The following is a 144,179-nucleotide window of genomic DNA, read 5'->3' on the forward strand; positions in this document are numbered from 1 at the left end:
TCTTTCAGGGTGCTGTCAACTCGTTTGTCGTTGTGTGCAGCCACAGTTCAGCCTCAGCTGTCCCCCTTCGTCCACCTTCGTCACGATACAGGATGCGAGGCAAGGCACTGCACTTGAGTGATCCTTGAAGTGGACCTCAAGGAGAGCATGTCCTATTGCATGCGGGTTTGATGTCCACGCCCCGCCCCACGAAAAAAGGCGTCGGCTGATATGGCTTCAGATCTGGGGAAGGGCCCTCCTTAGGACTGAGCCATACTATGCAGCCACTTCTGCACAGTGGGATAGGACCTCTACTCTCGCCTGTATTGTTTTCAGAAAACAGAAGGGGGGAACTGTGGTGAGCCGCTTCTGCAGATTATGGTCGCCATTGCAGGATGGCGCTGGCTCCACTGTGGTCTGTAACAAACAACTCCTTGTTTGGGAGAGTTGGTGCATGGTTTTTCAGCACCCTGTGAGAAAGTTCCACGTGGCAGCTTCGCATTGGGGCTTGGGATGCTTTATTAAGGCTGGGAGGGGCATTCAACAAGGAATTAGAAGAAATATCAAGGGCCTGAATAAACTGCTGAAAGAAGATTCCTGAGTTGTGTCTTCCTTGCGGGCAAGGGGTCGCGACACAAAGGCAGTCTTTTCCTGGGGTGGAGCTCATGGCCGGCTGAGGAGAGGGTCAGAGGGAGAAGTTGCGGCTTCCTACAGGGTTAAGATGCAGCTGTAGAATTTGAGATTCATGAGGATAATCCAGAGGATCAGTCAAAGGATGACCTGTGATGGGATGTCAGTCCAAGTCCTCATGAGGCTCTCCACCTTGAGTGCATCATTGTTTCAGCTGGCTGAATGTCTGTTTATTAGCTCTTTTATTTATACTAAATTTGGGGGCTTTTTGACCCCCTTTTAATCCTTATTAGTTACCACCATATTTTTCAGTGACATCATTTACTCTGGGGTTAAAACTTCTGGTCTGGTGGTTCCCACCCTGATCTTTTTGCCTTCCCTCTTAACATTCAAGGACATGCTGCCAGAGGCTTCACTCTGTTTAACAGGGTGAGGGAAAGTGACTTGTTCATGTCTGAAGGCCAAACTGGCCATACTCCATTAGCAATGCCTGGTGAGACTGCAGGTTTCAAACTGAAATTTTTAAAATGGAGTTGCTTAGGCTCAGGCCTAAGGCCATCCTCATAGGAGGGCACATGTAACTCAGACTTTACTGATTGGAAATACTTCTGGTTTTTCAATTCAGAAATAAAACATGAGGACATTGTTGGATGAACTTGGATGAACAATTTCTTCCTTATTAGAAACATTTTATTTTTAAAAAAGTAATATTAAAGACTAGCTGGGGACAGTGGTGCACTCCTGTAATCCCAGTGGCTCAGAGGAGGCTGAGGCAGGAATATCAAGAGTTTAAAGTTATCCTCAACAACTTAGCAAGGCACTAAGAAACTTAATGAGGTTCTGTCTTTCAATAAAATATAAAGGGTTGGGCATGTGACTCAGTGGTTAAGCACCCCTGGATTCAATCCAGGGATCTAAACAAAACAAAATAAACAAGTAAGAAACAGACAAACTATTTTCTCCATAAAATAACTGTATGGGGGGGATGCTGGGGTTGTGGCTCAGTGGTAGAGTGCTCCTCTAGCACATGCGTGGTACTGGGTTTGATCCTTAGCACCACATAAAAATAAATAAATAAAAATAAAGGTATTGTGTCCAACTACAACTAAAAAGTATTAAAAAAAATAACTGGGGCTGGGGATGTGGCTCAAGTGGCAGCTCGCTTGCCTGGCATGCGTGCGGCCCGGGTTCGATCCTCAGTACCACATACAAACAAAGATGTTGTGTCTGCCAAAAACTAAAAAATAAATATTAAAATTCTCTTTCTCCCTCTCTCTCACTCTCTCTTAAAAAAATAACTGTATGGGTTTCCTATAATATATTATTCATTTTATATCATGTTTTTAATCAGCCTTTTCAACTACTATGACTAAAAGAACTTACAAGAACCACTGTAGAGGAGGAAAAAATATTTGGGGGCTTATGGTTTCAAAGGTGGCAATCCATAAACAGGTACCTGGCTTCATTCCTCAGGGCTCAAGGTGAGGCAGGACATCATGGAGGAAGAGTGTAGTGGAGGGAAGTAGCTCACATGGTGATCAGATATCAAAGACTAAACTCAGCTCACCAAATATATACCCAAACATCATGCCCTCAAATATACACCTCTTCCCAGCCACACACCCTTCGAACCTTCAGTTACCACCCAGTTAATTCCACCAGGGATTAACTCACTGATTGGTTAAAGCTCTCAAAACCCAATCATTTATCTATTTACCTAAATATAGGAAGTCAGATATATTTGTAGTGGATTATATATAGTTTAATTATATGTTCCAACAAAACTTTAATAGAATATGATATAGAAATTTCATATATGTATAATTTAAATAAACTACCCATGATTTATGAATATAGTATATTCTTTTTTTAATACAGTATATTCTTTAAGTTGTATGTTTGAATAACCTTTTGCTTATAGATGTTGAATAATAAGAATCATAATGCTGAGATACAGTTAAGTTGTAGAGCCCTTGCTTGTTCTATGAAAAGCCCTGTGTTTGATCTTCAGCACTAAAAATAATAATGATAACAATAATAATAAAAATGTTAGGAAATAAAGTGGATTATCTATTACTATTTAGTGATATAGCATAGTAAAATATATGTAATTAATATACAGTATCTTTTAGTAAGGCCATGATGACGATTCTGATATGCAAACACATACATATTTAATTAATTTACTCAGAGCCATCTTTTGGAAAAATGACAGAATTGAGTGGCTTTTTATTTTTACCATATGCAATAAAACATTCTTTTTAAAAATGCTTAAAATTGCTGGACACAGTGCCATATGTGTGTAATCCCATACTTGCCAAGCAAAGGAAGGAGGATTCCAACTTCAAAACCAGCCTCAGCAACTTAGATAGACCCTATCTCAAAATAAAAAAAAATAAAATAAAAGGGTGTGACTCAGTGATTAACTGCCCCTGGGTTCAATTCCCAGTACAAAAAAAAATTGCCTAAAAATTGTGTCATTGAATTATTCTTACTGGTCGTTCATATTTATGTCTTATAAAATTAAACAAAAAATTTCTATTATGACAGAGTGTATCTTAGTGACATTAGCATATCTTACCACTTAAGCATGAGAGCCATTTGAATGCTCACTTAACATTCATAATAATAAGATATAGAGGGTGGGGATGTGGCTCAGTGGTAGAGCACTTGCCTAGCATGTGTGAGGACCTGGGTTCGATCTTTAGCACCACATATAAATAAAATAAAGGTTAAAAAAATAATTAAGATCTAATAGATCAATAGAAGGCAACTGAAATTCTAGAAATTAAAATTCCACACCCCTGGCCAATTTAATTTTAATAAGTGTGTCAGAGTAGTTCAATGGAGAGTAGTCTCTTCCAAAATAAGTTTGAGATAATTGCATATTTATGTTTAAAAAGTTTGACATTCAATTTTACATGAAATCATATATAATAGTAAACATAAAATGAATCTTAGACCTGAAGAGCTGAAACTGTAAAAACTGAAAAGTAAACAATTACACATTCATAATTTTACCTTTAACAGTGGAATCTCAGCTATGCTTCAAAAGTATTGTGAAAAATAATAAATTGGGCTTTAAAAACTTCTGTACAGTGTGGCTGGGGTTGTGGATCAGTGGTAGAGCAGTTGCCTAGCGTGTGCAAGACCCTAGGTTTGATCTTCAGCAACACATAAAAATAAATAAATAAAACAAAGTAGTGTGTCCAACTACAACTAAAAAATAAATATTAAAAACAAAAACCCTTATGTACAAAAAATAACCTTACCATCAAAATGAATACACAATTATGAGGTTTTCTTATTATTTTAAAATAGTTTTCTTGGCCCAAATTTAAACTTAGCTAGAGGCCTGTCGATTCTACTTTTTGAGAAGCCAATTGAGCACAGAGCCCAAGCAATTCTCTTTTCAAGCTCTCTCACTATTACCCGTCCATCATCACCCTAATATAAGGAACCAAACCACATGAAAATCCTATATATCCTAGAGACCCCAAAATTATTCAATCTGTTACATCAATGATAAGCCCTAAAGTCTAGATGACTTCATCCTACTTGACAGGTATAAATTGCCCTCTACAGTTCTAATTTGGTTTTGCCCTCCTGTTGAATAAACCACGGTGTGTGTCTTTTGGGCAGTCAAAACTTACAAATAGTATGGCCTTTTGTCTATCCAAATACAAATGTTTTATATTACATGAACAAAAATTATTAATATTTTTAAAAAGATCCTGAAATTGATGAAAAAGGAAAAATGTCAAGTATGCATATAATTAAAACTTTTACACCTCCTTCATAAAAAAGTAAAATTATCTCATCACTGTGCAAAGCACTTGGTGGTTTCTCAATAAAATAAACAAAGAATTACTAAATTAACTAGCATTCACCTCTACAGATATACCAAAAATAACTGAAAATGTGTTCAGATTATGATTTGCACATGAATAATTATAGCTGAACGATTCCTAAGACCAAAAATGTAAAATTGGCCCAAGATAAATGGATAAATACAACGTGTTCATGCAGTAGAATATTATCATGCATTATTATGCAGTATTAACTTTGCATTATTGGGAATTGAACCCCAGGCTTCACACATGGTAGGCAGGCCCTCCACCTCTGAGGTATAAACCCAGCAATGTTCAGAAATAATGTTTCATGAAAGTACTAGAATTGTACAATGGAGATGTACTTGGAAACATTAAGATAAAGGAAAGAAGTCAGAGAAAACAAATCATATATTTTATCATTCAAATTATATGTAATTTCCTGTATACACAAATTCATGAATTCTTCCTCCTTCTTATTCCTCTTCCTTCTTCCTTCTTCTTCTTTCTTCTTTCTTCTTTCTTCTTCTTCGTGCTAGGGATTAAACTCAGGGCCTTATGCATGTGAGACAAGCACTCTAACCACTGAGGCATATCATCATCCTCCTTCCTCATGTACATGACAATTTAGAGGGTCTCAAAGACCTAGGGTGGAGGTGCAGACACCACCTTACCCCTAAAGCATTTGGATCAGATTCCATGTTGGACACTGGTACTGTGCTTCCTCTGGTTATCACTATTGTCTTGTCCCTGCTGCCAATGGGCTTGGAAATGTGGGAACTGGATGGAATATTTAGAATCATCATTTTCAACATACTTACCATAGACTGATCCCATAACAGTACATATCCACATTCTGAAAGCAAGGAAGAAGGCTGTTCACCAGGCCCTAAACAGGTTATGAATTAATCCCCTCTGAGAGAGAAGAGCAACTATTCATTAAATTGGTTTAAAAAAGATTTTAGTTACTATACATTACTGCACTAGAAAAATCTGTGATAAACTCAACTTAAATTTCTCCAGTCATGACTGAATATTTTAAAGAGAGTATAAAGCAGAATGGAAAGAGAACAGGAGCTCAATAGTGTCAAGAAAGTAAAAAGCAATATGTAAACCAGGTACTGTGGTTCTCACCTGTAATCCCAGTGACTCAGGAGAAGAAGGAGATTCCCAATTTCAAAGTCAGCCTCAGCAACTTAGCAAGACCCTAAAAAAACTTAGCAAGATCCTGATTCAAAATAAAAAATTTTATTTTATTTATTATATCATATATTATTATTTTATTTATTAAAGGGCTGGAAATGTGTCTCTATGATAAAGCACCCCTGGGTTCAATCCCTGGAACCAAATAAATACATAAGGCAGTATATGGGTTAGCCCACATAAAACTCATTTGAATTAATTAACTGCTGCTTTGAAATTTAGGCTCCTGCTCTCTGATAAATGGAAGGGAGACAGCCCTCTATTAAGGTGTGCATGGGAACAAAAGTACATGTCTTAAATATATGCAGGTTATACTAACTCAGTTTTATGATAATAAATCTACAAAAAGTGGTATGCATCTAGAACAGGTTAAAAAGGGAAACAGAGATTACAATGGATAAACTAAAAACAGAATCTAAAGTTCATTAATTAATTATCAATCTTAATAGTTTGGAAAAGTCAAATTTTATAAAAAGGAAAGTAGAGAAATAAAAATCCTAAGTTAAATTCAAAAATTTAAAGATATTCAAAACATGCATATCCACAGAGTGTCAACTCTTACTGCTTTCCAAAGACAAATTGAAACAGCTCTGGTCAACTTGACAGCTATTAATAATATATAATCATAACACTTATGTGTATGTACAAAGGTGACGCATGTGGTGCTGGGTATACTTTCTAAGAAATTCACTCTAGCCAGGCCTGGTGACACAAGCTTGTCATCCCAGTGGCTCAGGAGCCTGAGGCAGAAGGATTGTGAGTTCAAAGCCAGCCTCAGAAAAAGTGAGGTGCTAAAGTAACTCAGTGAAACCCTCTCTCTAAATAAAATACAAAATAGGGATGAGGAGGTGGCTCAGTGGTCAAGTGCCCCTGTGCTCAATGCCCAGTATGAAAAAAAAAAAGAAAGAAAGCAAAGAAAAGAGTGTTTTTTAAAAATTTGACAAACATCAGAATATGTACTTATACCTAGATTGCTTATTACTACTTGCTTTTGCTATGTTATACCTATCATGAAGTTCATCACTATCCAAAAGGTCATTTTTCCACACATTGCTCTAAGCTATGAAATTATTGCAGTCAGTATATGCCTCATAATAATATGAATAAATAGACCTGTGTAACCAACCCAGACTTATATAAAAACACTTGCTCTTTAGACATTGATGAATGAGAGTTTCCACTACTGTGAAGTAGAAAAGTTACAACCTTTTCAAAGGGACTTACAGTATGAATGTCACAGTGCATGCCTGTAATACCATCTACTTGGGAGGTTAAGGCAGGAGGATTGAAATTTCAAGGTCACCCAGACAATTTAGTGACACCTTGTCTCAAAATAAAATTTAAGAAACGACTGGGATGTAGCTCAGTGAAAGGGCACTCTTGGTTTCAGTCTCAAGAACCACAAATTATGGAGACTATTTCAAAGTTACACAAAATATACTTAAAAATTCATAAATTGTGCAACATTAAAAAATTTCATTCATTAAATGGTACCATTAAATGGTACAAAGAGAAGTGATACAGTAAGAAAATTAATGGCCTCAATTTTAATAAAAAATTTAATAAAAAGGAAAAGAGGGGCATAGAGGTAGGGAAGATGGTGATATGAGATGGCAGGCCATCACTATACTAGGTATATGTATGACTTCACACGTGGTGTGACTCTACATCCGGTACAATCAGAGAAATTAAAACTTGTGCTCCTTTGTGGACAATTAATCAAAATGCATTCTGCTATCATATATAACTAATTTAGAACAAATAAATTTAAAAAAGGAAAAGAGACACTGAGAGAAAAACAGGCAAGAGACTTGAATAGCCATTTTATATAGGGGATAGCTGAATGTTCAAATAATAAATAAATAAGCCTAGAATCTTAGCAAATTAGACAAACAAGAAATAAAATAACATCAGATATATAAATTCACACAGTAATTATTATTATTATTATTATTATTATTATTATTATTATTATTATTATACCACGGATTGAACTCAGGGGCACTCAACAACCAAGCCACATCGCCAGAACTTTTCATATTTTATTTAGAGATAGGTCTTGGTAAGTTGCTTAGGACCTCCCTAAGTTGATGAAGCTGGATTTGAAGTTGTGATCCTCCTGCCTCATCCTCTGGAGCTGCTGGGATGACAGGGGTGCACCACTATACCCAGCCTAGCATGGCTATTATAAAAATCTGAATGATATCAGATACTCCAGAGTACATGAGTTTATATAAATGTTAGTGAGAATATGAGTTTAGTAAAGATGTTTTTGAAAAAAATACTAAGGTTATTCAAAAATTCAAAAAATGCAATATAATCACTAATAATAGTTCTGTCTGGGCATGTGTGAGACAGGAGGACTGCAAGTTAAAGACAAGCCTTAGAAACTTAAGCACCTGTTTCAAAAACAGGTGCTAGGGATGTAGCACAGTGGTAAAGTGCCCCTGTGCTAAATCTCCAGTACCTAAATAAATGAATAAAGAAATAATTCTGAGTAAAAGATGCCACATGATTCAGTAATAATAATTCCAGGCATATTTCTAAAGAAATTGAAATCATGTTTTCAATGAAGTGACTGTATTCCCATTTTTGTTTCTCTGTTTTTTTTTTTTTAATCAGGGATTGACCTCAGGAACACTCGACCATGCAGCCACATCCCCAGCCCTATTTTGTATTTTGTTTAGAGACAGGGTCTCACTGAGTTGCTTAGGGCCTCACTGAATTGCTTAGGGCATCACCATGTTGCTGAGGCTGGTTTTGAACTCTGGATCCTCCTGCCTCAGCCTCCTGAGCCACTGGGATTATGTATGTGTGCCATCATGCCTGGTGGTTCTTGATTTATTCAATTCAGTTTTCAGCCATTTCCCAAGTTTATTCCAAGCCCTTCGTAGAAGCATTTGTTCAAATATATTATTCCCATTGAAGTAGAGCACCAGATGAACACAAATTCTGCTATTTTTTTGGGGGGGGAGAGGGTACTAGTTATTCAGTCTAGAGGTGCTTAAAAACTGAGTTACTTTCACAGCACGTTTAACTTTTTTTAATTTTGAAAAAGGACCTTGGTAAATTGCTTAAGACTTACCAAAGATACTGAGATTGATTTTTGTTGTTGTTATTGTTGTTGTTGGTACCAGGGTTTGAACTCAGGGGCAATGAACCACTGAGCCATATCCCCAGCCCTGTTTTGTATATTAGAGACAGGGTTTCACTAAGTTGCTTAGAGCCTAGCTAAGTGGCTGAAGCTGTCTTTGACCTCGAGATCCTCCTGCCTTATCTTCCAGAGCCACTGGGATTACAGGTGTGTACCACCAAGCTACTCTGAGCCTGACTTTGAAATTTTGATCCTTCTGCTTTAGTCTCCCATATTGCTGAGGTTACAGGCATGAGTCACAATGTGTGGCTAATTCTCCCTTTTTTAAAAAAATATATGTCATTATTAATTCCCAGGAGAATAAGAAAAAAAAATGATGAGTCATTTTTTTAGAGGAGGTAGGTTTTGGCTTTGGGGTCAAGATATAGTCAATCCTCAATCTAGTTCTAGTTCCTTAATAGTTGTGGAGCTGTCATTGTGCGGTGGCATACACCTGTAATCACAGGTCCTTGTGAGATTGAGGTGGGAACATTGCAATTCTGAAGTATGCCTCAGCACTTAGTAAGACCCTGTCTCAAAATGAAAAGAAAAAAAAAGAACAGAAAGGACAGAGTATGTGGAACAGGTGTAATAATCCCCTGGGTTAAATTACCAGTACCACACAAGTGCATGTGTGCACACACACACACACACACCAACACACAAAATAGTTGTGGGGCTTTGAAAATGTTCTTTTACACTGAACAGCCGTATCAACCTCATCTACTAGAAAAGGCAGACTGATGGTGAGTGCCAAAATGACAGCAATTCTTGAGCCTTATCTGTATACAGAAAGTTGACAATGTGCTTTCTCTCCTGCTCTGGTCAAAATGCAGAATGTGTTCCCCAGACTTTGCTTCTGGGTTCTCCTTATTTTGTATAACTCATGTAAAGCTGTGACCCTGAGAGAGTATTAGTCCAGTACCTAGTCTGAAAAGGGGTTTGAAGGCTTTTTCTTTTAAAACACTGCCACTTCTATGACAGCAAGCCCACATTAAGTGATTGAATAATGGGGATGATCCTGGGTCATTTTTTGATAGCCAGATCACCCTCTCAAGTTCGTACACTTATCATCCATCAGCATCACAAACAGCAGAGATCCCAGTGGAATCCAGCCTAAATTGATGAACAATTCAAATGAAAGCAAGTTAATTTTGAAGTGACTTGTTACTAGTGATAGACAACAATACACTCACCGTGAGCAAGGTCCCAAGATTCCACTGTATGTGACACAGAATTTATCTGGGAAAACTGCAGATATTTTATAGGTAGTGTTTTAAATTCTCTAGTTTATTTTTAAGGTTGGGTCTCTTAATAGGTGGCATTGAAATATACAGGACTATGTGTATTGGGGCTGAGGTGTAGCCCAGTAGCAAAGTATTTGCTTTGCATTCACAAAGCCCTAGTTTTCTCCCCCAGATCAAAAAAAAAAATCCCAGATATAAGTACACATATATTCATTTGATTTGTGTTGATGTTCTTACAGTACTCCACACCAAAGAAGGAAAGAGATATCACCACCCTGCCATTAGGCTTTAGGCCAAATTGCAAATTCAGTTTTCCCTTAATGGGTTTGAATGCTGCAGTCTTGACTGCAGACAGATCTGAGATCCCCCAATTCCTGGGACACCCATATTTTTTGTTCACAGTGTGATATCTGAATTGGAAATGGATCTGTGCCCAGTGTCTTGTGGGAAACAATGTCCACATTTGCACTCTTCTAGGTTGGAGATGCCAGCTCTCTCAAAGTGCACTGTCTCTCCTGTTCTTTGGCCCTGAGGAGAATACTGTTCAGGAAGTGTATCTCATCACCTCTAGCAGGAAAATGAGTGGTGCAGGCCTTTCTCAGGGAGGTCATAGCTCTCAAACCTAGAATATAAGTCCTGTTAACTCAGATGTGCATGAGGCTTCAAACAGTTTTTTGCAGCTATAGATCCAAAGAAACATATGTAATTTTCTTAAAAATATATTTTCAAGTTGTAGAGGGACACAATACCTTTATTTATTTTATTTTTATTTTTATATGGTGCTGAAGATCTAGTGCTTTCAATGTGCTAGGCGAGCGCTTTACCACTGAGCCACAACCACAGCCCAAATTCAGATGTCTGGATACATTCTGGATATTTTGGTTCAAGTTATTACAGTTGATTTTACATGTTTTTTTTTCTTTTTATTTTTTAATGTGAATACATTGGTACCTCAGGGGATGGCTCACAAATCGAAGCTCAATCAGCTTTCCAATAAGATCAGAGAGTAGAATATTTAAATAAAAATTCAAAGTAATTGTCATTGTATCATCCCCATTGATGAATAACATGTACAAATGCATAACTCATAAGTTGAGTTGACTTTATATACAGTGGGGTATGCAAAGGTTCCCAGGTCTGGGCTGGATCCTAGTACTACATTTAATGACCAGAAGCGGAGGCTCTGGATTCTGTTCATAGTCACTGCACAGATGGGGTGGTGCATTCCAGGCACACCAGCTATCTGGGAGGCCATGGCAGGAGGATTCAAGGCCAGGGTGGGCGCATTACTAGACCCTTATTCAAAACCCACAGTAGGAATTGTGATGAGACGGAGGGTCAGAGCATCTCATGGATTCAGCACCCAGTTTGCGGAAATGGGGAAAACCCAGCCGCCACAAATCTCTCACTCTGACCTGTTTCCTTCATTGATTGGATGCCATGAACAGGCTCTCTGGGCTCAGCCTGGGTGTGGGCCGAAGACCTGTCCAATCCCCACGGAATCCGTGAGGAGAGGCGGGGCTCCCACATCCTCAGCGGTCTTTGTCCGATAGCCCGCCATTCTCGGGGTGCACTGGTGGCTCTCTCTCTTGTGCCAGAAGCTCCAGGTTCCCTGCTGCACAGGGGCTGGAAGAGCCGTGCGGAGGATGCCGGACTCCCTGAGAGCTGGGACATGGTGAGTGTGGCTGGCACTGCGAGACTGGGCGGGTAGGCCGAGGCCGCAGGACTGGTGGTGGCTGGACCCAGAAGGTTAGATTGCAACTCCTTGGGGCGCTCTCCAGCTCTGCCAGCCGCAGGGCCTCTCCAGGACGTCCAGGGGAGCTGAGGTCAGCAACTAAGATCCTGGGCATCCTGTTCCATTACTGCATGGTGTTTTCAGCCCCTTCCTGCAGCCCTCTGTGGGCATCCGTGTGCCACTAGCCCATTATGTCCCCAGAGTGTGTGGTGACGACGGGACACATCATCAGGAGGGAACCTCATCTCCATATGTAGTGTTCCAGCATGAGAGAAGCTATGGTGTGTAGGGTCCCTAGGTCCTCATTCCTCCTGAGCTTTATAAATGTAATGGAAGCAGTGTCTTCAGTCCAGAACCCAAATCTCAAATCCAGAATCCAAATCAGAAACCCAGGGCTCCAGCCTAGCTCTTCATTAAATTTCTAGCTTCCCATTCACAATGCCAGGGTTTCTGTTTAACCTTATCAGTTATTTTTCCCCCATGCTTCATTTCAAATTGGTGCGGTTTGTAATTTTTTTTTCTCCAAGAACCAGATGGCACTTTGTAGAAAAAGAAAAAAAATACTTCTAATTTATGAGCATTTCACAAGAGGAAAGCAGACAAGTATGACTTTACAATTTGAAAAAAGAAAAAAAAAAATGTCTCTCCTCCCTTTGTCTTCCCAGGCACAAACACCAAATCACAATGTCTGAGTTGAGATTCCCCCTTGAAGATGTTATTGTGATGTGTCCTCATCCATCCTCCCATATTTGCCTAGTCCTAGGCTTAAGAATTGCCTGATACCACTTTTCCCACATATGCCATGTCTGAAGTCTTTTGGAGTGTTCAGCATACCGTGCCTGTGTTCTCTTCCTTCTACAAAGCAGTTTGAAGTATGAGGTGGGGGCTTCCAGGGAGGAACTGGATGCCCTTCAGCTGGCAGGGGTCTTTAGTGACACAGAGCTGGGACTTTCTGGGAAACTGAGGTGGTGTGAAGACCCCGCCCAACCCAGTTTCTTGCAGTCAAGTCAGAAGATTTCACACACATTGCTCAGAGTAGCAGACCGTGAGTTTATTAGAAGTGACATGAAATGGGGAAAAGGTGACAGTGGGTTCTATTAGAGAGGAGAGGAATAGAGTGCCCCTCCTGCAGTCTAGTTATTGTGGATCCCAGAAACGTTTTTAGAAAGTCCCACCCAGATCCATTTTTTGATTTTGGACGGACAGCAGGATAACATTAGATTTTCAACTCTAGGATTGAACTTCAGAGGCATTCAACCACTGAGCCACATCTGCAGCTGTATTTTGTATTTTATTTAGAGGCAAGGTCTCACTGAGTTGCTTAGGGCTTTGTTTTTGCTGGTTTTGAACTTGTGTTCCTCCTGCCTCAGCCTCCCAAGCTGCTGGGATTACAGGTGTGCACTACCACGCCAACAATAGCCTCAGTTTTCACAAATAGATAACAATAACTTGTATTCCGTTTGTAGTTCATTTTAATTTTTTATTCCATACCTTCAGTAACTATTTTATTTTATGAATCTAATGTCATTTTATTTTCTATTTCTCTAATTTCTTAAAGATGTTGACCTTTTTAATTTATGAGTACTTAGATATCACCTATCTAAAGAGGCTATTCAAGGGGATGGCGTTGTCCCAAGGTGGTAGAGCACTCGCCTAGCACATGTGCGGCACTGAGTTTGATCCTCACTACCACATAAAAATAAATAAAGATATTCTGTACATCTACAACTAAAAAATATTTTAAAAAGAGAGGCTATGGGCTGTGGATATAGCTCAGTTGGTAGAGTGCTTTCCTTGCATGCCTAAGGCACTGGGTTCAATCCCCAGGACCACACACACACAAAAGAGAGGCTGTTCAAGTCTCTTGTCTGTTCTTTTGATGCCTTTATCTTTTCTTATTAAAAGTATTTTCTTGGGCTGGGATTGTGGCTCAGCAGTAGAGTGCTCACTTAGCACAGCTGGGACCCAGGCTCAATCCTCAGCACCACATAAAAATAAAGGCATTGTGTTATGTCAATCTACACCTAAAAAATAAATTTAAAAAAGTTTTAAAAAAGGTTTTGCTGCATTAAATTCTAATGTGTATAAATTCCACATTTTTTATCCATTCATCTATTGAAGGGCATCTAGGTTGGTTTCACAGTCTAGCTATTGTGAACTGTGCTTCTATAAACATTGATGTTGCTGTGTCCCGGTAGTATGCTCTTTTTAGGTCCTTTGGGTATAGTCTGAGAAGAGGAATAGCTGGGTCACATAGTGGTTCCATTCCCAGTTTTCCAAGGAATCTCCATACTGCTTTCCAAGTTGGCTGCACCAATTTGCAGTCCCACCAGCAGTGTATGAGTGTACCTTTTCCCCGCATCCTCGCCAGCACTTGTTGTTGTTTGACTTCATCATGGCTGCCATTCTTACTGGAGTGAGATGGTATCTTTGAGTAGTTTTAATTTGCATTTCTCTGATTGCTAGAGATGATGAGCATTTTTTGTATATTTATTGAATGATTGTATATCCTCTTCTAAGAAGTGTCTGTTCAGGTCCTTGGCCCATTTGTTGATTGGGTTATTTGGGTTTTTTTTTTTTTGGTGATTAGCTTTTTGAGATCTTTGTATACCCTGGAGATTAGAGCTCTATCTGAAGTGTGAGGGGTAAAAATTTGTTCCCAGGATGTAGGCTCCCTATTCACCTCACATATTATTTCTCTTGCTGAGAAAAAAGTTTTTAGTTTGAATTCATCCCATTTGTTAATTCTTGGTTTTAATTCTTGTGCTATAGGCATCTTATTAAGGAAATTGGGGCCTAGCCCCACATGATGGAGATTAGGACCTACTTTTTCTTCTACTAGACACAGAGTCTCTGGTTTACTTCCTGGATCCTTGATCCTTTTTGAGTTAACTTTTGTGCATGGTGAGAGATAGGCATTCAATTTCATTTTGTTGCATAAGTATTTCCAGTTTTCTCAGCATGATTTTAGCACCTTTGTCTAATATAAGATAGTTGTAGTTTTGTGGGTTAGTCTCTGTGCCCACTATCCAGTACCATTGGTCCATCAGCCTCTTTTGGTGCCAGTAGCATGCTGTTTTGTTACTATTGCTCTGTAGTATAGTTTAAGAGCTGTTATCAAGATACCACCCATTTCAATCTTCCTGCTTAGAATTGCTTTAGCTATTCTGGGTCTCTTATTTATCATGAAATTTATAATTGCTTTTTCTATTTCTGTGAAGAATGCCATTGGGATTTTGATTGGAATTGCATTGAATCTGTATAGTGCTTTTTGGTAATATGGTCATTTTAATAATATTAATTCTGCCTATCCATTAGCAAGATAGATCTTCCCATCTTCTAAGGTCTTCTTCTATTTCTGTCTTTAGGGTTCTATACTTTTCATCATATGGATCTTTCACCACTTTTTTTTATTCCCAAGTATTTTATTTCATTTTGTTTTTTGAGGATATTATGAATGGGGTAGTTTTCCCCATTTCATTTTTATAGTATTTGTCATTGATATACAGGAATGCCTTTGATTTATGGGTGTTGATTTTATATCCTGCCATTTGCTGAATTCATTTACTAGTTGCAGAATTTCTTGCTAGAGTTTTTTGGGTCTTCTAGGTATAGAATCATAACATCAGCAAATAGTGCTAGTTTAAGTTCTTATTTTCCTAGAGTTATTCCTTTTATTTCTTTCATCTGTCTAATTGATCTGACCAGTGCTTCAAAAACTATGTTGAATAGAAGTGGAGAGAGAGGGCATCCCTGACTTGTTCCAGATTTTAGAGGGAATTCCTTCAGTTTTTCTCCATTTAGAATGATGCTGGCCTGAGGCTTAGCATAGATAGCTTTTACAATGTTGAGGTAAGTTCCTGTTATCCCTAGTTTTTCTAATGTTTTGAACATAAAGGGGTGCTATATTTTGTCAAATGCTTTTTCTGCATCTATCAAGATTATCATATAGTTCTTATCTTTAAGCCTATTGATGTGATGAATTACATTTATTGATTTCCATATGTTGAACCAACCTTGCATCCCAGGGATGAATCCCACTTGATTATGGTGCTTGATCATTTTGATATGTATTTTGTCTCCAATTTGCCAGAATTTTATTGAGGATTTTTGCATCTATATTCATTAGAGATATTGATCTGAAGTTTTCTTTCTTTGAAGTGTCTTTGTCTGGTTTTGGAATCAGGGTGATATTTGCCTCATAGAGTAAATTTGGAAATACTCCTTCTTTTTCTTTTTCCTGAAATAGATTGAAGAGGATTGGTATTAGTCCTTCTTTAAAAGTCTTATAATACTCGGCTGTATATCCATCTGGTCCTGGGCTTTTCTTGGTTGGTAATCTGCTGATAGCTTCTTCTATTTCCTCAGTTGATATTGGTCTGTTTAAGTTGTGTGCATCTTCCTGATTCAATATGGGCAAATCATATGACTTAAGGAATTTATCGATGCATTCACTATCTTCTATTTTATTTCAGTGATAAGGTTTCAAAATAATTTCTAATTATCTTCTGTATTTCTGTAGTGTCTGTTGTGATATTGCCTTTTTCATCCTGTATGCCTGTAATTTGAGTTCTCTCTCTTCATCTCTTCATTAGCATGGCTAAGGGTCTGTCAATCTTATTTATTTTTTCAAAGAACCAACCTTTAGTTTTGTCAATTTTTTCAATTGTTTCTTTTGTTTCAATTTTATTGATTTCAGCTCTGATTTTAATTATTTCTTGCCTTCTACTGCATTTCCTGTTGATTTGTTCTTCTTTTTCTAGGGCTTTGAGATGTAGTGTGAGGTCATTTATTTGTTGGCTTTTTCCTCTTTTAGGGAATGAACTCCAGGCAATGAATTTTCCTCTTAGTACTGCTTTCATAGTGTCCCAGAGATTTTGATATATTGTGCCTTTGTTTTCATTTACCTCTAAGAATTTTTTAATTTTCTCCTTGATGTCTTCTGTAACCCTTCTTTCATTCAGTAGCATATTGTTCATTCTCCATGTGATGTAGGAATTTTTTTTCCTTATTTTATTGTTGATTTCCAATTTCATTACATTATGATCGGATAAAATGCATGGTATATCTCTACTTATTTGTATTTGCTAAGAGTTGCCCTATGGCATAATATATGGTCTATTTTTGAGGAGGATCCATGTGCTGCATGGAAAAAAAGTATATCCACTTTATGTTGGTTGATATATTCTATATATGACAATTAAGTATAAGTTATTAGTTGTGTGATTGAGTTCTATAGGTTCTTTATTTAACTTTTGTTTGAAAGATCTGTCCAGTGATGAGAGAGGTGTGTTAAAATCACCCATGATTGTGTTGTGGTCTATTTGTCTCTTGAACTTGAGAAGAGTTTGACTGATGAACATAGCTGCACCATTGTTGGGGGCATATATATTAATGACTGTTATGTCTTGTTGGTGAATGGTTCCCTTTAGCAGTATGTAGTATCCTTCTTTATCCCTTTTGATTAACTTTGGATTGAAGTCTATTTTGTTTGATATGAGTATGGACATCCCTGCTTGTTTCTGAGGTCCATGTGAGTGGTATTATTTTTCCCAACCTTTCACCTCCAGTCTGTGTATGTCTTTTCTTATCAGATGGGTCTCTTGTAAGCAGCATATTGTTGGATCTTTTTTTATAAATCTAGTCTGCTAGCTTATGTCTTTTGATTGGTGAGTTTAGGCCATTAACATTTAGGGTTACTATTGAGATATGCTTTGTACTTCCAGCCATGTTTGTTTATTTTTGTTATTTAACTTAATTTGTTTTTCCCCTTTGGTTAGTTTTTTTTCTTTGTTGTACTACTTACCACTGTTGATTTTCATTGTTATTTTTTATTTTCTCTTCATGTAATGTTTTGCCAAAGATGTTTTGAAGCACCAGTTTTCTAGGTGCAGATTCTTTTAACTTTTGTTTATCATTGAAGATTTTTATTTTATCTTCAAATTTGAAGCTTAATTTTGCTGAACACAAGATTCTTGGTTGGAACCCATTATCTTTCAGCATTTGCAATGCATTGTTCCAGGATCTTCTAGCTTTCAGAGTCTGTGTTGAAAAATCAGCCATTAACCTAATTGGTTTACCCCTAAATGTAATCTGCTTCCTTTCTCCTATGGCTTTTAAAATTCTCTCCTTGTTCTGTATATTGGGCACTTTTATTATAAGGTGTCTTGGTATGGATCTCTTGTGGTTTTGTACATTTGGCGTCCTGTAGGCTTCTAGGATTTGGATTTCTGTTTCGTTCTTCGTGTCTGGAAATTTTTCTAAAATTATTTCATTGAAAAGGTTGCTAATTCCTTTGGTTTGGACCTCTATACCTTCCTCTATCCCAATAACTCTTAAATTTTGGTCTCTTTATGTTATCCCAATTTCTTGGATGTTCTGCTCATGGTTTCTTATCAGCCTTTCTGAGCTGTCTACACTCTTTTCGAGATGATATACTTTGTCTTCGTTGTCTGATGTTTTGACTTCTAAGTGTTCCACTGTGCTGGTGATACTCTCATTTTAGTTTTTAATTTGGTTTATCACTTCCTTCATTTCTAGGATTTCTTTCTTTTTCTTCTTCTTCTTTTTTTTTTTTTTGTATAATCTCTATCTCCCTGTAGAGTTTATCTTTTGCTTCTTGGGTTTGTTTATGTAATTCACTGTGAAAGAGATCATTCATTGTCTGCATTTGCTACGTAAAGTCCTCCTTAAGACTCCAGATCATCTGAGCCCTGTATATCTTGAAATTTTTATCTGACATTTTTTCTGCTGTATTTATTATCTCCTCTATTGTTGAGTTGTTCTGCATTGTTTGTGGCTTTTTCTTTCCTTGTTTTTTCATGTTGCTCATGTTTCTTTCCAGCTCCTAATGACTGTTGGGTCATTATTTTTCTCCTATAAATATGTATTGCTCTTGTATAGTTCCAAGATCTCTCCTTGGTGATGGGAGACAATGTCATGTTCTGATGCAGTTTGAGGCCCTCATCAGATGCAGCCAATTGATCTTGGACTTCCAGGCTTCAGGCCTGGAAGTTTACCATCAGCTGAGTAAAATTCTTTCTGGATCGCTCTCAGTGTGTGTCTAGTTGCTTGATTCCACATGTCAGATGGATGGGCTGACAGTACACACAGTACCCACAGCTAATAGACTGCTCATGAATACTTTAAGGCTGACATCCCATCACTTGTCTTCATTTCCTGAGCCTCTGCATGATCCTCACCATTCTCAAACTCTACCACCTCGTCTGGACCTTGATTAGAGCTGCAACTCAGGTATTGGTTTTTAATCCATTCTGCTTGGCTATATCTTTGATAGATTCATTGGACAGAAAAAGGATTTTTATTCTTTGTCATTTTGGTTTATATCAGGTTTTTAATTTTAATTAGATTCTCCTTTGATTGATAATTTTTCTTCTGTAGTTCTTCCCTTTACTGGTTTTCAATTTTATTTTTCATTTCCTCATGAAATACTGAATATTATTTTGTTGTTATTTGTTGATTTTAGACAATAGGGTGTATTTTGACATATTATACACACATGAGGTGCAACCCATTGCAATTTTGATCCCATTCTTGTGATTGAATATGTTGTGGAGTTGCACTGGTTATGTATTCATACATGAGTGTAGGAAAGTTATGTTCAATTCATTCTGCTGTCTCTCCCATTCCCATCCTCCCTCCCTTCCTTTCTTTCCCCTTTCTTAACCAATGAACTTGTGTACATCCCTCCATCCTTACTTGTTAGGGGTTAGTATTTGCATATCAGACTGAACATTTGACACTTGGTATTTTGGTACTGGCTTATTTCACTTACTGTGGTAGTTCCATCTCCAGTTCTATCCATTTACCAACAAATGCTGGGTGCTGGCTTTCTAATTGTGAGTTATTTTAACTTTTGTTTATTATTGAAAGTTTTTTTCTAATCATCAATTTTAACCTGAATTTTACTGGATATAGTATTTTTGTTAGGGATTTATTTTCTTTAAGAGCTTGGTAGATATTATTCCAGGACCTCCTAATTTGGTGGTCTGGGTTGAAAAATTAGCTGGCATTCATGCTGATATGAAATGTTTCCCTCTAAATGTGACCAGCTGTTTTTAAAAAAATTTATTCATAATCTGTATGTTAGGCATATTCATTATAATGTGCCTTGATGAGGGTCTATTGTAATTTTGTATATTTGGGATCCTCTTAGCCTTCTGTATTTGATTTACTATTTCATTCCTTATGCTTGGAGAATTTTCTTGTACTATTTCATTGAGAAGATTGTGCATTCTTTTGGTTTGAACCTCCAAGCCTTCATATATTCAAAGTGGTCTTGTCTGCTGGCAATGCTTTCCATTAAATTTATAATTTAATTTATTGATTCCTTCATTTTTAGAATTTCTTCTTGATTTTTTTCCAGAATATATATATATTGAAGTGATCTTTCATTTTCTCTTTGATTTCACTTCTTACATTGCCCTTTACTCACAGGTCAGTTGAACTCTGAAGTTTCTAAACATCTTCTTTGACATTTTCCCACTGTGGTGTTGATTATTTCTGTATTTTTTATTTGTTTGGGGTAATTTTTTCCTTGCTTTATTATTTTGTTTATGTGTCCACAGTCTAAAAGTATGGCTCTGAGGCAGGAGAGTTTGTACCTGTGTGAAATTATATTTTCCCTGATGCTTTGCAGTACTTCATCATTTAGGGGGAGACAACCAATGCAAACAAATATACAGCATGAAACCAAACAGTTTCTGCTATTACATCTATAATGTTAATTGAGACAGTAAACAGAAATGATGTGGTCAGTTATCACCCACAATAAAAATAGTAAATTTGCAAAAGGATTTATAATTTTAAATGAATAAGGAGAGAAAAGAAGAGATGTAGGGTGTGATGATTGTGAGGAATGAGAGAAAATAAAAGTAAAAAATTAAAGGAAAAGTGAATAGTAGAAAAAAAGTTTATGGCTACTAACAGAAGAAAAGAGAGAAACAATCAAGAGAAATATATAATAACTAAGTAAATATATATAATATATATTTTTAAAACAAGGAATACAAACCAAACTGATATATTCTAATCAAACATCCTAGCCCTCAGAAGACTGAGCCATTGGGCTGGGGTTATCTCTCAGTGGTGAAGCATTTACCTAACATGAGTATGGCACTGGTTTCAATTCCCAGCACCACATATAAATAAAAAATTAAAGTCCATTGACAATTAAAAAAAAAACAAGACTGAGCCATGAAAATAACCTCTTTCAAAAAATGCTAGAAAAGAGACAAGTATGTGTATGTATACTTGTTCATGAACAACTCAGCTTACAATTAAATAGGAAAAGAAAAAAAATGTGAACTAAGAGTTAAAGATTTGTTTGCATTGGAGTTCAATAAATTTTCAGCTTCCTTTCTCAAAAGTGTTAGATGGGGTGGGCAGGAATGTGAAGTCTGCTCCACTTTCCGTGTGGAGTCACTGGAAGTTTTATGTGAGAGGAGATCACATAGATGGAACTCCTGGAGGTAGGTTTAGGACTAAGTAGGCTCTAGATTCTTTGTTGATTTGTGATTGGTTTGAAGATTTTGAATTGGTGCACCTCTACAGCCTGGCATTCTGTGGTCTTTGCCAGGACACTCTGCCCTAATTATGTGGCAAAGGAGCTGATCCTTTGAACCCTCTATCAACAGTGGATCCCATGTTTCCTGGTTTCTTGGTTTAGTCTCTAATCTCAGCCACTCCTACTCCTACCCTTTCAAGTTCTTGGCTAGGCACATATCTCCCACCCTATCCTGAAGGCCACCAATGCAAAGTGGAAGGAGTAGAGCCTAGTGGGTTTCCACAGCCTGTAATCTGTATGCTCCTTTCTGAGTCTGATTTTCTCCTGGTAACTTAGGCATATTATCTGCAATGCAGTGAGGTTTTGTCAGCCCTGTATTTATGGCCCAGCTCAGGTTTGCCAGGAGTCAAGTCAGCTTCTATAGCTTCCAGCCCCTGTAGCATGGCTAGAAAATGTCTCCTTCCTCTTTCCTGTGAGGGCAGCTAGGCAACATGTGTCTTCTTTTGTGTATGGTTATATTGTACAGCATATATTTCAAGTTAGTCCTGAGGTGTCTTTCATCTCTGCTCTCTTCATCCGCAGACATGCCTCAGACATGCTACATGTGTAGGTTCCTATAATTTCCTTATCCCTCCACTTTGCTTATAGGGGGACTTTTATGGCTGATACTAGTGGCAGCAGCAGTAGCATAGGAGATTTCTTACCTATTTTATTATCACCAATTTCCTGAGTCCTCTATCTGCTTTGAGTATCTAGTATTAATTTCCAGTAAATCGCCACCCTCCTGTTTATATCTATCTTACTGAGAAATCAGTCTATCTGCATTCTTGGTTTCAAGCTACAGATTACTTAGAAGAGATATCCTCTATTCCACCATCTTGACTCCTTCTCCTATTATTTTAATTTTTTTTTCAGATATGTCTTCTCATCCAGCTAAAGAATTTTCACCAGTGCAGGGAATACATTATTTATTTCAAAAGATGGTAAGGGAAGGGTATGGAAACTATGAAATTCAAAATTTAAGGAGAAAATGAAAAATTGTGAGACAATTAAGGTCAGAAAATTTGTCATAATAAATATTGCAAATGTGTGATTATCATCCATAATGAAAAATTAATGTCATCAAGTATCAATATCATATGGCATCTCAGAGAACAGCTCAAATTTTCCAGTCACTTTTGTAGACCTATGTGTGTCTTTAAATATATATACATAACATTTTCAATATCATACTTCTCCTCTAAAATTTTTTTGAAAATCTGTATTATATACTACTCAGTGCTTCAGTTAGTAATTTAAATATTTTGAAATGTAGCTTTGGGTTAAACATTCACTGAAATTTTTCTACAGACAAGAATTTAGAAAGTAAAAGAAAAAATATTCTGTGACAAATGTGATTGTTACTTTATAAAAAGTCTATAATGGACAAAAAATTCCTTCTTGTACCAAAACAGAATTTTAATGAATATGAGAATATTTGTTCTTATCCACTGTGTCTTATTTAAAATTTAGATACAGATATTTTTAGAGATCTCAACATTTATATTTTATGATACATAAATCATTTATCATTTATGATAATTTTTAAAGACTATATAGACCTTAGGTCTCTATCCTAAGAAATTACCAGTATATTTATATTGGTGAAGAACATGAATACTGTGAAACTCATAAAAATTTATTTATTTTTTAATATTGTAGAAAACATCACTGTGACCATTTTACAAAGAAGCTTTACATACATAATCAATATGAGAAAGTTTCCCATCAGTGTTCACAATTGAGCCATCCAAGCATAGATATTCAAGAAAAGAATTACAGTTGTAAGGAATGTGAAATAACTTTAAATAAAATTACAAGCATTACTGAACTGGAGAGAATCCTTACTGGAGGGAAGCCATACAATTTTAAAGAATGTGTCAAAACATTTAAAGATTCTTCAATTCTTTATCATAGCAGTGATAAGCCCTACATATATAAACAATGTGGCAAAGCTTATATGCAAACTTCAACCCTTACTAAACACAAGAAGATTCACAGTGGAGAAAGACCATACCAATTTAAGAAGTGTGTCAAAGACTTTAACAATTATTCAACTCTTATTAAATACTACAATATTCACACTAGAGAGAAGACTTGCAAATGTAATGAATGTGGCAAAGATTTTAGTCGAAGGTCAAGCCTTACTGTTCACCAGAGAATTCATACTGGGGAGAAGCCATACTAATGTGAAGCATGTGGGAAAGCTTTCAATCAAAGTTTAAGACTTATTGTTCACCATAGAATTCATTCTGGAGTGAAGCCATACAATTGTAAAGAATGTAGCAAAGCTCTTAGTAGTAGATCAAGCCTTAGTGTTTACCAGAGGCTGCATTCTGGCAAAAAGCCTTACAAATGTGAAGAGTGTGGCAAAGCTTTTAGTGTTATGTCAGGCCTTACTGTTAACCACAGAATCCATACTATAGAGAAGCCATACAAATGTAAAAAATGTTGCAAAGCGTATAGTGTTAGGTCAAGCCTTGTTCACCAGAGAATTCATCCTGGAGAGAAGCCATACAAATGTGAAGAATGTGGCAAAGCTTTTAGTAAAAAATCAAACCTTATTATTCACTAGAAAGCTCACACCAGAGAGAAGTTGTATAAATGTAACAGATGTGGCAAAACTTTTAGTCAAAACTTAACCCATATTGTTCACCAATAACTTAATACTGGAGAGAAGCCCTACAAATGCGGATAATGTGGCATGAGTTTTAATCAAAGAACAAACCTTACTGACCAGCAGATAATTCATACTGGAGAGAAGCCATACAAATGTAAAGAATGTGGCAAAGATTTTATTTGAAGTTCAAGACTTATTGTTCACCAGATGATTCATTCTGGAGAGAGGCCATACAAATGTAAAGAATGTGGTAAAGCTTTTACTGTTAGGTCAAACCTTATTGCTCACCAGAGTATGCATACTGGAGAGAAGCCTTACAAATGTGAAGAGTGTGGCAAAGCTTTTAATCGAAGTTCAGGTCTTATTGTTTACCAAAAAATGCATACAGGAGAGAAGCCACTCAAATGTAAAGAATGTGGCAGAGCTCTTAGTGTTAAATCAGACCTTACTTTTCACCAGAGATTTCAAACTGAATAAAAGCCATACAAATATAAAGAATGTGGCAAAGCATTTAGTGTTAAATCAGACCTTACTGTTCACCAGAGAATTTACACTGGAGAAAAGCCATACAAATGTAAAAAATGTGACAAAGTTTTTAAGTATTCTTTAAGGTTTACCAAGCACCAGAGAATTCATACTTGAAAGAAGCCTTACAAATGTAAAGAATGTAAAAAACAAACAAACAACAACAACAAAAAAAGGCGCTGCCATTAGATCACAGCTTATTGATCACCAAAAAATTCATACCATTAAAAAAATGGTAAATCTTTTACACAAAGCTCAACATTTTATGAACTGCAGAGATGTCATAGCAATGAAAAAACCTACAAATATACAGAGTGTGGCAAAGCTTTTAAAGGGAACTCACATCTTATAAATCACCATAGATTTCAAATTCAAGAAAAGCTCTATAAATATAAGGAATGTGTCACAGTTTTATTTAAGTCTGTTATTCAACATGAAAATATTCATACTGTGTCAAAATCTCATGCATGTCATGTCTGCAGAAAAACCTCTGTTCAACATGCATTCCTTACAAAACAACAAAATATATATTATTGAGGAAAAACGTTAATAAGAAAATTATAGCAAGGTCTTTATGCCCCATATATTTCTTAATGTGGGAGTTATTAGAATTTCTATAAATATAGAAAATGTGGCATTACTTTTAACTATCTTAAAATTAACTGAGAGTCATTAGTTGATTTGATAGAAATAGAGTAAGCCTCAGATATCAATATAGTACCGATAGCTCATCCCTGAGAAGATATTTTATTTATTATAATTCAAAGATTAACACACTCAGTCGTGAAAACTGGAGAAAACATTATTTTCACCTAGGTAATTATTTCAAAGGAAAATGACTCATTAATGAGAATTTTTATTTGGTGTGTATGTGTGTGTGTGTGTGTGTGTGTGTGTGTCTGTCTGTCTGTCTTTTGTGTGGTGCTGGGGATTGAACCCAGGGCTCATTCATGCCAGACAAGTGTTCTACCACTGAGTCATATCTCTAACCCTTTTAATCTGTTTTTCTGAAGACTTAACAATTAAGTCTATGTGTATTGTGCAAGAATTTTGTTCCAAAAACAAAAAAAGTGAACATTTCTGTGTATATTCTGAGACTATACATGTCATATATTGAATCACATTGAATTAAAACTTATAGGTAACAGATCATAAAAAGATACTATCTTTTTAATTAAATATTATAATGACATTTCTCTTGATCCTTATAGGCATGTAATTAAACCTCAAATTACTTGGGGAATATTATCAGCTTTTAAATATTTATTTTTTTTTACTTACTGGGAAACTAAGCTATAGTAAATATATAGAAATATGATAATAAAAGATTTCTAAATCTTCAATTACTACTTCAAAATTCTATAATTAATGTTTTTTTTTACACCCGTTCATGTCAAAAACATTTTTGATTGAAATGATTTGAATATACAAAGTTGCAATCTAATGGCAAATTTTAGGAGTAAGAGAGTTCATAGAAGGTACTGTGATCATTTTGATTGGTCAGGCCATCAAGGTTGTGCAACTCATAATGCATTCACAAGCCTTAGAATCTACTTATACTGTAGATGTTACGCAAGTTGTAGAGAGTCTACAGGACATAGAGACTACACATTTCATCAAGGCTACTCAGGTCATAAAGGGTATGCTGGCAAGAGAGGCTTCAAGAGGCTCCTCAGGTCATAGAGGCCACTGAGGTCAAAGAGACTATACAAGAAGTGAATTCTCAGGACAAAATGATTGCTCAGACCATAGAGGCTATGAAGGTCACAGGGGCTCCTAATAACATTCATGCTACTAAGACAATAATAATATGCAGGTCACATAGTCTATATTAGTCATTGGCTTACACAGGCCATAAAGTATATTCAGTCATTAAAGACTATATACAAGGTATAGAGGATATTCAGGCTTTTTAGACTAAGCAAGTCATAGAGGTCAAGCTAGTTATAAGGGCTACTAAGGTCATTTAAGCTACTTGGGCCATAAAGAATATGCAGTTCATAGAGGATATACAGGACATAAAAGCTACACATACAGGCTGCACCAATTATAGAACCTATGCTGATCATAGAGCCTATTGAATTTATAGAGGCTATTTATGCCATACAGGTTCTGAAAGTTTGGTCATTTCCTGAGGTCATATAGGCTACTGAGGCCATTTATAATATTGAGAACATAAAGTCTACTCAGGTCATAGGATTGTGAGTTCACAGAGTCTACTCAGACCATAGAGGCTCAGTAAATCTTAGGGTATATGCAAGTCATAAAGGTTACACAGGTTGTAAGCTTCTGAGAACATAGAGTCTACACAGAACATAGAGCCTTTGCTGGTCATAGGGGCTAGTATGGACATTCAGAATACTGAGGCCAAGTATGTTAGGCAGGTAATACTCAGGTTATAAAACCTTCATGGATTATATAGTTTAGGCAGGTCGTATAGGTCATACCAAGATGACAAAGCCTGCTTGAGTCATTTAGGCTTCCCAGGCCATAGGGGCCATGCAAGTCATAGAAATTTTGATGGTCCTAGAGGGTACTAAAGTACATAGAGGATGCTCAAGTAATAGAGGGTATGCTGGCAATTGAGGCTTCAGGACATACAAGTTGCTCAGATCATAAGGACAACAAGGTCATAAAGGTTATGCAGATCATGGAAAGTTTGGTCATGGAAACTTTGGTTATGACTCATGTCATAACAATTGTGCAGGTTAGAGAGGCTACCCATGCCATAAGGTCTACTAATGCAATTTATGCCACTCAAGCCATAAGACTACACAGAGACCACAAAAGTCACGAGGACTATTTAATTAGTGGTGGCTTATGCTGAACATAGTGTATACTCAGACCATAGAGACTAAGACTTTCATAGAGGCTACACAGGTCATAGGGGGATACTAAAAATTTTAGGCTACTCAGGTCATAGAGGTGACTCAGGACATAGAGGCTGCTTAAGTCATTTAGAATACTTGGGCTATAGATGCTACACAGGTCATAAGGGTTATGAAGTTATAAATGTTAAGCAGATCATGGAGGGTACTCAAGTCATAATTGTTGCTCAAGATTGACATGTCATGAGTGTCGCGACCCCTTGCCCGCAAGGAAGACGCAACTCAGGAATCTTCTTTCAGCAGTTTATTCAGGCCCTTGATATTTCTTCTCATCCCTTCGGATGCCCCTCCCAGCCTTAATAAAGCATCTCAAGCCCCAATGCGAAGCTGCCACGTGGAACTTTCTCATAGGGTGTTGAAAAACCATGCGCCAACTCTCCCAAATAAGGAGTTGTTTGTCACAGACCACAGCGGAGCCAGCGCCATCTTGTAATGGCGACCATAATCTGCAGAAGCGGCTCACCACAGTTCCCCCTTTCTATTTTCTGAAAACAATACAGGTGAGAGTAGAGGTCCTATCCCACTGTGCAGAAGTGGCTGCATAGTATGGCTCAGTCCTAAGGAGGGCCCTTCCCCAGATCTGAGGCCATATCAGCAGACGCCTTTTTCGTGGGGCGGGGCTGGACATCAAACCCACATGCAATAGGACATGCTCTCCTTGAGGTCCACTTCAAGGATCACTCAAGTGCAGTGCCTTGCCTCGCATCTGTATTGTGACGATGGTGGACGAAGGGGGATAGCTGAGGCTGAACTGTGGCTGTTTACAACGACAAACAAGTTGACAACACCCTGAAAAAAAGGCACGGACTTTAAGGCGATAGAGAAGCACTAGTGTGGAAACCCATCTGCGTGCAATGGCAGCAAGACCGGCAGAGTGCAAGGGCTTTCCAACACTAAGAGAATAACGAGGAAAGACATGCCGATCCCAGTGCAATGTTATAATAACTTGGGGTGCAACGACCATGTCAAAGATTTACTGTTTAAGATGCGCAAGCCAGACTTGAGGTGAATTGCCATTTTCTAAAGCTGCAAGAGCTTGGATGATCATAGCCTTATCGTGAGCACTGCGGGCCTTGAGGTGACAGAGAAACCACAAACAGAGAAACATACCGAAGCAACACATTGCACCAAAAATGCCTACCCCCACCCACTCTTTAAAAAAGGAAAAGGCAGAAGATATCCAATCGGCGAATTGACCCAAAGTCATGGGATCAACACGGGTACTATTCAAGACAGCTATCTGGGTTAGTTGAGACTGGATCATGTCTTCCGCTTCCATGGACCAATTTCTGGCCAAATATTCGCCAATGATGCGGGAAGCATTCCTGGAATCATTAAATCTGACAGAGGTTATACATAAATGTGCACGTTGGTCAACACAACCCAAAAGCACTAAGTCAGCCAATTCTTCTACCTGAGCTTGTAGTAAATCTATTCTTTGGTTGGCAGCTAAAATCCCTGACAAAATATGTTGATTAATTGTATTTTGGGATTCAAGTATAGTGGAAATTTGTTGGACAACTTGATTAATGGTGGCAGCAGTTTGTACTTGATTGGCCATAGCCATTCCGGCCGTAACCGCTGCAGCAGCAGATACCGCCACGGCTGTCACTATAGCCGCTGTGATTCCAAAATCTCTGTGGACTCTAAGTAGCTCAACAATAGGGAATTTATCAGGATCTGCAGTGACCGGGATTGGGACAAAAGTTGGAATTTTCATAACCACTGCTACAGTCCAGGAACCATTCCAACACTCAGATAAGAGACAGGTAGTATGAGAATAATCCAGCATCCCCAATGAGATGGCATTAGCCAAAAGGAATAAGAACGGGGATTGGACACAGACCATTGCAGGGGGCAATGTGGCATTATACAACAGAGAGTTGAATGAAACAGATGTAAGTCTATTACCTCGTTCACTTTCCCTAACAGTACCAGAAACATTAGCCAGCCAACTTTTGGCTCCTAGCAACTGAGCCAGTGCAGAAATATCGGCTGAAGCCCCCTTTTCATTGGAAATCAGCCATTGAAACCAGGACCAACCTACTCCTGTAGAGGAGTTGGCACTGTTGTTAAAGTTATAAACATACCTCTTAAGAGAGGGGGAAAGGGAGAAACCTTTAGCAACTTGATGTTTCTCCCAAGAATGATCTTGACAAGGCGTAAATGTTGGGGGGAAACCAAGATTAGGGGAACAGTAAGGAGAGGCCTTGAAATGAGTGGCATTATAAATACTACTAGAAGAAGGAGGCATTGGGATTAGTACCTCGGAGATAATAGCCAAGGTAGTTATGTTAAGAGCAGAGCTACTGTTTGCGGGGGTCCCTGAGCCTGATTGCTTCCCCGAAACTACCTTGCTCAATACAGCACTGATAATGCTCCCTGAGACCTGACTGGACCGCAATGGGTCCTCCCAGTTAGTCAAATTTTTGGTCTTAAGGCTAATGCAATTAGCGTTTCTAAGGCTGAAACAAAAAACTCCTGTGAGATTAACTTGAGATTGATTAAAAATTCTCTCCATGTCCCCTCTAGGAGAGGCACAGGGAGCAGACATCTCACATGAGGTAGAAAAAAGAGTGGGGAGGACACTAGAATTACCATGAACCGGCATCGGCATTGGCCATGCCCGTGCCACTGCCTACCACCGCATTGGTGTCGCCTGTGCCATCGGCACCAGCACCAGAGCCAGAGCACTTAGCAGAATGAAGATCCTCATCACGGGATTGCTGTGGTATCTCTTGTTGCTGGTCAGTTGATGTCAAGACTCTTCTTGTCAGGCGTTCAGGGACCCACAACGGTTCTGTGCCATCCTGGGGAAAAACACATACAGATCCTCGCGCCCATATCAGCACGGGGTCGGGGCCATTCCATTGGCCTGTAAGAACATCCTTCCACTTAACATAGCCAATCACAGAGGGCTGAGGGAACACATGTCTATCGGCTGCAGAGCGACCATGAATATCCAAATTAAAAAATTAATGGTAAAGAGAGCTAAGGACAGGCGTTCTTTAGGAGTGTGTTCAGCTCCTATTCCCCCTTTTTGTTTTTGTAAAGTTTCCTTTAAGGTGCGATGAGCACGCTCAACAATGCCTTGTCCTTGAGGATTGTAAGGCAGACCATGAGTAAGTTGCATTCCCATAGTAGAACAAAAAGATGTAAATTGTCTGCCAGTATAAGCAGGTCCATTATCAGTCTTAAGGGATGCAGGTGCACCCCATGCTGCCCATGCCTCTAAACAGTGAGTAATGACATTACATGCCTTTTTTCCCAATAAAGCAGAAGCATGGATAACTTCAGAGCACGTATCAATGGAAACATGCACATACTTGAGGTTACCAAAGTCAGGTATGTGTGTCACATCCATTTGCCAGACAACCAATGGCTTCAACCCCCGTGGGTTTACTCCATAATTAGGGGGATGAAGAAATGTGACACAATGGGGACATTGCAATACTATCTGCAGAGCATCCGCTCTTGAAATGGAAAAACGCCTGCGCAGCGTTAATGCATTAACATGGAAGTTTTGGTGAAACAATTTAGCCCCCTCTAAAGAGGAAGCCAAGCATATCAACTGACCTCTAGTGGCTGAGTCCGCACAGGCATTACCCTGGGATAATGGACCAGGAAGAGAGGTGTGAGCCCAGATGTGCATTGGATAAAAAGAAGCAGTGCGGCTACAGATAAGCTGTTCAAGCTGATTAAAGTAAGCAGATACATTATGGGCATCACTAATAGCTCCCACGGCCTCCAGGACTTTTAGTGCTTGTACCACATAGATGGAGTCCGAAATGAGATTAAAAGGAAAAGAACACTGTTTAAAGACTTCAATAACAATTTGTAGTTCTACCCATTGTGGATTTCCAGGAGCAAATTGATGCTGGATAGGGGGAGAGTCATTAATTACATAGGCTCCCATTCCAGACTTGGAACCATCAGTAAAAATGTTAACAGCCCCTGGAATTGGACTGGATGAAGTTACCTTAGGGAAAATGATGGGATTTTCTTTAACAAAATGGAGTAATGGATGAGAAGGGTAGTGATTATCAATACCTCCTTGAAACGAGCAACACAGAATAGCCCAGTTGTCTAGAGTAGCACATAAAACATTAAGTTGAGCTTTAGTGTAGGGTATGATAAGAGAAGAAGGTGATTGTCCGAAAAATTGAATGCTTTGTTGAATCCCTTTAAGTGCCAACGCTGCAACAGCATCAGGATAATATTCTAAGGATTTTCCTGGGGATACATGTGGGTGGATCCATAGTAAAGGCCCATCTTGCCACAGTACTCCAGTAGGCTGCCGCATAGTGGCAAGCACACATAACTGGAAAGGTTTATCACTCTGGAGCCTGCATAGAGTAGCATGCTGTATAGCTTCTTCTACTTTTATAAGGGCCGCTCTAGCCTCTTTGGTGAGGCTACGAGGGGAAACAAGAGCTGGATCACCCTTAAGAGTAGCATACAAAGGCTAGAGCACAATATGAGGAATATGTAAATATCCTCTTATCCAATTAATATCTCCCAGCAGTTTCTGAAAATCATTTAGAGTTTGGAGATCTTGAGTCCTGATGGTGATTTTTTGTGGTTTTAGTTTGTCATACCCAATTGTCGCTCCCAAATACTTAATAGAATCCCCCGTTTGAACCTTTTCAGGTGTGATGTGCAGTCCATATTGAGCTAACAGCATCACTAGTTCTTTATAAGCCTCATTAACTGTCTGTTCTAATTTTGCGGCCAATAACACATCATCCATATAATGAATGATCTTGGTGGAGGAATACTTATGTCTGAGAGGTGCGAGTGCCTTCCCCACATACATCTGGCACATCGTGTGACTATTAGCCATTCCCTGTGGCAACACTACCCACTCAAACCTTTGATCTGGTTCCTCGTGGTTACACGAGGGAAGGGTAAAGGCAAAACATTGTGAATCTTTAGGATGCAAAGGAATAGAAAAGAAACAGTCTTTAATGTCAATAACAATAATATGCCAGCCTTGAGGAACAGAGGAGAGCAGAGGCAGCCCTCTTTGAATGGGCCCCATAAGTTGCATTTGAGCATTAACTGCTCGTAGATCATGCAGTAGGCGCCATTTCCCTGATTTTTTCTTAATGACAAATATGGGAGTATTCCATGGAGAAGTAGAAGGTTGGATGTGACCCAAGTCAAGTTGTTCTTTGACTAGATCATGGGCTGCTGCCAATTTAGCCGAGGGAAGAGGCCACTGAGGCACCCAAACAGGCTCCTTGGTGAGCCATGTTATGGGTATTTGAGCCCCAGTGGCCCCTAGGAAAAACCCAGACCAAACCTGTCAAGCTTTTGATGACCTTGCACAGGATGCCTACGCCCCTGTAGGTGTTTTCCTAGTCCTAGACCTGGCCTATACCCCATATTTTGCATGATTTGTTGAGACACTGGGAAATAGTCATTACTAAGAGTGAACCCCATGTCTTTCATCAGATCACGGCCCCATAAAGAAATAGGTAAATCAAGTACATAAGGCTGAAAGGTACCTTTGTGTCCTTCCGGGTCCTTCCAAGATAGATGTCTACAGCTGATTTGAGGGGCTTGGGCATATCCAAGTCCTCTTAGGGATTGATCAGAAGTCTGCACTGGCCATCCCTTAGACCAGTCCTTAAGGGTTATGATACTACGATCTGCTCCTGTATCCAACAATCCCACAATAGATTTACCTTCTATGCTTAATTCCAAAGTGGGGTAATTGCTCATATCCAGTGACAAATAGGCATAATTCCCTCCGGTGGTACCAATCTCATTTCCCGTCCGTGACCTTGAGTCAGCAGGGAAGTAGTTATGCAAGCTAGGTAAAATTAACAATTGAGCAATCCGATCCCCTGGGGAGATAGGCACAATGCCCCTTGGAGCTTCCACCATAACCTTTACTGCCCCTACAGTATCAGGGATTATGACTCCGGGGAAAACATGAAGACCTTGTAGGATAGAGGATGCACGTCCAATTAGCAAACCTACAGTGCCAGGTGGTAAAGGCCCTTTGAACTCAGTTTCCACCAATTGGACTCCCATCTTAGGTGTTAATACGAGTCTGGAGGTGGAACAGAGGTTCAATCCTGCGGCACCTGTAGTGACTCTCCGCGTCGCGTGGGATGGCGCAGAGAAGGCCATGTCTCGGGTTCAGGTGTGACAGTCTCCACTGCCCCATATATTTGTGGGCCCTGGGGTCGGGGGCCCCTTCGGCCATTTTTTGGCCCAGCTGAAATAGGCTGTCCATGGATGTCCCTCACTGATCTACACTCTTTTGCCCAATGCTTCCCCTTTTTGCATTTTGGACACAGCCCCGGTTGACGAGGGCCATTGGAAGGGCCACCATGAGGAGGTCCAGTAAAATTGTCTTTTTTGGGACAGTCATGCTTGAAATGGCCGGATTGACCACAATGGAAGCATGTTCCGGCACCAGGACCGCCCCCTTTTGCAATCCGAAGGACAGCAGCTGCAAGACCTGCATTAGTTAAAGGTCCTCCAATCTCTCTTCACACTTTCATCCATGCTTCTATGCCCTTGTTTTTATAAGAAGTGATTGCTGCTTTACATTCCTTGGTGCATTGCTCAAAGACCAATTGCTTGATAAGGGGCATGGCTCTATCAGGATCCCCAAAAATCTTTCCAGCGGCATCCACCATCCTTGCTACAAAATCTGAAAAGGGTTCTGTAGGGCCTTGTAGAATCTTGGTCAAATTACCAGACACCTCTCCTCTATTTGGAAGTGATTTCCATGCCCGAATGCAAATGTTGTTAATTTGATCATATGCCTCAAGAGGGAATCCTGTCTGTTGATTAGCAAATCTACCTTGTCCCAAAAGCATATCCTTGTCCCAATGAGGGTGTCCCGCCGCATGGTTTTGGGCGGCCTGCTCTACCGCGCCCTCTAGCACAAAGGCTCTCCAGTCCAAATATTTACCTGGAGAAACACAAGCCCGAACAAGGCTAGCCCAATCAGAGGGAGTCATACAGTATCTAGACAGACTCTCCACCTGAGTTAGTGTGAAGGCAGCATCCACCCCATAAGTGCGCACAGACTCCACCAGGGTCTTCACAATTTTGAAATCTAAGGGTTCATGGAATCTTCCCCTATTGTCATCCTGGAAAACTGGATAAGCAAGACCCATCTCAGCATTAACAGCCCTCCATGTTTGGGCATGGAAAGCTCTCCCCGAAACACCCCCACCGTACGGCGGTGGATCCGGAGGATCATTTTTCTTGAGCCCCTGTTTATTTTTGTTCCCTTCTCCTATAGCTAAACTCCCTAGCTGACGAGACAGCCTCCCGAGCTTTTCCTCCTCATCGTCCTCTTCCTCTGACCCACTTTCGTATGGGGGTGTGCGCAGCGTACTGAGATCTGGATACAATCGTCTCCTCCCCTGTTTCACGCTCCGCACACTCCCATCCTCCTGAAATACCTCACTTCCTGCCGTCTCCGATTTTTTCTCATGTAATTGCTCTAGAACTTCCTGTCCTTTAGTAAGTGCTTCCTGACATCTGCCATCTTGAGGCAACTACGGACCATCTTCCAAAGGGGTATCACCCCACCCTCTAATATGCCCTGATCAGAAGCAAAGTCAAGATCTTTGCCTAACTTATCCCAGCTAGGTATAGTAAGGCTGCCCGAAAACGCAAACCACGGTGCAGCAATATCTGTCTTCTGTAAAAATCTCTGTAAAGTACTACATTTCACTTCTAGGCCCTTGGAACATAACAGGCCATCTAGGGCCAGGAGAAGCAGACTTGAAGATGCGGCACCCATGACACAACAAAAGACGCACAAAAAACAAAAGTGAAAGTACACAGTGCAGCTGCAATAAAATGTAACGCTCTCTCTTGCTTTACAGAGGAGCTGCCCCGCTTTGATCGCGGATCCCACTTACCTGGGACTAATCCCAGCTTTGATCGCGGATCCCACTTACCTGGGACTAACCGGTGCACCACCCCTGACTACTGAAAGTTCTGGTTCCTGGGTTTCGGCACCACTTGTCGCGACCCCTTGCCCGCAAGGAAGACGCAACTCAGGAATCTTCTTTCAGCAGTTTATTCAGGCCCTTGATATTTCTTCTCATCCCTTCGGATGCCCCTCCGAGCCTTAATAAAGCATCTCAAGCCCCAATGCGAAGCTGCCACGTGGAACTTTCTCATAGGGTGTTGAAAAACCATGCGCCAACTCTCCCAAATAAGGAGTTGTTTGTCACAGACCACAGCGGAGCCAGCACCATCTTGTAATGGCGACCATAATCTGCAGAAGCTGCTCACCACACATGAGGGCTACTAAAGTCATGCTATTCAAATCATAAGACTACAAGTTAATAGAGGCTACACAGATCATTTAGACTACTCAGATCATAGTGGTTATGCCAAATATAGAATATACTCAGATCATAGAGACTAATCTAGTCATAGAGACAACTAAGGTCATACAAGCTACTTAAGTCATTTAGGCTGTTTAAGTCATACTGCTATGCAGGCTACACAGAGGCTAGCCAGGTCATAATAGCACCTGTTCTCATGGTGACTACTCAGGTCCTTTTGGTTACTGAGGCCATAAAGGCTATGGTGTTCATAGAGGTTTTGCAGGCCTGGTCATATAAACAATGGAGGTCAAGGGTGCTATTTATTTTAGAGGCCATTCAGGTCATAGGGACTGGTGCAGTCATACAAACACTTGTCAAAGAGGCTATGCATATCACGGAATTTACATTGGATATAAGTCTACTCAATTTATATAGCCTCTTTGGATCATAGAGGGTATGCAGTCAATACAGGCTACTCAAAAAGTAGATGTCATACAGTCATAGGGGCTACCCAACTGATAGATGTTATGCAGATCATACAGGATATCAGGTCATAGTGGTCATTATCTTCACATATTCATAATATTTTTCTTTATTATTATGATAAGGTAATAATATTTAATATTAAATAATAAATTTAATTTATTTCTTTATACATTATAATAAGGTAACTTAGATTACAGAGGTCAGAAATGATCTCCAAACACTGAAGCAATATAGAATAAGTCTATTAAGACCATAGAAGGTGCTCAGATCATTTATATATTCATGCTATAAAGGCTTTCACAAGTCTTAGAAACTAGGCTATAAAGGCAGTTCAGATTACTAAGGTCATTTAGGTAACAAGACCAGAGAGTTTTATAAAGTCACAGAGTTACTCAGGTCCTAGAGGCAATCATATACATAGAGGCCACACAAACCATACAGGATACTCAATCCCTAGAGGTTATGCTTCCCGAGGAAACTCAGACCAGAAATTCTATGCAGGTTATACATACTTCACATGTCATAAAACAATTTTTTTTTGATATACATGACAGTAGAATGTATTGTACATTATACATACATAGAGTATAACTTCCCATTCTTGTGGTTGTACATAATGTGGAGTTACACTGTTCATGTATTCATATATGAATATAGGAAAGTTATGTCCAACTCATTCTGTTTTTGTTCTTCCCATTCTTGCCACAGTCTGGCTGGGCACAATTCAGGAGCCACTTGTCAAAATAAATAAACTTTATTTTTAGAACACACATGCCAAACCACACAGCTCTTCAGGAAAACCTTCAGAGAACAACTGCCACCACCGGCTTCCCACAAGCATCTCAACCTCCCCCACTCGTCCTGCTCTTGAGGCTGATTGGCTGGGTCGTGTGGGCAGAGCCAAAAAAAGTCCCCCAATGACCAGCCCCATGGTCTGAAAGTGCGGGGAAACAACCCAATGAGCATCATCGCAGTGGAGCCAATCAATTGGCAGCTAGAAGTTTGCTGGGGCCTCTGTGAGCCAATAATCAGCTGGCAGCTTGAAGTTTGCTGGGGCTCCTTTGGCTGTGGCTCTCAACATCCCCCCCTCTCTGTTTAAACAACAAGCATGTGGCTTAGGGACTGTGCCTGCCTTAGTTTGTCCAATACTACATATGGTCCTTATTCATCATTGGATGAGCTGACCTCAAGGCATCAGCCTCCTGTCTTAGGTTGGTACCATTGCAATTGGATCTTACCCGTCATTGACTACTGGTCCAGCATACAGCCACACCTGTCGATAGGTCTTTGTACCAGTGGGGGGATGAGGTTCTTTGCCTCATCTCTGTTGGCCCAAAAATTTTAGCTGAACGACCATCACAAGCAGAAGGAAGAAGGATACCCCAAGCCAATTGACAGCTCCTTTTGGAAAAATTGTACCACTGATGATACCATCAGCAAAAATACCCCAACATTACTTCATGATGTGGGAAAGGGTAATAATAAAATAGATATTGAAAAAAGCATCCTGGTTTTTTTGCAGATGTAAGGGTAGCCAAACTGGAGTTCTGGATATCAGTTGTTATGAATTTGAGCCAAATTATCTTCTTTTTGGTCTGTAGAAATCGCTTTAGTTAATCTTTCTGGAATCAAAATTGGCTGCTGTTCTCTCTGTGGAAACAAAAAAACAGACCCCCGACTCCAGACAATTACTGGGTCAGGATCTTTCCATTGTCCTGTTACAATATCCTTCCAAAGAACCATGGGCTTATGTACATTTTTGGACACATAGGCCTTTCTGAAGCCATAAGCCCAGATGAATCCAAATTTAAAATTTTAGAGTAAAAAGTGTTATTTTAAGTTTACCTTTGGGAAATATATACCCCTTCCCAATTCCCTCTTTTTCCTTTAATAAGTACATTTTAATAGTTTGATGAGCTCTTTCAACTATACCTTGTCCCTGTGGATTGTATGGGATTACTGGTATATGAGTAATGCCAAATGATGAGCAAAATTGTTTAAAAGAGGTAGAAGTATAACCAGGGCCATTATCTGATTTTAACTGTTTTGGAACACCCACAGTGGCAAAATTTTATAAGCAAAGAGCTATAATATCTTTAGTTTTTTCTCCTGCATGAAGGGAGCCAATCAAAAAGCCGGAAGAAGTATCAACTGTAACATTTTAATTTTCCAAATTCTGGAAAGTGTGTCACGTCCATCTGCCAAATATGGTTAGGTATCAGTCCTGTAGGATTTACTCCAAGATTAACTTGTGGTAAAAAGGTCATACAATTTTGACATTGTTTTATTATTTTTCTAGCTTGTTCCTTAGTTATTTTACAACGCTTTTGTAAAGTATTATCATTGACATGGAACTTTTTATGAAAGTTTGTAGCTTCTTCTAGTGTAGAGAAAAATATGTATGTCATGTGTAGTTTTATCTGCTAAATCATTGCCCAAACTAAGGGCTCCAGGCAATCCTGTATGTGCCCTGATATGTCCTATAAAGAATGGATCTTTTCTGTCCCAGATTACACTTTGTATACTGGAAAGCAAAGAGAAAACAGTAGATGAAGGGAAAATCCTACCAGCATCTTCAAGGGATACTATAGCATTAACTATATACTGACTATGGGAAAATAAATTAAATACAGAATGTTTAAATATCACAAAAGCTTGTAATACTGCATGAAGCTCTACCTTTTGAACTGATTGTTTGGGTACTAAAACTGTAAAAGTTTGATCAGGTGTAACTATTGCTGCTGTACCATTATTTGACCCATCAGTGAATATATTTGAAGCATTCGTTTTTCTTGTAATTTTTGGAAAAATTACAGGATGCAATGACCAAAAAGTCAATAAAGGATTAGATGGTAAGTGGTTATTAAATGAAACATTAGATTTGCACATGATTATCACGCAAATACTTAACTCATTAGCTAACCCAACAATTTGATTCATAGTATATGGAGTAATAATTTAATTGGGAGAAATTCCAAACACTCCATTGCTGCTTTTATTCCTTTGAGTATTAATTGTCCTACATCCTCAGGATACCTAGTAAGAATAGTATTAGGATAATAAGATAAATGTATCCATAATAATGGACCTTCTTGCCAAAATACTCCTGTAGGAATATTTTTTGTTGGTAGTACAATAAATAATAAAGGCAAACTTATATCAATTCTATCCAAATGCATATTTTCCATATATGTTTCAATGATTATTAATGCCTTTCTTGCTTCAGGTGTTAACATGCAGGGTGAATTTGGATCTGATAGACCTTTTAGGATATCAAATAAAGGTCCCAACTGTTCTCTTGGTATACCTAGATAAGGTCTTATCCAATTTATGTCTCCTAATAACTTTTGAAAGTCATTAAGTGATTTAAGTTGATCTACTCATATTTGAATTTTTGGTGGACGGATCATGGTTGAGGATAATAGAACTCCTAAATAATTAATTGGATAATTTAATTGTACTTTATCTATTGCTATCTCTAGATTATAACTTTTTAATAAGTTTGTAAGTGTGGCATAACATTCTAGCAATGTGTTTTTATCTTTGTGTGCTAATAATACATCATCCATATAGTGAAATATTTGTACTTCAGGATTTTGATTTCTAAGTGGCTGGATTACTTTGTTAACATAAATTTGACACATAATTGGGCTGTTCGCCATCCCTTGAGGGAGTACTTTTTATTTGTATCTCTGATTGGGACCTTCATGATTCAGTGCAGGGATAGTAAATGCAAAACGTGGACTATCCTTAGGATGAATTGGAATTGAAAAAAAAATCCTTAATATCTATAACTAAAACATACCAAGTTTTTGGCAAAGCAGACAATTGAGGAATCCCCGATTGAGCAAGTCCCATAATAACCATCTCATTATTAATGGCTCTTAAATCTTGCAATAATCTCCATTTACCAGATTTCTTTTTGATGACAAAAATGGGCGTATTATGGGGAGATACAGAAGGTTGTATATGTCCTTCTGCTAATTGTTGTTTGACCAGTTGTTGGGCTGCTTGTATCTTCTCTTTAGTCAGGGGCCACTGAGGAACCCATACTGGTCTTTATGATTTCCAAGTAATTTTTATTGTCTCAGTTGCCCCTTCTGAAAATCCCACCCATGTCTGTCTGTTCCTTGATCTATTTGTATTGGTGCTTCTATACCTTGTTCTTGTTTTTCTAATCTTTTTCCTTTCCTAAAACCTTGTCTAGCCATAATAATGGGTGCATTTTGATTGATGTCATTTGTTAATGTCAAACCTAATTGATCTAGGACATCTCGTCCCCATAAATTTACGGGAAGATGATCCAATACATATGATTGTACAGTTCCTTCACATCCTTCAGGATCCTTCCAGTCTAATGCCATTGCACTTCTATGGGGATTAGTCACCACTCCTAGGCCTTGAAGCATTTGAGTGGCTTGTTGTAATGGCCAATGTTTTGGCCATTCTTGAAGAGAGATGATGCTAAGGTCTGCATCTGTATCCAGTAACCCATTAAATTCATGTCCTTGAATATTTAGTTTTAGCATGTGGTGAGAATCTAAATTTAAATACAGCATAGCCCAATCTACACCTGTGGAGCCTAATCCCTTGAAACCTCTTTCTACAGTGTGACTGAAAAATTTATCATGTAGGCTAGTTATTATTAGTAACTGTGCTATTCTATCTCCTGGTGAAATTACTGATATACCCTTTGGAGAACAGGCTATAATTTTTATTTCACCTTCATAATTGGGATCAATTACCCCAGGACTTATCATAAATCCTTTTAGAGTAGAAGAACTGCATCCCAATAATAAGCCTACTGTTCCTTTGGGAAGAGGTCCTTTTACCCACGTGGGAATGATTTGAACTCCCATCTCTGGAGTTAGTACTGTTCTGGCAGAGGCACAGATGTCCAGTCCTGTGCTTCCTCTGGTTTGTCTAGTGAGGGAATTGGACAATGTGTTCTGGGAACTACCCTGATGGTGTTGCTGGGTTCCTCCAGTGCTCCGTATATTTGTGGTCTTGGGCCCCGGAGCATTGGGCCCCATTGTCCATTTTTTCGCAATGGAGCCCAATGCCTTTCTCCATGATATTTTGGATAGACACCTGGTTGTTGTTCATTTTTTTGATAACGGAGTACACACTATGGTGGTTTGAAAATGGCATTCATTAGACCAATGTCTCCCTCTATGGCATCGTGGGCAAATACCCGGTATTCTACTCCTTTGATACCTAGTTTTGTTAAACCCTCCTCTTATGGAGCAATTCCTTTTAAAGTGTCCTGTTGAAGCCAGATTTAAAGTTAGGTAGTCAGTGTAGTTAGGTAAATTGGGTCTAATACCGAGTGAAATCTAAAATGGAGGCCATGCCGGGAATGACTCAGGGAAAATGCAGGACAACTCATGGAATGTTAATGAAGTCCCGAAAAGGCTCTAGGCCAAAGTCCACCTCAAAGAAATGTTAATGGAGCTCAGGAAACAGCCCCCAACAGATTTGGAGATAGCCCATCCTAGAGAAATGATAAGCCCATCCCAAAAGATAATAATTGGGTCCACCTGTGTCCTAACCCCTCCAACCTACATTCCATCACCAAACCTATAAAAAGGGAAATACATTTGCCCGCTAACTGGATTCCACCTCTTGGGTCCCCTTCTTCCTCCAGGAGAAGTCTTTTCTGCTGTCCTTTAATAAACTTCTAATCTCTACTCTGACCTTGCCTCGGCGTGTGCTTTCTGGTGTTATTCTTCAACATCGGGGAAGCAAGAACTTGTCACCGGCCAACAGCGGTAACATATTGGAGGCCCCAGCGAGATTTTTCTACACCGAGGTAAGCGCCTCTCTACGCACCCCATGTCTGTTTGAGGTGCATCTTTCTCTCTTTCTTTCTGGAGGGTAAAGTGGGCACCCGACGGCTACTTAAACGCAAATAGTGCAGCCGCCACTCTTCAAGACTCGGGTGAGAGGTTTCTCGGCCTAGGCAGCTCTCAATCACCTGTTCAATACAGAGCAGGCATGTTGGGTTCTGCCAAAGCCACTTCCAACTTTTCTGTCTGGGCCCAGAGAGCAATTGGCGTGAGTACACAGTGTCCCGAATCCCGACCTGCCTTGGATGCGTGGAGGTGGAGGAAGGAGTTTGGAACAACTGCGGAATCCTGGTCTGGGCTACTCTCAGATGATTCTTAAAGTTCCTTTCTTTTGAGCCCCCTCCCAACAGCCTTAAGGGGTATCTAGGGTGATCGGTAGATGAATGGCACTGAGGGAAAGCCCCAATCACATTTGCCTCCGTATGGGCTACGCAACACTCCCAAACCCCGCATCCAATCCCTCCTGGATGCTCCCCTTCCTTCGTGGGTCAGAAACGTTAGCAGTTCAGGTTGTAGGACTGAGAGAAAGGCATGGGATAATTAGTAAGACCTTCCCAGGTTCCCTAAGGTGCATAGGTAACTTTCACTAGTCTGTTTTACTGCCCCAATGTTTAAAATGTGCTGCGTTCCTTAAGCTGCTAAGAGAGAATCATTTTTAGAATCAACTCCTCCGGTAATCTGCTAGTCTACAGAGCAAAGGCGACAAAAAGTGCAAGATTTTCTTTTTCTGTGGGTTTTAGTGGCTGGGAGGATCCAGTAAGGCCCTTAAGTCTGAATCTTCCCAGGGTCTCTGGCACAGGGCAAACTGAGACCCTAGCAGTTTGCTAAAGGGGACCAGAAACCCCTTGGCAAAGCAAGGTGAGAGACGGGTTTTCTGGACCGTTTAGGAGGCTCTAGCTTAGGGAGATCAACAGTTTTCTCTGGTGTGGGCGCCTGAGTTCTGTTTTTTTTTCTCTCCTCACTCAGATGGGAGCCTCACTCTCTAATACGTCAGGTACGCCACTTACCTGCGTATTGAAAAATTGGGATAAATTTGACCCTCAAACGCTCAAGAAAAAGTGCCTCATATTCTTCTGCCGCCAGGCCTAGCCTCAATACAAACTCCCTGACAGAGAAACCTGGCCACCAGAGGGAAGTATCAATTTTAATACTATTTTACAACTTGATAAATTTTGCAAAAAGGAAGGGAAATGGTGTGAGGTGCCATACGTTCAGGTTTTCTTTGCTCTAAGAGAAAATCCTAAATTATGCAAATTATGCCAACAGTGTAAAGTAGACTTAGCCATGATATCTGCTATGGAGAGAGAAAGTCTTGGGGACTCACCTACTGAGGAAAAAGAATCAGGAGAACCCACAAAATCCCCATTGGCTGTTGGTGCGCAACAACAGCCTTCCTGTCCTCCATATCCTGGCCCCCCTGCATCTGCCCCAATAGGCAAACCAAATGTATTGCCTCTTCAGGAGATGCCAGGAGGAGAATTTGGGCCAATCAAAGTGCATACCCCCTTCTCCCTTCAAGACTTAAGGCAGATAAAAACTGAATTGGGGAGATTTTCAGAGGACCCAGATAGATATATTGGTGTATTTCGAAACTTATGCCAGGTATTTGACCTCGCCTGGAAAGATATTATGCTATTACTCAACCAGACCTTGACTTTAAATGAGAAAGAAGCAACTCTGAGAGCAGCTGAGGAATTTGTGGATGAACTACACCTTGCTCCTTCCCCAGCAGAACAGACTAGGAGCAAACCTAATTACCCATCTGGAGCACAGGCAGTTCCCAGAAATGATCCTGAGTGGGACCCAAATGATGAGCAAGACGCTTGGAAAATTAGCCATTTTCAAGTGTTGATCCTTGAGGCCCTTAGGAGAATCAAGCAAAAGCCCATTAACTACTCTAAGATTTCAGAAATTATTCAGGGCCCCCAGGAAAGCCCTGCTGTTTTCATGGAGAAACTCAGAGAGGCAATGAGAAAACACACCACCGTGGATCCTGAATCCACAGAGGGCCAACTACTTTTAAAGGACAAATTTATCACTCAGTCAGCCCCAGACATCCAGAGGAAGTTACAAAAATTGGCATATGGCCCTGATCAATCTTTAGATAACATCCTCCGAATTGCTACTTTGGTTTTCTATAATAGAGATATAGAGGAAAAAAAGGAGAAAGAGCTTAGAGACAGAAAAAGAACTGAAACGCTGGTATTTGCTCTCAGAGGAGTAAGCTCCCAGGGTGCAGGAGGAAGACGAGATGCTCCTCAATCCACAAAAGGGACTTGTTTCCAATGTGGAGAGGAAGGACATTTCAAATGGGATTGCCCAAAAGCCAAGCGACCACCTCCACGGCCCTGCCCTAAATGTCAAGGCAATCACTGGAAGAGCGACTGTCCTCAGGGGCATAAGTCCTTGAAGTCAGACCTCTCCACACAGGCCTGACGGGGCCCGGGCTCAACCTTGGCTCCCGTGACTCCGATCACCGCATGTGAGCCCCGGGTATGCTTCTTCGTAGGGAGCCAAAAGGTCAACTTCCTTTTAGATACTGGCGCCAGTTATTCTGTGCTCACCTCTTATCCTGGACCTCTTTCCTCTAACACTGTAACCATACAAGGGGTGTCTGGACGGCCTATTACCAGAAGGCTTACTCCCCCACTGAGTTGTGAGTGGGACGGGGTGATGTTTTCTCATGCATTTCTGATAGTCCCAGAATGTCCTACCCCTTTATTGGGAAGAGACATACTTTCAAAACTTCAAGCATCAGTTACAATGAATTTAAGACCAAGAGGACCATTATGTCTGCCTTTATTAGAATGTGATATAAACCCTGAAGTGTGGGCTACTGAAGGCAAAATTGGAAGGGCGAAAAGTGCAGTTCCAATCAAGATAGTCTTAAAGGACCCCTCTGTCTTTCCACATCAGAGACAATATCCCCTACACCCAGAGGCAAAAAAGGGCTTATTGAAGATCATTCAGAACCTCAAAAGACAGGAACTTTTAGTGCCCTGCAATAGCCCATGTAACACACCCATTTTAGGAATTCAGAAACCCAATGGGGAATGGAGATTAGTTCAGGACCTGAGGATAATTAATGAAGCAGTTGTTCCTCTCCACCCTATGGTTCCTAATCCATACACTCTGTTATCTGAGATTCCAGCAGCTGCTGCCTGGTTCACGGTGTTGGATTTAAAAGATGCCTTTTTTTGTATACCCTTAGACTCCCAATCACAATATCTGTTTTCCTTTGAAGAGCCAGATAGTGGATCTCAACTAACTTGGACTGTATTACCCCAAGGGTTTAGAGACAGTCCCCATCTGTTTGGCCAAACCCTAGCTAAGGATTTAACAGAGTTCAGAGATAAGACATCTCTGACCGTCCTGCAATATGTAGATGATATACTTTTGTGTGCCTCCACTAAAAGGGAATGTCAAGAGGTTACTAAAGAGCTTTTAAACTTCTTAGCTGATAAAGGTTATAAAGTCTCAAAGAAAAAAGCCCAATTGTGCCAAAAACAAGTTCAGTATTTAGGATTACAGCTGTCTCAAGGAACTCGCAAGCTAGGACCAGAAAGAATAACCCCCATAGGACAATATCCTCTACCTCAAACCATAAGACAACTTAGAGGCTTTCTAGGAATAACTGGGTACTGTAGGCTCTGGATCCCTGGATATGGGGAAATAGCTAAACCTCTCTATAGCCTCCTCAAAGAAACACTACGCCAAGGAACGACTTCCCTCATATGGGAACCAGAACAGATTAAAGCCTTCAAGGCATTAAAAGGGGCCTTACTCCAAGCCCCTGCCCTCAGCTTGCCCACTGAACAAAAATTCAACCTATTTGTTACTGAGAGAGGAGGAATAGCCCTAGGAGTGGTCACACAAAAGAAGGGACCAGCTCAACAGCCAGTAGCTTATCTCAGTAAGGAGCTTGATCTTGTGTCTCGAGGATGGCCTCATTGTTTGAGGGTAGTAGCAGCTGTGGCCTTGCTAGTTCCTGAGGCAATTAAAATCACCCTGGGAAGAGACCTTATTGTCTACACCTCCCATGATCTCTCAGGAATTTTAAATACAAAAGGTGAATTATGGCTCTCAGACAATCGCCTTCTAAAATATCAAACCCTACTTTTAGAAGGACCTGTAACTCAAATAAGGACTTGTTCTAATTTAAACCCAGCTACCTTCCTCGCAGAGAAATTAGAGGGAAATCCTGAACATGACTGCCAACAAGTCCTGTCTATAAATTACTCAGCTAGAAAGGACCTTCAAAACTTTCCCCTATCCAATCCTGACCTCACCATGTTCACAGATGGGAGTTCCTTTATGGAACAAGGAGAACGCAAAGCTGGATATGCTGTGGTGACTTTACATGACACCATAGAGGCACAATCTTTGCCCCCGGGCACAAGCTCTCAACTAGCTGAATTGATAGCCCTAACAAGAGCATTAGAAATAGGGAAACAACAGAGAATTAATATTTATACTGACTCCAAATATGCCTACCTAATCCTGCATGCACATGCAGCAATTTGGAAGGAAAGAGGATTTCAAACTACTGGGGGAACGTCTATAAAGAACTATGAGCAAATCTTAAGACTCCTAGAGGCTGTCCATTTACCCAAAGAGGTAGCAGTAACTCATTGCCAAGGGCATCAAAAAGGAATAGATGAGATAGCAGAAGGGAACAGACTAGCAGACCAACAAGCCAAAGAGGCTGCTAAGGGTAATTCACAGATAACTACCTTAGCCCCTTTGATATGGACAGGCCCTCCCCCAGAGATAAGACCTCAATACACCCAGGAGGAAACTAACAAGGCACTATCTAAGGGAGGTATTCTTTTACCCTCTGGGTGGATTCAAATGGAAGATGACAAACTTTATTTACCTGCTAATTCCCAGTGGAAGATTTTACATACCTTACATCAATCTTTCCACTTAGGAGAAGAAAATACTCTCAAATTAACCCGAGAGATATTTGAAGGAAAGGATCTTTCAAAGACTATTCACCAAATAGTCAAAGCCTGTGGCACATGCCAAAGAAATAATCCACATAATTCTACTCAAAAGCCCCCAGGATTACAAAGAATGGGACAATTCCCTGGGGAAGACTGGCAACTTGATTTTACCCATATGCCTAAGAGTAATGGATTTCAATATTTATTAGTTATGATAGATACTTTTACTGGATGGACTGAAGCCTATCCCTCCTGAACTGAACAAGCAGGAGAGGTAGTCAAGGCATTATTACAGGAAATAATCCCACGATTTGGGTTGCCTCGAAGTCTACAGAGTGACAATGGAGCAGCCTTTAAGGAAGCTATCACTCAGGGGATATCAAAAGCTTTAGGCATTAAATATCATCTCCATTGTGCTTGGAGACCTCAATCCTCAGGAAAGGTAGAAAAAACTAATGATATGCTAAAAAGACATCTAAGAAAACTCACTCAAGAAACCCACTACCCATGGCCTAAGGTGCTTCCTTTAGCACTGCTCAGAATCAGGAACACCCCAAAGACATTAGGGCTCAGCCCATTTGAGCTCCTATACGGGAGACCATTCCTAAGAAATGATATTCTTAAAGACCAAGAAACTGCAGATCTAGTAACCCATATCACAAAGTTGGCCAAATTTCAAGCTGAAATTCGCAAGTATCCTATATCTGAGCCAGTTACTTCTCCACCTCTATATGAGCCTGGAGATCTAGTTATGATTAAGACCATTCCTTCAAACTCTCCAAACTTAGACCCTATTTGGAAAGGACCTTTTTCTGTAATCTTATCCACCCCTTCTGCAGTAAAGGTGCTGGGACAGGAGAACTGGATCCACCACTCTCGGATTAAGGCCTGCCATCCTGAGCCGATACCCAAAGAGACTTCTTCTTCCCAAGAAACTGAGGAACGATATTCCTGCACTCCAGTAGAGGACCTAAAATATCTCTTCCGCAGAGAAAATGGTGATATGTAAACTTTTCCTTCTCTTTCTCTTTGTTACCATAAACAGACCAACTGAGGCTAACTCTTTTCTAATGTGGGCTCAACAGTATGCCATTAGGTTACAGAATGATAATTGCTGGATATGTGGACTATTACCCCTTTCCAGCACTTCTGGACTACCTTGGTGGGTATCTCCATTACAAGGAAAGGACTGGATAAATTTACAATACTTAATGTTAGAACAAAAGAAAGAAAGACCCTATTTACAAAATGCCTCTCATGCAGATGTTAATTTATGGCCTATAAATGAAACTTTATCACAACCTGGTCATGGAAAGATTTTCACTTTAAACCAGACCAACCTTCAGACGTCCACTACTGTTAAATCCCATACAGGCCCATCTAATTCTCTCCTTCCACTACCTGCACCATCAATATGTCACAGGTATAAGGATGGTTATTATCAGATTTGGGACGGAGATTTATGGCTCACTCCCACTATTGGGCATTTAAACCAAAAGGCCCCACTCTGTTGGGAACAGCGAAACCACACCTTTGACACGTGGCCTAATGCTACTCGAGAATTAGGATGGACCCCAGAATCACAATGTCAAAAAATTATAGTTTTACAAGCCAATGATTGGTTTGGAACAAATTGGCTTTCTAGACCTAAAACTATTTGGCCAGCACCCAATGGGACTCAATGGATATGTGGAACTAACCTATGGCCCTGGCTTCCCCCAGGCTGGATAGGAAGATGTACTATTGGGTACCCCTGGATGCAGGGGAGATGGACCCCAAATATAACACAGCCAGCAAACCTCCCCAATCTCAAACACAGATGAGGACGATCTGTGTTCCGTTGGTATGATCATCTAGCTTCTTTGTTTATCCCACAAATTGGTTTAGAAGATGTAATGTGGCATGTGGAGACTTTAAAAACAATTATACTCAAACTGCCCTCCATGATGTTGAGGAAAGTATCTCTCTCCTTAATATGGAAATAACACTTATGAGGAAGGCCATCTTAAAAAATCGAATGGCTTTAGATGTCCTCACTGCAGCCCAAGGTGGTACTTGTGCTGTTATTAAAACTGAATGTTGTGTTTACAATGTGACAAATATCCTTAAAGATTTACATACTCAGATAGAAGCCATGTCCTCACCAACTTTGTCATGGGAACAATATCTTAGCTCCTGGTTCTCTGGTACTTCCTGGTGGAAAACATTGTTAGTCTCTGTCTTTGGTATCATACTTATTGGCATATTCCTGTGCTGTGGTATTTATTGCTGCATCAATATGGTTCCAATATTAATGAATTCTTGTTTCTCTTATAGACCGCCCATCGCTCAAATGGCCCTCCAGCCTATTACTTCTCAATCGGACTTCTATCATGGACCACTCGATAGACCCGATTTTAAAGGGGGACTCCAAACTGCTTGCCCAACATCGCCCCTTTTGTCAGCCTGAAGAAGCCAGAACGGTCTTCGCCCCCATTCCTTACAGCAGTAAGGAGTTCCCCAAGTTAGAGGGGGGAATGAAGCCAGATTTAAAGTTAAGTAGTCAGTGTAGTTAGGTAAATCGGGTCTAATACCGAGTGAAATCTAAAATGGAGGCCATGCCGGGAATGACTCAGGGAAAATGCAGGACAACTCATGGAATGTTAATGAAGTCCCGAAAAGGCTCTAGGCCAAAGTCCACCTCAAAGAAATGTTAATGGAGCTCAGGAAACAGCCCCCAACAGATTTGGAGATAGCCCATCCTAGAGAAATGATAAGCCCATCCCAAAAGATAATAATTGGGTCCACCTGTGTCCTAACCCCTCCAACCTACATTCCATCACCAAACCTATAAAAAGGGAAATACATTTGCCCGCTAACTGGATTCCACCTCTTGGGTCCCCTTCTTCCTCCAGGAGAAGTCTTTTCTGCTGTCCTTTAATAAACTTCTAATCTCTACTCTGACCTTGCCTCGCCGTGTGCTTTCTGGTGTTATTCTTCAACATCGGGGAAGCAAGGACTCGTCACCGGCCAACAGCAGTAACACTGTTTGTTCACAATTGTAACATGTTTTTGGCCTGGCATCTAAAACCTGTTGTACTGTAGCTGCCATGACTTGCCCTTGTTCATTAATGTCTCTACATAATTTAATATATGTGTTTAAATCTTCATGTTTCCATGGTCTAATGACTTCTCTGCACCAACGATTCGCTTGCTCATAAGCCAGTTGTTTTATTAATGGCATTGCTTGTTCTGTAGTCCCAAAAACTCTGGTAGCTGTTTGAATAAGCCTATCTACAAATTTAGCGTAAGTTTCATTAGCTCCTCTTATTACCTTAGATAATTGACCTTGTAAACCTTCATGTCCTTGTAAAGTCTTCCATGCCCTAACTACATCTACAGCAATTTGTAAGTATACGCCAGGATCATATGCAATTTGTTGCTGCTGATCCTCATAAGGTCCCTTTTCTAACAACATATCTAGATTTCTCTGAGGATAACCACCTGCTGCATTTTGCCTAGCCAACTCTTTGCAAAATTCCTCATTGGCAACCTTCCATAACAGATATTGTCCTCCATTTAGCACAGCTTTACACATATTAGCCCAATCTGCTGGCGTCATGTTCAAGTTGGTAATGGTTTTGACCATGCTTACAGTGAAGGGTGCTTGAGGTCCATAGGTTGTTACAGCCTCTTTTAGCTGCTTCACTTTTTTGAAATTTAAAGCATGGTGAATTTGCTGCCCTCCTGCCTGCTCAAATACAGGGCATGTTAATATTTGAGATCCTGTCTCAGGATCCCAACTATCAACTGCGGGGGTTGGGGGCCTCCCAGCATATGAAGGTGGCACTGTTTGTTGGACACTTACGCCCTCTGGTGATAGAAAGGTGTTAGTTGCAGTCTCCTGTAGAAGTGGTGCTGTTGGTTGGACACTTATGCCCTCTGGTGATAGGTGTTAGTAGCAGTCTCCTGTTGTAACTTTTCCCTGATGGCTTTTTCTGCTCTAAACTTTCTTCCTCTGTCTGACTAGCTTGAGAGACCTTCTCTTTTACTTGAATCTTTTCCTCTGTCTGACTAACTTGATAGACCTTCTCTTTTACCTGAATCAACATGTCTTCTCCTTTCTCTACCATTGTCTGAACTGAAGGCTTTGGACTAAGCAAACAAGATACAAACGTCCAAAATGGCAATGTGCCAACTGGCAGAGTCCCCAGGCTTTTCTTTTCTATTCTTTTTAAATCTTCATCATGATGGTTCCATTGTGATATATTTAACAACTCCTCCTTAATAAGCCATGGGCTACATTTTTGTATTGTATCAACGTATGCCTTGACTGCTCTTGATTTTACTGGGATGCCTCCTTCCTCTAACAATTTATGTAACACTCTTTTGGTTTGTTTTTTACTAATTTCTGATCCCATATTTCTACTATAATTCAACCCAACAAGATAACACCAAACAAAACCGAGACAGAATGAAACAAAAATGGAACAACACAAAATCATTATATCAGCCTTTCTATCCTCCTGAAATGTCCATCCATCCTTTCTCCCTATCTGTTCCTCAGACCCAAATAGTTTTTCCTCAGCTGTGAGCGGTTTTTCTTCCGTCTCACTCATCTCCAGGGATAGGCAACTTAAAACAAAAGCGAAACAAAACAAAAAAAAGAATTTTAAAATGGCTACCCATCCTCTCACCCTGCCCTCAGGGTCGAGCAGTTTACCTTATCACTTACCCTCAGTTGTTCCCTTTGTGGCCCACCAAATACTACAGCCTGGCTGGGCAAAATTCAGGAGCCACTTGTCAAAAGAAATGAACTTTATTTTTAGAACACACACACCAAAACACACAGCTCTTCAGGAAAACCTTCAGAGCCCAACTGCCACCACTGGCTTCCCACAAGCCTCTCCACCTCCCCCACTCCTCCTGCTCTTGAGGCTGATTGGCTGGGTCGTATGGGTGGAGCCAAAAACATCCCCCAATGAGCAGCTCCGAGGTCTGAAAGTTCAGGAAACAACCCAATGAGCATTACCGCAGAGGAGCCAATCAGTTGGCAGCTAGAAGTTTGCTGGGGCCACTGTGAGCCAATCATCAGCTGGCAGATGGAAGTTTGCTGGGGCCCCTTCAGCTGTGACTCTCAACACATTCTCCTTTTTTTTTTTTCTTTTCCTTTGTCTAATCCAATGGATTTCTATTCTTCCCTTCCTCCACCCTTATTATGTGTTAGCATACACCTATCAGAGAGAGCACTCAGCCTTTGTTTTGTGGGATTGGCTTATTTCACTTAGCATGAGAATTCCTAGTTCCCTCCATTTACCAGCAAATGCCATCATTTCATTCTTTTTATGGCTGAATAATATTCCACTGTGTATATATACCATATTTTCTTTATATATTATCTGTTTAAGGGCAACTATGTTAGTCCATAGCTTAGCTATTGTGAGTTGAGCTGCTATAAACACTGATGTGACTGTGTCACTGTAGTATGCTGATTTTAAGTCCTTTGATATAAACCAAGGAGTGGGATAGCTGAGTCAAATGGTGGTCCATTTTACATTTTCTGAGGAATCTCCCTACTGTTTTCCAGAAGGGTCCCACCAACTTTCAGTCCTCCAGCCTTCTATAAGTGAATCTTTCCCCCCACATTCTTTACAACATTTGTTGTTACTTGTATTCCTGATAATTGCCATTTTGACTGGAGTGAGAAGAAATCTCAGTGTAGTCTTAATTTGCTTTTCTCTGATTGCTATAGAGATGTTGAACATTTTTTCCATGAATTTGTTTACTAATCATATGTCTTCTTCTGTGAAGTGTCTCTTCTGTTTCTTTGCCCATTTATTGATTGGGTTGTGTGTGTGTGTGTGTGTGTGTGTGTGTGTGTGTGTTTTAAATTTTTTGAGTTCTTTATATATTTCTGGAGATTATTGCCGTATCTGAGGTGCAGTTGGAAAAGATTTTCTGTCATTCTGGAGGCTCTGTCTTTACATTCTTGATTGTTTTTTGCTGTGAAGATGGTTTTTTTTTTTTTTTAAGTTTTATCCCTTACCATTTATTGATTCTTGATTTTATTGCTTGTGCTTTAGGAGTCTATTGGGAATTTAGTTCCTAAAAAAGCTAACATGATGAAGATTTTGGCCTGCTTTTTCTTCTAGTGGTTACAGAGTGATGTATGGGTCTTGAAGGTTCCTTGGATGATACAGGCTATGCAGGTCACAGAGGAGCTGGATATAATATAGGTTACTGAGGTCACAGAGGCTATCCCAGAATTAGAAGGTACTGAGAAAACAGTGGCTACTCAGGTCATAGATGTTTTATAGATGCTTGAAGCTACTTATTTCATACAGCTTACACAGATCTGGAGGACAAAGGGTCTATTGAAGTAATAGAATATACTGTGATCACTGAGGTAATGCTGGTCATAGAGGCTACCTCAGATCATAGGCCACAGAATTTGTATAAATCATAGAGTAAATGATGGTTATAGAATCTATGCAGATCAAAGAGGCTATGCATTTTATAGATGCTACTTAGGTCATAGAGGCTACTTAGGTCATCTAGGTAACTCAGGACATACAAATTATGCAGGTCAAGGGACTATGCAGATATAGAAGTTAAAGTGGTCACTTAGGCATCTCAGGCCATAAAGGCTTTGGAACTCATAAAAGCTGTGCTGGTCATAGAGTTTATTTCATAAAGGGTACAGTTCATAGACAGTTATTGGAGGCTATGCTATTTGTAGAGGCTATACAATTTATACAGGCAAGCTAGGACATAGAGTCTACATGGACCATAAAGATGCCAGAGATCACAGAGGCTATTCAAGTAATAGAGACTACTAAGGTCATAGAGGGTGCACAGGACAGAAGCTACTCAAGACAGAAGTTGTGTAGGACTTAGAGACAACTCAGGCCAAAAATAATATGAAGGTCATAGAAATTACTCAAGCCTTATAGTAATACACAGGAGAAAGGGACTACTAAGTTTCTTTAGGCTACACAGATCATAAAGGTTATGCAAGTTATAGAGACTGCACAGGACATACAGGCTACTCAGCCCATAGATGCTTCCTAGGTCATAATACCTGCTGAGGTCACATATGCTCCTTTATGATACTCAGGGCAAAAACCTGATGCTGTGCAAGTCATAGAAGTTTCTTCAGACCACAGAAGCTATGCAAAGCCACAGAAGCTGCACTGGCCATTCAGTCTACAAAGGCCCTAGGGGCTACCAAGGCAATAGAGGATATACACAGAATACACAAATCCCTCAGGCTCTCATGTCATAGAGACTAATCAGGGCATTGAGAGTACTCTAGACATAGAGGCTATTCCGGCCACAGATCATTTCGACAACTCAAGATTTGAAGACTGGGCTGGGGTTGAAGCTCAGTTGGTACAGTGCATGCCTAGCATGTGTGAGGCACTGGATTCAATTCTCAATACCACAAATAGTCAATAAATAAAGGTCAATCAACAACTAAAAAAAATATTTAAAAAATATTTGAAAATTATGCTAGTCATGGAGGCTTCACAGGTCGTAAAGGATACTTGGGTAATAGTGACCCAGCAGGTCATAGAAGAGACTCAGGTTATTTAGGCTACTATGTCCTTTATGACTATACAGCTCTTATTGGCTACACAAGCCATAGTGGATACTAAGTCATAAAGACCAAGCCATAGTGACTGTTGAGGTCATAGAGGCTATGTAGGTCACTTAGGCTACTGAAGCCATAAACACTACATAGTTAATAGAGGCTACATGGGGCATAAAAATACTCATGACAGGGGTATTACATAGGTAATACCCCTCTCACAGAGGCTACACAGGTCACAGAGTCTAAATAGGTCACAGAGGCTAAGCAGATCACAAAGGCTACATTTGAAGTGGATTCTTGGGACATAGAGGCTAGTCAGGTCATAGAGGGTAAAGTAGTTCATAGAACTATTCAGGACCTTTAGGCTATTCAGGCCATAAAGGCAATGTAGGTTGCTATCAGGTTAAAGAGGGTTTCCAGGTCATAGAGGTTACTCTACTCATAGAGACTTCTTAAGCATCTATGGTCATGGAGGGCACTTATTTTAGGGAACACAGACAGTAGTGGATACTCAAGCAAAAGGTGCTAGAAAGGTCATAGGTGGCTTTTCAGTTCATCAAAGCCACAGAGGTCAAATAGGCTACTCACGTCATAGAGGTATCTCAGGCCAAATGGTCTCTGCAGCCCATAAGGGACTACGCACATAGTTACTATGCAAGTCATAGTAACTACATATGACATAGAATATACTCAGGCCATAGAGTCAATGCAGGTTATAGAGACTTCAAAATTTGTAGTGGTTATTCAGGTTATTGAGGCAACAGAGCCTATGCAAAATTTAGTAACTACCAGGTCTCTTAAGCTACTCAGGCCATAAAAGATTAAGCAGGTCTTAGAGGCTATATATGTAATAGAGGCTACAAATATCCTTAGGACTACTAAGAGTGTTTAGACTATTCAGGCCTTATAGTCTTCAAAGACAAAAGAGCATAAACAGGTCATAGATGCTGCACATTTCATATGGTTTTTCTAAAGTCATACAAGTCTACACAGGTCATAAAGGCAACTCGGGTCATAGAGGCTACTCAGGTAATATAAGCTATAAGGTCATAGTGGATAGTATAATACTTTTGGCTACTCAGGCTTTACAAGTACACAGGTTATAGAGGCTATGTAGATTACATACTATATGCAGGCAATAGAGGATACTCAGGACATGGAGCTCTTTAGATCATAGAGGATATTGAGGCATAGATTTTGCAAGCCCTGGATGTACTTGAGTAATAGAGGCTATGTAGATCATAGAACATGTGGAGGACATAGAGGCAACTCAGATCATTTAGGCTACTCAGACCATAAATACTCAGGAGATTATAGAGACTGCACATGTCATAAAGGCTATGATGATCATAGAGAATTTGCAGAATATAGATGCTTCCCAACTCAGATATTATGCTGGTTGAAGAGGCTACTCAGAAATGTAGATGTCTATGACCGCAGCCAATGTGTAAGTATTTACAAATGTGATATTGAAATCCTGAAACTTATCAATGTACAGAACAAACCCACTGACTGCCTGGCATATAGAATTCATGTACTTCCAGGAATTTCTCCTTCTCTGTTCCTATCAGGAATGATATAAGTCTGCCTACAATAGGACAGGAAAATTCCATCCTGGTTGTTCACACCTTCTGTGCTGAAAAATGTAACTTACCTGAGCATCTCACTCTCCCAGAGATTCCAGAAGGGGCAGGCTCTCAATGGGACCTTGGCTCCTCGGCCATGACCAATCATCTAGTTTTTAGTCTATCCTGGGGTGGGTATCTTCAATGCCCCACGTGTGGGCCAGATACATCCTCAGGAATGTGTGCTTCTTGGGGACAAGGCTAGGATTGGAAATGTTCAAAGTGCCAGTGGTAGGTATCACTTCACACCCCAGATTCACCCTGAAGCCATATCACACCCACCCCCTAGGAAAAGTAGTTCTTCAGGGAATTATTTCCTCCACGTTCCTTCCTTAAATTTTTTAGGGAGCTTATATGTAGTTACTTTTAAACCTGGTGGTCTCCTACTGCATTATTGATATATTTTCAGAATATATTTGCTGTGGTTCCTCTAGGGTTACTCCAGGTTAATGCCCTCAATGTTACCCCTGGCTGCTCAGATGTAAACAATTCATGCTCCTCTTTGTAATGATTCAAATACCATAAGGATGGGCTAGAGAAACCTTAAAAAACATGGAGGCACAAGACCCTAGGCTGGGTAAAGGGCTCCTCTGAGCATGTACAATAACATCCAGCTCCATCTTGGGCCAAGCCTGCCTAACACCAAAGAGAAAATTGTTTTCCTGCTTCCTTAAATATCTTCCTTATTGTCACATTAAGAACATACTCAGAGTGAATAAACTCCCATGTTTGCATTCACAGTTTCCTATACGTCACTGTAGAGACTTTTAATTCAGTTTTACCACAGTTGTCCTTGCATTCAGGCCAGGGTAAGGCATTTCCTGTGGCCCCTGCCTTCCTGTGGTGGATTCATCTTATCCATCCAGCAAGAAGGGAATGACTTCTGGGGTGCAAGAAGATGTCCTAGATGTATCAGTGTGTGTTCCTAGCCCCAGGTAGGCATCCACCCTTGCAAAATTTTCTTCCCAGGTCAAAACTGGGGCAAGGAATTCCTTGTTCTTTCCCTGAAGGTTTACTCCCTGAGTCTGCCTGAAATAGCCTCAGGCTGTTTACAACTAGCATCTTTTCATCTGGGTCTCCTACTCATGGAGTAAGTAAATTAACCCCACTTCTCGCATGTATTTTGAGTGGCCAAGTACTTTTTTTTGACCCCTGGATCCTCAGGGGTGATCAACTGTTCTTGTAATTTTCCTAAATGTAAACAAGGGAAGTTAATGACAATAACCCAAATTTGGCTCACAAGTACCCACAGGAATGTGTTGGTTTGGGACAGATTTTGGGTGCAGGGTTCAGTGCATGTGCACTGGATATCCTGTCCCCATCTGGGACCCAGCCTTACCCACCTCATGGGAAAATCAGTTATATCAGCAATTTACATCTCCCTCTTCCTGACAGGAATGGCCTCAAGGTGACTACAGCTGCATGCCAAGTGTCAACTGAATTTGTGGTCAAACCTTGGCTTCAGTTTTATGTCAGTGCAGTGCCTGTCTCTCCAGATAGGACCAATGTTTCTCCATTTATATCTGACCAAAGGAGTCTTATTCTAATGCTGCAATGTTGGGTTGGAAGAAACCTCCAACTTCATGACCCAACACTAGGTGTAGCATTCCATGCATGTGAACCTAACCTAGGCCAACCAATTTGTACCATGTAATAAAGAGTTAATATAACAAATAGTTTCACTTCTGGTATTTTTGTGCTCCCTTGTTTGGACAAAAATTGCCTGAGGATACCTACCACTGGCACTTTGATTACATAAGTCTCCTCTATTATGTGTTAAATCTTTTACTTTAGTCTACCCCATGTATCCTAGCAGTTCCTTCTGGACAATTTTCTTCATTCAGTACTTGACATCCCAGCTGTAACCAATCCATCTCCTTGTAAGCCTAGCCATCGAAGAGTAAACCCTATGTCCTAAAATTGTACCTGGAATCTATACATGTGCACTTGAAATCCCACCAAAACCAGTGTAGACATGGCAAATCCTCTAACTTGAATAAACAATTTTGGTCTTTCAAGGAATTTCTTCCTCCCTTTTCCTCTCACAATGGTCTTTGTGAGATTATATTTTAATTTGTTGATTATATTTTGCAGTTTTGCATCCTGGTTGTCCCCTAACTCTCTGTTGAACCTTCAGTTTTCCTTATTTTACTGGGGCTCCATAGGGGAAATCTCTTAGTATAGTCATTGGCTCCCCAACTTTGACCCATCCATCCAGTTATTAGTCTGGCCTTGGGAACTTCCAATGTCCCAAATGTGGGAGAGAAGAGCCCTTAGGAATGTGGGACTCTGGGATAAAAGTCTGGGTACTTAATGTCCTAGAGTCTTCCTAGAACCAGATTAAGCCAGTTACATAAGAAAAGCAGTTCTACTCCATCTAAAAAAACGTTCCTCCTTCTTTCTTCCTGGAATTACATCTGCAGCCTCTGACAACTTTAATCCTTGTGGTCTCCTTTGTCTTGAGTGATAATTTTACCTTGGTTTTATCCAGTTTCCTCTAATGTTATTGCAGATCAACATGCATCGTGTGTAGACATGAAAAATCCTCTAACTCTTTTGCCCAACTGCCCAGATTTGACTAGTTCATCCAGAAAAGGGTAATTTCAATGCCATTTTATTTTAATAATTTTATATATTGAGAGAAGTTGTTATTATGAAATCATGAAATACTCAGAAAAAGATAATTTCAATGCCTGTCTGCCCAGATGTAACCAATTCATATATGCTTTTTTAAAATATCTATGTTTTTTAGAAGTAGTTGGACACAATACCTTTATTTTGTTTATTTATTTTTACGTGATGCTGAGGAGGCTGTGCAGTTCATAGAGGATACCATTATTGCAGAAGTTACATAAGCCTTAGAGGTACTTCAAGCCATAGAAATTGTGATGCAAGTCATAGGGACTATTAAGGTAATTTAGGCTACTTTGACCACAAAGGTTATAATCATAGTAGAGGCTACACTGATCATAGTGGGAAACTCAGACCATAGAAATTATACCATTCATAGGGGCAACTGAGGTTGCAGAGGCTACTGAATTCATTCAGATTACTCAGACTATAAAAGCTATGTATACCTTCATGGTTCTGCAGGAAACAGAGGCTAATCAAGCTGTACAGGATACACAGGCCATAGAAACTAAGCCGATCATAGAAGCAATAGACCTATGCAGGTCATAGAATATAGGCAGGTCATATGGGATACTGTCATTTAGATTACTCATGTAATAGAGGCTATGTGGTTCCTAGAGGCTACTCTGGCTATAAATCTATGCAGGCTATTGAAGATACACAGAATATGTAGGAGATATATGGCATAGAGGCTATGGTGGTCCTAGAGGCTACACAGGTCATAGGAGAAACTAAGGTTATTAAGGCAACTTAAACAATAGATGTTACTCGAGCCAGAGAGACTTTGCAGGCCATAGAGCCTCCTCAGTTTATTTATGCTACTCAAGGCATAAAACTTACACAGATCATAGAGGTAAAGATTGTCAAAGTGGCAAAAGAATCCATGGTATGTACAATGTTATACAGGTTACTAAGGATATAGTAGCTATGTAGGTCACAGGGACTACTTCTGACTTCTAGGCTACTCAGGCTAAAGCTCTTATGTAGGTATGTAGGTCATAGAGGCTGTTTAGGCCACAGGCAATAGTTAGGTCATAGGAATTATTTAGGTCATACAGACTATACAGAATATAAAGGCTATTGAACTCAAAGAGGTCACTCAGGACATGGAGGCTACATAGGTCATAAGGGTTTGAAAAAATCAGTTAGGCTACTCATACTCAAGAGGCTACACAAGTCATAGAGGCTACAGGGGATGCAGACACCACATAGAAAATGTAAGATATACAGAACCTTCCAACTATGCAGGTCATAGGGAATACTAATATCATTTATGCTACTCACATCATAAGGGGATGCAGGTCATAGATTCTACACAGGTTGCATAGGCTACATAAGTCACTTAGGCTACTCAGGACACAAAGCCAACACAGATCACAGTGGCTGAACAGGCCAAAGGGTTACACAGGTCATGTCAGACATGCAAGTTATAAGTGTTATGCAAGTCATTGAAGCCACACACAGATCATAGAGGCTACACAGGTCATAGAGACTTTTCAGGCAATAGACTCTATGCAAGACATAGAGTCTATTAGGTAACAGAGGTTATGCTGTTATAGAGGCTAGCCGTTTTACACAGACTACTTAGGGCACAGAGGGTATGCAGGCAGACAAGACAGATAAGATTATAGATGCTATGCTATGAATGCTGTATGGGGCTAGTCAGGCCATGGAATATATGCAGGCCACAGAGTCTTTTCATGCCATGCAGGCTACAACAGTATTAGAAGCTATGAAAGTGTTAGATGCTACACAGATCATAGAAGTTATGCTGGTCACAGAGGCTACTAAATTCCAAGAAGTGTCTCAGAACATAGAGGATACACAGTCAATAGAGGCTACTTGGGTCATAAAATCTACAAAAATCATAGGGGCTACTCACTAAATGAGGATTCATAGGTTACCATGGTTATGCAGGTTATAGAGTTTGCACAGGTAATAGAGGCTATTCAAGCCATAAAGATTATTCAGGCCATGGATACTACTCAGAACATTGAGGGTATGCAGGCTGTAGAAGCTATACACGTCCTTGGTCTTATTATTAGGCTAATAAGACCAAGAGTCTACACAGGTCATTAAGACAAATCATAAAGTCTATGAAGGTCATAGAGGCTACACTGGTCATATAAGTTGATCAAGTGATAAAGGCTACACAGATCATAGAAGCAACTTAGGTCGTAGAGGCTATACAAGCCAAAAAGGGTCTTTAGACCATAAAAGCTACTGAGGCCATAAATCCTATATAGGACACGGAGAAGCCAGAGGTTATAAAGTCTACTAAGTTCACTGAGGTGTGTAGTGCATAAAGGCTACTCATATCTTAGATGCTATGAAGGCCACAGAGAGCATTCAGGTCATAGAAAAACTACTAAGCCCCTAGAGGCTAGTCAAGCCATAAAGGCTATTACCTTATAAGGGCTATACCAGTCATAGAGGATGTGCAGCCATAGAGGATACACAGGTCATAGAGGCTATAGTGTACATAGATGCTACTGAGTTCATACTCATGAGGAAGAAGGAGCAAAATCAAAGAAGGCTATTTAGACTATACATGCTACACATACTAAGGGAGTAAGGCCCTAGAGTCTTAGGTCATAAAGGCTCTGTAGGTCATAAAGTCTCTGCAGGTCATAAAGGCTCTGAAGGTTGCATAGTTCAGAGGGGCTACTAATGTCATTTATGCTACTCAGACCATTAAGTCTACAAAGGTCATAGGGAGCATGCTGATCATAGTGAATATTAGAGCATAGAGAGTACACACATGAGGTGTACTCAGACAATAAAGGTGATACAGGTTATGGTGATTTGGCAGTTCATGGAGTCTATTTGGGCCAGAAGGTCTGTGCAGTTCATAGGAGCTTGAGAAACAATAGAAACTGGTCAAGTCATAGAGCCCCTGTCAGCCATAAAAGCTATACAGGTTTAGATGCTTTGAAGTCATACAGGTTTTGCTTGTCATAGAAGCTACTCATTCCACAAATTCTACTCTGATCATGGAGAATACAAAGGCAAAAGGCTATTGTTGCTGGAACTACTCATGTCCTAGAGTCTATTCATGTTATAGAGGATACTCAGATCATAACAGCTACTGAGACAATAGAGACAGAGCAGGTCATAAAGGTTACATGGGCCACAGAAACTATGCAAGTTAAAAAGGTTACACAGGTCATAGAGGCTTCACAAGTCATAGAGGATACTCAGATCATAGAGGTCACTCATGCTGTAGAGCCTACATAGGCAATACAAGATTACTCAATTATTTGTAGATGCTAGATCATAGAGTTTACACAAGTTACAAGCGCTACTCAAGTCATAGAGGCTATTCAGGCTATTTAGACAAGACAGGTCATATGGGTTACTCATTTCCTTTAGGCTACTCAGACCATAGATGACAGGCAGATCATTAGGCTTACATAGGTCATGAAAAATATACAATCATAGATGTTATACAGTTATAGAAATTTAAAAGATCATAGAGTTTACTGAGGTTATAGTGACTATATATTGTTTTAAAGGCAATGCAGGTGATAGAGGGCTTCACAGATTACATGTTATTGAGGTTACTTTAGTGACAGAGGCTACTCAGACCACAGGCTATGTAGACAATAGAAGCTTCATCAATCAATGAAGCTATGAAGGTTGTAGAAGCTACTCAGAATCATAGGGCAAGCTACACATGGCATAAAGTCTAAAAGATATAAATCCAGTGTCCATATGTGTCCAATGGGTCACATTGATCACGAGGACTCAGTTCTATTATTTTTTGACATCTATGTACATATAAATGATATATGCCCATTCTTATAAATTTATTTTAAATAAGTTAATATCAGATGAATATTTTTACAGTGTGTTTAAATGTATACATAATAATATGTAACAAATAACTTTAAAAGATGTTTTATGCCAGGCTCAGTGGCACATGCCTGTAATCCCACTGGTTCAGGAGTCTGAGACAGGAGGATTGCAAATTCAAAGCCAGCCTAAGTAACATAGCAAGGCCCTAAGCAACTTAGTGAGACTTCACTTCAATATAAAAAAAAATAAGAAGGGCTGGTATGTTGCTTAGTGTTTAAGCACCCTGGGTTTAATGCCTGGTAAGAAAACAAACAAACAAAAAAAAAAAAACAATAAAATTAAAAAATAACAAGGAAAGAAGAAAATTTAAATTTTCCCTCTTTCAACACTAACAATAAAATTGTATTATGAAACAAAATTTGAATTTTTATCACATCATTTCTCTGACATACAGATTTTTGCTTTAATTCATTTTGAACATTTGAGCCTTACAAAACGCAAGCATGATGATACCCATTGAATGACACATTTTACTACCTATGTCTCAAGGTCATTGGATGAAGATACATACACTATGATCGAGGAATCTGCAGTCCTACAAATAGAAATAATGAAAAGCAGGGGTGTACAAGTTCCATGAATTTGCAATAATATTCAAAAACTCACAGATTTATTTGTTTACTAGTTTGAAGCCATTGAAAAATTGTTTCATGAAAGTGAATTTCTATAAAAGTAACAGGAAAAAATTAGACCTTTTCCTTACTGTATGCTTCAAAGAAAGGGACACAATTTGATGTCATCCTAACCACAACTAATATTTCCCTGTGTAGTGTCCAGAAAAAAAACACAGAAATATATGCGAGTCATCCTTATATCTCCAGTTTTGAACCACAACCAATCCTACCACTAAATGATAAACATTTTGGAACAAAACAAAAAAGTTTGCATCACATAATTTCTCTGACATACAGGATTTGCTTTTATGTAATTATATATAAGATTAAAATTATGTAAATAAACAGAGTAATATTGTAAAGAAAACTCCATGGTGATGTCCATGCTGATGTTCCATTGTTGTTAGCATCTTGGAGGAATGGGAAGTGTTGAAAGCCACAGCTGAAGCGGCATCAGCAAACTTACAGCTGATTGGCTCACAGCGGTCCCAGCAAACTTCCAGCTGATTGGCTCCTCTGCGATGATGCTCATTGGGATGCTTCCCCACCCTTTCAGACCACGGAGTTGTTCATTGGGAGACTCTTTTGGCTCCACCCACAAGACCCAGCCAATCAGCCAAAAGAGCCATTGAGGTGCTGGCCTGAAGAGCCAGTGGTGGCAGTTGGGCTCTGAGGGAATTTCTAAAGAGCTCACATGGTGCTGCTTGTGCGTTCTAAAAATAAAGTCTGTTCCTGCTCGATAAGTGGTTCATGAATTGTGCCCAACCAGACTGCGGCATTTGGTGGCCTGCATGGGGAACGACTGAGGGTAAGTGATAAGGTAAACTGCTTGCCTCTGAGGGCAGGGCGAGAGGATGGGTAGACATTTTAAGATTCTTCTTTCATTTTGTTTAGCTTTTGTTTTATTTTGCCTGTCCCTGGAGATGGGTGAGATGGAAGAAAAACAGCTCACATCTGAGGAAAAACTATTTGCGTCTGAGGAACAGATAGGGAGAAAGAAAGTATGGACATTTCAGGAGGATAGAAAGGCTGTCATAATGAACTTTTGTTCCATTTTTGTTTCATTTTGTATTGGTTTTGTTTTGCATTATCTCAGTGAGGGGCATCTTTGTCACAGAAATGTGGAAATAAAAATTAGTAAAAAACAAACCAAAAAAAGTTAAGTAAATTGTTAGAGGAAGAAGGCACCCCAGTAATATAAAGAAAAATTAGGGTATACATTGAAGATTTAAAAAGGATAGAAAAGGAAAGCCCAGGAACTCTGCCAGTTGACACATTACTGTTATGGAAGTTAGTACAATCTTGTTTACTTAGTCAAGGAGAATACATTTTAGATCAAGTACAAGAGGAGGCCTCTCAAGATAGTTAGAAAGGGGAAGAAAGTTTAGAGCAGAAAAGGCCATCAGGGGAAAAGTTACAACAGGAGACTGCTACTAAAACCTTTCTATCACCAGAGGGCGTAAGTGTCCAACCAACAGCTCCACCTCCATAGGCTGGGAGGCCCCCAACCCCCGTAGTTGATAGATGGAATCCTGAGACGGGACCTCAAATATTAGCATGCCCTGTATTTGAGTAGACAGGAGGGCAGCGAATTCACCATGCTTTAGATTTCAAAACAGTGAAGCAGCTAAAAGAGGCTGTAACAACCTATGGTCCTCAAGCACCCTTCACTGTAAGCATGGTTGAATTCATTACCAATTTGAACATGACACCAGCAGATTGGACTAGTATGGGTAAAGCTGTGCTAAATGGAGGACAATACCTGTTATCAAAGGTTGCCAATGAGGAATTTTGCAAGGAGATGGCTAGGCAAAATGCAGCTTCTGGTTATCCTCAGAGAAATCTAGATATGTTGTTAGGAAAGGGACCTTATTAGGGTCAGCAGCAACAAATTGGATATAATCCTGCCATATACTTACAAATTGCTGTAGATGTGGTTAGGGCAAGGATGTGGAGGTTTACAAGGTCAATTATCTAAGGTAATACAAGGAGCTAATGAACCTTACGCTGAATTTGTAGATAGGCTTATTCAAACAGCTACCAGAGTTTTTGGGAATACAGAACAAGCAATGCCATTGATAAAACAACTGGCTTATGAGCAAGCAAATTGTTGGTGCAGAGAGGTCATTAGACCATGGAAACATAAAGATTTAAACACATATATTAAATTATGTAGAGACATTAATGAACAGGGGCAAGTCTTGGAAGCTGGAGTACAACAGGTTTTAGATGCCAGGCCAAAAATATGCTACAATTGTGAACAAACAGAACATTTTAAAAGGAATTTCCCAATAGGAGGAGGGTTTAACAAAACTAGGAAACACAGGAGTAGAATACCGAGTATTTGCCCATGATGCCATAGAGGGAGACATTGGGCTAATGAATGCCATTCTCAAACCACCATAGAGGATACTCCATTATCAAAAAAAGAACAAGAGCCACGTGTATATCCACAATATCATGGAGAAAGGCATCGGGCTCCATTGCCAAAAAATGGACAGGGGGGCCAATGCTCTGGGCCCACGACCACAAATATATGGGGCACTGGAGGAACCCAGCAACACCATCAGTGTAGTGCCAAGGACACATTATCCATTAGATCCCTCACTATTCAAACCAGAAGGAGCGCAGGATTGGACATCTGCACCTCCGACAGAGCAGTATTAACTCCAGAAACGGGAGTTCAAATCATTCCCACAGGGGTAAAAAGGCCTCTTCCCCAAAGAACAGTAGACTTATTGGGACACAGTTCTTCTACTCTAAAAGGTCTTATGATAAGTCCTGGGGTAATTGATCCCGATTATGAAGGTGAAATAAAAATTATAGCCAGTTCTCCAAGGGGTATATCTTTAATTTCACCAGGAGATAGAATAGAACAGTTATTAATAATACCCAGCCTACATGATAAATTTTCCAGTCGTATTGTAGAAAGAGGTTACAGGGGATTAGGCTCCACAGGTGCACACTGGGCGATGCTTTCTTTAAAATTAGATTCTCACCCCATACTAAAACTAAATATTCAAGATATGAATTTAATGGGCTACTGGATAGAGGTGCAGACCTTAGCATCATCTCTCGTCAAGAATGGCAAAAACAATGGCCATTACAACAAACCACTCAAATGCTTTGAGGCCTAGGAGTGGCAACTAAACCCCATAGAAGTGCAATGGAATTAGATTGGAAGGATCCTGAAGGATGTAAGGGAACTATACAGCCTTATGTATTGGATCATCTTCCTATAAATTTATGGGGACAAGATGTCCTAGATCAATTAGGACTAACATTAACAAATAACATCAATTCAAATGTGTTCACTATTATGGCTAGACAAGGTTTTAGAAAAGGAAAAGGATTGGAAGAAAAAGGAAAGAGTATAGTGGCACCAATACAAATATATCAAGAAATAGATAGACATGGATTGGGTATTCAAGAGGGGTCACTGAGACAATAAAAATTACTTGGAAATTAGAAAGACCAGTATGGGTTCCTCAGTGGCCCCTGACTAAAGAAAAGATACAAGCAGCCCATGACCTGGTCAAACAACAATTAGCGGAGGGACATATACAAACTTCTGTATCTCCCCATAATACTCCCATTTTGTCATTAAAAAAAATCTGGTAAATGGAGATTATTGCAATATTTAAGAGCCATTAATAATTAGATGGTTATTATGGGACCTTCTCAATCGGGGATTCCCCAACTGTCTGCTTTGCCAAAAAACTGGTATGTTTTAGTTTTAGATATTAAAGATTGTTTTTTTTTTTCAATTCCAATTCATCCTGAGGATAGTCCACGTTTTGCATTTACTATCCCTGCACTGAATCATGAAGGTCCTGATCAGAGATATGAATGGAAAGTACTAACACAAGGAATGGCTAACAGCCCAACTATGTGTCAAATTTAGGTTAACAAAGTAATCCAGCCACTTTTAAATCAAAATCCTGAACTACAAATATTTCACTATATGGATGATGTATTATTGGCACACAAAGATAAAAACACATTGCTATAATGTTATGCAAAATTTACAAACTTATTAAAAAATTATAATCTAGAGATAGAAATAGATAAAGTACAATTAAATTTTCCAATTAACTATTTAGGAGTTCTATTATCCTCAACCATAATCCGTCCACCAAAAATTCAAATACGAGTAGATCAACTCAAATCACTTAACGACTTTCAAAAGTTATTAGGAGACATAAATTGGATAAGGGCTTATCTAGGCATACCAACAGGAGAGTTGGGACCTTTATTTGATATCCTAAAAGGTCTATCAGATCCAAATTCACTTCGAATGTTAACGCCTGAAGCAAGAAAGGCATTAAAAATCAAAAAAACATATATGGAAAATATGCATTTGGATAGAATTGATATAAGTTTGCCTTTATTATTTATTGTACTACCAACAAAAAATATTCCTACAGGAGTATTTTGGCAAGAAGGTCCATTATTATGGATACGTTTATCTTATTCTCCTAACACTATTCTTACTATGTATCCTGAAGCTGTAGGACAATTAATAGTCAAAGGAGTAAAAGCAGCAAAGGGAGTGTTTGGAATTTCTCCCAATTAAATTATTACTCAATATACTATGAATCAAATAGTTGAGTTAGCTAATGAGTTAAATACTTGGGCAATAATCATGTGCAAATCTAATGTTTCATTTGATAACCACTTACCATCTAATCCTTTATTGTCTTTTTTGGTCATTGCATCCTGTAATTTGTCCAAAAATGACAAGAAAAACACGTATCATGAATGCTTCAAATATATTCACTGATGGGTCAAATAATGGTACAGCAGCAATAGTTACACCTGATCAAACTTTTACATTTTTAGTACCCAAAAAATCATATCAAAAGGTAGAGCTTCATGCAGTATTACAAGCTTTTGTGATGTTTAAAGATTCTGTATTTAATTTATTTTCCCATAGTCAGTATATAGTTAATGCTATAGTATCCCTTGAAGATGCTGGTAGGATTTCTTCTTCATCTACTGTTTTCTCTTTGTTTTCCACTATACAAAGTCTAATCTGGGACAGAAAAGATCCATTCTTTATAGGACATATCAGGGCACATACAGGATTGCCTGGAGCCCTTAGTTTGGGCAATGATTTAGCAGATAAAACTACACATGACATACATATTTTATCTACACTAGAAGAAGCTACAAATTCTCATAAAGGGTTCCATGTCAATATAATGCTTTACAAAAGTGTTTTAGAATAACTAAGGAACAAACTAGACAAATAATAAAACAATGTCAAAATTGTGTGACATTTTTACCACAAGTTAATCTTGGAGTAAATTCTAGAGGACTGATACCTAACCATATTTGGCAGATGGACGTCACACACTTGCCAGAATTTGGAAAATTAAAATATTTGCCTGTTACAGTTGATACTTCTTCTGGATTTTTGATGGGCTCCTTTCATGCAGGAGAAAAAACTAAAGATATTATAGCTCATTGCTTACAAAATTTTGCCACTGTGGGCGTTCCAAAACAGTTAAAAACAGAAAATGCTCCTGGTTATACTTCTACCTCTTTTAAACAATTTTGCTCATCATTTGGCACTACTCATATAACAGGAATCCCATACAATCCACAGGGACAAGGCATAGTTGAAAGAGCTCATCAAACTATTAAAATGTACTTATTAAAGCAAAAAGAGGGAATTGGGAAGGGGTATATATCCCCCAAAGATAAACTGAAAATAACCCTTTTTACTCTAAACTTTTTAAATTTGGATTCATCAGGGCTTAGTGCTGCGGAAAGGCATATGTGTCCAAAAAATGTACATAATCCCAAGGTACTTTGGAAGGATATTCTAACAGGACAAGGAAAGGTCCTGACCCAGTGATTGTCTGGAGTTAGGGGTCCGTTTGTGTGTTTCCACAGGGAGAACAGCAGCTGATTTGGATTCCAGAGAGACTAACTAAAGTGATTTCTACAAACCAAAAAGAAGATGATTTGGCTCAAATCCATAACAGATGATATCCAGAACTCCAGTTTGGCTATCCTTACATCTTTGAGGCTAATGAAACCAGGATGGTTCTCCCACACCTGGAGACTAATGAAACCAGGATGCTTTTTTCAATATCTATTTTATTATTACCCTTTCCCACATCATGAATTTCTATTTTGTTTTTTAAGCTTATACAGACCTAGGTTAATGTTTTGCTGATCATTTATTTTTGACTATGGAGTTTTTAAACATTGCAATGGAGATTTCACCTGTAAAAAGTTACAAGGCCTCTACTATTAGGTTATGTGTTGTATGTATTATATTATATGTGTACACTTGTGTTTTGTGTTGTATGTTTGTATGTGCATATGTCCATATATCATATATGATGAGCTCTCATGAAACAATGATCCAAATATATTTTTTTATTATTATTCAAGTGATTTAAATGGTTTAATTTAAATTGGGTAGGCAGGTGTTGAAGATTGTTTTAATATGTGAACAAAAAAGGAGGTTAACAAATCTGTTTACTTTCACCTTTTCTTTTCATTATATTTAATAATTCTGTTCAGGATAATGTAAATTGTTCAGAAAATTGTTTTCTTTTAGTGCCTGCTGGAATGTTATATAATTTTTTCTTTAGACATTATTGCCAGAATTCCTATCTTCATCCCAGTGCCAGTGAAGACAAAGATAAAACCAAACTACAGCTTCTGCAATAGCTATCACTGAACTGCTTGCAGAACTTGCCTCAACTATGGATCACTTGTATGCATTGTGAACTATCTGTTGGTGCAGCAACTTGTGGTCTTGCTGAGGTATTTTTGCTAATGGTGTCATCGGTGGAACAATTTTTCCAAAAGGAGCCATCAATTGGCTTGGTGTATCTTCCTCCCTTCTGCTTTTGATGGTCGTTCAGCTAAAATTTTGGGACCAATAGAGGTGAGGCAAAGAACCTCATCCCCCCACTGGTAGAAAGGCCTATGTACAGGTGTGACTGTATGCTGGACTGGTAGTTAATGACGGGTAAGATCCAATTGCAATGGTACCAACCTAAGACAGGAGGCTGATGCCTTGATTTCAGCTTATCCAATGACGGGTAAGGACCATATGTAGTATTGGACAACCTAAGTCAGGCATGGTCCCTAAGCCACATGCTTGTTGTTTAATTAAATAGAGAGGGGGAGATGTTGAGAGCCACAGCCAAAGTGGCCCCAGAACACTTCCAGATGATTGGCTCACCGCGGCCCCAGCGAACTTCCAGCTTATTGGCTCCTCTGTGGTGATGCTCATTGGGCTATTTCCCCGCCCTTTCAGACCAAGGAGCTGCTCATTGGGGGACTCTTTTGGCTCTGCCCATGAGACCCAGCCAATCGGCCCAAAGAGCGGTTGAGGTGCTGACCTGAAGAGCCGGTGGTGGCAGTTGGGCTCTGAGGGAATTCCTGAAGAGCTCGTGTGGTGTGGCATATGCATTCTAAAAATAAAGTTCCTTCCTGCTTGATAAGTGGCTCGTGAATTGTGCCCAGCCAGACTGCAACAAGGAAGAATTCATAAACAGAAGCTATGAGAAATACTGTGACACATCCTTTCCTAGATGTGCCCCATCAACCTCACTCCTAACACTGCACAGTCCAGAAGATCAGGGGATTGACACACTATCTTCTATCAGTGGGGTAATTTGAGAAAATCTCACAAATAAGGGCCCTAGTAGTAAGGCTGCCAGCTTCACACTTGGATGCCCTCTTGTACTGGGTGCTAATATTGTACTTTTCTCTTCACCAGACTGGAATTTCTGTGTGTAAGAACATGTAAATTACAGGAAATTTAACATGAATTTCTAAAATAGGTCACATTTGAAGAGTCCACTTCTGGTAAGAGGAAGAAAAGGCTAAGTGAGCAGATGATAAAAACAGATCACTCATGAAAAAAAAGAAATGTCCCCTCAAATAAGAACATTCTCTTATTAGAGCTGATAGTGAAAACTGGAAGGCCCTCATGGTTAAGGCTCCCCTCATTATCTGGATCAAGGAAGCAGTCGTGTTAGACAATGTGCCATCCTGCAATTACTAAAATAATGTGTGCTCTATGATGCATACATCATCATCCATGTTCACCCAAACTTGTGAGACCTACTCTGGCAGTGGACATGAGCTGAGGACAGGACAGAAGTAGAGAGAATTGCAGGAGGAGGACACCCCTCTGCAGACCCCACTGCAAGTTTGGGTACTTAGGATCTTCTAGGTAGGCAGTTCCAGGGTGAAGGAGTGAAGGGAGCACACATCTGTTCTCTAATCTGCAGTGTGAGCAGCATCCTCCTTCTCGCAAGGATGAGATGACAGATAAATCCTGTTTTTACTCATCACTTAGATATGCATGTGCAGAGTCACATAGTTAAGAGTTGTCATCATCACACAGCTCAGCTTCACCACTGCTGCCAACCCTCCCCTTCTATGAATAGAAGTAAAGTAAGGTAAAAGTGGACCTTTTAGATCTGAGAGTTAATATTGGTTCTGCTTCAAGAAAGTGGGTTTGGGACTGAGGTTTCTGTAAGGCAGCACCCTGTACCTTGTAGCACTATTTTTATGGAAATCTATAATGAGTACTAAGGAGAAATGGCTGGCACCCCCGGAAAGGCAAAACCACCACCCAGTAGATGTCAATCCTGTGAGCAACTCTACTGTGAAATACAGGAACTCCAGCAATAGCAGCAATGGACTGGGCGGGGCTAGCAGAGTCATGTGGCAGGTACACCCTGCGCTGGACTCCCAGGCACACCCAGTGTGGGAATGAAGAGCCTGTAGGTAAGCTTAGGGGACGCAGGTGCATGCTCAGGAGGTGAAGGAGCCCAGAGAGGAGCGTGTATCTGGAAATCCTGTCAGAAGTTGCTGTGGACCCAAAGGGGAGCGGGGACCTTGGGCTCCCGCTGCCAAAGATATGACCCCAGAGTCTGCTCTGCTGGGACTCAGGTTCCCATTCACACACGGGGCTGTGGAGGGAGTCTGAGGACCTGCTGCACAGCCTCCTTAGTTCTTCCTCACGGCATGCGGTGGACTCTGCTCAGGTGAGCTAGGGTTCTGAGGTTTCTGGGAGGGCCCTGGGAATGTCACCTGGAGACTTGATTTTCTGGGAGTGACCATCGTCCTGGCATGTAACAGAGACTCCTCCTGGTACCTGCATTGTAGGTGGTGTGACCTGACTGCCCAGAGAGGGTGGGCGTGTGACTTGGTGTCACATGCTGGTCCTGGTTTGGCCCCCATAATCCCCCTCATTGATCCCGGGCAGGGCTTCCTGGCCCTGGGGAGAGAGAGAAGTGCTGATGGGAAGCGGCCTTAACCCTGCCAGGGGTGACTTTGGGGACTAAATGCAGCTGTGAATCAGGACACAGAGAGATGCCACCTTTCAGTCTGGTGTAAAGCCAGCTCAGCTTCATTGTCTCTAAAGGACAATTTAGCAGTGCTTGGGGCAGGAACAGAGATGACAGCACTGTCATGAAGATTGACAGGTGGAAAGTAATCTCCTATTTATTTAAGCCAAAACTACCGTGAAACAGGCTCTGCTCTAGACAGTGGGGACATAGGTAAGAACACATCAGTCAGGAATACCTGATTCTCTGGGAGAGGGCTGCTGTTCCTTTGTCTGGCCCATGAATTCAGACACTGACCCCCTTAAGCATGTGATCCAATGTTGCCACCCATGGTGATGTTTCACATGTTCGATTCTAAAACACACTCCTCATCATGTCACTCAGCTGCCCTCCATCCTTTGCTAGTTGAGAGATAATGGTTTCCTTCAGGAGCAGTCTCTCGCCTGCTTCTCTAGTTGCTTCTCTAGTTGCTTCTCCCAACACTCCTCCCTGAGGTTTCAAGAACATTTGTCTCACCTCTATCTGTCCATACCTCTGCTTGATGCATTTACCTACCCCTTTGTTAGAAGTGCTGAATTCCTCATTAGACACTAGATCATGCCAGAATTGTACTTAAGACTTTATTTCTAGAGTCCACCAGATATCTGCCTACCAATTGGCTGGCTTGGTTATTGGAAAATTAAAAAAAAAACTTGCAGTACTTGTTTTACAAGAAGCCTGTGTCTTTTTCTCAGTACAACTCTTTTTTTTTCCTTTTTTATTAGTTGTTCAAAACGTTACAAAGCTCTTGACATATCATATTTCATACATTAGATTCAAGTGGGTTATGAACTCCCATTTTTATCCCAAATACAGATTGCAGAATCACATAGGTTACACATCCACATTTTTACATAATGCCATATTAGTAACTGTTGTATTCTGCTACCTTTCCTATCCTCTACTATCACCCCTTCCCTCCCCTCCCATCTTCTCTCTCTACACCATCTACTGTAATTCATTTCTCTCCTTGTTTTTTTTTTCCATTACCCTCACAACCTCTTGTATGTAATTTTGTATAACAATAAGGGTCTCCTTCTATTACCATGCAATTTCCCTTTTCTCTCCCTTTCCCTCCCACCTCATGTCTCTGTTTAATGTTAATCTTTTCCTCCTGCTCTTCCTCCCTGCTCTGTTCTTAGTTGCTCTCATTATATCAAAGAAGACATTTGGCATTTGTTTTTTAGGGATTGGCTAGCTTCACTTAGCATAATCTGCTCTAATGCCATCTATTTCCCTGCAAATTCCATGATTTTTTCATTTTATAGTGCAGAGTAATACTCCATTGTATATCAATGCCACATTTTTTTATCCATTCATCTATTGAAGGGCATCTAGGTTGGTTCCACAGTCTAGCTATTGTGAATTGTGCTGCTATGAACATCAATGTAGCAGTATCCCTGTAGTACGCTCTTTTAAGGTCTTCAGAGAATAGTCTGAGAAGGGCAATAGCTGGGTCAAATGGTGGTTCCATTCCCAGCTTTCCAAGGAATCTCCATACTGCTTTCCAAATTGGCCGCACCAATTTGCAGTCCCGCCAGCAATGTACAAGAGTACCCTTTTCCCCATATCCTCGCCAGCACTTGTTGTTTGACTTCCTAATGGCTGCCAATCTTACTGGAGTGAGATGGTATCTTAGGGTGGTTTTGATTTGCATTTCTCTGACTGCTAGAGATGGTGAGCATTTTTTCATGTAATCGTTGATTGATTGTATGTCCTCCTCTGAGAAGTTTCTGTTCAGGTCAGTGGCCCATTTGTTGATTGGGTTATTTTTTATCTTATTGTTTATTTTTTTGAGTTCTTTGTATACTCTGGATATTAGGGCTCTATCTGAAGTGTGAGGAATAAAAATTTGTTCCCATGATTTAGGCTCCCTATTTACCTCTCTTATTGTTTCTTTTGCTGAGAAAAAACATTTTAGTTTAAATAAGTCCCATTTGTTGATCCTTGTTATTAACTCTTGTGTTATGGGTGTCCTATTAAGGAATTTGGAGCCCAACCCCACAATATGTAGATCGGAGCCAACTTTTTCTTCTATCAGATGCAGAGTTTCTTATTTGATATCAAGCTCCTTGATCCATTTTGAGTTAACTTTTGTGCATGGCGAGAGAAGGGGATTCAGTTTCATTTTGTTGCATATGAATTTCCAGTTTGCCCAACACCATTTGTTGAAGATGCTATCCTTCCTCCATTGCATGCTTTTAGCCCCTTTATCAAATATAAGATAGTTGTAACTTTGTGGATTAGACTCTGTGTCCTCTATTCTGTACCATTGGTCCACCTGCCTGTTTTGGTACAAGTACCATGCTGTTTTTGTTACTATTGCTCTGTAGTATATTTTGAAATCTGGTATCACTATGCCGCCTGATTCACAATTCCTGCTTAGAGTTGCTTTTGCTATTCTGGGTCTTTTATTTTTCCATATGAATTTCATGATTGCTTTATCTATTTCTACAAGAAATGCCATTGGGATTTTGATTGGCATTTCATTAAACCTATAGAGAAGTTTTGGTAATATCACCATTTTGATGATGTTAGTTCTGTCTGTCCATGAACAGGGTATATTTTTCCATCTTCTAAGATCTTCTTCTATTTCTCTCTTTAGGGTTCTGAAGTTTTCATTGTATAAGTCTTTCACCACTTTTATTTGGTTGATTCCCAAGTATTTTATTTTTTTTTTTTTGAGGATATTGTGAATGGGGTGTTTTTTCTCATTTCTGTTTCAGAAGTTTTGTCACTGATATACAGAAATGCCTTTGATTTATGCTTGTTGATTTTATATCCTGCTACTTTGCTGAATTCATTTATTAGTTCTAGTAGTTTCTTTGTAGACCCTTTTGGGTCTTCTAGGTATAGAATCATGTCCTGTATAAATAGTGATAATTTAAGTTCTTTTCCTATTTTTATGCCTTTAATTTCTTTCGTCTGTCCAATTGCTCTGGCCAGGGTTTCGAGGACTATATTGAATAGAAGTGGTGATAGAGGGCATCCCTGTCTTGTTCCAGATTTTAGAGGAAATGCCTTCAATTTTTCTCCATTTAGAATGATGCTAGCCTGAGGCTTAGCATAGATAGCTTTTACAATGTTGAGGTAAGTTCCTCTTATCCCTAGTTTTTCTAATGTTTTGAACATAAAGGGATGCTGTTCTTTGTCGAATGCTTTTTCTGCGTCTATCGAGATGATCATATGGTTCTTATCTTTGAGTCTATTGATGTGCTGAATAACATTTATTGATTTCTGTATATTGAACCATCCTTGCATCCCAGGGATGAATCCTACTTGATCATGGTGCACAATTTTTTTGATGTGTTTTTGTATCCGATTTGCCAGAATTTTATTGAGGATTTTTGCATCTAGGTTCATTAGAGATATTGGTCTATAGTTTTCTTTCTTTGAGGTGTCTTTGTCTGGTTTTGGAATCAGGGTGATATTGGCCTCATAGAATGAATTTGGCAGAGCTCCCTCTTTTTCTATTTCCTGAAATAATGTGAAAAGTATTGGTATTAATTCTTCTTTAAAGGTTTTGTAAAACTCTGCTGTATACCCATCCGGTCCTGGGCTTTTCTTGGTTGGTAGTCTTTTGATTGCTTCTTCTATTTCATCCATTGATATTGATCTGTTCAAATTGTGTGTATCCTCCTGACTCAATCTGGGCAAATCATATGACTTAAGAAATTTATAGATGTCTTCACTATCTTCTATTTTATTGGAATATAGGTTGTCAAAATAATTTCTAATTGTCTTCTGTATTTCTGGAGCATCTCGAATGTTAGTAATTTGAGTTCTCTCTCTTCTTCTCTTCGTTAGCATGGCTAAGAGTCTGTCGATCTTATTTATTTTTTCAAAGTACCAACTTTTAGTTTTGTCAACTTTTTCAATAGTTTCTTTTGTTTCAATTTCTTTGATTTCCGCTCTGATTTTAATTATTTCTTGCCTTCTGCAAGAAGTGAATGGTTCCTTTTAACAGTATATAATGTCCTTCCTTATCTCTTTTGATTAACTTAGTCTTGAAGTCGATTTTATTCAATATGAGGATGGCCACCCCTGCTTGCTTATGAGGACCGTGTGCATGGTATATTTTTTCCCAACCTTTCACCTTCAGCCTGTGTATGTCTTTTCCAATCAGATGTGTCTCCTGGAGGCAGCATATTGTTGGATTTGTTTTTTTAATCCATGTTACCAGCCTATGTCGCTTTATTGGAGAGTTTAAGACATTAACGTTTAGAGTTACTATTGATATATGGTTTGTACTGCCAGCCATGTTTGATTATTTATCTTTTTTTTTTTTTAATTTAGTTTGTTTCTCCATGATTAGCTTTCTCCCCAACCTCTCTCTTTACTGAGGTACTTCCCACTGTTGGTTTTGGTTATTGTTTTTCATTTCGTCCTCGTGTAGTGTTTTACTCAAGATGCTTTGCAGTGCTGGTTTTCTGGCTGCAAATTCTCTTAACTTTTGTTTATCATGAAATATTTTTATTTTGTTGTCATACCTGAAGCTTAATTTTGCTGGATACAAAATTCTTGGTTGGCATCCATTGTCTTTCAGTGTTTGAAATACGTTGTTCCAGGATCTTCTCGCTTTCAGCATCTGTGATGAAAAATCCGTTGTTAACCTTATTGGTTTACCCCTGAATATAATATGCCTCCTTTCTCTTGTAGCTTTTAATATTTTCTCTTTGTTCTGTATATTGGATATCTTCGTAACAATGTGTCTTGGCATTGGTCTACTGTGATTTTGTATGCTCAGTGTCCTGTATGTATCAACAATTTGTATATCCATTTCCTTTTTTATTTCTGGAAAGTTTTCTATAATTATTTCATTCAGCAGGTTGCTCATTCCCTTGTTTGAACCTCTGTACCTTCCTCTATCCCGATGACTCTTAAGGTTGTTTTTTTATGTCATCCCATATCTCTTGGATGTTTTTCTCATGATTTTTTACCAGCCTTTCTGAGTCTGCTAGACTCTTTTCAAGATGATATATTTTGTCTTCATTATCTGACATTCTGGCTTCTACTTGCTCTGTTAGTGATACTCTCATTTGAGTTTTTAATTTGGTTTATAGTTTCCTGCATTTCTAAAATTATTATTTGATTTTTTTATAATCTCTATCTCCTGATAAAGATGCTTTTTTGCTTCCTTTATTTGTTTATGTAATTCATTTTCAATGTGTTCTTTCACTGTTTGAATTTGCTGTCTCATATCCTCTTTAAGATTCCATTCCATCTGTCTATGATATTCCTTGAGTTTTTTATTTGGCCATTTTTCTGATGCCTCTAGGTCCTCCTGTATATTTAGGCTGTCCTGCATGTTTGTACTCCTTTTCTTTCTTGCTTTTTCATGCTGCTCATGTTATTTCTTGTTCTGTTTGACTGCTTTGTTACTGTTTACTCCTATAAATTTATTTGATGCTTAGGAGGAAAGGTATCAAATAAATTTAATAGGAGTAAACAGTAACAAAGCAGTCAAACAGAACAAGAAACTAAATGAGCAGCATGAAAAGCAAGATAAGAAAAGGAGTAAAAATGCAGGACAGCCTAAATATACAGGAGGACCTAGAGGCATCAGAAAAATGGCCAAATAAAAAATTAAAAAAATAATAAAAATATTAAAATTTTAAAAAATAAAAAAATGAAAATGAACCCCCCCCAAAAAAATTTAATAAATGCAGTCTTAGAGTTTGATTAACTTCTCTTCCAGTCGGTGGAGCTGTGCCCATCGGTCCAAGCTTCTCTTCTCAATACGCGGGAACCAATCACTGTGCAGTAGCTCCTCCTCCCAGACTGGGTGGGTCTCCAATCCTGAGTGCCATTGGCCTTCTCTTGTGTCTAGTCACTTTCCCACTTTTTCTCAAGCCAGGCCCCGCTCACCGGTGACGCTCACCACAATACTGGCTACACACCAGTTCTGGTGCTCCCAGGAGCCCTATTATCTTGAAAGACTGGGCACACTCTCCCCATTTGCCATTCCCTCAGACCCTATGTTTGTGGAACTTGGGGCTGAGAACCCTCAGCGAATATTGCTTGCCCTCCGGTAGCCACGCTCCCAGTAGCTAGTGCAAGAGACCTCAGCTGACAGCACTGGTTGGAGCAGTAGCCGGGGGTCCCGCACCACGTGTCCTGCACCACTCCTGATTTCCTCTGTCTGACCCTTAAAGTTTCCCCGCTGTGTGGAGAGGAAGGGCTATGGGTTTACACACCTGTCCCCGCTGGTTTCAATGAAGTTATCTCCTCCGCCGCATTCTGGTGATGTTAGTTCTCTCCCATGGTGGTATCCCATGCAAATAGCGACAGTTCGTTCCCTTTGCTGGGTGACCAATGCAATGGGTGGGTCCTGACTGGCTCTCCCAAGCTCCGTCTCAATCCTGTAGCCACTGCCTATGAAGGCTCGGTTGGTATTAATTTCTGCAGGTTCAGAAGGGCCGACCAGTTGTTTCAGCAGGATCCTTTAGTGCTGAGTCACAGCAGTTTGCCTGCAAGACGCAGGCGAAAGGGAGCTTGAATTCAGCTGATCAGGGCTTGGTGTGTGTTCTGAAAGGACCAGACTGTTCGCCCCAGATCATGTCAGCTCAGCCTTGCCTAATGATCCTGAGCAAACAGCATTTAGACGGTTTATGACTCTCTATGCGCGCGCAGCTGAAGAGGTCAGAGACATGATCTCTCTGTGCCCACTGCGGTGTTGGATCCTTCAGTACAACTCTTAAAGAATTTTATGTATGGAATTAATTATCCCACGATTAAAGGGAGTATCATTACGTGCACTACCCAGCGAGTTCATTGTCATTTGGGGGAAAACAATGGAGTGTTTTCTCTCTCTCTCTCTCTCTCTCTCTCTCTCTCTCTCTAAAACAATATATATATATATATATATATATATATATATATATATATATATATATGGTCTGAATTCAGTCATGGGTCATGATATCTTCCTACATCTGTTGTTCTTTGGATGTTTCAAGCATCTTTGCTAATGTTGGAGGTATTATGTATTCTTTCGTAGGCTCTGATTATTATAAGCCAATAAGTAGAACACACACACACACACACACACATCATAGATGCCAAGTGTTAGCTGGTATATTGCTTGTAGTTTCCCATTGGGCATCTGTAGGAAGTGGTGGAAAAACTAGTGCGTTTTAGCAAAAGCAGCCTTTAAATCCCTGTGATCTGAGGAGGATTTGTGGCTGTTTAGTAGAACTTCCCACCGTAGGCATGTGCGTCAATAGTATATATATTATGTAACATGATAGCATGACTAGGTAATAGGGGAACAAAAGTGGTTGAACCTGACTTATTTATTTATTTATAATTATATTCATATTGCATACATATAGTTACATAGTTAGAATTTTGTGAATACACACACATACGTTTATAAGTTTGTCTCAAAAAATAAGCAGGAATTTGTGATGGATTTGTGTGGGGGGGGTAAGGGATAAAAGACCAATGACAGTTTCTGAATTTTTATCTTGAGCAAGCTAGGGACTTATTTGGCATTGAATCCTGAATGAGAGAGAGAGAGAGAGAGAGAGAGAGAGAGAGAGAGAGAGAGAGAGATACATATATAAAACTATGTATGTATAGTAAATGTGTGTGTGTGTGTGTGCGTGTGTATATATTTCTTTATGCCTCTAAGTAGCAAACTCTTATTGGGGACATAGAGTAAAAGGAGGGCAAGGAGAAACATGCAATTAGTTGCACCACCTTGAATTACCTGAGAATTGGAATCTGGAATTCAGACAAGGAGGACTGAATCTTTTATATTTGGGCATGTGGATGACATGGGGGCCTGAAGTCAAAAGGTTACTACAATCTTTTGAATGAAAATCCATGTGAATTGCAGTTAGTGGTTAAACAATTGGTATATTCATGGTGTCTTCCAGGTGCATTGTCAGCTGTGGGCACAGCAGACATATATTGGTAGGCTCTATGAAAAGCTTTATCCACTTGTGTCCTCTAAAATTAAACCCATTGTAGAGATGAGAAAACACAGGTTCCTGGACATAAAATGGCACCTCAGCAGCACGCAGAGAATAATCCAGACACAGAACTGTAGGAAACGCCTTCAAAGATCCAGATAGGCTGGTTTGCTCCTGATATATATTCATTTTTCTCCAGTCATAGGGAAGAAAGATTTTTCCTATTTATTTTTTCTGTTAGAATTTCCAAAGAAAAGTCCTAGAATTCCATTTGAAATAACCTCCAAAAATAAAGCAGACAAGAAACCCACAATCCATACACAGAAGAAAAAAAGGGAAATACATTTTTTAATAATTAAAAGTGAATCCACTTTTTTTCTGAAATCAAACTCCAACTGCCTCTTATGATATATTTTCTCATCTTTGAAGCCAGAAATCACAAAAGAAATGCAGGCAAGAAACAAACTGCCAATTTATACAGGAGACATCTAGGTATTCAGTAATCCTAAAACATTCAACATCTTTAGAAATTAGAGAAATGTTAAATGAAATCCCATCCTAAACAAAATTAGAATTGATAAATATATGAAACAAATTTATTCTCAAGAAGGAGTTTAAGTTATTATTATCTTTATGGAAACTAAATATGCTAATAAAGATACATAATACTCCCCCATAGAAACAGGCATACTGAAGTTACAGCACATCTGACCCCAATAACATGTAGGAACACAGCAGTACTCATCCAAACACGTGAAACCCAGGGGCATGATTCAAGAGACTGTACCTTTTGGAAGTGATAAATAATAAGCTATGGAGAAAATAGTCAGTAGGGGCCAGCCATATTTTTACTCACAGTATATCCAGTTTAAAAAAAATAGTACAAGATACCATGTTTAGGTTTATATAGATGCCATATGCATGCAGTTTTCCATGTACACAGGTTTAAAAAGAAATTATATCTAACTTACAAGAAAATAAAATCATCAGAATCACATTAAAAACTCAATTACACACCCCATGTGTAGATAACTAAAATCATCATTTCAAAAATGATAATTTTCCCAAAAATTAGCTTACATTATTTTCCCAACAAAATTCCTATGTGTGTGTGTGTGTGTGTGTGTGTGTATATATATATATATATATATATACATATATATATATGTATATATATATATACATATATATATATGTATATATATATATATATATATATGAATATATAGCAGTGAATTTTACATTTATGTGCACCTATGAAGCAGGGATTTTTAAAAAACTCTAAATAAATAGAAGGAACACTGGGGAAGGAGGAGAGGTAAAAGGGAAATACTGCCTGCTGAAGTAGAGCAAATTTTATTCCATGCTTGTATGATTATACCACAATGAACCCCAATATTATATATAACTATAATGCACTAATAAAAAAAGCATGCTTTACTTTTAATGAAAGAAGGAATCAAAACATACAGTTCTAAACCTCATCCACAAAGTTAAATATATGTGAACTTAGTCAAGAAACTTCTCAATTATAAGAGAAAAAGAAGTAATTATCATTACCTGACACATATGTATTATGAAACTTTACTATTATAATAAACAAGGAATCACAATATAAACAATCAATAGGTGATTCCATGTGTATGTAAAAATGATATACATAATTGCAATAGAATGTTGATGTACATCAAACCATAACAAGGCCATCTCAGTAAAAAAAAAAAAAAAAGAAAAAAAGGAGGAGGAGGAGGAGGGAGAAGGAGGGAGAGGGAGGAGGGAGGGAGGGAGGGAGGGAGAGAGAGAGAGAGAAAGAGAGAGAGAGACAAAGAAAGAAAAAAGAAAGAAAGAAAGAAAGGAAGGAAGGAAGGAAGGAAGGAAGGAAGGAAGGAAGGAAAAAAGAAAGAAAGAAAGATAGAAAGTAAAACAGAAAGTAAAACTGAAAAGTTCTTAACTTAGGAATAATCAAGGACCCCTGTACACCACAGCTCTCCTCCTGCAGGAAAATGCAGTTGGCATTTGGAGATTGTATTCTGATGCTCTTCCCACCTGTCAATCACCACAGCTTGGGAAGATGCTTGGCTACAGCACTTGCTTACTAGATGGGACTTGAGTAGGGGCTGAGGCTGCCTCGAGCGGATGGGGAGGCTGCCTCGAGGGGATGGGGAGGCTGCCTCCAGGGAATGCGGAGGCTGCCTCCGGGGGATGGGGAAGCTGTGAGGGGTCTTGGCCACTGACACACTCCCCACCTGGCTGACCAGTGGGACTGAGGGACACTGCCCCCAAATAGGGCTCAGGTCTGTGGACGCAGAGAGTGCCAGGAGTCCAGGTCTGCCAGCTCATGGTCCCGCCACAGGCAGTCCGGCTTGATGGCCTCCCTGCCCCAGTCTCCCAGTCCAGGCTCCAATCCAAGTGGCACTGCACACTCACCACTTCCTGATGCTCAGCAACCAGACCTGCCCTTGGGAGCTTCATCACCTGCACAGCAGAGCAATCCGGGATCTTAGCCAGGGGAGCGAAGCCTGGAGCTGAAGGGCAGGAATGGCGGACTCCAGAGAAAAGGCCCCCAGTCAAGCGCAAGTGCAAGCGCGGAAGCAGGAACCCTTCTCATCGGCTGTCCTTAGGTTTGAACTGTTCTCAGAAAGAGCTCCTGATTGGACAGGGCATCAGTCAGCTCCCTGCAGCCTGAGCCCAGAGAGCCTTCTTTTTGAGCGAGAGGGGATGATATCCACTCCAGGCAAGAATGAGGCCAGAATTACAGGTTTGGGGTTGCAGTGTTTTTTTTTTTTTTTTAAGGCCTAGGAATTGCATCCCAGAGCCTCAGGCTGCTGCTATTTTAAGGCAAGAAGTGGGATCCCAGAAGTGGGATCTAGCCCAACTACAGAACATTTGCATTTAACCTTGTATATAAGGTAATTTAAGTTCATAGATTATATATGCCTGTATATTATTCATAAATAAAAATTGGCAATTACTGTAAACATTTTCATTCAACTTTTCTGTTCTCTGATCTTTTTGGGAGACCAATAGAACTTTGAACTGGGAAGCAACCCTCTAAACCAAAAATGTCCTATGAAAATAATGCATAAGGCACAAGAGTAACTTAAAATTTTCTAGGATTCATATTAAAAAATGAAAAGAAACAGTTGAAATGATTTTAATATCATAACCCAATATATCCAAAATATTACATTAATGTGACTAAGTATTAGTAATGAAGTATTTGTGTTTTTGGAATGACACCCTAAAATCTGACTCTCCAGCATTTCTGAGCTCAGCAGCCAAGTTCCAAATTTGAGAACTGTAGGTCCCTTTACATCATAGAGATAAGCCCCTATTCTAACTCTTCATGTACTAGAATGAAGGGATAAAATTTTTTGCTAATATTTTTCCTCAGATCTAAAGAGCAGTAGAGACAATGTCCTGAGTGAGAGCAGGGAGTTCCAACCAGGAAAGGCTTCCCACTTGGTGCTAGTCACAGGCTCTTTCCCATTGCAGATATCAGCAAACAAAGGAAAATGGGTTCCCAAGGGGTTTGGGGACACATACCCTGTTATTTGTCCATAGCTTTGACTCTATTGTTTAAATACATAAGGCAAACTTCTTATTGTCCTTAGACCTAATGGCCAGGATGTAAAATCTGGTTTCTTCTGTGGACAAAGTCCCACATCTAATAAACAGCTGGATTGAGACTCAAGATTAGCTGTGTCTGATTGCAAAGCCAAAACACACCTCCCTCCACCAGATCACAAGACACTTTCAACATTCCTTATTCTCTTCAGATTTGGAAAATGACAATTATTTAGAAAAGCAGGATTTGTGCACGCGCACACACACACACACACACACACACACACACATATGCCTGTATATTATTCATAAATAAAAATTACAATTTTGTCAAAATTTATATATGTATATGCATAATCCAGACCAATATATTACCTAGTATAATATGAACAGAACCTTATCATTTATCTGAGTCATCTTGGGCCTCCCATTTCAGAATCCAGGGAATCCTGGTTCAGTTTACATCAAAGGAAAACACCAGCTAGAATTCATTGCATTCCCCTTTACACATTAAAATATAGGTTGATATTGAAAATGTGTTAAGTTTAATCAGGTTTTATCAATTATAGACGCAGGCTGATCTAGAGGTTCTATGTTTTCAAAACAAAGATGGAAATGGGTTTTAAAGGGAAGCAGCAGAAAATTGTATTGTTGAAGGCATAGAGCAAAAGGAAGTCAAGTAGGAATATATAATTATTGGCAGTACATGAATCATCAGAGAAATTGAATATGGATTTTAGATAAGGAAGAGGTGAGAGAATGTATTTGGGCATGTGGATGGCAGAAGTTTCCATGGTGATCATGTTATAAGCTTCTGAAAGAAAATTGATGTGAGTTGTCAGATAATGGTTAAACAGTATCTTCACAGTAACTTCAAGGTGTTCTGTCAGCTGTGGATACCTGCCAACTACCTAGATCAATAGCTTCCCCGAAGCCATTATTAAAATGACTTCTCCAAAAGCATCTAATTGTAGAGATGAAAAAAACACAGACTTCTGGATATCAAATGGCTTTTCAACAACATGTGTCAGAACTGAGAACTGCCCAGCACTGAACTGTATAAAATTTATTCAAAGCTTCTCAAAGTCTGGTTTGTTCCTAATACAGAGGATGTCCATCTGGAGAAATATGATTCCTTCCCAATTTTAAAGACAGAGCCTAGAGAGGACATCCCAGGAGGTCCCTTTGACTTGAAAGACTATTGTTAATTCTTATTTCATGTGAGGGAAGTCTTCAGAAACAGGTGTCTGAGGTATATCAAAGTGGGAACTCAGTTAAGAGCTGGCAGGCTGTGTTTTTTCTGTTTCCTAACAGCTGTACTGCTTACTGACACATAACCATAGAGGTTTGCAGTGGCTAACAAATACCTATAAAGCATAATCACAGTATTAGAAGCAGGAAATAAAGTAATGGGGACAGAACAATCCCCCTTTAGACTTAATGCAGTCAAAGTACCTAAGCTGTATAAGGTAAGAGTCCCTAGGTTGTTGAAAAGCTTGTACCAATGTAAGGAATGTAGACTGCACCATCCAATGGTATTGCACCAACTTTGTTGCCTTGATGTACCTCAAACTTGCTTATGTATAAAAGAAGAAGCTCCAATGTGCAAAGGGCTCAGACTTTAGGAATCATCCCTCTGGATCATTGATGCACTAATAAGAGTGTTGCTTCCAGATCTCATTGTCCTGACCCTCATTTTCCCATATATGTTAACCCAGGTTCCTCACAGGGGCACATGCTTAGAGACTACAGAGTACAAGAAAGTATATCACAGGGTCCAAACTGCATATGGCTCAGGGAAGAAAAAAATATATTGGTTGTTAATCAACTCAAAAGTAACTCAAGCTGTCAGCTGAGAAATTAAAAAAAAACTAGAAAAGTGTGATTTTATTTGCCACAAGGACAATTTTATTTCCTTAAAATGAAATCCTGGCTTCAGAGAAGCTTCTACAACCATAGATCTCTTGCTCCAACTCTGTGCAGTTTCCTGAATTTCTACCTTTCTCTCAGGTCTGGACACCTTTGGCAGACACCACTGGGAGAGAGATTCAGAAAATTCTGGAATGTACCTAAAGACCTTTCGTCATCAGGCTATGATATCATCAATTTGGTTTCATGTTCCTATCTAATATTTTTAAATTTATTTTATTTTAGTGGCTCTCTTTAATTATACATAACATAGAATCCATTTTAATAAAATTATACAAGCATAGGAGTTCCTAATTATAATTTATATTTTAATTATGAATCCAATTCTTGTGGGTGGGCACAATGGTGGAATTCATTTATGTATTTTATATGCATACAATCTAATTTATGTTAGATTCATTCTACTGTCTTTCCTATTCCTATGTCTGCTCCCTTACTTCAATGCTTGTTTGGATAATCTCCTGAACTTCTCCTCTTTTCCTCCTTCATTTATTGTGGTTTAGCCTTCACATATCAGCAAAAACTTGCCACCTTTGGATTTTTTGAATTGGCCTGTTTTACTTAGCATTATAATCTCCATATCCATCCATTTACTGGCAAATGTCATATAGTCATTCTTCTTTATGGCTTAGTAATATACTGTTGAATATATATACAACAATTTCTATATCCATTAATCTGTTGATGGGCATCTAGGTTGGTTCCATAGCTTAGCTATTGTGAATTTTGCTGCTATAAACTCCACCGTGCAACCAGCACGCTGATTTCATACAAGAGGTTCGTAGCATAGAAGTTAACTAGTGAGATCAAAATAAATACACAAGACTCAATTACCTTTTTCTTTGACCAAGTCCAAGATGGCCCTCCCTCTAGTTCTCACCTCGAACAGCAAGGCTTACTCAGAACTAGCAGAGGAGAGGGAGAGAGATAGAGAGAGAGAGAGAGAGAGAGAGAGAGAGAGAGAGAGAGAGAGAGAACACCAGGGAGTAGCCTTTTATTGGGGAACAAGAAATTCAGGGGAAAATTCCATCCAATGAAGGTCGAGGGGGGCAGCATTCCAAGGTCAGGGTCAGTGATTGGTCTCAGGGTCAATGGTCAGTCACACCCCCACATGGACAGGCTCTCGCACCTGAAGAGGGTGGGGATAAGCTCCAACACAGTTTGGCCAGAACGCCTCACACCCAGTCAGGGAGGTGCCCAATCACGTGCGAGAATGGCACCCCACATATTCCCCCTTTTTTCTCTTAAAAATCAGGCAGTGGTTCACTCTTTTGAGTTTCTGTATTCTTGTTCTGAAGACTCATATATGAGTCTTACAACACAAAAGAGAATTAACTATACTATACTTACAACACAAAAGAGAATTAACAGCAAAGAGAACAATCCAATAATGTACCAGGCCGAGTGTTGAAGAATATTTCCAGTGTTAAATATTTTTAACTCCTTCAATATTTGGTTATCCAAAGAAGAAGTTTCCGAAAAATCAGCTCTATTATTTTAAATGTCTTGGATATGATGATAAAGTTTCAAAAGATCCAAGCTATTATTATTATTTTGCAAAATACCTAACAAATGATTTTTAACCTTCTCCCAATCCCAGACAGAAGCATTGTACTTAGCAGCTGTAACACACACATATTTATAATTTGGGTGGCATTTAAGCCTTTCTTTAAATTTTAAAGCTGAAAGTTCATTACCTATGTCTATAACAGTAGCCTCTAAGGCATTTAATTTAGTCTCAATCCTTTCATCAATATTTACTTGATTACGTAGAGCCTTGGAAGTATTTTGAGCTAAATTATTAAGAAATTTTGCATGCTGAATATTTTGAGACAATGTCAGAGATGCAGAAACAGTGGATGCAATGAAAGAAACTAATGCCAAAACACCAACAATTATAATTCCAATAGCACGTTTAGGTCTTGCTAGCTGGGAATGAATTTGCCGCAAGACTTGTAAACTAGCATCAGCATACCGTGGCTCTGAAATATTAGCAGGTAATAAAACAAAAGAGGGCTGATGAAGTATCAGCACTCCTTTTCCTCCATTATACCTAGTAATACAATTGGTTAGGTTACATTTGTTACATGTGACAACATATCTGTCATCCATCCATTTAACTTTTACATTTCCAATAATTAAAACATAAGGAGATTGAACACAGGCTTGTAAGCCATAGCAAGATCCCTCCTTACAGTTCTTGCCAACAAATTTTGGTAAAGACTTGTCTGTAAAATGTAAGAATTCTGAGGCAGCAATTAATTGCCAAACATCTTTTTGAATACTACCCTCACTGTAAGTCAAAATATTACTAACAATTCCTGCAAGTGTCATAGCAGAATTTTTTCGTAATTGTCTCTTATCAATTTTTGGAAACCAGTCTAAAATATACCCACTATCTTTAGACACCTTATGTTGTACAGGAAAAGTATTTACACAATCCATCCACCTAGGAATGGTGCCAGTATTAATTGTAGGACTATTTGGACAGTGGGGTATTCGTGGAGGCTTTACAGAAATGACTGGTTTGTTATGGGAAAGTCCTATCTTAATTACTGATCTAGTATAAGATTTTAAGTCTCCATAAATAGAATAATTAGTCAGTCTAGGTCTACCAATCACTGACTTTTCCTCAAATGATACTTTCAGACAGCCAGCATGTTTATCGTGGGACCAACACAAAGGTAATTGGGCACTTTAGCCAGAATAATTAAATTAAATCTAGTCACATGATTGGGAGTAATACGAGTATCTGTAAATCCTCCCATCATGAATGAGTCATTAGTAAACACTGGAACAGATTCTCCAGTCCACACAGCTGTGTGTACCAGGGGTGGATCTGGGAAATATGTCCAGTAAGTGTCTATCTGATTCCCCTTTACCTGACAGCCCAGCAGGGCAATTACTGTCACTACCATCAAGACTGGGGTCCTGTTCTTTCCTAGGAGTTGAATTATTCGGGAGGCCTGTGTTGTTAGCTTCTTCATGTCTTCCCATGAAATCAGCTTTTTGGCTAGGTCAGTCTGGTTTCTCTTTGTCTTGTTCCGATATCTCTTCCTTTTGGATGGGGGCTTCTCCGGGTCGATCTTTAGTTGCTTGAATCTGGGTTCTATCTCTTCCATGTCTGATTGTGCATTCAGGAACCCAGATAGGATGAAAAGCACCTTCTGGAAAAATACAAGCATGACCTCTGCCCCACATAATCACTGGATCTGGGCCTTTCCATTGACCAGTCTGTAAATCTTTCCACAAAACTCTGCCTAAAGGGCCTGTTACTGAGGAAGACATTTGCCTTTCAGCCACAGTGTGACCTTCTACGTCACAGTTTAAAAAATTTAAAATGAACAAAGCATGATTGAGGCTATCTTGGGGAGTCATAAACCTATTCCCCTCTTTTAATTTTTGTAATTGAAACTTAATAGATAAATGAGCTCGTTCCACAATGACTTGACCTTGGGGGTATAAGGAATTCCTGTTTTATGATTAATTTGAAACTCTTGGCAAAATTGTTGAAAAAGAAGAGCTTATATAAGCTGGTGCATTATCTGTTTTAATCAGTATAGGGCACCCTAACACAGAAAAAGCTGCTAGGCAATGAGAAATTACATGTTGAGTATTTTCCTTAGTATGTGCTGTGGCAAAAATAAATCTGGAATATGTGTCAACTATGACATGTACATAACATTGCTTACCAAATTGAGGAATATGAGTTACATCCATTTGCCATATTTGATTTGGTTTTAATCCATGGGGATTTACCCCTGATGGTAGAGATGGAGTGTGAATAACACACTTAGGGCATTGGCTTACAATTTGATGAGCTTGTTTTCTGGTAATATTAAATATTTTATGTAAGCTAAAAGCATTTTGATGGTGCGAGGAATGGGAAGCTTGTGCACAGTCATATGAAGACATCTGTTGACAAAAAGCTACTAATTTATCAATTTTGTCATTACCTGAAACTAAAGGTCCTGTAAGATTAGTGTGAGCCCGTATGTGTCTTATGAAACATGGGTATTTTCACATTAGCACTGCCTTTTGCAGTGATGAAGTATACCCAATAACTGAAGTTTCAATATAAGCTGTCAGAATAAATATTAATAGGCTCTTTTGAAAAGTAATTTAAGGCACAAATCAGAGCTTGAAGCTCTGCTCTTTGGCCAGAAGTATATGAAGTTTGCATTACCTCTGTGTGAACACGACTATAAAAACCTGCTTTATCTGAGCTTGAACCATCAGTGAACACTGATAAGGCTTCATCTACAGGATGTGCATGCACAATCTTAGAAAAAATAAGTGATGTTAATGATACAAATTGGATAATCTTATCATGAGAGTAATGGCTATCTATCTGGCCAGGAAAATCAGCAAAAGCTATCTGCCATAAGCTAGAGGTTTTAAAAAGCCAATTATTCTGTTGAACAGAAAATGGAATAATTATGATATCAGGCTCAGATCCAATTAATTGTAAAATCCTAGTTCTACCTTTAATTATTAATTTAGCAATAGAGTCATGAAAAGAAATCAATGTTTTTTTAGGTGAGTGGGCTAAATAAATCCACTCAATAACTCCTAATCTTTGCCATATGGCTCCTGTTGGGGTATGCTCAGTTGGAAATATTAATAAATACACTATTTCCTTAGGATAAACACTAGTAAGTTGTGTATTTTTAATTGCATTTTTAACCATTTTTAAGGCTGTTCTAGCCTCTAAGATCAGCTGATGTGGAGAGGTTGGAGAAGGATTTCCTAGTAATATCTGAAATAAAGAACTTAACTCAGAAGTAGTTAGTTTTAAGAATGGCCTCAGTCAATTAATATCTTTTAATAGCTTTTGAAAATCATTAAGTGTATGTAACTCTTAAACTCTTATCTGAATATTTTGAGAACAGATTGTACGCCCTTGACTTATCTGACCTAAATATTGAAAGGGAGGCATCTTTTGAATTTTTTGAGGAGCAATGCATAAACCCATTGCTGTAAGTGAAGCCTCTAACTGAGTAAAAATTTCTGAAAGTACCTCTGGATTAGCATGAGCCAATAATATATCATCCATAAAATGAATAATATATGCATCAGGAAAGCTATTTCTTATGGGAGCTATCGCCTGATCTACATATTTTTGGCATAATGTAGGACTATTACGCATTCCCTGGGGGAGTACTTTCCAGCAATATTTTTTAACAGGTTCCTTAAAATTAATTGCTGGGATAGTGAAGGCAAATTTCTCACAATATCCAGGATGTAACCTTATAGAGAAAAAACAATCTTTTAAATCTATTACCATCAAGCTATAGTTTAAAGGGATGGCTGTGGGGGAAGGAAGTCCTGGCTGTAATGATACCATAGGCTAAATTGCATGATTTATTGCCCTTAAATCCTGTAGCAACCTCCAATTTCCTGATTTTTTTCTTAATGACAAAAATAGGTGTGTTCCAAGGACTGAGTGTTGGTTCTATATGACCAGCCTGAAGTTGTTCCTCAACTAACCTATGAATTATTTTAAGTTTTTCCCCTGAGATGGGCCACTGAGAAACCCATATAGGCTCCTCTGTTAGCCAGGTAATTTTTTCAGCTGTCTTTAGGATCATGGAAACATTCAGGGCCCCTAGTAAAAATTTTGGCTTGGAGTATTTACTAATCTTTGCCATGGAGACTGGTTTGTAAATAGATACTCTCTCTGAAAGGTCTCTTTATCATCTCCAGGAAAATACCTCTAATTAACTTCCTCAATTGATCTTATAGAATTTGGAGTTACTAATAACAGTCCCATTTTTGCTAAAATATCCCTTCCCCATAGGTTTGCTGGTAAAGACTCTAACACATAAGGTTTAAAAACTCCACTGTTCCCATCAGAATCTTCCCAAAGGAGATAATTTGCACTTTGAGCAGGCTATGAAATCTGTCCAATTCCCTCTAGGTTAGCTGGTGCTACATGTAAGGGCCAATTCCTAGGCCAGAATGTACTAGAAAATACAGAAATATCTGCCCCTGTGTCTAGAATACCCTTGAAATTTTTATGATTAATTTGAAGTTCCAATAAAGGGCAATCTTTCACACTAACTGAGACCAGTACACTCTGTCTGGCGGTTTAGAAACTGAATTTACTTGCGGGTGTATGTCCAAATCACAGGGCAATAAAATAAATTGGGCAAATGCATCCTTTGGAGTAAGCCTTAGGGCATAATTGAACCTTACAGTAACATTCAATTGTTCTTTAAAACTTGAATCTATCACTCCAGGTATTACCTCAATGGCTCCTTTTAAATTATTATGTCCCAAAATTAAACCTATAGTATTATTAGGAAGTGGCCCAAAAATCCCAGTAGGGATTTGTTTTGGCCCTGATTCAGGATTCAATTCAATTGTCATTGAGGGTTGTAAGGAAACTGTCTGGAATTTATGTTCCAGTAAAAATGGTGGGCCATCCTGGTCGGCGCCAGTGATGTCACACTGTGAGACCCCTCCTTCAATTCCCCGTATTTTGCTTGGCCTGGCGTGGGGCCAACCTAAAGTATTTGTTCTTCAGCTAGGAGGAAATGACGGCTAGAACGCTGGCTGATCTGCACCATGTTGATCCGCCACGTAGGGTTGAGTCCTGCAATATCTATTATCAACAGTAGATGGAGCCCTGAACTTAAAATTAAGCGTGCAGCATTCTCATGCAAAATGATCATTTCTCCCACAGAGATAGCATCTTCCGAAAGGTTTCCATACCAATTCTTGTGGTTTTAGGGTTTCTTTCAAGGCTGCGGCTAGAGTTACTGTCTGCAAATGGGTGGAATCAATCTCAGAACACAAGCAGATAAACTCAGAAACTGTTCCATTTTTATGATGGGGTCTAAGAACATCCTGGCAATATTTATTCACATTTTCAAATGCCAATTGTTTAACGATAAACTCGCACATTCCTGGGTCTCCGATAGACCTATTTGCTGTCTGATAAAATCGGGCTACAAAATCTGAATATGGCTCACTGGCACCTTGTTTGACTCTGGTAAGAATTAGATTGGACTGGTCCTTGGAAACTATTTGTTTCCAGGCACGTTTAGCACAATAAGTTATCTGATCATACACTGCAAATTCATAATTTAACTGTCTCTCCAAATCAGAAAATTCATCCGTTCCTAAAAACATTTCTACTGGGGTCTGTAAATTTTGTCTTCTATTCCTTTCTGCTTGTTCAGTACAAAAATCAGCCCAATAAGATCGCCAAAGTAAGAAATCTCCTCCACTCAAACAAGATCTGGCTAACGAAATTCAATCACTTGGTGGAAGTGGTTGTGAGGATATGGTATCAATCAAGTTTTGTACAAAAGATGTATTCAGACCATATGTCTCACAAGCACTTTTCAATTCCTTAATAGTCTTAAATGGAATTACAGCATGAACTTGAACTCTTTGGTCTTGGTCATTAACCTGTTCAAAAACTGGGAAAAGTTGAAAACCACTAATGTCTTCCCCCGCTTCCTGAACCTTCTTAATACCTCGCTGGAACGGGGTAAGAAAAGTCATTGTTAATTCAGAGTACCTGTTAAATTTTGTCCTTTTAGCAGATGATGGCCGAATTCTAATAACCTGGGCAGGCGGTGTTAAATGAAGTCTGTTAAAATTTCTCCGTAAGTCCTGAATTTCAATGTCTGATTCCTCTTCCTCAGACTGCAGCTCGTGGGAAGAATCTCCGCTGTCACCATTTTGAAATTGGTCTTCTAAGCCATGTGGTGGAGAAGGGCTTTGTGCTTCTCTAAGAATTACTTCCAGATTTTCCTCTCTGGGAGGATTGTCTATCTCTTCCGGAGGACTCTCTATGACTGCGGATGTTTCCTCTCTATGACCCTGACTTCTACAACCTTCCTCTGGGCTATACTGATCTTGTTCCTGCAAGCTCAAGGTCACATTTCTAACTTTTGGTTTAGCCCCAAGAGCTTTCATTTTTTTTTAATCAAATGCTTTTATTTAAGAGAGAGCGAGAGTGAGAGAGAGAGAGAGAATTTTAATATTTATTTTTTAGTTTTCGGCGGACACAACATCTTTGTTTGTATGTGGTGCTGAGGATCGAACCCGGGCCGCACGCATGCCAGGTGAGTGCGCTACCGCCTGAGCCACATCCCCAGCCCAAGAGCTTTCATTTTTAAATGGCTCAAGGGAAAAGAAATTAACTTAGCCTCAGGCAGATTTTCCATTTGAATATAATTAATAGCTCTCTGAATGCCTTTTAATAGATCTTCACGGGGCCACAAGTTCTGATCCAAGTAGTCAAAAGGCAAATTTCTAAGTCCGTTCAAGTTTTTTGAATATTCTCGATGCCTCCAGGTAATTCATTAGAAAGGCAATTTTTTTTTATAATTTCCTCCCTAATTTCTCCCAAGTATGTAAATTTGGTGAATCTTGGTCACAAAACCAAGGGAAAAATTCACCTACATTCTTTAAGAATTGTAATAACTGAGTCTTTTTTATCTGTTTTCCTTTCGATTAATTACCGTTTCTAGAATAGTCAAATACATGTCCTTATCAGTAGAAATTGAATTTCCCATTTTTAATAATTTAACTTCTCATCCCTTCAGTACCTCCAGGTACTTTTGTGACCAAAAAATTGTCACCAATTTCTTTATCTTTATAGCACACTCCCACTCAATCTAGTTAATCTAAAATGCTCCCTCATGAGCACCAATTCCACCACATAACCAGCACTCTAGCTTCATACTAGAGGTTCATAGCATAGAAGTTAACTAGTGAGATCAAAATAAATACACAAACTCACTTTACCTTTTTCTTTGACCAGTCTGATTTGGCTCTCCCCTCTGGCTCCTGCCTTGAGCCACTTGGTGGGGCAGCAAGGTTTACACAGACTAGCAGGAGAGAGAGAGGCAGGGCATGCCAGAGAGTGGCCTTTTATTGGGGAACAAGAAATTCAGGGCAAAATTCCATCCAATGAAGGTCCAGGGGGACAGCATTCCAAGGTCAGGGTCAGTGATTGGTCTCAGGGTCAATGGTCAGTCACACCCCCACATGGATGGGCTCTCGCCCCTAGAAAGGGTGGGGATTCATTCCGACACAGTTTAGCCAGAACGCCTCACACACAATCAGGGAGGTTCCTAATCAGAGGCGAGAATGACTTCCCACATAACATGAAACTTGTTGCTTTTTTTTTTAGTACACAAAGATGTGTTTATAAATGCTGAGGATTTGTTGCATACTTATTGTGTAATTGAATATGTACTTGCTTTTCTTATCTCTTTAAACTCAGGAGCCTTTTTCATAAAATTCTGTTGCTTACACTGGAGATTATGAAAGAAGTTTTCTCATAAAACTGAAGCAAGATTTAAAGATAGTTAGTTAGTGTTGTTGGGTAAATAGGGTCTAATATCCAGTAAGATAAAGAAAATGGAGACCATTATGGAGAATGGAGTACAGGAAACCAGAGCAGCACTTGGGGAAATTGAAATGTTAATGTCCCCAAGGCCCAGAACCCATCCTAAGGAACTGTTAATGAAGTGACTCCCAGCAAACAGGGTGGTGCTAATCAAACCACCCCAGAGCCTTCCTGCCTCCTCTAGTCCATCTATCTTCCACCTTTTGGCCTTCCCACCTGCATTCTATCACTACAGGATAAAGGGAAACAAAGGACAGAAATTTATGAAGATTAAAAGAATACCTTAGCTATAAAAAAGGGAACACCTCCCCCTTCCATGGTAGGTTGGGTACCCTTCTTCCTCTGGGGAGAAGTATTTTCTGCTATCCTTTAATAAAGCCTTCCACTTTACACTCTACATTTGCCTCAGCATGCTACTTCAGCATTAAGGGAAGCAAGGACTCATCGGTAAACAGTGGTAACAAAACTGTTGATTTCTTACATTCCCTCTGAGACTAATAAGCACTTAACAAGCAAAGCAAAAATAGTGTTTGTAAAATGAATGAATCAGAAGTGTAGTAGGGAAAGTATTTTGTTAGTGTCCATTAGCAGTTTTCTTTCTGTCCTACATAAACCACTACTTAGCATTTTTTGTGATTATAAGTTTTTTGATAAAAAAGAGTTATTTTTGGAAGTCTTAAATAACCGGAAAGAAATATGTATGATTATTGAGATGATTGCTATTTTGAGAAATATTTATTACATTAATCCAGAAATAACTATTTTAATCATCAAAAAAGAAAAATTGTGCTGAATATTGTAATAAGAATTATAATGATTCTGCTGTTATATATAAATAAAAAAATTAATTAAAATAAAAAAGTAAATTATAAAGACCTTATCCAAAATAATAAAACCAAAGAGTGAGTATAGAGAAAGTATTCTTGGTTGGGGGAAGATTTCTGTTTTCTTTCACTCTTCCCACAAGACCACACTTTCTTGGAATTCTCGATCTTTGGCAGAAGCTCTGTCCTTAAATTGCTTGAATCTCTGCCACTTACCCTCTTTGTGCCTGTCACCCCTACTCAGTTCTCTTTCTGGTGTAGTTGTGCTGAATCTGGGAAGGTGGGATTTAACACCCCCCATGTTGACCACTACTAACACTGAGAGAGGAGCCAAAGAAGTCCAGATTGAAACTCAGTTGTAAAACAGGGCTGAGCAGCAGGGAGCTGAGTGGCCAAATGTGAAAAAAAGGGGAATGGCTCAGCCACAGCCTGCCTTCTTGAAGACAAAATGACTTCATATTACTTTCTGAGAAAAAGGAAATGTAGTCTATGTGCGGCCTCTGGTTTGAGCAGTCACATGAAGCCTTCCCCATCCACAGGGTGAAAAGTCTTGGAGTCTTCAGGATGAGGGCAGGGTGGGTTGGGGATTTCTAGATCTTTTTTTGATGACCCAAGTTTTTTGTGTCTATTTCTAAAGGATCATTAGCCTCTTGGAGATCATTTGGTTCATCTCCCAGGTGAGTGAATGTCATTGTGACTACATGGCTGTACCACAGAGACTAGACTATTTTAGAATGAGAAGTTTTTACCTTCTGTCCTTGGAGCTAGGAGATCAATGTCATTTGAGGTGGAAATATTCTCAGATGAATAAAAGAAAAACTTGTGCCAGGAGTCAGGGGATATTGATCCAATACAGCTCTGCTACAATTGTTTGTGCCTGATGGTTAGAACAGAGCCCTTATGTCTGGCTACATTCTCTACAGTGAGTGGTATTTGCTGCCTGCTCTCAAGGGCCATTCTTGCTTTTGGAGTTGATGGCTTCTGTGTTTTCCCATGGAAATTAATCTAAGGCAGGCATTTGTGCAGCAGCTAGGCAGAAGAACAGTGGGCAAAGACATGTTCACCCTAGTAATTCCTGGTTTCCTGGGGACACTGTGCAAACCTGGCTTTTTCTTTCCAGGGCACTTAAAGCAATAATCATAGAAAAGGTAAGATGGGAGTTGTGACATGACTCAATGGTCAGGCAAGGAAGTGCTGAGGAACCAAGGCCTCTGAATAAGATTTACACCTAAAATTATATGTGTTCAGAAACTAGGGATGCAGTGGGCAAAACTAGGAGCCTAATGATGAAATGTAGGGACTTGGCCACAGTTGGTATAGAACACCCTGGCCTCCTGGTTTAGAGGAGCTGCTACTTACTTCACCTTTTTCTCAGAGTACAGGGGATATTTCATGAATAAAAAACTTCATGTGGTAGAGGAGCACAGAGGTCATTTGTGTTCTTATGAGACCTGGTAACTCTAACTTTCCAAACTGAGTCTGAAGACCCCACTTCAAATGGGGAATAATTTTGAGTTGTGCACAGATGACCAGCCTTTGATTTAATTCTTCTATGGGATTTTGAAGCTAAATTTTATTTGAGGCAAGTGTTACTCATTTTTTAAAAATATTTTTATTTGTTTATTTATTTATTTATTCATTTATTAATTCATTTTTAGTTGTAGTTGGACACAATACCTCCATTTCATTTATTTATTTTTATGTGGTGTTGAGGATCCAACCCAAGACCCCACACATGCCAGGTGAGTGATTTACTGCTGAGCCACAACCCGAACCCCAAGTGTTACTCCTTTTGATTTTAAATTTCCATAAATAGTTGAGGTTTTAAGTATATTTTTGTAAGAATAACAGGCAAATTGACTTAAGAAAAATAAGTAAACAAAAAATAATAAAAATGCCAAAATTTCCAAGGTGACATTGAAATAAATATGTGTGAAAACCACTAGAAAACATCAGGAGGCAGGAAGCCTCCCAAACTCAGCAATAAACTTACCAATGCAGGATCTTTGTGAGATGCCTTCAGGTACTCTTCATCCTTCCTACTTCCCCTCTTCCTCCTTTAGATCTATGATAATCTTCTTGAGCTTGAGGGAGACTAATAGTTAGCTGAGAGGCCAAAACTGATTCAAAACACACCTTTGGGAGACTGGATTTGTCTTCATATTCAGCTTTACCACTTTCAAGGCCAATGGCCTTGAAGAGAAGGAAGTTTAACTCCCTCTGAGCTCTGAACTCCACATCTATGAAGTGGGGATTTCCTTGTCCCTGAGTGCTTGGACAGTTCCATGAGCTGACATAGAGAGACTTATCAGCTCTGCAGTGTAGAGACAGCAGTTCCCCTGAAGATCAGAGGGGAGTCTGATCTGTTATCAGTCTCCAGTGTCTGTTTTCTCTTCTTCCAGAAGTTCTCATGTTTTTTTCCTGGGGTCCTTCTTTTGCATTTCACCCCATGTGGGGTGATGCCGCAGTCTCTCGGCTGGGCACAAATCACGAGTCTCCACACAGCTTGTAGATTCAAACAGCAATTCTTTATTCCCGAACTCACACCGGCCATCTACAAACACGTTCTGGGGGAATCCACGTTCTCTGCCCAAATCCAATCCGCCCAAATCCACTCCTGCCTAAATCCACTCCGCATGGGCTTCTGTTTCTCAAAAAATACTGTCTGACCCTAAGCACTCAAGAGGAACTCAGCAGCAGGATACGCCCTATTCCAAAAGAGGAACACCCTAATCTCCTATTACTAAACCACCCTATTCTAAAGGGGAAACACCCTACTCTCCTATTATGCTAAATTGCCCTATTCTAAAGGGGGAACACCCTAAACACGGATCCTGCCCTGGTCCTTGAGCAAGGTCACCTTTCAGAAGTCCTTCCACTAGACAGCATGGGAGTAAGCTGGCAAGGAATTTGTCATACCTACTTGGCTGATGGCTCCCAGCATCTCCCCCCTTCTGATTAATTAAACAACAAGTAATGTGGCTTAAGGACCGTGCCTGGTAGGTTGTCCAGTTCAACATATGGCTCTTACCCGTCATCGGAAAACTGACCTTTAGGTAACTGACCTTTAGGCGTCAGCCTCCTGTCTTAGGTTGATACCATTGCAACTGGATCATACCCGTCACTGACTACCGGTCCAGCATACAGCCATACTTGTGGATAGGTCTATGCACCAGTGGGGGGGTGAGGTTCTTTGCCTCACCTCTGTTGGCCCCCAAATTTGGCCTTGGTGCCAGTGGGGGAGTGAGGTTAATGTGGCTTAAGGACCGCGCCTGGTAGGTTGTCCAATTCAACATATGGCTCTTACCCGTCATCGGAAAACTGACCTTTAGGTAACTGACCTTTAGGCGTCAGCCTCCTGTCTTAGGTTGATACCATTGCAATTGGATCATACCCGTCACTGACTGCCGGTCCAGCATATAGCCATTGGCCCCCAAATTTAGACCATCACTAGCAGAAGGGAGGAGGATACAGAAATGCCACGACACCAAGCCAATTGACAGTTCCTTTGGAAAAATTGCATCATTGGTGACACCATCAGCAAAGATCACTGGTGACACCATCAGCAAAGATATGCCAGCATTACCACAATTTGCTGCACTAAACGTAGTTACATAGTCCAGGAAAGTTCTATAAGCAGTTCAAAGGGGAGGAATCTTTCAATCTGTCCGTCTCCTCCCAAAGTCCGTTGCCTCCCAAAGTAAATTGACTCCTTGATTGAGCATACTTGTTGAGTTATATTCATTGGGATGAAGATAGGAATTCTGGCAATGATGCTAAAAAGACATTAACCTGAAAAGAATTATTAAATATAATGAAAAGGAAAGGTGAAAGTAAACAAACAGATCTGTTAACCTACTTAAAAAACAATCCTTAACAGCTGTTTACCTGATTTAAATTAGTAAACAAGCAGATCTCTTAACCACCTTTAAAAATAATCTTTAACAGCTGTTTACCTAATTTAAATTAAGCCATTTAAATCACGTGAATAAAAAAAAATAATAATAATAATTTGGATCCATTTTCTCATGAGCGCTCCTCATATATGAAATACGCACACACAGACATACAACACAAAACACAAATGTGCAAACAAACGTACAACACATAAGATAATAATAAAGGCCTTGTAGCTTTACCTAGGTGAAATCTCCATTGCAATGTTTAAAAACTCTATAGTCAAAAAAAAAAATAAAACTGATCAGAAAAACATTAACCTAGGTTTGTATGAGCTCAAAAAATAAAAATAGAACCTTATGATGTGGGAAAAATGCAATAATAAAATAGATATTGAAAAAAGCATCCTTGTTAATCACTGTTGCAGATGTAAGAATGGCCAAGCTGGAGTTCTGGATATCAGCTGTTATGGATTTGAGTCAAATCATCTTCTTTTCGATTTGTAGAAATTGCTTTAGTTAGTCTTTCTGGAATCCAAATCGGCTGCTGTTCTCCCTGTGGAAACACACAAACAGAGCCCCGACTCCAGACAATCACTGGGTCTGGACCTTTCCATTGTCCTGTTAGAATATCTTTCCAAAGAACTTTAGGCTTATGCACATTTTTTGGATACATATGCCTTTCTGCAGCACTAAGTCCTGATGAATCCAAATTTAAAAAGTTTAGGGTAAAAAGTGTTATTTTAAGTTTATCTTTGGGGGATATATACCCCTTTCCAATTCCCTCTTTTTGTTTTAGTAAGTACGTTTTAATAGTTTGATGAGCTCTTTCAACTATGCCTTGTCCCTGTGGATTGTATGGAATTCCTGTTATATGAGTAATACCAAATGATGAGCAAAATTGTTTAAAAGAGGTAGAGGTATAGCCAGGACCGTTATCAGTTTTTAACTGTTTAGGAACACCCACAGTGGCAAAATTTTGTAAGCAATGAGCTATAACATCTTTAGTTTTTTCTCCGGCATGAAGGGAGCCCATCAAAAATCCGGAAGAAGTATCAACTGTAACATGTAAATATTTTAATTTTCCAAATTCTGGCAAGTGTGTGACGTCCATCTGCCAAATATGGTTAGGTATCAGTCCTCTAGGATTGACTCCAAGATTAACTTGTGGTAAAAAGGTCACACAATTTTGACATTGTTTTATTATATGTCTGGCTTGTTCCTTAGTTATTTTAAAACGCTTTTGTAAAGTATTAGCATTAACATGGAATTTTTTATGAAAATTCGTAGCTTCTTCTAGTGTAGAGAAAATATGTATGTCATGTGTAGTTTTATCTGCTAAATCATTGCCCAAACTAAGGGCTCCAGGCAATCCTGTATGTGCTCTAATATGTCCTATAAAGAATGGATCTTTTCTGTCCCAGATTAGACTTTGTATAGTGGAAAACAAAGAGAAAACAGTAGAAGAAGGGGAAATCCTACCAGCATCTTCAAGAGATACTATAGCATTAACTACATACTGACTATCAGAAAATAAATTAAATACAGAATCTTTAAACATTAAAAAGGCTTGTAATACTGCATTAAGCTCTACCTTTTGAGCTGATTGTTTGGGTACTAAAAATGTAAAAGTTTGATCAGGGGTAACTACTGCTGCTGTACCATTATTTGACCCATCAGTGAATATATTTGGAGCATTCATGATAGGGGTTTTCCTTGTCATTTTTGGAAAAACTACAGGATGCTTAGACCAAAAAGACAACAAAGGATTAGATGGTAAGTGATTATCAAATGAAACATTAGATTTACACATGATTATTGCCCAAGTATTTAACTCATTAGCTAACTCATCAATTTGATCCATAGTATATGGAGTAATAATTTTATTGGGAGAAATTCCAAACACTCCCTTCGCTGCTTTTATTCCTTTGAGTATTAATTGTCCTACAGCCTCAGGATACCTAGTAAGAATAATGTTAGGAGAATAAGATAAATGTATCCACAATAATGGACCTTCTTGCCAAAATACTCCTGTAGGAATATTTTTTGTTGGTAGTACAATAAATAATAAAGGCAAACTTATATTAATTCTATCCAAATGTATATTTTCCATATATGTTTCAATAATTTTCAATGCCTTTCTTGCTTCAGGAGTTAACATGCGAGGTGAGTTTGGATCTGATGGACCTTTTAGAATATCAAATAAAGGTCCCAACTCTCCTGTTGGTATGCCTAGATAAGGCCTTATCCAATTTATGTCTCCCAATAACTTTTGAAAGTCGTTAAGTGACTTGAGTTGATCTACTCGTATTTGAATTTTTGGTGGACGGACCATGGTTGAGGATAATAGAACTCCTAAATAATTAATTGGAAAATTTAATTGTACTTTATCTATTGCTATCTCTAGATTATAATTTTTTAATAAGTTTGTAAGTGTGGCATAACATTCCAGCAATATGTTTTTATCTTTATGTGCCAATAATACATCATCCATATAGTGAAATATTTGTAGTTCAGGATTTTGATTTCTAAGTGGCTGGATTGCTTTATTAACATATATTTGACACATAGTTGGACTGTTAGCCATCCCTTGAGGGAGTACTTTCCATTCATATCTCTGATCAGGACCTTCATGATTTAATGCAGGGATAGTAAATGCAAAACGTGGACTATCCTCGGGATGAATTGGAATTGAAAAAAAACAATCTTTAATATCTATGGCTAAAACATGCCAGGTTTTTGGCAAAGCAGACAATTGAGGAATCCCTGATTGAGCAGGTCCCATAATAACCATCTCATTATTAATGGCTCTTAAATCTTGCAATAATCTCCATTTACCAGATTTCTTTTTAATGACAAAAATGGGAGTATTATGGGGAGATATGGAAGGTTGTATATGTCCTTCCGCTAATTGTTGTTTGACCAGATCATGGGCTACTTGTATCTTTTCTTTAGTCAGGGGCCACTGAGGAACCCACACTGGTCTTTCTGATTTCCAAGTAATTTTGATTGTCTCAGTGGCCCTTTCTGAAAATCCAACCCATGTCTGTCTGTTCCTTGATCTATTTGAATTGGTGCTGCTATACCTTGTCCTTGTTTTCCTAATCTTTTTTCTTTCCTAAAACCTTGTCTAGCCCTAGTAGTGGGCGCATTAGGATTGATGTTATTTGTTAATGTCAAACCTAATTGATCTAGGACATCTCGTCCCCATAAATTTATAGGAAGATGATCCAATACATAGGGCTGTATAGTTCCCTCACAACCTTCAGGATCCTTCCAATCTAATATCATTGCACTTCTATGGGGATTAGTAGCCACTCCTAGGCCTCGAAGCGTTTGAGTGGCTTGTTGTAATGGCCAATGTTTTGGCCATTCCTTACTAGATATGATGCTAAGGTCTGCACCTGTGTCCAGTAGCCCATTAAAGTCGTGTCCTTGAATATTTAGTTTTAACATTGGGCGAGAATCTAAATTTAAAGACAACATAGCCCAATCTACACCTGTGGAGCCTAATCCCCTGGAACCTCTTTTTACACTATGACTAGGAAATTTATTATGTAGGCTGGGTATTATTAACAACTGTGCTATTCTGTCTCCAGGTGAAATTACTGATATACCTCTTGGAGAACTAGCTATAATTTTTATTTCACCTACATAATCGGGATCAATTACCCCGGGACTTATCATAAGTCCTTTTAATGTAGATGAACTACGTCCCAATAATAAGCCTACTGTCCCTTGGGGAAGAGGTCCTTTTATTCCTGTGGGAATGATTTGAACTCCCATCTCTGGAGTTAGTACTGCTCTGGCAGAGGCGCAGATGTCCAACCCTGCGCTCCCTGGGGTTTGTCTGATGAGGGATTTAATGGACAATGTGTCCTGGGCACTACTCTGATGGTGTTGCTGGGTTCCTCCACTGCCCCGTATATTTGTGGTTGTGGGCCCCGGAGCATTGGGCCCGGCTGTCCGTTTTTTGGCAACGGAGCCTGATGCCTTTCTCCACGGTATCGTGGGTAAATACCTGGTCCTTTTCCGTTTTTTGGTAAGGGAGTACCCTCTATGGTAGTTTGAGAACGGCATTCATTAGCCCAATGTCTCCCTCTACGGCATCGTGGGCAAATACCTGGTATTCTATTTCTTTGATACCTAGTTTTGTTAAATCCTCCTCCTATGGGGCAACTCCTTTTAAAATGTCCTGTTTGTTCACAATCATAGCATGTTTTTGGCCTGGTATCTAAAGCCTGTTGTACTGCAGCTGCCAAGACTTGCCCTTGTTCATTAATATCTCTACATAATTTAATATATGTGTTTAAATCTTCATGTCTCCATGGTCTAATAACCTCTCTGCAGCAACGATTTGCTTGGTCATAAGCCAGTTGTTTTATTAATGGCATTGCTTGTTCCGTATCCCCAAAAATTTTGGCAGCCGTTTGAATTAGCCTATCTACAAAGTCAGCGTAAGGTTCATTAGCTCTCTGTATTACCTTAGATAGCTGACCTTGTAAATCTCCATGTCCTTGTAAAGTCTTCCATGCCCTAACTGCGTCTGCAGCAATTTGTGCATATATAGCAGGATCATATTCAATTTGTTGCCGCTGACCCTCATAAGGTCCTTTTCCTAGCAACATTTCTAAATTTCTTTGAGGGTAACCGGCTGCTGCATTTCTCCTAGCTGTCTCTGCACAAAATTCCTCATTGGCAACCTTCCATAACAAATATTGTCCTCCATTTAGCACAGATTTACACATGCTAGCCCAATCTGCTGGCGTCATGTCCAAGTTAGTAATGGACTCGACCATGCTCACCGTGAAGGGAGCTTGGGGACCATAGGTTGTTACAGCCTCTTTTAACTGCTTCACTGTTTTAAAATCTAAAGCACGGTGAATTCGCTGCCCTCCTACCTGTTCAAGTACAGGGCATGCTAATCTTTGAGGTCCTGTCTCAGGATTCCATTTATCAACTACGGGGTTTGAGGGCCACTCAGCTGTCTCTATCGGTGGGGCTGTTGGTTGAATTAAACCCTCTTGTGATAAAACGGAGTTAGTAACAGCCTCCTGTTGTGGCCTTTTTCCTAACAACCCCTTTTCCTTTAAATTTTCTTCCTCTGTCTGACTAGCTGGAGAGACCTTCTCTTTTGCTTGATCTAAAATGTCTTTCTCCATGTTCTGAACCTCTAACAATTTACTTAACATCTTTTCAGTTTGTTTTAATCTACTATAAAGATAACGCAACCCAATAAGATAACACAAAACAAAACCGAAACTGAATGAAGCAAAAACAGAATAAAAAATCGTTGTATCAATTTTCTCTTCCTCAGGGCCGACAAACTTCAAACCTTTAGTCAACCATTTTTTCCAGTTTGCCTGAGAAATTTCTAGGGATAGGCAGCTTGAAAGAAAAACAAAATAAATCAAAAGAAGAACACATTGTTTTCTGAAATGGTCACCCATTCTCTCGCCTTCCCTCAGGGGCGAGCAATTTCACTTACCTCCAAGTTTCAGACGTTCCGCGTACGGGCCACCAGATGCCGCAGTCTCTCAGCTGGGCACAAATCACGAGTCTCCACACAGCTTGTAGATTCAAACAGCAATTCTTTATTCCCGAACTCACACGGCCGTCTACAAACACGTTCTGGGGGAATCCACGTTCTCTGCCCAAATCCAATCCGCCCAAATCCACTCCTGCCTAAATCCACTCCGCATGGGCTTCTGTTTCTCAAAAAATACTGTCTGACCCTAAGCACTCAAGAGGAACTCAGCAGCAGGATACGCCCTATTCCAAAAGAGGAACACCCTAATCTCCTATTACTAAACCACCCTATTCTAAAGGGGAAACACCCTACTCTCCTATTATGCTAAATTGCCCTATTCTAAAGGGGGAACACCCTAAACACGGATCCTGCCCTGGTCCTTGAGCAAGGTCACCTTTCAGAAGTCCTTCCACTAGACAGCATGGGAGTAAGCTGGCAAGGAATTTGTCATACCTACTTGGCTGATGGCTCCCAGCAGGGTGAGTTGGACAGGTTACCAGGACCAAGAAGTCATAGCATAGAAGCTCCCTGAACAAGGAGCCTCTTAGGCTGCCAAGTTGGCTTGAGCTGGTCCAGAAAGACTGTTCCAGAAGCCCACAAATGATTGGGAGGAAGTGAGCATGGAAAGCTTACTGCCGTCTTGTGACTACAGGGAATTTCCAAAAATGGAATGGAGATGAGAGATGAAAAGACAGTGATCTCTGAAACCAGCAGTCAGAGCTACCAACAGTACTTTTACTGGTTAAAAAAACAAACTTGGGTCATATGTGGTGGTACAGGCCTTTAATCCCAGTGGCTCAGGAGGCTGAAGAAGGAGAATTGTGAGTTCAAAGCCAGCCTCAACAAAAGTAAGGCACTAAGCAACTCAGTGAGACCTTGTCTCCAAATAAAATATAAAATAGGGCTGGGGATGTGGTTCAGTGGTCAAGTGCCCTTAAGTTCAAACCCCAGTACCAAACAAAACAAAACAACAACAACAATCAAAAACTCATCTTACCACCATCAGATATGTTAGTTTGAGTTGGTTTTCTGTCACTTGGAATCAAAAGTACTGCTCTGACCTGTTGTTTTCCTCAGTTCCCTTTCTTCTGTAGTACTGAAGGGACAAGAAAATGGTAATGAGAAACAGAAGATTAAATCACCAAAAAAAGCCAAATAATCTAATTAATAAACAGATACATAAACTAAACAGACACTTCTCAAAAGGAAAAATATAAATAGCCAACAAATATCAGAAAAAAAGTTCAACATCATTACTGATTAGGGAAGTGCAAAATCACAACTACACTGAGATTTAATCTAATACCAGTCAAAATGGCAGTCATCAAGAATAATAAATAAATAAATAATTCTGGAAAGGATGTGGAGAAAAAGCAACAGTTTTACACTGTTGGTACAATTGTAAATTAGTACAACTTCTGTGGAAATCAGTATGAAGGCTCTTCAAAACACAAGGCATGAAACCACCACATGACCCAGCTATATGACTCCTCAATATTATCCTGAAGAATTGAAGACATCATATTACAGGGACACATACATACTCCCATTTATGCAATACAATTTACAATCACTAAACTATGGAACCAGCCTACGTATCCATCAATGGATGAATAGATAAATAAAATATGGTAGAGATACACAAGGGAGTTTTATTCAGCCATAAAAAAGTGAAATTATGTCATTTGCAGAAAAATTGATGGAACTGGAGACCATCATGTTAAGGGAAATAAGTCAAACTTAAAATGTTAGTTTTTTTATCATATATGGCAATAGAGAAGAAAACAAAGCCGGGGGTGATACTCCTAAAAATCAAAGGGAGATCATTAGAGGAAAGAGAGCAAGTGGTGGAAGGTGTGGAGTGAAAGGGAAATGCTGGGGAGCAATATTAGCCAAATTGTACTGTTATAGTGTGTATATTGTGCATATGTAGAAATATGTGGTAACAAATCTCAGCATTCTGTACAACACTAATTTACCAATAAAAAATGTGGGAAAAATTAAGTCCATACAAGTCTTGAGAGTGACTTAATTCTGGCCATAAGTTGTAGCATGGATTTTGAGAGTTTCTTCTGCCTTCATGGATCCATCACTATGCAAAGTTTAAAAGTTATATTTTGCTCCTGGGCCCTTTAAATCTTGACAGTGTTGCTGTAACAACAATATATTCCAAGACAAATTGCATTTTTTTTTTAGAATTTCAAAATAAAACATTTCCATGGAACACAGGCACTCTTCCTATGGTGATCATGGATAAACCAACTCTAAAAGTGCTTTCCCCCCCCCTGTATTAAATATACATGTTTGTCAGTAGACATACATTTGTAATCAATAATTTGTTTTTAGTTTCAGGCAAATTATTTTTTGTTAGCACTACAATGCCTATTAAGAACCACATCAACTGAAGTACATTTCTTGACTGAGTAGACCAGGTAGAGCCAGGACATAGATTCCAGTTGAAGGGGTGTCAGAGTAGAAATCACTTCTGAGTGGCCACATGTACTTGTGGTTTCATTAGGCTTAACAGGATGAAAGGAAGGAGATCAGAGCACTGTTCATTTCTGATTGGGTGAACTAAGGGTAGTTTTATGGGGCCAAACATCCATCAGAGCCCCATGTTCTTCAGACTGCATGCTGGAAATGATCCTCTTATGAAATCCTGCTGGTTGTCCAGTACAGAGACTTTCCATTTGTCTTGGTTAGTCTCTATCATGAAATGTCTCACATGCAAATCTTTGTGTAAAAGTGATGAAATTTACATCTATCATGTGGAGACCTCTAAAACCTGGCCTCACAGATTGTGGATGATGACCATTGATACCTCATTGACCATTTGGATGCTGCAATGGGGACCAGAGGGATTTACTGCTCAGGAACTGCATCCAACATTATCTCCAGGTGGACCTACCCACTAGATGTAAGGAGAAGGGAAGTCCCAGTGCTTTGCTCTATCTTGGCTTATCTTAGATCTATCTTTTGACTTTTCCTGAAAGAGTTAGAGACAAAGGCACTTTAAATCTTGACAGTGTTGCTGGGACAAGCTCAATGTAGATCATGAGAATATTTCAAATGTTTAGTGGTCCAGGACTGGTGCCTTCTGGGAAATTGAGAAGCAAAAACCACCCCCCCCAACTTTGAACCCCAATTCTTGTAATCAAGTCAAAAAGATTTCAGATAGGTCATTCAGAGAAACAGGTATAAGTTTTTTGAAGGGCTACAGAGGGAAAGGAATCACTCTCAAGGAAGATAATGGGCTCTCTTGAAGAGAAGAGAGACAGTGTGCCTTCTCTGCGCTCTACTTTTATTGGGAATCCTGGAGAAGTTTCTAGAGAGTCCCACCTAGGCCTACCACTTGATGTTGAACTGACAGGTGGATGAAATCAGACTGTCAAGTCCCCACTGTCATGACAACTCTAGGTCACCTAGGCCCATGCTACTGTTTCTCATTGGATTCTCCTTTTTTAACATATTTTTATAGTAGTGGATAGACACAATATCTTCATTTTTTTTTTATTTTTATGTGGTGCTATGGATCGAGCCCAGTGCCACATGTGTGTAAGGCAAGTGCTCTACCATTAAGCTATAACCCAAGCTCCTCTCATTGGATTTTTTTTTTTTTTTTAGTTTTTTGGCAGACACATCTTTGTATGTGGTGCTGAGGATCAAACCCGGGCCGCACGCATGCTAGGCGAGCGTGCTACCGCTTGAGCCATATCCCCAGACCTCACTGGATTCTTAATTATAAATTCTTACATATTTTATACTTAGGAATAATTATCTTTAGCCTCCTGAGTTTCAGAATATGGTGTATGGAAAGAGTCACAAGTCTCCCTCTTCAGAGTAACTTGGGTTTGTCTTAACAGCATTATTTTAGGCAGACTTTTATAATGCAGATAACTGATAGTTTGCTGAGGAATGTGACATACTCTGTCCACTTAAGCCAGGCAAGGTTGCAGGTAATTTTTTTTTTTTTTTGGAAAAGAAACACACAGTGGGCCCACATTATGGACATATTCTATGAACCTCATGCTTACACTATTTACATCAGTCCCCTATTATTTAGGAAGAAGCAGTCCAACCTAAGTCATAATTCCAAAGAGTGGGCCCCAGACCAACATCAGTTTCTCCAGAGAAATAGGTAGCAATGCAGATTCTCAGGCTGCAGCCCAGACCTACAGTATTAAACTCCAAATGGCTGAGGAATCTTAATTTTCGTGATCCTTCCAGGTTCATGGTTGAGGCTGACCATCTATGACCTGGTTTGGTCTCTCCTCCAAGAACAAGATCTTTTTTACCAATTTACAAAAAAAAAAAAAACTTATTATGATGACCTCACTGACACCCGCAGCAGACAGGCAACAAGGATTAGCCAGTTCTAGCCCAGGTAGAAAGGCCCAGAGACCCAAGGGGCCAGGCACACAGTTCCTAGAGCTTAGGAGTCGAGTCGAGGCAATCCTGTTGCAATGTCCCCTTTACACAATACCCACACCTAATAGTCAAAACCCTGTAAACGTTTTGACCTTTACTTCTCTTCCAGAGATGGAAGCAATACCCAATTTGTTATTTAAGAAATCCTAAAGACCATGTCACTTTGCTGTGATCATGATTTTGAGGACTATGGTTTTCTTATGTGAAGACCTTGGATCATGGTGAACAGATCTTTGCAGTTACTGCATAAGACCACTAGATGGCAAGCATGCATTTTCCTGCCAGTTCCAAAGGGCACGCCACAGCCAGTGGCCTAATTCTCTGGTAGCTTCCATTAGAGTCCTTGTGCTGAGGCCAATTTTACTGCAGGGTCCAGGCAGTGATATGAAGGTAGAGGCTTTGACTAGAGGGAGAAATGACCATAGATACTGTAGCAGCAAAATCCTTTAGAGTGTCACAGGTCCAACTCTTCATGCAAGACAGGCTGACCATTTTCCCACAGGCTGAAATCCTGGGGGTGGCAGAGATCTGGTCACAGGCCCTAATAGTACCAATCTGGAGGAGAAAACTGATGAAAAGCTATTTCTCCTGGGAAGTCTAATCTAATTGTAAGGACACCCAGAAAAGAAAATAATCTGCCTTTTTTGATGCTTTAAAATGTTCATTGGGAAGGTAACTGAGGAGGTGGGAAAAGAACTAGCATTTATATCTTGGACCCAAGTCTAGCTCTACTCCTGACTATTGTGGGCTTTTGCCTGCTTCTTGGCCTCTTCTGTTACTCACGTTTTCAGCCATGGCAGGAAAGAGTGTGTGCAACAGGAACAGTGCTTGCAAACTTTCTATTTTCCAGGTGCAGCAGCTTTCCTCCCTCCCACCTCTGGCAGTTCTTCCTGTTCCCCAGCATTAAGATGGGGAGGGCCTAACAGAAAGCAGAGGGCTGGGTGCACCCTCAGTACCCATGCCCAGAGTTGCAGGCTATGGACCCTGGCTCTTCTGAGAAACTTTACAGGTTTGGCATTGCTGTAAGTGTGCCTTGAGCTTGTTTTAATCAGGTATGGGAGACTCACAGAAACAGATGGACTGTCACAAACAGCTTAAGTTTTCTATAAATAGTAGTGCAGGACCATGTTGGAAGCATCTGTGTTGATTAGGAGAGGAGCAGAGGGTGTGAAGATGAGGGAGAACATGGGAAAGAAGCTTTACTGTATTTGTGCAGGGGGAAAAAAAGATGAGGCAGCATAATCAGGTTTAGCATTAGTATTTTTCAGTCATTTTAGTGGGCTCTAGGGGGCTGGGGCCATCACTGGTTCTCTGGTATCTGAACTTGCTGTAATTAGAACAGACAGAGAGTGGACTGGAAATGTGAGAGCCCACTATGGAGGGGATTGGTGGTGTGAGAACAATATTGGTTAATTTGCATAATGTGAACATGCTGGGGAGATGGCTGACTATGTCCAGGAATTTGCTATCTCCAGGAGGACATGCCCTGGGTGCACCGGTACATGCCTATAATCCAAGTGACTCAAGGGCTGAGGATGGAGGATCAAAAGTTCAAGGCCACCTGGACAATTTAGTGAGACCTTATCTCACAATAAAATTTTAAAAGGGCCTGGGAATCTTGTTCAGGCACACATCAGTTGTAGAATACTCCTAAGTTCAATCTCCAGTATCCCCTCCTCAACACCGACACACACACACACACACACACACACACACACACACACACACAAGCAGCCTAAGTCATACCCTTCAGGGTCAGCAAAACCCCATTGTCAAAGAAACCAAGTACCAACATAAAAAGGTCTGGTTAACAAAAGCAATTTCCATCCCCAGGAATGGAGTAAGTGACTCTGCAGGTTCTCCTAGCAGCCTGCTCTCTGCTCCCTCACGTCAGGGCTTGTGTTTATGGTTTTGCAGGTCATATGCTTCATGGACACTAAGCAGACTTATGAGTGCCTGCCAAACAGCAGGACTCTGTTTTAATGGAATATCTTCCAGTGTGACATAAGACTTGGCCAGCAGAGCAGAGAATGTCAACAGAGAATGTCAACAATCTCTTCTCCGTCCTTTGATCCTCAATCTATCATCAAGAGATGCCTGACATGGGTGGACTAAGAATGTTTGGGACAAGCACAGACTTCTCAGGTAGTGAGAAGAGGGCAGTGGCCTGGCTTTGCATGACATTGCATCTCACTGGAGCTTTTATTCTCTTTGATGGCACCTTGGAAGGGGAAGTGAACCACTGGACAGAACTCTCTGGAATGTACAGGATCAGAAGTCAACAGGATTTTCTTGCAGTTTGGCAAGATACCATCCCAGGCCACCAGCTCTTGCATGGGATCATGGATCTGATGGCCTGCATGTTTCTGTGGGCACATGTGCGTGAAGATCAAGTGCTCAATGACTCCCTGTGCATGCTTGGGATAGAAGAGGAGGAAAGACTACTTTCTCAATGGTGGTTAATGCTTAGAAAAAATCTTGCCTGATATTCAAGAAGGGACATCTGGCTTGATATCCACAACTTGGCCTTGGACTGGAAAACTCTTGACAATCAGACTATAGAGCAATCAGGCCCTAATTAATAATTCTCCTTCCTGCAGGCTTTAGGTTTTTTCTGATAATATGCAGTGTGTCACACTCTCCCTTTTTCTTTTGTTTCTTTTTTCCTTCCTCACCTACTGTAAGACAATCACTGTGCTTAAAGCACTGGGGATAAAATAATAAACTAAAAAAGTCTCAGTGCTTTCCTGTGCAGCATGTATGATCTAGCCCAGGGTTCCTGAGCCTCAACATGAGCAACACAAGAGGCCAGAGTGTTGTTTGTGGAAAGAGGCTTGCCCATAATGGTGATGTGTAGCCATCTGTTTCCTACTTACTAGATGTCCTAGGACCCCCTCCAATTCTTGACAATCAAAAATGCCTCTAGAGAGGCCGAATATTCCCTAGGTGTGGCCATTTCCCAGCTGAGAACTGCTGAGCAGTAAGGTGGAGAGCTAAGTCCACACCTGCAGTGGAGATTTCATGGATGTCTCTATGCCTACTTGGGGTCTGCTCAGGTTCTTCTACTGATCGAAGATTCTCAGTTAATAGGACTTGCAGGGGACATTTGTACCTGCCTGTTGTGATACAATACTTGATTATAGGCTACCAAATAAAACTCCCATCAAGAGAGGCTCCATCTTAATATGGTGGTATTGTTGCAGAGACATTTAAATGACAGCAAAAATCAGCAAAAGTCAGTAGAAATATCTAATAAAAATTAAAATGGCCTCCCCTGTTATCTCCTCCAACCTTTCCTTCACCTTGAAATAATTTCAGGGTGTGAGAATGAGTGTGTTTGGTGGCAGGTCTGCATCCTCAAGTTTTTCTACTTTTCAAATTAAAATCCAAATACCTCTGTCTATGTGGCCCCTTAAAGAGGAGGCAAAGAAAGGGGTGGGAATGATTTTCTTTATGCCTGATACTTTGGATCAGCCTCCACTTTTGCCAATATTTGACTTTTTCTGACACTTGTTGAAGGCATATAAATCTGTTTCCATAACATCTGAGGATGCATACCATCTGACTTCAAGAGTCATTTTTAGCAATTTAGCAAAACACTAAAAAACTCAAGGAGATGTGACTCTAAATAAAATACAAAATTGGGCTGGGATGTGGCTCCATGGTTGAGTGTCCTGAATTCAATCCCTACTACCAAAAAAAAAAAAAAAAAATCTTGACCTAGAAAATGAGGTTCTCTCCTCAATCTCCTCGAAGGCAAGTAGAGTCAGAAAGTGCTGCTGTTGCTAATACCACACAGATACCTGGCAGTATAAAATACCCAGAGAAATTTCTTTCTATGTGTATTTTAACCTTACAAATTGGGAAAAGAAGCCTTTTTTTTAACACTCCTGTGCAAGAATTCCTCCCCCACCCTCCGCCCTTTTTAGTGGTTCCTTCCTGTTCTTGTCTATCACAGGCAATATTGCTCAATTATAGCTGTCTATTAGTTTCCACAGGGCAGTGGTTTCAGCATCTCCTGTGGATACCACAGATATAGTCCCTTATATAAAATAGCAGAATATTTACATACTGCCTAGGTGCATTATTTTGTAATACTTAAATAATCTCTAGAGAATTTGCAATGCCTAATATAATATAACTGCTTTATAAATAGTTATTATACTAAATTGTTTAGGGAATATAATAGAAAAAAATAAGTCTCTAGATATTCAGTACAATTTTTCTCCTGAATAATTTCAGCCTGTCGCTGGTTGAATCTGTGGATATCGATGATCAATTATAATGCAAATATAGTTGACCATTAAAGAGAGCAGGAGAAAATACTGAGATCCTCATACTTTTCTAAGTCCAAAGCAATGCTCTCTTCTGTAATGACCTCTCTTCTACTCTGAGCCACTAGAACTTGGGGTTTGATCTTTTTTTTCCATAATTTTCATGGTCACTGTTATCCCAGGATGTCCCATGGAGCTTTCTGGATGCATCTTTGTCTTTGGTGTGTGCTGCCATTTAGTGTTATTTGCCAAATGTTTTCCTTTCTTTTCACTATGATCAAGCAGTGGCATTGCATTTCCTGTCTCCCTTATGGTTGGGAGGTTCAAATTGTTAAGGTCAGGCCAGTCACTGTGCACTATGATGTTTCACCACAAATATTAAAACTTTGCCCCATGCCACTGGTGTTTAGTGCCATTCAAGATGATCATTGCTTAGTTAGCCAGAATCTCTCATCAAAGTACCCTTGCTGACCATCAAAGGGCATGTAACATGGCTTTCAGCCCCTGGATATTTGGAAATTGTTTGTTTCTAAGCATTATCTACCATAACCCAGCTATTACATGGTGGTGTCATTTTTGGTAAATTAAAGAAGTTTTGGGCTTTGAGGCTTAATATTTACCATAACTTCACTTACAGGGGCAGTGAAATTGCCTAATATGAATAATAATTTCACCTTCCTTGAGGGATTTTTTATTCTATTGGGCTAATATGGGGCAAGAATTTATTTTTACTTTCAATGTTGTCAAGAGTGACAACATTGAAAGTAAAAATAAATTTTTTAGGCAACTCAGTCCAGTTTCTTGATATCTGAGAATGACTTGGTAAATTTAGTGATGTGAGCACTTCCTGCATTAAAAATGGGTGCCTCATCTTGAAAATGATGCTGGACTTGGAAAATATTGGTAATATCTGCAACCTTACTGAGTGCCAACTATGTGCCAGACACTAAGTATATTCTATCTCTGATTATGACTATAACTCTTTCAGGTACACTATCTAGTATCCTAATTTCAGAGGATAAAACTGAGGGACAAAGGGCTAACAACTTCCCCAAACTCATCTTGAAACTGGAGTCAAGCTTTAAAATCAAACCTGGGTTACAAAATTCCATGTTATTTCTCTTACTCCAAGGCAATTCACCTTTAAAAATTCCTAGGAATGCAATGAAAGTTTCCTCCAGGATATTATACTAGAAACTGGATAGTTCGTGTTTGATTAGATTTCACATTTTTATGCATTCATTTCATCATTCCTCAATTCACTCATTCTTATAGTCATTCAGTCCTTCAAAGGCCTTGTCAAGAATCTATATGATTTGGAACTTTGTTTAGTGCTGGATTTATATGTGAACCTATTATGATTCCGGTCTTCAACTGCAACTGATTAACAATTTGAGGGAAGGAGCAATACACACATACACTCAGTGTTATAGGCATGTCTAGGGTATTACTGCATACTGAGGAGGTAGCTCTTACTGTATACAGGGTGTGGAAGGGTAGTGGAGGGAGTTCTAAAGGTTTCAGCATTCTATTTCTTATTGAGCATTTTATACAAAACCCCCCTTTCCCATACCACTTAACCCACAGTCTAGGGGTAAATGCCATTATACCTGCCATAGTCTTTGTTTCTGAAGGTCACAGTGTCAATGGCTTCTATATTCTATCTTCCTTCCTAGAAGATGCCCCCTTGTTTCTGCTCTCCTCTTACCCTTTGGAGTAATCTTTTCATATTTTTCTTACCCATCATGTTAATGTCCCTTCCTAAAAATAGTAGAATAAATATTTTAGGTTTTTGAAGGACATAAACAGGATTCCTCCATATAGAGCCTGTCACTTGCTCTTCATAGCCTGGAGTCATTTGCAGAACTGTACAGCAGGAAAACAGTAAAAAGAACCCTTTGATTATGTGCTCATAAGATAGACAATTTGACTGGAAACAGCTCTGCAGCTCTGGGGAATAAAATAAGTATGTGTCTTATGTGTGAAAAATGTATGCCAGTGTTGCCATGTTTACTTCACTTTTAAAGTCTTCACAACAAGCCATTGTCTAGGTCAGAGAGTCTTTTGGGCATCTGTCAGGCCTGGAGATGGTGATCAATTCTATAACCTACAAGGAAGTGGCTCCAATGCAAGAACCCTGTGATGTTCACCACCCACTTCATGTAGTTTATAAGCCCTTTGTGAGGAAGCCAAAGTCAATTCTAGACCCCAGGTTCCCCCAATGCTGACAATGCTTCTACAATACAAGTCTTTGGAAATGCCTATCTTCAAAGGAAACATAGGCAGGTTTTCCATGGCTTCTCTCAGTCCTTAAAATGGGCATGTAGGAATGCAAGGAAAAAATGGGAAAGGACATTATGCTGAGAGAATTCCTGAGGAATAGAGCAGACAATTCTGTCAGGTGGACTTAAGGAGCATAATCTTGACCAAATATTAATGTTTAATTGGGTGCTTGGAGAAGAGCTCTTGAGAAAAATTATGAGAATCCACATGACTGATGAAGTTCCTTCTGATGGAGGAGGCTGGTATTGCCAAGATGGATCCGCTTATGAAGCTCCCCTCTGAATCTCTTTCTACAGAATGGTCATAATGTTCATGCTAGCTTATACTTGTATCTGCCACAGGGTCTCATCTGAGCTTTGTGTTAGCAAGAGTGGCTGCTTGTGAGCTGCAGTAACTCCCAGGGCTCTCTCTGACCAGATAGCAACTCTCTCTGAAACTTTAATGACACCTTATAAATCTTGGCCTTCCCTCTGAGGATCTAATGACCTTCATAAATTCTGATGTCAGGCCAGAAAAAATATGAACTAGCCTTTGTGTCATGCTCCTCATAGTTTTGTTATCTGTAACCTCCCACTTTGTGTAACTTTCTGGGCTATAAAGCTGGGCTGCAAGAAAGCTGCAGTGGTGTCTTGTTCCCACGGTTTTTGTTGGGAGAGGCAGCCTGGCCAGTTGAATAATAAGCTTGCTTTAATTTGATTTTAATTGGAGTCAATGGTCTTTTCTTTGTGTCCTGGTCTAACAGCTGAAGAAGGAGAATCCCGAGTTCAAAGCCAGCCTCAGCAAAATTGAGGCCCTAAGCAACTCAGCTGAGACCTTGTCTCCAAATGAAATACAAAATAGTCCTGGGGGTGTGGCTCAGTGGTCAAGTGCTCTGAGTTCAACTCCTAGCAACCCCCTCCCCATAAAAAAGACATTGACAAAGGTAGTGCTGTTCACCCGAGGTTATGGGGAAAACTTTGAAGGGATCCCACACTTGAGCCATAAGACAGTTTCATTAAAGTGTTGGTTTGGTAGAAAAGTGGACTGAAAGTCCAAAGATAGGAATCAGCTTTTGAAAAAAAAGATGATTCAAATTTAATCAATACACATGGATTGGAAAAGGGGCGAGAGGAAGGCTGGTGAGAGGGAAGGGTGCTGAGGCCCCCATTGCACTTTCCCCAAATTCCGACACTTTTCATGGGCTTCTGGGGCGCATCCTTTGGGGCAATGGGCAGGGTCTCCTGGAGTCCGTGCCCCTAAGCTACCCCTCCACCCTCAGTTGCCCTCCTCTGAACCTTGTCTTTTGCTGGGAGCTGGAGGCTATATCCAAGCTGGAGAGAGTCCAGCAGGGGCAGGGCTGGAGTGGGAAGGGGGCCGCCCAAAACGACCAGGGGTCACCAAGAAGCTGGAACCGTGGGTCAGCCACTGAATGAGTATCAAGAGCTTAACAAGAAGTGCAGAAAAATTGTGAAAAGACTAAGCAAAATTATTAAATTAATTAACTTGTTCTAATTAGTTATACATGACAGGAGAATGCACTTCAGTTCATTCTACACAAATGGAGCACAAATTTTTATTTCTCTGCTTGTACACAAAATAAACATATACCATTGGTGTCTTTATATATGTACCTAGGGTAATGATGTTGATCTCCTTTGACACATTTTCTGGCTCCTATCCTCTCCCTCCCTTCCCTCCCCTCCCTCCACTATGCCTCATCCAGAGTTTTTCCATTCCTCTCATGCTCCCCCCTCACCCCCAATATGGTAAAGCATCCACTTATCAGACAGACCTTTTTTTTGGGGGGGGGGATTGACTTACTTCAGTTACCATGATATTCTTCAACTCCATCTACGTACTTGCAAATGCCATGATTTTATTCTTATTTATTGCTGAGTAATATTCCATTGTGCATATATACCACAATTTTTTTATCCATTCATCTGTTGAGGGCACATAAGTTGGTTTCACAGTTTAGCTATTGTGAATTGTGCTGCTATAAACATTGATGTGGCTGTGTCACTGTAGTATGCTGATTTTAAATATTTTGGTTATAAACCGAAGAGTGGAATAGCTAGGTCTATTTGTGGTTTCATTCCAGGATTTCTAAGGAATCACCATACTGCTTAAAAGGCTAAGGAAATTTTAACAAAAGAATCAAATGTGCAAGAAGTTTTGTGTCCTGTTACCATCTGTGGGAGATGTAAATAGTCAATTCCATGACCTTATGAAACTCTTTAGAATTAGTGAAAAGTCACCAGATAAAAAAACATCTATTCATGGTGACTATAGACACAGAAATTATTATTCCGTGGAGATTGTGAATCTTCTTGTAGCATTGCCATTCCAGAAGGCATGACAATACTGAGAGGAAATCATGAAAGCAAACAAATTACCTATGTCTATGACTTTTATGATAAATGTCTACTAAAGCATGAAAATACCAATGTTTGGATATATTTTACAAATCTGTTTATTTATATTCCACTTAGAGTGTTAGGAGATGGACAGATAATCTGCTTCCATGGGGGCCTTTCTCCATCCATAGATACACTGGATCATATAAGAGTCCTGGATTGTTTATAAGAAGTTCCAAATAAGGGCCCATTGTGTGATCTGTTAGGGTCAGATCCAGATGATCTTGTGGTTGGTGTATTTCACCATGAGGTGCTGGCTACACCTTTGGACAAGACGTTTGAACCAACATATTGTGGTGGAGAACTGCATATTACCCAGCACATCCCAGACTGTTTCCTGAAAATTCCTCCTGGGAAAACCTGCCTTTGTATGTTGAAATATTATATATATATATATACACACACACACACACACACACACACACACAAATGGAAAAAGCAACTGTGTGTTTCTGTAACACATTGTGATCTATCTTGACATTAAACCACCTCATGGACCAAAAGGTACCATAGTAATGATAAGCATTTAGTACAACTTGAGTTTGAAATTTAGTGCACTGTGTTCCACATTGTTTAATCTAATAGTATGCCTGATGTATTCATAGTAAACATTTTCCTCTGCACTGTTCAAGCTGAGAGAGAGAGAGAGAGAGAGAGAGAGAGAGAGAGAGAGAGAGAGGAAACTTATTGCATCTTCTCTGTGCTTACATGGAAATTTTAGTTGTAGTGTTTAACTGGAATGGATTAATAAAAGTTGGAGTTTCATTTTTATGAAAAATTTACAAACTGACTTCCACTTAATCCATTACCCTTTATTTTCTTGAATTGTATAATTAACAAAGAAGTCTTTTGGGGAGTATGTTGTCATAAAATTGTAGAGATTTACCTTAATTTAAACTAAATTACTGTTTTATGTTGATCTGCATATTCCTATATATTTGTCATGACAGTGCTTGCATCCTATTTGATGTACTGAACAAATAAACTTTCTATTTTAAACAAAAACAATACAAAACAAAAAACTTGAAATTCTTTTTTTTCAGTATTATATGCATACAAATTTATTTATTCTCCACGTTATTGGTGCATTTTAATTACACATAATGGTAGGATTCATTGTTACACATTCATGCATGCACATGATATAAAAATATAATTTTATCAATACTATTTCCCAGTATTTTCTTTTTAAACCCTTCTCTCTTCCTCTGATTGAATTACAATTTTCTAAGCATGTATTGAGAATATGAAGGTTTTTAGGCTTATAAAGCAGAATAATACAAAGAACAGGTGGGTCTAGTGGCTCTCAATTTTAATCCCAGGAGTTTTGGAAGCTGAGGCCGGAGGATCACAAGTTCAAATCAGCCTCACAAGTTATGAAGGCCCTAAGCAACTTAGTGAGACCCTGTCTCACTTTAAAAAAGGTTCTGCCACTTCCCAGGGATGCCACAGGCTGGGACCATGGCCTCAGAATCTGGGCTCTGGTGGAACATTTATTCAAATTATAGCACAGGGATGTGATGGGGGCAAGACTTGTGGCCTTTCTGCCTCGCTCTAGAATATAAGTTGGCAAATAGCCACAAAGGGCCAGAAAGCTCATGTTTTATACTTTGAGGGTCATAAGGTCTGTGCCACCACTTTTCAACTTTGCTTTGTGAAACAGCATCTATATACAAGAAGTGAATGGGCATGACTGATTCCAATAAAATTTCAAGTACAAAACAGGATGGTATACCAGTTTGGTCCATTTCTTGCTGGCTGCTGCTCTGGAACTCTTTGTGAGGGTGAGGCAGACAGGGAAGAGATTTCTGGAAGTCTCTCTGAGGAGGGCACATTTCTCTTGATCTCTTGTTTAATACTGCATGGAGAGAGGCAGCCTTGTCCTATTTCCCCCACTCTCTCTTTGTCTCTTCATTCCAGAATCTTAAATTTGGTGCTGAAATCCAGGATAGGCATCCTGAAGCAGGTAATCCTATGGGATTCTACTCTTGCTGCTGATTTCTCTGCAAAAACCCTGAAACACTGTCATACTCTGTTGAATCTCCATTAAATCTAGCACGAGTTCAACAATTGTAGTTTGTCTATTCTCTTATCCCAACCTCCTGAGTCCAGAGATGCCTGTACTCAGTCTCAGTCTATTTTCTATCTCCACAACAGAACCTGTGGGATCTGAGGGGACTTATATTTCTCACTCCCTTTTCTCCAGGCCCACCAGACTCACCCAAGCCCATTACAGTTACTCTTAATCTCACCCATCCAAAGCCTTCACCCTGACTTTTCTTTTTCACAACCTTAGGGTTCTTGACCCTGGGGATAAAAATTAAACGTAAAAATTCAATGCTGTTTCTCCACAATAGAAGCTGGATAGTTTTTAGTGGCCTGAAAAGGTACCTTTGTTTTTTAAACCCCAAAAGAGGTACATAACTGTATTCAGAGCAATAGCAAGTGGGCAGAAACCCCTTACATTCAACTTTTCTGCTTCATTCATAATTGCCCCTGTCTCTGTCAATCCCATACCATATTCCAAATACTATTAATAAACACACACACACACACACACACACACACACACACACATACACACACACAACCCCCAAAACAGAGATCAGATCAAGTATCAATTAATTGCAGCCACTATCTAAGGTTATCATTGACTGTCTCAATTCTTTTCTTGTTACTTTCCTCATTCAGTCTATCCTAAACTTCTAATCTATTCCACACCTTACATTTTTGGTGACTAGAGGGAAACGTCTTGAGCTAATTGATAATTTTCTTGGTGAAATCACACTCTAGTGAAACTTTTAAATCTCTTGATTGGAACTCAGATGCCACAGTCCTTACAGGTAAGAATTGAGGCTTTCACCCTTGGTCTTTTAGAGTGTAATAGTTTCTCCACTGACAATTAAAAGATTATTGACAAAGGCAACATACCTATAGAATTTAAAAGCCAGTGATAATGAGATTTCAAACCTTATTAGGGTAAATAATCTTCCTTTCCTCCTACTTCCTTATCTCTACCTCTAGAATGCCATGAGACCTCACTCAAGTCTCAAATCCATAGATTTATATCTAAGATGAAGGAGTGTCCTCTATCACCTTAGGTCAGGATGTTCCATTTGATGCCCTTTGCCTCTCATGCTAAAAATGACAGCTTTCCTTGCTCTAGCCTCTGCCTGACATCTCTCTCTTCAAGACTTCCATTTGGAATATAAGTTTCATGAGCTATTTTATAAAACTGATTCTGGACAAGAGGAAATATTTCAATTTTAAATCTAAGCTACTGTGGGACATAAATGACTGTTTTCTTGAGAAACTTTTTCCTGAATTCCATCCTCTCCCAGACATCATGGACTCTTATATTCTTTAAGTATCTGGTCTGATGTTAATCTGATCCAAAAGTACAGTAGTTGTAGATATAGATATTCCATATTCTCTTTAACAGAGTCATAACAGCTATGCCACTTTTTTAAAAACTCCATATTAGCTCAAGAAGGAAAAAAAAGATTGAGAAGGCATAAGTTATTAGAATTAATTTATAGAAAAAATATTATCACTTAGCCTGCATCTCAAAGTAGCTGATATTAAAGAAGGAATCAAATATATTGATGCATGAATCAGAATTTAGAAGCTGCCTATTTAATCTCTTGCTGATCCTGAACAGTCAGTGGAAAATCAATCCTATTTTTCAGTTTTGATCACTGCTTCAAGAGCTACCACTCATTAATGATTGGATATCTATGATGTAAATTTAGTCCCATGATTATTACAAAAAATTGGTTTTCTAATACTGCTAAAAAATAATTAAAGTTTAATGAGAAAGGTGGAAGCAGTGGCACATACCTACAATTTCAGTGACTGGAATGCTGAGGCAAGAGGATCACAAGTTCAAAGCCAGACTCAGAAGCTCAGTGAGGCACTAAGCAACTCAGTAAGGCTCTACCTCTAAATAAACTATTTATAAAAAGTGCTTGGAATTCGATCAATGGTCAAGCAGCCTTGGGTTTAATCCCCAGTACAAAAAAAATGAGATAAAATAGTGAAAATTATATGCTCATCGTTATGAAGAGTTTAAATCCAATATCTTAAGTGTATTATTTTGTGTTAACAGACCAATATCAAGGTGGAGGCAAGGCCCCACTAACTTCAAAGGCTCTAAGACAGAATCATTCCTTATATCTTCTCAATTAATATAGCTGTGGATATTCTGTTCCCTATGGTCAAAATGCATTTCTTTTCCATATGTCAATGAACCCCCAAAGGTAAAGCAGACAAGCCCATTCACACAAAAAGTGATGAGAATGGAGATGGGAGCTATCCTCAAAGCCCACTGGGTCTGAGAGTCATATGGCAGGAGATGGAAGAGGCCTCACCAAGCTTTTTCTCCTAAATGATAGTTTCCAAGAGGGAGAAATGTCAGCTCCATTAATAGAATGAGTGAGGTGAGTCTTTGGCTCTGGAGACTGGCGAGGGTAAAAAAAAAAAAAAAAAAAAAAAAAAAAAAGCCACAAATGTGAGTTGGGTAGAGAATATTGGAGGACACTGTCTTTGCAATCCTGAGTCTCTCTGGTCCATTATCATTCCTGGCAATGTCATCACCCAAAATACTCTTTAAATCATGTATACAGGTATATTTATACAGAAATCTGTATTCCAGGCTGGGATCAGGAAGCCTTGAATAATAGACACTGCAAGAGAATTTAGATATGGTAGCTCCAAGCACCTTGTTCAGGTAGCTCTGAAATCCAGGACTACAAATAGATGGGAGGGTTGAATCATACAATAATGTTGGCAATGGCATCTCTTCCATCAAAAACAATGTAATAAGTTATCTATATCTAGGGAAACCAGGTTTCTGTAGTTCTCCAACATCTTGTTCCTGTACAAAGCCCTCTTAGCAGGATCCAGGCATTTTGAATGCTACTCAGAAAATTCTAGGGTCTTCTATTTGAATTTTAATATACCCTCTCTGGATGGCTACACTCCCTGCAGGGATGATGGAAGTGAGATCCTGGGTGAAGATCTGTACTGTGGACATAGAGGAGGAAACTTTGAAAAAGGACACCATGAGCAGACCCACACCAATCAGGCTGCGGGCAAAGTTGCCACAGCTGAATCTTTGGCTCTGGTCAGTGTTGTGGAAAATCTACATATATAGAACCTTCAGGCTACACTGTGACCTTCACTGCATGATATGTGCAAGGCCTGTGCAGAGTTCAATTTTGACCATTTTTAAGTGTAAAATTTAGTGTCATTAAATACACAGTGTTGTGCAATGAATGATCACTATCACTCATCTCCCAAAGTTTTTTTTTATATTTTGCAAATTCAAAATTTCATACTCATCTCTCCACCCCAGCCTCTGGCAACAACTATACTACCTCCCATCTCTTAGTTAAACACTTCTGGATATCTCCTGTGAAGGCATGTGACAGAATTGTCTTCCTTTTTAAGGATTAATAATCTTGCATAGAAAAGCCATAGTTTGCTTCTCCATTCCTGGGTTAAGGGGCATTTTGTTTGCTTTTATCTTTGGCCCATTTTGAATCATGCTGCTATGAACCACAATCAATTTTAAAATTTGGTTGTGGGGTATGACTCTATAAGGGTTGAAATTTTGATGTGTTCTGGAATGTTCCATGTCCTGCTGGTTGTGTTAGTTACAGAATTCTGTTCATGGAATCAAACTGACTGCACACACACACACACACACACACACACACACATTCACACATACAGAAATTATACAAAAGTTGGTGAACAACAAATGATGCCCATAATATTGTTAACAGTACTGTACCAAAGTCAGTTAATTGGTTCTGATAATATGCTACTGTTTGACTCAGGTCACCATTGTATAGTTGTGATCTCTATAAACACCCTGACTCCACACAATCTTTCCAAATTCCCATGACTGGCATTTCAAAATAAAAAGTTCAGTAGTATGAAATATAAAGAATTTAGTGATTGATTTGCTGCTTCAGCTCATCCTCCATCAGGTGAGGATGACATCAGGTGAGGATGTCACTATGTTATCATGAAGGTGCCAGTTAGGTTCAGTTCCTTGGTGACCTGAACATAGAATTGAGCAAGACAAAGAGAAATAACAGGCAAAGTCCAGATTTACTGAAAGTGCAGGTGAAAGCACTACTTGGAAGGGTAGAACAGAGTGGGCTGAGCAAGAAAGAAAGGCTCAAGGACCAGAAATCCAAAATCGGTTTCTTATGTACTGGGCTGTGAGATAGTCTGTTCCCTATGTGGACCTGATTGAAGACCTTACCCCATTTGCAGCATTTTATCCCTTAGTGTTCAAAGTCCTTCCCATGGTCCCTCATTGGCCAAGTACTATGGGGTGCACAGTCTTCCTCAATGTTGCCTTGGTTTTCCTGTCTCCCAGTTGATTATTTAAAGGAGGCTGAGGGAGAAGAATTGCAGTTCAAGGGCATCCTCAGCAACTTACCAAGACCTAAATAACTTAGCAAGAACCTGTCTCAAAATAAAAAATAAATTTAAAAAGCTGGGGATTTGACACAGTGGTTAAGCACCCATGTGGTTAAGCACCCATGAGTTTAATCACCAGCACCAAAAAAAAAAAAAAAAGAAGACTCCCATTTCAATTCACAATTTTGGGGATCAAGTAAGAACGATTTCAGACATGTTGCTCACCGGAATGAGTTTATTGAAAGGAAAGAAAAAGGAAAATCAGACACTGAAGGAAGAGAAGGGGACTTCTTGAAGATGAAAAGGACAATGTGCCACTAATACAGTCCACTTATTTGGGGGATCCCAGGGAAGTTTCCGGAATCCTGCACATGTCCGTCCACCTCTTGACTCTTGGATGACAGCAGAATTATATCAGACTCCCAAGTCCCCACTACCATTACAACTCTAGGTCACTTTGGCCAGACTAACTGGCTCTATTGAATTCTTTAAGAAATATATTTATTTTTTAGTTGTAGTTAGACACAATACCTTTATTTTATTTACTTATTTTTATGTGTTTCAAGGATTGAACCCAGGGCCTTGCACGGGCTAGGCAAGTGTTCTACTGCTGACCCACAACCCCAGCCCTCTAATGGAATTTTTTACCATACATTCTTACAGATTTTGTGATTATGAAGCATTATCCTGATCTCTTTGAGTTTCAGGATCTGGTCTGTGGAAAGCATCACAAAAATTCTTCCCTTCAGAGTAATTTGATTTTTTTCTTATCCACATTATTTCAGGCCTGCTTTTCTTCTGCAGATAACAGGTAGTTTGCTGAGAAATGTGACTTATATCATCCATTTAGGCCTGGAGGGGCTAAATGTAAATTGCTTCTTAAAGTAGAGGACATGCAGGGTTCAGCATAGTGAGCCCATTTTATATGTTTATTCTATTAACCTCATGTTCCCACCACTGGAATCTGCCTGTCCCTAAACAAGTGCTGGGTATTGAAACTAGGCTCTTGTACATGCAGACAAGTTCTCTACTCTTACATCCCCAGCCCCAATCTGTTTTGTATCTTAAATGCAATGCACAATTATTGCAAATACATCTAAACTGAAGCATGAGTTGAGTGTGTTGAGTCAGTAACTCAGTAACTTCTGATCTCTTAGGAACCAGGAACAGTGATGTTAGAAAAACACATGAAGGTGATATGTCATCACTGGCCTCCAGTGCAAACTTGAAATTTAGAGGCAGCTCTTAACCTTTATACCCTCCTCTCCCTCACCCCAAGGTATTTGTATTTTCAGAATGCAAAAAAGTGGGAGGAATTAGTTAAAATATGAGCAAGTACTCCTCTGGCTCTGCCAGCCAGGTGAGTAGTGAATAAACCACTGTGTCTCAATGGCATAAGCATCTACTTGTAGTTAAACATTTGCATGTGGATCTAATTGTGTATGTAAAATTATTCCTGAGAAATAAGAGTCTGGTTGAGCCTTCAAAATAACCTGACAGGCAACATGCATTCATATTTTAAGTCATCACAACCACTTGGTGCTGTAGGTCCAATTTTACTAGTACATTTTCACCTCCCATGACTGTACATGACTTTTTTTTGTAAATCTACACCATACTTAGAATGCTATTGTAAGATTTTCAGGATCAAGAATTCTGGTGGTGTATTTATAGCATTCAAATTATGAGTTGAAAAAAAATCCAGTTAATACAAGCCTTGTCAGAAAGCTGGTTTGACAAATACATCTCCTGAGCACATTTGGTATTGCTACCTGACAATATGGAAGGAATCAGTCATTCACTCTACATGGATTGATGGAAGAGCAATGTTAGTGACTTAAACATTCACCCATGAACAAAGTCCTTCATCAGTCATGCAGAATGCCCATCATGTTCCTGGCTCTGTGTTGGAGAAAAATATCATTTTACTTTCTGATGTTCAAGAGTGAAAGTGCTGATGGTGTTTGGGAGAAGGACTCCTTCACCCTGCCTGGGGAAGACAGATGAGCTCAAAGCCCACAGAGGAAACATTATAAGGCAACTTGCAGTAACAACAAAGAGGTCAAATGGTCCCGAGTGAAAAAGCAACTATGAACCACAGAGGAGAAAAGAGAGAGCAGGCTTGTTTTCTAGCAGATAGAGGACCATGGAGGGTGGTAGTGGATTAGTGCATTCTGTTCTTCTATATTAACACATGTGGATCTGGGTACATTATAAAAAAACACAGTTTACTTAGCTCACATTTCTGGCAGGCAAAGAGTTCAATAACATGAAACCTGTGTTCTGAAGAGTGTTAAAAATGATAAGGTGCTCTCAGGCATGGTGGCAAATGCCTGTAATCCCAGCAGTTTGGGAGGCTGAGACAGGAGGATCACAAGTTCAAAGGCAGTCTCAGAAACAGCGAGGTGCTAAACAACACAGTGAGACCCTATCTCTAAATAAAATACAAAATAATACTGGGGATGATGCTCAATAGTTGGGTGCCCCTGAGTTCAATAAATGGTACCACTCAAAAAAATAAAAAGGTGCTGCAAGAAATCAAACACATCCTTAGAAGTTGGAGGGCAAGGCAAATATTTAGTTCAGCCAGAAGGGTGTGTTACCAGAACTGGGCTAGCAAACACACCTGAATGGGCAGTCCACAGGCATATATATATATATATATATATATATATATATATATATATATATATATATATATATATATATATAATGAAATGCTTCCCTTTACCCTGAATGGAGAACTTAGAGGACAGTCTCCATGATTGGCTAATTTTAGAATTAGGGCAGGCAAATGGGAAAAACTACAATTGAACATGGCCACAGTTGGATCTAATTAAGGCTGAATACTACATTCTGAAAATGTATCACCAAAGGATTTCTCACAAGGAGGACCCCGCTGGCTATATTGCAACATAGTGAAGAAGCACAAAAGGAATCACCAGCATGAATAGGAGGCCATGTACATGAGATGACCTCACTTTATGCCAACCCACTCTCTTGGAAAGAGACTCCTTGAGACCAACTTTAATCTTTTTGGAGGTTGTAACTCCATGAAATAGTCACTTCTCCTGGGCCCCACCTCTTAATTGTTCCATCACTTTCCAACATGGCATATGGGAGAATAAGCTTCTAGCACCTGAAACACTTTGTGGTGGCGGGGGCACTCAAACCATGTTCAAACCACAGAAGGTGGGCATGAGGATAATGAGAAAATGAGGATATGAGACAATGAAAGAGCTTGGAAACTGAGCTGGGACATGAACCTCAACCTGAGGGATCTCTAACTGTGTGGCAATGCCTGTGGTGACCACTCAGCCTCCCTGTAACTCAAAGGCTACAGTAGCCATGGCTTGAGTGCCCCCCCACAAGTGTTTTATGTGATGGAAGCTTATTTTACTAACTGCCCAAGATCTTTTTTAAAGAATTTTATCTTTTCAGTACTGTAGATTGAACCAAGGACATTTCAACACACAGCTGTATCCCTGGTTCTTTTAAGACAGAGTCTTGCTAAATTACCCAGGCTGGCCTTGAATTTGGGATCCTGCCTCATTCTCCTGACACAAAATCCTTTTAAAAAAAAATACTGTGATCTAGGGGCTCAGCTTGTGGCTCAGTGGTATAGTGCTTGAGTAGCATGTGTGAGGCACATAAATGAATAAAGGCCCATCAACAATTAATAAAATATAAACAAACAAAACAAAGCAAAAAACACACAAAAACATTGTGGTCTATTTCCCAGAACCATTCCTCTCATCTCTGATATCTTGTTCCTACAAAGATCATAATTTTAAGCAGACCCTGAGCACAACACTGTACATTACAATTAAAATATATATCAATGCAGGTAAAGGCTTGGATGCTGGTGATCATCTTTATTTTATTTAACAATTATTTAGTTCAATGGTTTTCCAGGAAGTGTCTTGGGACATTTTTGGTTGTCATAACAACAATTTATGTGCTAGTGACATCTACATGGGTGAGGCCAGGGATGCTGTTTAATATCCTAAATGTTTAGTACAACCTCTACCACAAACCATCTGGACCAAACTGTCAGTAGTGTTGAGGATAAGAAAACCTGATTCAGTGCTTAGTTGGTCTGGACACAGTGCCACTTCCTGGGAACACTGAGAGCACTTAGACTTAACTCATGACACCAAGAAACTGATATGCAGCAAATGGCAAGCTTGGAAGTGAGGGCTGAGGTGCTTGAGAACACAGGGCTGTGTGCTTCTAGAAGCAAGAGCAATCTGTGCATGTATTGACCAAAGCCAGCATGCTAGTGAACCAGGGTGTTGCTTTGCTTTATTTTCTTTGAAAAACAAGCTATATTCTTTCTTCATGGTGAATTCAGCTTTTGACCTGCATCGAAGTAAGGACAGTAAGGGGAGTAGAAAGGAGAATAAGTATCACTAGGAGAAAAGGGCAGAGAAAAAACAAACTAATATTAGAAGGCTGTAGCTGTACTTGAAGTTTATTTATAGATAATATTTTATTTGTACAGACATTTCAGTAGAGATTTGAGTGAAGCAAGGACCTTGAATTAGTTTCTGTAGTTTATGTGTTCTACCTCAGAGCTAACCCATGATCTCTTGTCTTTTTTCCTTTGCTCCTTTTTTCCTAATTTCTTAATATTTTAACATCTTCTTCTTGTCTCCTTTTCTGCCTCCTATATTGCAAGATGAATTTTATTGTTTTCATTTAAGATACATACCATGAGGTGACAAGGTACACACAGAGAAAGTAAAGTGATTATTATAGAGGAACAATTTAGAATACCCATTTTCTCATATAAAACTTTCTTTTGGGGTACCAAGAATTGAATCTTGAGGCACTTAACAACTAATCCATATCCCCAGTTCTTTTTTATTTATTCATTCATTTAAATTTTGAGATAAGTTCTTGCTAAGTCATTAACATGTGTCGAGTTGATTTGGAATCTAGTGTTGCCTGATATCTCCTACACTTTGGTGCCCTCTCAAGGGGAATATTATTATGGTGTCAAAGATTTCCAAAGGGTGATATTGCTTGTCCTGGAGGAAGCTGACTCCTCAGTAAGCATCCTCTGAGCCATCTCTCAGCAGGTTCTTTATCTCAGACTTGGCCACATTGCCTCAGCCTAATTTTGCCATCAGGCTGGTTAACAAAATCCCATCTTCTTGTGTAGAGGGTGAGCTGCAGCTGCAGGGCCAACCTGAATGCTGACAGCATCCCAGATATCCGTGATTCAGGGATGATGCTCCCTCCTCAGTCCAAACACCACCCTTCTGAGACCCTGTTGGCTTCAGAGAGTCATTTGTTGACACTCTGTGTCACAGAAGCAGATACAACAGGACAGAGAATGGCAGCAGTTCAACACCTACACTGAAGCAGAAAGTGTTATGATGTTTACTCACTAAGTTCCTGCTGAGCATTGTTGTAATTTAAATGTACTCTTTGAAAAGTTGATTGAGCCCTGGAGCAACTTGTCACTAAACCAGTCTCTTAATCTATTATATTCTTAGTGAGTTAAAGGATTTCCTTTCACAGAAAATCCCCAGATAACAAGACCAAATGCAGAATGAGATATCTTCTCATTCTGAAAAAAAAAAATTATTAAAAAGATAAAGAAGGAAATGGCTGCTCCCCACTACAGAAGACAGCTTGGGTGATCTGGAAACAAAAGAAGGATTTATTCTGCCTGGAGATAAGCACAGGGAGATCACTGTGAAACAAATCACTCATACACAGCACCTTGAATTCTTGGAAATAAAGCCATTGAGTTTTCCTGCTGAGAGATAGAGTATTTCTATTTAAAAACCTGCTTTTCTTTGCAGTAATTCCCAATGTAGAAGTAATAAAGAATATCATAAAGTTAAGAAAGACCTGCTGGAATCCCCAGCTGCATGCATAATATTACACTAAGGACATTACATCTGTTGAAGAAATGAAGAATTATGTGGCAATGCACACATTTTGAGTTGTTTGAGTGGGCTAGCGTGGTTGTCTGAGCCTAGTCTTGCTCTGTGAATTTGTGTAACTGTGGTCCTTTTCACCTTTTGAATAATTCCTCTGTTCCTTAAAATATATTTTTCCCCTCTTTTTCTTTTCCCTCTCTCTGGGGGCAAAAAACAAGTTTAGCTTTAGTTATCTGAACAAGAGAAGAAGATTTCACCTGGAAGAATTAGGAAGTGACTATCTCCCAAATTAATAAGTGAAATTCAACACACCATAAGGGCTCACCTGGGACTCCCTGAAAGGGCACACCTGGAATGTAGTCTTTAATTAGCTACTTTAAAAGCCCTCTGTTTTATATGTCAAATTATATTCTACTATCATACAACAAAAAAAGAACATATACAGTGTTTAAAAAAAGTCTGGAGCTGTAGCTCAGTGGTAGAGCACTTGCCTTGCATTTGTGAGGCCCTGGGTTCAATCCTCAGGAGCACATAAAAATAAATAAACAAATATTTTGTCCATATACAACTAAAAAAGTATTAAAACAAAACTTTTTTCCTTGTTAGGCAGACTCATAGGCTCTGGCATAGGAGTCCCCTGTGTTTCTCCCTTGCTAGCAAAGCAATAAAACTTCTTTGTTCTTTTTCTCAAAACCGTGTCCTCATTATTAGATTGGCATCAAGTACAAGGACCAAAATTTTGGTAACACAACGACCAATATTTCAATAACATTTGGTGAAGCTGAGGTGTCAGAAAAGGTTGCTAAATTGCATCAAATCTACCTTAGCCCTACTCACATTTATTTTTTCTAAATGATGTTCTCTCAGCCTTCTTGGCACATGCTGTGGCCAGCTTTGTGGTGTAATGCCAGATTCATGGGATCCCAGTAGACCTCCAGGAGCCGAATCCTATGCAACCACACCAGAGACTTTATTGCAAGCTTGAGCCTGGACTCACAAACGTTTCCAATGCAACGGTCCCAGGGAGTGAGTCCCAGTCCTTTGTTCAGTGAGATTTTATAGGTTTTGGGGGGGGATACTCTATGCATCACAACATCACACAGCAAATCATTTCACACCACATGAAAGTTAAACAACAACTCTTAACATTGATTAGCACATTCACTGGTGGGAACAAGTTGGGTAGGGGTGATTGGTTAGTACAAGAGGGAGATTACTTTGAACTGTTTGGTTTAAGCCATGAGGGATATATATGCTAAACTACATGGTTTCTCAACACATTATCAACCACCATAAACTACTGGGGGTCATCTGGCATCCCAGATATTTTCCCTGTCTCATGCTGATTGGTGGTTGCTAGGAGGTTGCTATGGGTCCTCATCTAGCCTGAGTCAAGGACACCTGGTGCCACAGATGTCTCCTGTTATTTGCAGAAAAACTACTCAGCAGGGTGAGTATGTGCCTAGGAGTGTTCTGTGGGTTTTTCCAAGGACAAGGGTCATGCCCTCTTTCTTGGAAAGGGTTTACTCTGAGGTAGAGGTTGGTTTCTCAAAAATGGAGTCACATCAGTTTCTCAGTGGGCTACTTACCTAATATTTTTTTTTCTTTTTCACTAGCAGCATTTAAGAGAGACAATATAAAGACCAAAGAAGGTTTAGACATTCTTTGGTATCAGAAGGGGATTGGTTAGAGTGTTACAGAACTGAGGGCTGTAACTAAAAACTCAGTCCTTGTTTCCAATTTTTTAGAAAAAGAAAAGAAGTTTATTGCTTTGCTAGGAAAGGAGAAACACAGGGAACTTCTGTCTCAAAGGCTGTGATTCTGCCCATCAGCCTGAACAGGGGGCTTTTTGATGAACCCATCCTAATTCCATCTTAAGATTGGGAGCCATCTCATCACAAAGTCATAAAAGGTTAATTTCTGTTTTACTATAAATTACTGCAATTTTTAAACTTGTTTGGAATTCCTGCCCATGCCTTGAACTCACCCATGCTTGGCTTTCCCTAACCAGATAACAACCCTTTCTAAAACCTTAGTGGTGCCTCATAAATCCTGGCTCTCCCTAAGCAGATAAGAACCCTCTCTGAAACCTCAGCAGTGCTTCGTAAATTCTGATGTTGGGATCTGAATTTACTCCCTACCTTGAGATATCATGCCATTTAGATCATTAATCTACTATCTGCCTTTGTATTTTGCTTGTCAAATCCTGTTATCTGTAGATACCTCAAGTCACCCCTCCAGTTTTTGTGCAATTTTTTATGCTAAAAAACCTTGTTCCTGGAGAGCTGGGGTGCTGATCTCTAGCTCATATTGGGAGAGACAACAGCTGATCAGCACTTTTTTGTACACACACTGTAAGCTTGCTTTAATTTGATTTAAAACTGGAGTCTTGGGTCTTTTCTTTGTATTGAGGTTCAACACTTTTAAAGGAGAACTCAAAGGCTACATTCTTCCTGTTCTCTAATGGAGATTATATTCACTTACTAATTTGGGAGGTAGTCATTTCTGAAACTTTCTAGTGCCATCCCAAAAATCTGGATGACTTTGATACTATGGTTGGTGTATACTCAGAAACAGGTGACTTTGCCAAGAATAGGGAGGAAAGGTGATCCTGTTTCCCCTGAGATTAGGGAGGAGCAAGCAGGGAGAGAGGAAGAGGAAGAAACAAGTCCATTAAAAAAGTTGCAGTGGCAGAGCAACAAGGGTCATATTCAAAGCATAAAATGGACAACTGTTACAGGGTCTTCTGGGAAAATAAGGCATTTTGATAGGACTTGATGTTTTGACTATATCCCTTATTGGTTTAAAACTTAACATTTTTTTCTATTTCCCAATATTCTTCTTCCTGATTTTTTTCTTGATCTTCTTCTTCCTGATCTTCTTTTCAGGAGAACCCTTATCTTCTCCTTCCTCATCTTTCCTCTCTAACTTATTTCTCTGAATCACCTCTTTAACACTCCCCTCCCCCATTCCTCATTATGGGAAGAATCACAGGCTCTAGGACAGGAACTCTTGTGTTTTTTTTTTTACTAGCAAAACAATTTTTTTAAATTTTTCTCAAAACCTTGTCTTCATTATTGGAGTGGCATCAAGGATTGAGCTACCCATTAAAGCCACATGAATTCACCCTTCAAATTGCAATTCACTCAATCTATTCAAAAGATTTCAGAAATGTTACTCAGAGTAACAGGCATGAGTTTATTAGAGGAAATTGGAGAAGGGAAAGGGGACATGCTCAAGGAAGAAAGTGAGTCCTCTCAGAGAGCAAAGAGAGTGCCTTTCCTGCCCTCCAATATTATTAGAGATCTAAAAGAAATTTCCAGATAGACTTGCCTATGTCTTCCTCTTGATTTTTGACTGACAACTGGATGACAGTAGACTGTCAAGTCCCCACTGCCATGAAACTGTGTCACTTTGGCCCATGCTGACTGGTTCTCATTAGATTTGTTTTGTTTAGTTTTTTCTTAATTAATTAATTAATTTGTTCTTCTCACTAGATTCTTAACTATAAATTCTTATAGATTTTATGGTTATGGGAAATTATCCTTATCCCCTTGAGTTTCAGAATCTGGTCTGTGAAAAGAGTCACAAAAGTCTCCTTCTTCAGGGTAATTGGTTTCCTCTTATCAACATTATTTCAGGCCTGCATTTCTAATATAGATAATAGTTCTATATTCTGAGAATATGACATAACCTGTCCACTGAAGCCAGACAGGGATGCAGGTAAATTGCTTCTTGGAAAAGAAAGCATGTAGGGGTCAGCACAGTGGGCCCACTATATAGAATTATTTTCTTAACCTTGTGTCCCCACCACTCATGTCTGTCTCCTATCAATAAGACCTCCCTCTAATACTCAAATTAAATCTACATGCATTCTCTCTATACATCTTAAGTGATGTCTAGATGACACCTCATGCAATGTAAATGCTATGTGAATAGTCATGATACCATCTCATATAGGGAATAATGACAATAAAGAAGACTGCACATTTGGTACAGGCAAAAATCTTCCCTCTAACATTTTCAACCAGTTGTTGGATTAATCCACACATACAGATCTCACAGATACAGTGGCCCAACTTTAACTTTCCAGATAATCTGGAAAAAAGGGTAGCTGTATAATATGGTTCTGGACAAAGAAATTTATATTATGTCAGCTGGTTGGAACTTCTGGAAAAGTTCTTTATTTTTCTTTGAAATCAACTTAATTAAATTTCACATATGACTGAAACCCTGCAGTGTTTGACTTTCTGTTCCTGGTTTATTTTATTTAACATAAGGTCCTGCAGATTCACCCATTCATGTGAATCATGTACTTAATATCTAGAAGCAAAGGGATCAAGCTGAGAAGAATTCCAAAATACCTAATAGGAAAATGCCCCAACTCAGCATCCCTCCCCCTTTTATATGAGAATCAAATCAAATATATTTCATTGTAAATTAACATATAAAATATGTTTTATGAATATCATTTTTTTGAATCTTAATAGAACAATAAAATAAGTTTATAATCAATTACAGTGAAACACTATTTAAAAAATATCTACATAGAATCTTTCACATTTCGCGCTTTGAAATGCCCATATGGTTCGATGGAAAGAACAAAATACAATTACTCCAAAAAAGAAAATGTGGACACTTCAGGGCTGATATTCCTATTCTCAGTTGTTTATATATTTATTTTTTAATTTTTTTAATTTTAATTTTTTTATTTATTCATTTTTTTAAGGTATAGTTGGACACTGTGCCTGTTGCAAATAACTCAAATGCATGAGCAAGGAAGAAGAAGAAGAAGAAGAAGAAGAAGAAGAAGAAGAAGAAGAAGAAGAAGAAGAAGAAGCAGCAGCTACAATTGGTGTAGTCGGCAGGATTCAGGATTCAGCACCAAAAGTGTAAGCATGCCAGTTTGAGAAAACAAAAGGGGGACATTGGGATTATCATGGGAAACCCCCAGTCCTTAAAGGAACAATAGGTAGAGTTACTACAAGGATTATTACATTCCATAGGTGTAAAAACATCTCATAAGAGACTTAAGGAGTTATATAAAATTATAGAATGTCATTGTTTTACTGGTTCCAGTATAAAACCAAGGTCCAGTTAAATTTAGAGGAATGGAAACTTGTTCAAAAAGAGCTCTGTAAGCAGCATCAGGCAGGAAATGTTATTTCTTTAAAGATTTATAAATTGTGTAGGGCTATTACTCAAGCATTACAATTATTTGAGAGTAATAGTGAAAAGAGTTCTCATTATGAAGTCAAAGTTGATACATCAAAATCTGATACTAAAACTAATAAAATGAAGCCCAAGAAAAATATCTGTGATACTGTAGGTGATTCTCCTAAATCAGATTTGGATGATGAAAGAGATTTAGAAAGTTCAGATAGCGACTCTAGTATGAAAGAAACAATGGAGGCCTTTGTGGAACAAATAAAATTTAAAAAGTGAAGGTCCTCTCTTAAACCTATTGCTCCTTCTTATGCTTCCCTTTTTCCAATGAAAAAATCTAAAGTTGATGTGGGTAGAGAACAACAGCGCTTTTCATTTCCTCTTACCATGATATATGATGATGATGAGGAGGAGGAGGAGGATCTTCCAGCTCCCCCTGGCGGTTTTATTAATCCACCACATTTATTTCCTATTACTAGTCAACAAAACCCTCATAATCCCCCAAATGTTGATGTTCAGTCTACTGCAGTGGAATACAAGTTTATAAAGGATTTAAAAGCTGTGGTCTCTCAATATGGCCCTCAGTCTCCCTTTGTGCTAGGTATGTTAGAAAATTTGGAACTTGTAAATTACTTATTCCCTTGGACTGGGAGGCATTAGCAAAAACAGTTTTGAAAGGATCTCAGTGGTTGCTATTGAGAAGTTGGTGGGAAGATGAGGCACTGAAACAAGCTCAAGAGAATGAGACTCAAAATCCCTCTGTACCTGTGGAGGAAAAGTTAATGGAGGAAGGTAATTACCATGCCTTAAGAGAATAGGCTCAATATACAGATCAAGATATTCAACAAATTCAACAGGTTTTCTTGAGAGCTGGGAGATGCATAGTACCCACTGCAGAAGGAAATGCCTGCTGTGGATCTAAGAACTTTGTTATCTCCCTTTTTCTTTTTCTCAAAACCCTGTCCTCATTATTAAATTGACATTAATTGGCTTCAAAAACAGGAACCAAACTTTCTGTTACAAATTTTGACACCACAGAGGGGACTATAGAGGAGTCCCTGCTCTGCTTTCTTGGGGAAGCCTAACATTCCAAACAACTACATGCAGAGGATTAACTTTTTGAGACCTGACTACTGGAAAGTTAGGAGATATGGATCCTGTCTGGTGCCTGGGGTGGGACCAAACCAGAGGAGCTAATCCTGTCGACTACGCCAAATGTTGCAGATAACTCAAATGCAGGTCAGCATAAGCAAGGAATAATAATAAGAAGAAGTTACATGTGCCTTTGTTTTATTTATTTTTATATCATGCTGAGGATTGAACCCTTGGGCTTGCACATGCTAGGTGAGAGCTACTGCTGAGGTACAGCCCAAGTCCAGTTGTTTATTTCTGATAGCAAGAAACAGGGTGAGTGGACATGTGGCTTTTATGCTTGTACTTTTTTTTTAATTTTGCCTGAAAGAACAATAAAAGATCTGGAAATTGGTCAATCATTTTGTAACCACTGGGATGAGATCTGTACCAAAGATGGAAGAATCAGCACTTACAAGAAGCCTATATTCTTTATGATTTCCTTGGGCAAAGAGAAGGGCAAAGCTCTGTCATCTGGCATTTTGACTGCTGAGTCCTAGGACAAGAAGTTTAGATTCAGAAAAATAAATATTTTCTTAATTTTAGGCATAGAGTTAAAAGAGATGTCATAGGCAGCATGGGATGTCATCTGGGATTACTTGGTGCAAGGTTACCACAGCTTCCCTGGAGGAAAAATGCCAGTTCCTATCACTAAGAGGATGGATTGGACCAACTGTGGCACATTCTCTGAGCATAGGAAAAATAGAGAAAGAGCTGTTGATGGCCTTCTGTGACATGAGATTTTCAGGGTTCTATTACCCTAGATTTCACTACGGCAGAAAAAGTGCTCCCATGGAGCTGGGCATCTCAGTCAATCCCTTCTCCATGATGTATATACAGAGGGCTCAGGAGAAAGATATGGACTGCAAATAAGAGAAATGGGAACATGGAGAAAGAGGCCCTTACAGAGATGGCAAGGTTGAAGATGGTGAGGGAGTTGGAGAGAGAGAGAGAGAGAGAGAGAGAGAGAGAGAGAGAGAAAGTATGAGAGTAAAAGAAGCAGCCAGAAAGCAGCAGGGAAAAAAAGCAAATGGAGAAATGTGGAATGTCAGTCTCCAGAGAGGTGAAGGATAGCTACATATAAAAGGGGCAGAAAAGAGGAGAAATCTCAGAGACAGGGAGGAGAGGATGTATTACCTGCAGGATAATACACAGCAACTGTGATGCAGGGACAAGAAGATGGGTAGCAGATAATAAGAGGAGCACAGGGAGGAGCACTTCAGTAGGACAATTGGGATATGGGTGTCCAGAGCATGAGGCCAGGGACCTGCAGCAGGCAGAGCAGAGGGAGAGTGTGGATGAGGAAAAAAGAGGCAGAAAAATATGGAGATTGAGAGCAATCAGGAGAGTGGGGATAAAGACTGACAAGAGGTGAAGGGGTTGCAGGAATGAGAAAGATCAGGTGGAGCAATGGATTAGAGGGGGAAGAAGGAGAAAAGCAGGAGAGGAGAGGAAAGCAAAATGAGCAATAACTCAGGTGGAGTAAAGAAACAGACTAGAGGTGAGGAAAAAAATTGCAAAACTACTGTCTTTGAGGCTTGTGTTGTTTTTTTTTTTTATTTGGAAAATCAGTTTATTTAAAAGAAAGGGTGAATTAGAATCAAAAGAATATTTACCTATCAAATTTTCTTTATTAATTTACATATTCTGCTATCATCAATCATTAGATGAGATTAAAAGACTCATTTATTGACCATACTCAATAATATATGCAGTCGTCCCTTAGTATTTTTGGAGAACCAGTTCTAGGACTTCCCTCTCCTGAGGATACTCAAATCTGCAGATTGCTTAAATCCTGCATACAAAATGGAATGGCATTTGCATATAACCTACATACATTCTTCTATATGCTTTAAAACATCTATAGGTTACATATAATATGCAATACAAAAAATATATAATACAATGTAAAAAGCAATGTAAAAAAATTTAAGAGGCTTGTGTGTTTTTAAATTATTGGAGTAACAGGATAGCTTCTTTATCCAGCAGTGGATACACTCCCTTTGGCAATGAATGAACTCATGGTGTTGAGTATCACCCTCCTCCCTTTTCCTGGATTGTGGTGTTATGTACGGAGTGTATGAGATAAAAGAGATATTAATTTTTTTTTTCTTTTTGTCACACAGAATGAGTGGCTACTCACCAAAGAATTCCTCACCCCCAGCCACCTAAATGTGTGGGGATTTCTCCCCATCAACAAAAGCTGTCCGTGTCACCTGCAAAATTATCATTCTATAATTACATTCATACCTGACAGTCATAACCTAAAGAAAGCAACAGATGCCCCAGGCTGAGAGCATTTTCTGATAATGCTGCCCCCACTTTATATGACAGTCACATGAGGCACAAGGGACCCCCTGCTCAGGCCCTGTTAATATTTACAGTTGTGAACTTTGAGGATTCACAACCCTCAAAGAAATATTGTACTTTTGTTGGTATAATTGCTATAAAGAAAAATGACACAGGTTACCAAGAAACAGACAGATGGAAGAGCCATGCTAAAGATAAATTGAACTCAAAAAGGGAGTTTCAGGAACCATGAGATACCAAGGAGAAGTCTGTCGGAGAACTGGTCATTACTGGAAAAACCACACATGCATTTTGGTGAATAGAGAGGAAGTATTGTGTGTTAAATGTCAGAGCAATTGAAAGAGGGTGGATTGTTCCTGCCATCAGTAAAGGAAAGAGATTTTGTCCAATTCTCGTCTCTCTCAAGGCCTGTGTCCTCACTCACTGCTGCCTGAACTGGATGTGTCTTTGCCTCTGGGTGTAGCTAACACTGCAGTCATGCCTCTGCCAATCTCCCTTCCAATCAGTCTGAAGATAGAATGTCATCTTTCCTCTCTGTACCATGAATTTTCCCACAACAGAATTACTGTGGTCATTATCCAAAAGACACTAATTTTGAGCATTTACACACACACACACACACACACACACACACACACACACACACAATAAAGACTTCTTTTGCTTTCTATTTTTCTATCTCTAAGAAATAAGGTACTCTATTAATCACATTTCTCCCTGTAACAGATACCCCCCTTTAAGACTATGTTTACCTTCTGAAAACTTGTTTATACACTATAATTTAATTCTGTAGTTACCTCTTCCAATTAAGTTTTCTCACCAACCCTAATCTGCTGATTTAATTTTCACAGTCTTCTGTGATCTCTCCATTTGTAAATCCATTTTAAATGTCTTTTCTTCATATCTCTTTTCTGTCAGTAGCATATTGCCCAGGGGCTGGCTCTTTTTTTTCTTAGCTCTGATGACATCCTACCTATCTTAAAAATGTCCTTGCTCTCATTGTGTCTCTCTCCTGATCACCTTGGCAATGCCTCTGCTGGTGGGCCCCACACCCTGTTCTCTGAATGTGATGGAGTCTCCCAGTAAAGCTTGCATATTTTCTCATCCTGTGCCCACTGTCTCTCCTTATTTCTTTCTTGTCTTTGATACCATTCAAGTCTCCATTTCCTCTAGAGACCTCTCCAATGAACCCTAGAGCCCTGTGTCCTATTGTCTTCTCAAGACCATGCTGGATTGTCTCAAAGGCCCTTCCACCTTCATGGCCCACATGTGACCTCCTGAGCTCCCTAGTAGCCTCCTGCTCTTGTCCTCAGCATCTCAGGTAGGGTAATCCTGTACTTGGAGGCTTCTCTGGACACCTTCACATATATTGAAAGTGTATAATATATTACAACATTGCTAAGTTTTATATTTAAAAAGAAAATGATTTTTTTCCAGATGGGCAAGAAAATTAGCATAAATTCTCTTTATGCTTGGAGAAAAGATGTGGGAAGACTTGGGTCCTGGTGGCTTTGCTTCTTCAGGGCCTCTGCTCTCATCTCTTGAAGTTCCTCTGCTCACTCACCACAGTTACAAGGCTTATTTCCTTTTATGGGCAGAAAGTTACTTAGATTCAGGGCCTTCACTGAGTACTGTCCCTTTGCTGAGCCCTCTGTGCGCCCTGGGCTGCAGGTGACCAACATCTAAGGCCTTTGTTCTGACATCACCTGCTCCATGGGAGACTCCTGTGACCTCCCCAGTACTGTGAAAACACCCACCACACACTACCCCACCTCTGCCTCATACACCTGCTCTGCAGGTGTCTTTTCATGTCTTCACCATCCACTGTCTGGATCCTGGTGAGAACAAGGCCCCACAAGAAAGTGGGTGGTGGGCTGGGCCTGGTTTTCTGAGAGGTGCTCAACTCTGGCTTTTCATGTAAGTTCTGAGGCACTTTACAATAAGTCTGTGTCCCCTTACTGGAAGTTCTATACGTGGGGTAACATTTGTGCCCAGCCTTAATAATACCTAAGGTTAATTCTCCTCTGTGTGCAGTATTGAGTACCTGGCTCTGTATCTTCCATCCTGAAGGCTGAGATTATCCTGAGATCCAGGGAGGTGAGGGGAGCTATGCTGTGGTTCAGTGGGTTCAGAGCCAAACAGTGCCCTAAAGGGGAGCCCAGTGCTGCCCAGCTCCCCACTGCTGCAGTGTGTGTGGGCTTCACCACCAGGAAAATGAATCTCAAAGAAAAGAGTCAGAGAAGTCTCCTGTGGGCCTTCTTGCAGGAGTTTACTGTCCCTGCATCTCCTAGGTGCAGCGGGCTGTTAGGGAATATCTTCCCACATGCTGAGGTACCTTCTGTGACAGGGTGTGACTGTGGCACAGGAAAAAGATGTGTTGATTCTGAGCCTTAAATAGTAAGTTTCCACAATCCAGGATTGACTCATAAAGACTCATGTTATCTGAGCAAGAAGCCCTAAAGAGGAGGAAGAAAGAAAGGAATCAGGGATGGCTGTCACTTAGGCAATGTGATGTTCTCAGGTGGTCCTGAGTCTCCTTTCTTCTATAGTACTGGGCATAGTTGCTGGCCTCCTGTGACTTTGCAGCAAACCCACTAACAGGTGTGCTTGCACTCTCCAGGGCCTCCCTCAGCCCCTTACCTCTGCACTTAGATTCCATCCCACTGGGACCTGGTGGTAGGGAGCATGTAAGGAGGCTGCACTGGGTGTGGTCCTGAGAATTGTCTGTCATTTCTTTTATCTTATTTTTTATTTTTTTTGTACTGTGGATTGAACCCAGAGAAACTCGTCCACTGAGCCATATCTCCAGCTCTATTTTTATTTTATTTTACTTAGAGACAGGTTCTCACTGAGTTACTTAGGACCTTGCTTTTGCTGAGGCTGGCTTTGAACACATGATCCTCCTGCCTCAGCCTCCAAAGACACTGGGATTATAGGCACAAAACACTGTGCCTGGTATTTTTGTTGATATTTTCAAAAAAGTGAGCATATTGTTTGGCTGATGATTTCTGTCTTCTACAGCAGGTCTTTCTGCTTTAGTGCTCATTTTTTCTCCTTTTTGCTTCTGTGGTCTTTTGTTGGCAGTTTTCCTTTTGAGATGTGTTACTTGATCCGAATTTTCTTCATCCTTGTTATAAAGTTTCACTGTTAACATCTTGCTTTTGTTTTTGTGGGTTTTTTTTCCTCCTTCACTGCATTCCATAAGTTTCAGTGTATTTTTATTTTACTTTTGCTTCAGATTTTTTTGAATCCCTTTTCTTTTGTTACCACTTGTTGCTTAAGAAGGAGGTGTTTCATTTAATTTTTCATCTGCAGTAATCTTCTGTATTTATTCCATTGTGAAAAGGAAGAAAACTGGGGTGATTTCAAGTGTCTGAAACTGGATTTTAAAATTTGTCAACTAATCTTTGAACTTTTATGTAGACGGTCCTTGTGGATTTTAAGAGGAAGTGCTTCCAGCTGCACTACGGTATCATGTTCAGGATAGGTGTGAGAACTCCACTTGGTGTGCCATGGTATTAAAGATCTGTTTATGGATCTGTAGTCTATTAATGCATCTCAGTGTAATTGGCAGATTTTTGGCTATCTCAGCTTCAGACAGGCCCAGAGACAATCTCTGTCACTCCTCCTCTGCTGAGATGCACATGATGACGTCCTGTATATGTTTTAGACTTTCATTTTCCTACATTTTTTTTCTCCTGTGCTTGCACTAAGGCTTCCAACTTGTTTGTGATTTCTAAGTTTCTGAGAAGGGAATTTGGTTCATGTGTTCTTATTAAATACATTTTCAGGAGGGTGTGGCAGTACAAATCTCTACCTCAGTGACTCAGGAGGCCGAAGAAGGGGAATTGAAATTTGGAGACCAGTCTGGGTAATTTAGAAAGACCCTATATAAAAACTAAAAAAGAAATAAATGAACTAAAAGAACAGGGAGCTGGATGTGGTGAAACATGCCTGTCAGACCACTGACTTGAGAAGCTGAGGCAGGAGGATTGGGAATTTAAAGCAGCCTCAACAAAAGCAAGAGAGCCTGTCTCTAACCAAAATGCATAATAAGGGTGGGAAAGTGGCTTGGTGGTTGAGTGCCCCTGAGTTCAATCCCCAGTACATCCCCCCCACACACACACCATACAAAATCCACAGACAAAAAAATGTGTTTGTTAGGGAGGTCACTCCTGGGCCTTTCTGCTCTGCA

General features: G+C 39.6%; 1 pseudogene; it reads left to right on the forward strand.

The window, feature by feature from the left end:
• Positions 1-118,852: 118,852 nt before the first annotated feature.
• On the forward strand, positions 118,853-119,324 carry LOC143399452 (serine/threonine-protein phosphatase 2A catalytic subunit beta isoform pseudogene; annotated as a pseudogene).
• Positions 119,325-144,179: the final 24,855 nt, after the last annotated feature.

The sequence above is a fragment of the Callospermophilus lateralis genome, chromosome 1 (genome assembly GCF_048772815.1).
Source record: "Callospermophilus lateralis isolate mCalLat2 chromosome 1, mCalLat2.hap1, whole genome shotgun sequence".
In the NCBI taxonomy this organism is placed as follows: domain Eukaryota; kingdom Metazoa; phylum Chordata; class Mammalia; order Rodentia; family Sciuridae; genus Callospermophilus; species Callospermophilus lateralis.